This window comes from Rhincodon typus, chromosome 24, assembly GCF_021869965.1.
Source record: "Rhincodon typus isolate 14 chromosome 24, sRhiTyp1.1, whole genome shotgun sequence".
In the NCBI taxonomy this organism is placed as follows: Eukaryota; Metazoa; Chordata; class Chondrichthyes; order Orectolobiformes; family Rhincodontidae; genus Rhincodon; species Rhincodon typus.
Window position 1 is genome coordinate 24,128,497 of NC_063355.1, and position 144,179 is coordinate 24,272,675.

Below are 144,179 nucleotides of genomic sequence, written 5' to 3' on the forward strand. Positions count from 1 at the left end.
CATATACGCACCACCCTCAACATGAAAATGGTTACCCCTTAGGTCACTTTTAAATCTTTCCCCTCTCACCTTAAACGTATGCCCTCTCGTTTTGGTCTCCTCCACCCTGCTCAAAAGACCTTGTCTATTCACCCTATCCATGCCCCTTGTGATTTTATAAACTTCTATAAGGTCATCCTTCAGCCTCTGACGCTCAGGGAAAATAGCCCCAGCCTAATCAGCCTCTCCATATAGCTCAAATCCTCCAAACCTGGCAACATTCTTGTAAATCTTTTCTGAACTCTTTCAAGTTTCACAACATTCTTCCTATAGCAGGGAGACTGGAATTGAATGCAATATTTCAGAAGTGGCCTAACCAATGTCCTGTGCAGCCGCAACATGAGTTGCCAACTCCTATACTCAATGCACTAACCAATAAAGGCAAGCATACCAAACACCTTCTTCACTATCCTATTTACCTGCAACTCCACTTTCAAGGAACTATGAACCTGCACTCCAAGGTCTCTTTGTTCAGCAACACTCCCTAAGAACTTACCTTTAACTTTATAAGTTCTGCCCTGATTTGCCTTTCCAAAATGCAGCACCTCACATTTATCTAAATTAAACTCCATCTCTCACTCCTCAGCCCATTGGCCCATTTGATCAAAATCCCATTGTACTCTGAGATAACCTTCTTGGCTGTCCGCTATACTTCCAGTTTTGGTGTTATATGCAAACTTTACTAACCATACCTCCTATGTTCACGTCCAAATCATTTCTATAAATGACAAAAAACAATAGACCCAGCACCGATCCTTGTGGCACACCACTGGTCACAGGCCTCCAGTCTGAAAAGCAACCCTCCACCATCGCTATCTGTCACCTACCTTTTAAGCCAGCTCTGTATCCAAATGGCTAGTTCTCCCTGTATTTCATGTGATCTAACCTTGCTGACCAGTATACCATGAAGAGCCTTGTCGAACGCATTACTGAAATTCACATCAATCCCATCCACTGCTCTGCCCTCATCATTCTTCTTTGTTACTTCTTCAAAAACTCAGTCAAGTTAGTGAGACATGACTTCCCACACAAAAATTCCTGTTGACTATCCCTAATCAGTCCTTGCCTTTCCAAATACATGTAAATCCTGTCCCTCAGGATTCCCTCCAACAACTTGCCCACCACTGATATCAGGCTCACCACTCTATAGTTCCCTGGCTTTTCCTTACCACCTTTCTTAAATAATGGCACCACGTTAGCCAATCTCTAGTGTTCCAGCACCTCACCTGTGGCTATCCATGATACAAATACCTCAGCAGTGGGCCCAGCAATCACTTCACTAGCTTCCCACAGAGTTCTAGGGTTCACCTTTTCAGGTCCCAGGGATTTATCCACCTTTATGTGTTTTAAGACGTCCAGCACCACCACCTCTGTAATATGGACATTTTTCAAGATATCACTATTTATTTCCCTATGTTCTCTAGCTTCCATTTGCTTCTCCTTAGTAAACACTGATGCAAAATACTTGTTTAGTATCTCCACCACCTCCTGCAGTTCCACACGTAGGTAGCCTTGCTAATCTTTAAGGGGCTCTGTTCTTTCCCTAGTTACTCTTTTGTCCTTAATGTATTTGTAGAATCCATTGGATTCTCCTTAACCCTATTTGCCACAGCTATCTCATGTCCCCTTTTTGCCACAGCTATCTCATGTGTCCTTGTTGCCCTCCTGATTTGCCTCTTAAGTATACTCTTACTGCCTTCTTCTAGGGATTCACTCAATCCCTGCTGTCCATATCTGACATATGTTGCCTTCTTATTCTTGACCAAAACCTCAATTTCTCTAGTCATCCAGCATTCCCTACACCTACCAGCCTTGCCCTTCACCCTAACAGGAACATACTATCTCTGGACTCTTGTTATCTCATTTTGAAGGCTTCCCATTTTACAGCCTTTCCTTTACCTGCGAATATCTGCCCCCAATTTTGAAAGTTCATACTTAATACCTTCAAAATTGGCCTTCCTCCAATTTAGAACTTTAACTTTTTGATCTGGTCTATCCTTTTCCATCACTATTTTAAAACTAGTAGAATTATGGTCACTGGCCTCAGCGAGCTCCCCAATGACACCTCAGTCACTTGCTCTGCCTTATTTCCCAAGGGTAGGTCAAGTTTTGCACCTACTCTAGTAGGTATATCTACATACTGAATCAGAAAATTTTCTTGTACACACTTAAAAAATTACTCTCCATCCAACCCCTTAATAGTATGGCAGTCCCAATCTATGTTTGGAAAGTTAAAATCCCCTACCATAACCACCATGTTATTCTTACAGATAACTGAGACCTTACAAATTTGTTTCTCAATTTCCTGCTGACTATGAGTGGGGGGCTGTGTGTGTGTGTGTGTGTGTGTGTGTGTGGAGGAGGAGGGTGTATAGTACAGTCCCAATAAGGTGATCATCCCTTTCTTATTTCTCAATTCCACCCAAATAACTTCCCTGGATGTATTCCCAGGAACATCCTCCCTCAGTACACCCACAGCAAAGACTAATTAAACAAATATGTGGAGCAAGTAAGACTGGGTGGAAGCGCTCAACAAATTTTCTAACATTCGTCTTTATTGACAGGATAGACTACAAAATTGTTTTTTGCTTTTCACTTAATACCTTATTAAAATGCAAGAAATTGCAGAAAGCTGACAATTGAATTCAGTTGATATAGAGTGAACTCTGCAGTATATGCCAACATTGGCAAAAGGTCTTTGGAAATAGTAGAAAAATGGAAGTGTTGCAGCAAGTTGTTCCTAAAGTTTACACCCACCTTTTACCCATGGATCTACCATTTTTTTTCCCCCTATTCAGATCATCATCCAATTCAATTTTGAAAGCTACGATTGAATCTCCCCACCACATGCTTAGCTCATGCACTCCAGAATCTAACCACTTGCTGTGTCAATAATATTTCCTAATTGAAGTGTCTGGTTCTTTTTTGGCAAATACCTTTAATTGGTGTCTTCGGTTCTTGACCCTTCTGCTAATGGCACTTTTTCTCCCTATCTGCTATGCCCACACTCCTCATGATTTGAACACCCCTGTCAATCTCTTCTCATAAAAGTGAATAGACCTAGCTTCTCTAATCCATTTCACTAAAGTGTCTCATCCCTGGAGTCATTCTCATAAATCTTTCCTGCATTCTTTCTAAAGCATATACATCTTTGCTAAATTGCAATGCCCAGAATTGGATTCAACACCCTAATTAAGGCAAAAATAATGTTTTATAATAGTCCACAATAACCTTTTTGCTTGTGCTGTCTACACTTTTATCCATAAAGCCCAAGATTGTTGTTACCTGGCCTGCTATCTTCAGCAATGTGTGCATGTATACCTACGCACTCCTCTGGTCCTCTATACACTCTATTTTGTATTCACTCCTCTTGTTCTTCATCACTTTGCACGTCTCTGCAATAAATTTAATCTGACAAAAGTCTTCCCATTCCAGCAGCCTGTCATTCTTCTCTTGAAATCAATCACTACCCTTGTACTTCACAATGCTTCCAGGTTTTGTGGTGTTCACAAATTTTAAGATTGCGTTCAGCACACGTAAGTCAAGGGTCACTAACATCGATCAAGAAAAACAATGGTCATTATACCATTTCTTGGGAAATCCCATTATACTTGTCTTCAGTTCAAAAAACAGCCATTTGCTGCCATTCTGTTTCCTGTCACTCGGCCAACTGTTTATCCAGGCTTTCACTGTCCTTTTATTCCATAGGCTGTACCTTTGCTGACAAGCTTTTTTTGTTACAGTTTTATCAAGTGACAGTTTCGTCAAGACCATGTATACCACATCAAATATTCAAAACTCAACCAAGTTAGTTAAACACGATTTTCTCTTAACAAATCTGTGCTGACATTCTTTAACTAATCAACATTTTTATCAGTGACTGTCAGTTTAGCCCTGGATTATCATTTCTAAATGCTTTCTCACAACTGAGATTGAACTGACTAGCCTGTAATGCCTCTGGCACTGCTCCATATTTGAGGAGGAGGATTAGAAGATTATGACCAGTATGTCTACAGTTCCCACCATAATCTCCTCAGATGCATCTTATCTGATCCTGGTGATTTACTGATATTAAGTGCAGCCAACCTTTCTAATCCATCCTCTATCAATTTTTAGTCCATCAAATATCTAAGCTATCTCCACTTTCTTGAAAAATGCAAAATATTCAATTGGTACATTGGTCAGACCCTCTACCTCTGCACATTAAGCCCTTTTTTGGCACTTAATCAGCCTCATTCCTCTATTTACCACACATTTGCTTTTTGTTTTTATAGGGAAGACTTTTGGATTTGCTTTTATGAGAGCTTTGGACCTCTTCTCACACTCTCTCTTTGTTTCTCTTATTTCTTTCTTCACTTCTCTTCTGAACACCCGAAATTTAGCCTCCTTGGATACAGGGATAATACCAGATGTGTAAAGATAAGCCCAGTAATTACAGGCTAGTCTGTTTAACCTTAGCGGTGGGAAAGCTTTAAGAAACAATAATCCAAGACAAAATCAACAGTAATGTTGATAAATGCAGATTAATTAAGGAAAATCAGCCCAAGTTTGTAAAAAGTAAATTGTATTTAACTAAATGCGGCCTATGAGATGCCTGTTAAGTTGTCACTTTTATAATCAACACATACATATATATTATATAAATTATATATAATTATATAACTTCACTGTGCCTAGTGGAATCCACCATCACCTACATTACACTGATAGCATTATGCTGACTGACTTGGAACCAGGTACCACAGTCACACCAGTTATTCTGATTCCCCTGCATATGTTCAACCAAACTAGTTATAGAACATAGAACAGTACAGGCCCTTCGGCCCACGATGTTGTGCCGAACTTTTACCCTAATCCTAAGGTCTATCTAACCTCTACCCCTACCTTATACTATCATCCATATGCCTATCTAATAGCCGCTTAAATGCCCCTAATGAGGCCAACTCCACTACCCTCTCTGGCAATGCATTCCACGTCCTGACCACTCTGAGTAAAGAACCTGCCTCTGACGTCTCCCCTATATCTACCTCCACTCACTTTAAAACTGTGCCCCCTCGTAATAGCTACCTCCACCCTAGTTATATCATTTATGCTGAGAAATCAAATATATGGTCCGATTAAATCTTTGCTGAGTATGTTTCTCTGATTAATGTCAACAGACCATGTCATATTCAACTTTTCTACTTCATCTTACTCTGTCTCTTGTCATCCAAGGAGTATTGGCTTTGTCTAAAGATTGATCTTTTTGTTTTTGCCTCTGTGATATTGCTATCTGGGTTTGAAAAGACCTGAAGATGGCTATAAGTGGAAAGTGGCTCTATAAATAGTGTGCAAAAATGGAGGAAACCATTTGGCACCATGTGAAAAGACCTTAAAGGGATGGGGATCCCTAGTGATCTCCCTATTGTTATGTTGACCTTAGTGTTGGTATGCACAGGGTAAGTTAAAGAATGTGGAATATTACACATCGAGTTTGCTTATCATGTACTTCTTAAAAAATAATCTTTCATTGGAACAGTGTTAAAAGACCAAAGCTTTCACTCTATTTTTGTGCAAATAAAGAAATGTGTGCAGTCATACCAACTGTTACTGAGAATTATAGACAGTGGTATTGTTCAAAGTGTTACATAGATTGTGTTACATAGAGAGTGTAAGGTTATATTGCTGTAAGTGCTCTATTTATTAATGAGTCAGACAAAAGTTCTGTCAATATGCTTGGCTAGATATTAATCTTCAGAATCTTAATTAAAGTTCATAATTAATGTTTATTGTGTGTTCAAGTTGTATGTGAAAAAATGTTTTTTGAAGAAATTTCCATGCAATATAGTTTCTCGGAGGTCTAGACATGAAAGCAGCAAATATTTATACAATGTAGGAAAAATAATTTATTGCCAGTAACATAGTTTCATATGCAATAAAATGGGATCTAATTCCATCAACTTAAAGTATTTTCTTGAAACTATACACCCTCTACATATAACATTCAATAAAGTGCTCAAGTTACGTTTGTATCCAATGTATTTTTGGAAACAATGAGGAAAATGACCTTGTCAGAGAAGCTTTGCCAGTTTAGGACTTCATTTGGTTGCAATACCACTCCATTATCAGACATAAACTGCAATTTACCCCATTTGTTCTTATATAAACCAACAGTACCTGCTTACCACGAGCAAATTCAAATAGAAAGAACACAATGAATATACCCAGTAATATTTTATAATTACAGCTACTTAGTTAGTTTGCAAACTTCTTTTCTAATAAATAGCTTATGTGCTGGAAGCTGCATGTGAGACTAGGCTTTGATTTACAATGTGCTTTTTCAGGTAAAGCCAGAATTTTTCATTTACCAGTTAATAGTGATCCATTATTAAACTTTATGGATTATGATTCTCTGTTTGTCTTAAAGAAATGCAGTTTGTAGTGTTGATATGACAAATTATTTTCACAAATTATATATCAATTTGAAGTATTACAATTGCTTACAAGCTGACAAAAATTACATTGATGTTTATATTTCTTTCCCCTTCACTTTTTTTTCTTGGTTTTTCATTTGTCAAGTTTCAATTCACAGATGCATATAACCAGTTCCCAGTTTTAGTCAATAAAACAAGCTGATTTTTGAGTTACACAAAAACCTTACAGTTTACCTTTCATGTTTTCCATCTAAGATCACAGTTATGGCCTTGAACTTACCTTGAAAAACGTACGCAACAAAAACATGGGTTGTACTTTAAGCCCCCATCACCAGAAATAATTGAAGGTGATACCAGTGGATAATAGAATTTGGCAGATAACTGGAAGCCCCAAATTTTTGGCTTCATTCTTAACTTATGGAAATAAAAACAACTGCAATATAAATAAAGAGAACTGAACTCAAGAAATCCTGGACTGTGATGTTAATTTATAACACCCAAAAATGTTGGCTGGCTAAGCAATTACTGTAAACCAACACTTCTGTATGGTTTTGTTTCATGAAAATTCTGGTGGATAATAGTGGAGTTTAGTCACTAAAGCGTAGAAAATAGAATTTCTATTTTATCACTTTTATACTATGGGACAATATGTAATTGCATGCCATCTCAATTCATGTACGGCATTAATTCTTGATATCCAAAAGCTTTTCTGATGCATATTTTTACATCTGTACAGATTGGACGGGTTACACCTGGGCAGGACTGGGAGTCATGTCCCAGGGTGGGTGCTTGCTAGAGCGGTCGGGGAGGGTTTAAACTAATATGCCAAGGGGATGGGAACCTATGTAAGGAGTCAGAGAAGGAGGGAACAGGGACAAAAACAAAAGGTAGAAAAGGGAATAAGAAAAGTGATAGGCAGAGAAACCAAGGACAAGATTCAAATAGGTATATTGAGAAAAATAAGAGCGAGAAAAACAATCATAAAGACTTTGTGCCTTAATGTGTGCAGCATTTGCGATAAAGTGGATGAATTAATTGCGCAGAGAGATGCAAATGGGTACAATATAATTGGGATTACAGAGACATGGCTGCAGGGTGACCAGGAATGAGAACTTAATGTCCCAGGGTATTCAGTATTTAGGAAGGACAGGCATAAAAGGAAAAGGTGGAGTGGCATTGCTGGTTAAAGAGAAAAATAGCATAATAGCAAGAAAGGATATTAGCTCGGACATTGTAGAGTCAATATGAGTAGAGTTGAGAAATACCACAGGGGTCAGACATTTGTGGGTGTCAAATATAGACCCCCAAACTGCAGTGGTGATGTTGGGAATGGCATTAAACAGGAAATTAGAGATGCATGTGATAAGGGAATATTGGTGATCATGGGTGATTTTAATCTGCACATAGATTGGGCAAATCAAATTAGCCACAGTACCATAGAGGAGGAATTCCTGGAGGGTATACAGGATGGTTCTCTTGACCAATATGTGGAGGAACCAACTAGAAAGCAGGCCATCTTGGACTGTGTACTGTGTAATGAGAAGGGAATCATTGCCAGTCTAGCTGTGCGAGACCCCTTGGGGGTGAACAACCATGACATGATAGAATTTTTTATTAAGATGTAGAGTGAGGTAGTTGATTTGGAGACTAGAGTGCTTAATCTTAATAAAGGAAACTATGAAGATATGAGGCATGAGTTGGTCTTGATATATTGGGGAGAGTTACTAAAAGGCATGACAGTAGATAGGCAACTACAAACATTCAAGGAACGCATGGGGGAACTGCAACAACTCAACTGGTTATTTCTTCTGGCACAAAAGCAAAATGGGTCAGAGGGCCAATCCACGGCTTACAAATGAAATTTCCGATCCAATGAAGAAGCATACAGATTGACCAGAGAAAAAAATATGTCCAAGGATTGGGAGCAGTTTAGCAAAGAGGGACCAAAAGATTAATTAAGAAGGGGAAAATACAGTATAAAAGTAAGCTTGCACAGAACATCAAGACTGATACTAAGAGTTTCTATAGGTGCGTGAAGAGAAAGCGGTTGTTGAAGACAAATGTAGGTCCCCTACAGATAAACGGGGGAGTGTATAATGGGGGACAAAGAAATGACTGAGCAACTGAATACGTACTTTGGTTGTGTCTTCACAAAAGAGGACACAAATGTTGGAGAAATGTTGGAGAATGCAAGATTTAGTGAGAGGGAAGAATTGAGGGAGATCATTATTAGGAGAGAAATGATGCTGGGAAAATTGATGGGATTGAAGGCGGATAAATCCCCAGGGCCTGATAGTCTACATCCCAGAGTACTTAAGGAAGTGGATGCATTGGTGGTCATCTTCCAGGATTCTGTAGACTCTGGAACAGTCCCTGCAGAATGGAGGGTAGCTAATGTCACTCCAATATTCAAAAAGGGAGGAAGTATAGACCAGTAAACCTAACATCGATAGTGGGGAAAATTTACAAATCCGTTTTCAAGGACTTTATAGCAGAGCATTTAGAAAGCAGCGGCAGGATCAGACAGAGTCAGCATGGTTTTATGAAGGAGAAATCATGCTTGACAAATCTGTTGGAATTCTATGAAGATGCAACTAGTAGAGTTGACAAGGGGGACCCAGTTGACGTGGTATATTTGGACTTTCAGAAAATGTTTGACAAAGTCCTGCATAAGAGATTATTATGCAAAATTAAAACGCATGGGATTGGGAGAAGTGTATTGAGACAGTTAGAAAACTGGTTGGCAGAGAGGAAACAAAGAGGAGGAATTAATGGTTCCTTTTCAGATTCACAGGCAGTAACTAGTGGGGTGCCACAGGGTTTGGTTCTGGGACCCCGGCTTTTCACAATATGTAGTAATGATTTGGATTAAGCAGTTAGCTTCAATTTTATAGTCTGGAAATGCATGGTTTCCTTTCCTCATACTGTAAGTTGGCACATGGAATCAAGCAGGCAATACAGGTTGGGTTGCAAATAAGATGTGCAGGAATTTAAGAATTTTGTTCCAATGTTGGAATGATTATATCGTCACCAGAAAACATTCCGTGTATCTGCACTTTGGGCCAATTTGAACCTTGAGGACAACAAAGATTTCAGATCAAAAGCTAGTTGACGTTGCCATTTTATGAAATGAAATAGTCTGGTGTTAAGGCAGAGTCCAAATTTCCTCAGTAATTACCAAATGAATTACCAGTTTCCAATGATTCATCATCAGACAGCAGCAAAAACACTGTACCCATTAGGTCATGTTGAAACATGATTGAAATGCTAATGATTTTTGATATGCCAAACAACTGAACTATGGAGTGAAAAGGTTCAAAACAGGCTTAGTGAAAACTACAGGTCAAGTGAATACAAGATTCACAGTGGCTCCATACAATTATGTCATAGCCAAAATGACACCGAGTGAATTTGATGAAGTCTTTACATCGATGCTAGAGACAATTAACTTAAATTTTAAAATGCTTTGATTGTGGTTAAAAGTATGTTTGTATGATTAATTCATTCAATAAATACTGCCACAGAATTTTAGTAGGAACTAATGGTGTTTTTTTGACATTTGAAAATGCTGACTATCCATACCCACACTTGCAGTTAATATCTTTTACTCAACACATAAATTGCGTCCCATTATTGGATGAATTTGTTAGGCTTTAAATGTCAACTAGCATGCCCAATGTGCTGTATATTTTTTACATAAATTATAACTACATTTGTAGTTTTGAATGCTCCGTAGTTAGGTTCCAGTGTTTGAAGAACAATCATGAATTTAACATTTTCCAATGCGTATGTATTTTCTAAATGAATTTAATATTTCTTATATTGTTTTGCATTTTTTTTTTGTAGTATCTTTATTAATACTGATGTTAATTCAGAAAATGAAACCATAAATAGAAGGATACTTTTTTTCTGTATTAGGTCTAATTGTGCTATTCATCAAATCCTCCATGACCAGTAGATGCCATATTCCCATCCATTAGCCTTGAACCAAAATTTGAGGGGTGGGGTGTAGTTTCAATCATTTGCTATGTACAGCATCCACCAGATTCATCCTTCCATTATTTCAGTTAGTGGAGGTTACCACTGCAAATGCAGACTTGTGGCTTTTATATTTCACAAGACAAGTTCAGCACCACAGCTGTACTTAAGCTGAAATCTTTAAGGGTAAGCTGTGAGGCTACCATGTACCTTTTAGAGCCAGTCTTGTTCCTTCATTATTATAAACAGATCATTTATCACAACAACTGTTTGCTTCCTATTTTTACAGTGATACTTAGTAACTCAGGATATATATTACTTGTAATGGAGCGCAACTGGAATGTGCTTTTGTTGCAGCTTGCTTCATAATAAGATTAATATGTTACCTTTTTTAGAACTTTGCAGTTTAATACACTACAAGGTTACTTTTATTCATGGATGTACTAAATATTGCTCCTTTCATATGAACAATTCTTTAATATTTTTGGACATTGTATAAATAACTTATGTTTATCTAGCACCATCAAATATGGGTTGGTTGGTAGCACTTTGTCTCAGAGGTTATGGGATTAAGATTGCACTCCATAGCCTGAACACAAAATCAAAACTGACATTCTGATGCAATACTGAGAGTGTGTGGCACTGTGGAAGATCCATTTTTCAGATGAGACACTAAATCAAGACCTTCTGTGCCCTCTTAGATTATTGTGAAGTACCCCATGGCACTATTTTGAAGGAGGGCAGAAGTGTCTTGATAAATATTTATCTGTCAATCAGCATCACAAACATATTTATCACTTGTTCTTACATTACTGTTTATAAGAACTGGCTGTGCTAAAATTGGCTTCTGTGATTCTTACAATAAAATGATGAGTGTTGATATGATTGCAGTGAAATGGGCTATCAATAGTCAACTCTCATAATTTTACTTTAATACCTGGGACTTTCATGAATTAAAACTGGTTTTAAATAGGACACTGTGGTCTAAGAAGACTGCTGTGACTACCTGACAAGCTCAGGAAACGCCCATTGAATATATAAAAATGGCTGCATCGGAATTACCATTTTAATCAAGAAGCGCTGAAACTCAGTGAGGCATGAAGAAATTTGTACCTCTCATTTTACTTTCATTTACATGATAAATCCACATATTAGGAGATGAGAGGATACTGCAGAACATTCAGTTTGAAAATGACAATAGAGCTAGACTTGGAATATACAAACAAAACATATTTCAAAAGCTTGCAAAGGAAGAAAAAGCAACATGGGCTGATAATAGCAAAGATACCAAAAGGTACCTTTCTTTCTTAATCTGGGAAACTAGCGCTGATGAAAAAGCAACTTGGAAAAACTTCTGTTCACTCACAAATCAAGGTCATCTGCAAGCTTTGCCATTTGTGAGGGAACAGAACAACAGCTAAATAGTTTGGAGCCAAGTTTCACTCTCTCAGAAACAAAATCAGAAATTCCTGGAAAAACTCAGCAGGTCTGGCACCACCTGTGGAGAGAAAGCAGAGTTAACATTTCGTGTCCAGTGATACTACTTCAGAGCATTATGAAATGTTAGCTGTGCTTTCTCTCCACAGATGTCGCCAGACCTGCTGAGTTTCTCCAGCAATTTCTGATTTTGTTTCCTGATTTCCAACGTCCACAATTTGTTTTAAGTGCTTCACTTTCACAGATCAAGGTGTTAATAAACTTAAACTCTTTGCCCTCACCTTCCTGTATGTAAATAACTTCTCACTTTTTAAGTCTATTACCACTTTACCAGTTTGATGCTGCATTTTATCACTTTTGGGCTGTAACAGGTAATAAAGGCTCACTTTATATGACTTATGAAAATCTTGGAATTTGCTCATTTGATCTAGTTAATTATGTTTTAATTGAAAATGCTAGAAAATAAATTTAAAAATTGTTGGAGTCAATTGAGAGGGTGTTAAAAAGAGGGGATCCGATCACCCTCCTTATATGGTTGTAACAAATATGGGGGTTCATTGCACAATAAAAGAATCAGTATAAGGAAACAAATTGTTCCTTTGATAGCTATTCTTTAAAGGTTTTCTTGAATTTCTAAGATTAAAAATGCTAAGATGTCCACAGTTATTGTTAATGCTTTCAATAGGCTGGATGAAATAATTTGTGAAAGAAATTAACTCTCAGAAGAACTAAAATGGATAGCCAAACTCTTAGAGGTGCATTCTGCCCAAAAGCCATAAAAACAGAAACTGCCCTTGACTAGTGAATACATGCGTTTAAAATTGAAATGACCTACGAAAACACATGAGATGAAATTCTCCTCAAGTAGTTCAAGAGCTCAAAACCCTTTTTTATTCAGACGCATGTTGAGGAACAGAGGGTAGTAGGGTCCAGATAGGCAACAACTCTTGCTAGTGATTATGAGTTAACACACAGACCCACAAACTCAGTGGCACTGTGGTCTAGAAGTCTTCACACACCAGACAGAGAAAGAGAGATAAATGTGAGGTAAATACCCTGGAGACACACTAGAAAGAAAAGGGAGATCAGGTAGATAAACCAGAGTTTGCATTTAAGAGTGTTGCTAAAACAGCTCATGTGAAAGAGTACAAAGGTTCCATTGGTTGAAGCTTACTTAGACAGTAAACTTACTGTGGGTCTGGATTGTCCCAGCTTGCCAGTAACAGCAATAGATGTTTTATTGGGGAATGATATGGCTGGTAGCAAAAGAGACTCCCCAAATAGAATAGGACAGCCCAGGAAGACTGGGGAAAATGGCAGGAAAGTCTATAGGGTTCAACAAAACTTGAGTGTTCGAATGGCGAAGGATGAGTCACTCAAATTAAATCAGTGGAAAGTTCAAAGAGACTGGGAACTGAGAGAGGTTTTGAGTAAAATCCACAAAGTTTCTGGTGGCCCAGAAAGGGTCACTGGATTTAAAAAGGTTGAAGTAAAGCCAGAAGTGTCAGAAAGGGTCGGGATAGATCCAGAAGGAGTTAAGTGAGCAGGAACTAGGCTTATAGCCATAAAGTAAGGTAGGAAAGGTGATGGCAAGATGAAGGTAAAGCCTCACTTAGCAAAAAAGCTGCAGGGGAGCATAGCAGAAGCTGAACATCCACCTGATGGCAATAATGTTGTAAGGAAAATGTCACAGGTTAGGGGAATTTCCAAAACAAAGGGAAAAGGGAAGGGAATTTAGCAGACCCCACAAGTGGAATTCACCATCGGTGTACCAGTGAGTGAAACACAGAAATACCCACTGGAACATCCAGGAAAAAGACTAAATCGGGTTGAGCAAATCTCAAAGAATCACCTATTAATTTCCTAGAAACTTAATTGTTTTTAAAATCACTAAATCTTATACTTGGATTTTAAAACTGGGTAGTGAGGGGTTTAAAAGTGGGAATGTGGCACAGCCAAGCAAATAAGTCCAAATGCTAGCACCAAAGTAGGTTTTGAATCCTGGTTAGAACAAATGGAGTGAGTATGGAATGTGTGTGTGTTTTTTGTCCCAATTATTTTTGTATTGTTCTTTCATTTTGACGTTGTAACCGAATTCTTACCATAAACAAAATGGAGAAATATTCACATTCATTCTTTGTAATGGGTATTTGTAATATGTGTTGTGATCGACCGAGAGGGGGTTGAAAAGCGGGGAGGCAACCACTGTTCTTCCCCTGATCGTAACACTATGCAGAGTGAAGGGAGTCGTCCATTTATTCAAAGTATAGTTACTCAGAATTTGCACAGGGAACTAAGTCATAGTAATATCAGACCTCATTGAAATGAAGTCTGTAGGGCTCCTAGTAAGATGTCCTCTTTACCATCTACTGTGTACAGTTACATTCAATAAAACCTGTTGCTGTTCACTCATATGACTCTGAATCCTCCTTTGTTACAGAATACATTTCAGAAATACTTCATTGACTATTAAGTTTTGCAGAACGCCATGTGATTGTGAAAGGTATTATAGAAATACAACTTTATTTTTAAACATACAAAATATTCCATGGAAGGATCACTGGGGGAAATGACTGAGGTTTGAAGAGGGATTTGTATCCAGAAGCTAGATTTGTAATATTTATTTATAATTCAATACTCTTATGCACAGCACAATGAGCAATATTATTGCTAATAAATGAAGTATTTATTTAATTGCATTACCACATTTATGACGCAGACATCTGTGATGCTCAAGTTTGAGGAGAGCCAATGTTCTGCTAGTTTGTTTCTTTTTAACACCTTCTTGCACCACAGCTTGAAATTCGACCTGCTACATCAAAATAAAATCAACCTCAGCAGGAGGCAGTGCCCCAATGGGTTATTTCCAATGTAGGAAATGATAGGTATGGAATAGAAGCCACAGGAAGGGAAGGGTTAATCTTGCAGCCTTCCAGGTGACCAGTTCAAGAGTAAAAATATCAAGGGCCTACTGTCAGTCATTAAGTCAATCTTTTCCCTGGTGAATATTATTGGGAGTTGTGTTTTGTTGTTAGAGTTTTGTGAAACTGAACCAATGCACAACCGGAAATTAGGGCTGCAGACTCATAATGTCTTTTGCCTGTATAACCAGTCCACAATGCCAGCTGGGATATATGTTTGGGCCATCAAATTGGTCTCTTTCGTGTTGTTGATGTTGGTGCTACAAAGTTGCAAAACCACTTCCAGTGACCTCTGGTGCAGCTCATGCAGCGTACCCTAATTGTCAGAGTACTAGTGTGGGCATGTGGAGATAGCAAGAACTGCAGACGCTGGAGTCAGAGTCAATACAGTGTGGAGCTGGAGGAATACAACAGGTCAGGCAGCATCAGAGAAGCAGGAAAGTCATCGTTTCAGACTGATGAAGGGTGTAAACCCAAAACGTCGACTTTGCTGCTCCTCTCATGCTGCCTGACCTTTTGTGTTCCTCCAGATCCACACTGTATTGACACTAGTGTGGGCATGTTGCACATGCTACGAAGCATGTAGAGTGGGCAGGTTCTTTGGCTGATTCAAGGTGTGTTCTATCAATTTGGATATTCTATGGTCTAGTTCATAGCCACTCGTATCCATTCTTGGTTTTAACAGACACAAGGAACAGGACTTCCTTTCACCTGACACTATTTAAAGGGCCTGCTATCCAATGTGTAAGAATTCTTTTTGTTCTTGCTAAGTTTAAGAAAACACCATTTTGTAGGACAGTTTTGTAGACTGTTTGGATTTTGAAGATCAGCGGTAGCCCTATGAACAGAAAATCAGTTAGAGTATTGGAAGCTGCAAGCCCACTTTGGTTGCATATGACAGGGAAAAATATGGCTACAGGGATGGGAAATTTAGTGCAGAGGAAGAGGAAGGGAGCCTAGAATTGCAGGATCTATACTAAGGGTATTCATGGAACATATCTGCCACCAACTCAGCAAGGAACAATATTTGAAGCATATACAATTCACCAAGAAAGTGGTCACTAAACTTGCTGCCTCCTTCAATAGGACAAACAGCTGCACAACAAGGTCAGGATGATACTGCTAGTGGCCACTGTCACTCTCAACTTCTACGCAATTAGGTCAGAGAGAGCGAGAGCCAACATTTCCCAAGTCAACATCCATCATATTAGGAAGGTGACAGAGTACTCCAACAGAGTAGATAGGGGAGCCTGCTGTGTTCATCCAGCTCTGCACCATGTTGTCTCGGATTCTCCAGCATCTGCAGTTCCTACTATCTCAGAGTAGATAGAGGAACAGGCTTTGTCAACATAACAGGACTCCCAATGTTGCAGGAGCTAATGGCTGCTTACATCTGATTCTGCAGGCACCATGTGTAAACGGGGAGATTATATTCTGTACTGGCTGGCTGAAAGGCAGCAATAAGGACAGCAGCAGAGGGGGAGCGGTGGAAGCACAAGATCACAACCATCCGCCATCTGCTGTATTAATGCTTCATCATTGAATTAGAAAATGGTGAGCACATGTTACCTGCTGAGCTGCTTCATACAGTGTGTTTGTCCTTGTAGTCACTTCCTCCACAATCAGTTGCAGATTCTGTACGAAGAGATTGAAATCTCCTTTGAGAATGGAATATTGCCTTTAAGATATACTTGTTGGTTGAAACGTGCTAGTCACGCATGCTGCTTGACCCTCTGTTGAGTGTATAGTCAGCCACCAGCAGAGAACTGCACCATGATGGGCTGTCAGGATAACAACAAATTGTAACCCTTGTGCTTGAAAGCAAGGGTCCTCGATTTCTTTTGGACTCAAAACATTAGCTTTGGTTTATTCTCTCTGCAGATGCTGCTAGTTCTGCTGGGTTTCTCCAGCACTTTTTGTTTTATTTCTGGTCTCCAGTATCTCCAGTACTTTGCTTTTATTTCTTCTCTCCTAGGCTAGTTCTCATCATCTGTTTGTGTATGTCCCCTCAGTTTCAAATGTCAAACCCGTGGCTACCTCCCCGCTCTTTCCACCAACCTAGAGCTGCTCAAAGGAAAAGCACTGTGCATTTGGACATGCGCCATCCACCAGTACAGACATGATCACTCCAGTGGGTCCTTCATGCATGTATAGAGAAAGTGGCACAGGATGATGATTTTATAAATATACTCATGAGGAATAGGTCACTCATCCCTCTGAAGTCTGCTTTGCCATTCGATAAGATCATCGCTGATTTGATCATTCCACATTCCTACTTTCACCTCCTTGCTATGCAAGAATCTATCCAGCTCCATATTAATAATATTTAAAAGATTCTGCCTCCACTAACTTTTGAGGAAAGGAGTTCCAAAGACTCATGACCCTTGCAGAAAAAAAATTCTCCTAATCTTTTATCTTAAATGGACAAACTCTTATTTTTAAGACATGATCCCTAAGTGTGGATTTTCCCCAAGAGGAAATTGTAAAACATTGAGCCTCAAGCACTGATCCCTGTGGTCTCCAAGACGTGGATCGTAATTGACATGTCGATTGCAGAATCTCTGACCATCAGTCTCACCTCTACCTGCACTCCCTTGCAGTGCACATGTTGGTCCTAACATCACTGCATGACTTTTGCTTCTGGAAGCTGCATGGCTGGAGAAAACTGTTTGCTCCTAATTGCTCCTATAATAATAATTTTCCAGCTAGTTGTGTCATTCTCAGCTTGGTCCAGATGGACTATCATTACAGGGTAAAGTAAGTTGTACAGTGACAATGTAAACAAATGAATAAGAAATATATTAGAAACTGATGTGTGAAGCCTGTATATTACAGCACTAGAAATATAAGAGGCTGTTCAGGCCATCGTGTCCACGAGGACTCTGCAAGAGAAGCACAGCTATTGCAATTCTCTGCCCATTACCTGTAGATCTGCAGTGATTTTTCTTCATCTGCTTATCTAATATGTCCATAAAGAACAAAGAAAATTTATGGGGAATGCTGCTGTGCTCCACATCCAATATCCATGCAATACAAGCCAACCAGGGGTCCTGGAAAAAAATTCAAATGCAACGACAGAGGTGACCCCCTACCCTGCAATGGTGCTTCCAAACTTGAAAGCAATCAGCAACATTCTGAGTGTTCCAAAGCCACAGATCCAAAGGTCTACCTGCAGCACCAAAGTTTTGCCATGATGTACACAAGATAATAATGATAAATGATGAACCTGGACTATCTAAAACGAAACCAAAAGTGTACAATTTCCACATAGAAGAGAAATATAAATTTCTAATCACAACTGTAATAGATATGAGCATTGCATTATATGTCACCAAAGGATAATGATAAGTAAAAAGGGAAATTTGGAACACACAATGATGCACAGTATATTCAAGGATAGTTTTCCCTTGAACAGAATGCTTCAGACAAAGAAAGTCGATGAGCTGAAGGCTGTTTTGAAAGTTCAGCAGTTATTCTTTTCTAAACCAGCAGCAAAGGACAAGGCCTACGATGAAGCATCATTTTGTATTTGTCTTCTGATGAAACACAAGAAATAATTCACAAATGGCAAAGTAATTAAAGAAGAAGTGACTGTAGCTGCTGATTATTGATGAGCAATAAGAACATGAGAAATAATAACAACATTCCTCCGTTGAGGATAAGTTATTAGATGTTCCAGGCTTCTGCCTCACATATGTCAATGGAGGTATGTCAGATTTCCTCCTCCCATGCCTCTCAATCTGAGAGAGAGGGGCTCAGATGAAATATTCCTGAATCAGGAAATCCCTTTCAGACTCTGACAGTTGCGTCTCCATTGTCAGCTGTGGCCTTTCTTTTGGCGAAGTCCTTTTGTGATTGGCATCCTTGCAATCCTCTTCTGTCCCGATTTGCCAGAGGGGTGACAATCCTGTTCAATACCTCCTCTTTCCACTATCTGTGTTGTACCAAGGGCGCCCATTATGAAATATCAAGTCCCCCTTTGCCTTTGTTGACTTTCTTTTGAGATGGAAGACCATAACTGGCTCCTGTACCTGCCTCCCTTCAGCTGATCACACTGGACAATGTGTGTCACCTTTGCATTTGTTTCAAAATCAGAATCTCTCCCTCTAACAAGCATTTAATTACCTGTTTAAGTACTTTATTTGGGTGGCAGACAGGCATTACTACACTTGCAGAGTTATCTTTATTTTCATAATAACTTTTTGCTGAGTTGTTTCATTCAGATTTTACCTCTGATGTCTAGGGATAGTGATTCAGTTATAACTTATGTTCACTATTATTACCAAGGCATCTACTTTAAACATAAATAGTGATCTTACATGCAATCAAAGCATGCTCAAATATACCATTACAATTGTGACGTATGAAGAACAAGTTTATCTCCGTCAGTCACAGCTGTTAGTGCTCCAGATCTAGAAGGAAAAGATTGGATGAAATTTAATGGGGTCACTCCATGGATAACTTCGTATTTTTTTAATGTTGACTGGGGAAGACCTTACATGGGAACATATGAATAAATCCTCTCCAATTGTTACATTAGTCACATTTCAAGAATGCCCATTGAATGAATACTCAATGGAGAGCAAACAAAATAATATTATACGTGAATATGCTTAATAGATATGTAACATTGTAATGCAGTCGTAGATTAATTTTATACTAGACCAATTGTGGTTGTTTCTTCAGTACATTTGAGTAGCCGGAAGCAAAAAAAACTTTATATTTGTGTAAATGATAGCTTAGATATTGTGTGCAGGCAATGTGATTATAAGATTATTTTGTAGGTGTGCCTGATGAATAACAAATTTATTCAACACTTTTTTCCAAATTGCTTAGCTGTAAGAAGAAGGGATAGCTTCTATTGTACAACATATAAGTACATCATCTCCAAATATCATTATTCAAATTTTAAGTTGATGTAACAGCAAACATTTGGTAGCCTGGTGACTAAAGTTTATAATGACCTTGTTGAAACAAGTTCACCATCTACCATTAGTATATTTCCTATTTAAAATTAATGCTTGTATCTAACAAATTATTTCACACAGAGTATGATTTTAATCGAGCTTCAGGAAATGAAGGATACAATTTGCATCCCACTCATGGTGATGGTCATGACTCATTCACAACTTCGGCTTCATTGGCCATTTAAAAATGAACAATTACAGAGGTAATAGATTGGAAAGGTGATCCTGCCACCCATGATTAGTGGTAAGGCTGCAATGACAACACTGGAAAAATTACTAATGAGGGAATATATACAATGCCAAGAAGTCAGGGCAATAAAATCTCAAGGAATCTGTCTGATTTATATGTGATTTCGTATCTCCTCTTGTAATTTATAATTTCAATCCCCCACTAACATTACTTCAAGATTGCAAATTGAAACTTCGAGTGACAAGTGTAAATTGCTGCACGAACGCAAAATATAAGGAAACCAAACCCTGTGTTTATGTTTCTTTTTATATCTTGGTACGAGAAATGATGAAAGCTAAGGAAAGTAAACAATTTATTGGAGGAAACACTGGTATAAATAAATTAAAACAGGCGTATCCAAATGACAGTAGCAAATGCAATTCTTTTGCGGGGACAAAATCCACAAACTTTGTATTGTTAATGTGTTAATTTAATTAATTTTGTATTTATTAATTTTGTATTATTAATGCAATGGCTACAAAGCACAGCCAATCTTCTTGTTTCAAACATAAAACAATTATCTTATATAAATGAGGGAATGTACATTATTTCCATCCACTTTTAAAAGTCAAAGAATTTTATTATTAAGGAGCTACCTAGTGGGAGATTTCCCTTTACTGAGGTGTCCTGATAGGAAATTTATAGTCAAATCAGTCCTTCACAATAAAACCATTAAGGGGTAGAATCTTAAGCCCTTTAAAACCAGTGACTGGGTGGGACCATTTTTGGATCCTAATCCTGCACCTGCTGGCAGCATGCCCACTGATGCGGTCTTCTGTGAGGCGTCCTCCTAAGTGACTACTTCCACATCCACTGCTCAACTAAGGATGGTGGGTGCATTTTTGAGGTTGCAGGCCCAATCATCGGGGTGACCAGATGTTCTAGTTTTGCCTGGACTATCCTGGAGTTTCGTCATCTCTCCCAGTGTCCCTAAAATTTGCTAAAAACCTTCAATGGTCCTGATTTTCAGCTTTTCTGTTTTTGGATAACCTTTCAATTATGCCAATGGAAACGAGGTGTTGGCAAAATATGAATGCAACCAGAATTGAGAATTTACAGCAGGACTGTAGTTATGGGAGGTGAGGGGTAAATCATCCTGGAATGATTGACAGCTTATCCAAGAGAGACATACCGACTTCGAGTTGGGTTCCAGGAGCTCTTGCAAGATCTGTCCAGGTCACTCTCCTGGATGTGGTGTTGGTAGTGTCCCTTAGCAACCATGAGCTCACCAACAGCATTGGATGTATGGCAGGTGCTGCAGCTGGAGGTAAAAGTGCACAATGAGGAGAAAGAGCTCACTATTACACAATTACAAATCTCTCATATGTCTTTGATGTGAAACCCAATATGACTACGAGCTGCTCAATGTATCCCAGTTTTGACTTTTGAAAACTAATCCAAAAGCCTATGGCTGAGTGTAGAAATGGAGACTATGAAGGGTACATCAGTCCATTCTGAGGCATTCTATGAAGAGGTATTTACTTACTTAAAATATAGTCATTGATTTGGTATGTTGATGCTTACACATCTAGTAGAACTGTGTGTGGGAGTGGCCATGTAACCATAGGAATGCCTCAGGGGCCTTTGGCCTGAGGTCAGAAGGCACCTTAGCTTTTATGGTGGTGCAGGTGGCATTCCCACTAGGAAGACCTATGATTTCCCCAATCTATCCACAATTGACCACTTAATTATTCAATGTATTTTTTTTTATTGGTCGTTTGGTCCTGTTTTGTTTCTTTCTTTATTCCTTCATCTTGTATTCAGGTGCCTCCAATGCATCCATTCATCTGGACACATCTTATGTTTCTTTACTGTAACTGTTACCACTCCTTTTGACTTTTCTCATGTGAAACCTTTTGCCATTTAATCTCCCCTGCTTTCTAGCATATCAGTCCTTTCCTTTTGGTCTTCCCAATCCTTCCCCAAATCCCCATAGGTCCAAAGCCCATTACATGTCTAACTTTCAGTGCAGATGCAGTGGCATCGACCAAAGATGTTAGCTGTATTTCTATCTCCACACGTGTTGCCTGACCTCCTGAGTATTTCCAGCATTTTATGTTTTATTTCTGATTTCCAGCATCTGTGGTAATTTGGATTGGTGCTTAAATTAGCAATTCAAATTGACTACCTGCTGGGCAGGTAGGTGCTGATGTCCTGACCTTGGCAAGGACATCCAGAAGTGGGAATGCATCTAAATTTCACCCCAGTCCAACCTTCAACAAATTAACAGCATTCTATCCAAAGTTTTCTCAACTTTAAAAGTCACTTATTATCTAATCTTCAGTTTTCACTTTAATTGCGTGTAATTCTGAACTTTAGTACAAATGTGTAGCATTAATTTGCTAATAGAAAATTAATGCTTTAATTATTGTTGACCTGAAGTCTCATAACTGGCAGGACTATGGGCCAAATGCTAGAAAATAGGTTAGGTGGGTTGTTTACTCTTCATCAGACATGATGGACAGAGTGGTCTCCTGTGCCCTTAAATGCTTTCACATTTTCTAAATATGCTAAATGTCTTAAAAAAGAGAAATGTACAGGGTTGTGTGGAGAGGGCAAGGGATTTAGCAGTATGTGAATTGCTCTTTAGGAAGGCCAGCACTGCCATGATGGGTTGAATAGCTTTCTTCTGTTGTTATATTTCAATATTTCTATGTTATTTACATTGAAAGTATTTATTCTAAATAGCTAAAGTGTACAATGTTGCAAATATAGACTGAAAGTTCTTGCTATAACTAGTTTCTTGGTCAACTGAAGACATGATAAATTGTATTATAATGACTGTTAATCTTTGTACAGCTTATCTTTCGATTGTCTTGATCAAATAAAATGTTTTGAAATATTTATGTTGATAATAATGCAAATTTATAATGAAAGGTCTGTACTTTTCTAGTTCTTTATTTCAGCATTGCAAAAACAAAGTAACTTGGTTAATAATACTGCATTGTAATCTTCATTAAAAGGTGTAAAAGGCAGCCATATCTGAAGAAGAATAAAAGTAATGGGTTCCGATGAAGACTTGAAATGTTAACTCTGCTTTGTGCCCACATATGCTACCAGACCTGCTGAGTTTTTCCAGCAATTTCGGTTTTTGTTTCAGATCTCTAGAATCTACAGTTCTTTGTTTAACAAAGTCATGGGTGGTTAATATATCAGGCCACTCTTATCGCTAATGGTTACAGAATGTTATTGGTGATGATCTCAGGGGTTATTGGCCTCTCTGCCATATAATAGTACATGGAAATAGACATCTAAGAGAAGAAAATAATAATGTGGTCACTGCCTTTATAATTTAGTGAGCAGAGAGCCTGATACTCTGTGCTTTGTAATTTCATACCAGTACCAAATGCCAAGGGCAAAAATGAAGTGATGGTGCTGGCTAGTTTAAAAATAACATCAAATTATTGGAAGAAGGCAGAGTAAGCTACAGTAGACCTGTAATTCAATCTCTAGTTTAACCTCACAGTTTATAATGTAATTCAAGTCTCTTGATTGGATTACTCTCTTGTAACCTGCTCCCATTCACCCAGTATCTCCTATGTAATGTGAAACTTCTGTTACATGTTCACTCTGGCACATCAGCTCCATCTCTCTTACATGTTTTGTTGTTTTTTTTCTGCCTAAACATCAATTTACCATTTTGATCTTCAAAAACACTTAGAATTTAACAAAATTGTACTGAGATGTTTTCTGCTTTCCAATAAATATTGTTCAAATGAATGATGTATATGAGAGCTCAGAAATAATCACTAATCATTTTAATAGTTCAAAATTCTCATTGAACACCAGGGATATGATTTTGTAGCCCTCTGCCATCACATTTAATGGTGAGGGCTCTTGTAAAATGCAGCTCCTACCTTGTCCACTTCCTCCCTGCTTGCCCCACTCCGTCCTGTTTTCTACTTTTTGGGACATGGGGAGGAATATTTGACCTTTTTTGAAAATGATTTTCTTTATTTTTCTACTTGTTCTATGAAGGTAGTGCTTAACTTTTTTACTTTGTTTCTTTTACTACTTGGTACCTAAGTTTTTCTATCTCGGATCCTTTGTACTTAAGATGGTGCCGTGTGTGGTGACATTATACACTTTTCACTGTTCTCCTATACTTGAGTACATGTGACAATAAAATCTAAATCTAATGGCCTTTAAGTGCCTTAATCTGTATCCATGGTGATTTTACCCCGGACAGCAGAGGTCCAGCAGTTTTACTGGGTGATTTGATGTCAGACAAGAAAAAGGTTTTTAGGAGTAGGTAGGAACTGCCGATGCTGGAGAATCTGAGATTACAAGGTGTAGATCTGGATGAACACAGCAGGCCAAGCAGCATCAGAGGAGCAGGAAAGCTGATGTTTCGGGACTGGACCCTTCTTCAGAAATCTGAAATGTCAGCTTAATAAAAACCGAAAGAATTGCGGATGCTGTAAATCAGGAACAAAAACAAAGTTGCTGGAAAAGCTCAGCAGGTCTGGCAGCATCTATGGAGGCGAAAACAGAGTTAACGTTTCGGGTCCGGTGACCCTTCCTCCTCAGAATTTCCACTGTCTGTGACATTTTTAAAATAATATATAAAAGAAAGTCAATGGGCAGTACTTTTGAAATGCTGTCTAATTTCAATATTGGGCATAGAAGTCAGTGACTTCCATGTTCTGAGGAAGGGTCACCGGACCCGAAACGTTAACTCTGTTTTCTCCTCCACCGATGCTGCCAGACCTGCTGAGCTTTTCCAGCAACTTTGTTTTTGTTCCTGAAATGTCAGCTTTCCTGCTCCTCTGATGCTGCTTGGTCTGCTGTGTTCATCCAGTTCTACACCCTGTTATCAAGGGTTTTTAGGAGTTGCTCTATATCTATCTGAGGCGCCACCCCATAATATTAAACTCCACATATAATATTTCACCCAATATTCCCCTCACTAGGGTTTGCCAACTTGGCCATGCCAATACCTCAGACCTATCATCAGTCCAGCCTTCATACCTTCTTTTCTTGAGATTGGCTGTAGTCCTAACTCAAACCGAGTACTGCTGAGACTATTTCTACAAGGTGGGACTTCTTCCAACAATGTTCCACCAAGAGTAAAATGGCTATAATAGAAAAATAGCATGCAGTACATGATCTGTTTTTAAGGGAACTGTAAAAGCATTGATTAATACCCACTCTGTGGACTGTTTGCTGTAATGCAGGATTTAAATAGGCTGCTTAGAGTTATCTTTGAGTCTGTGATGCTGGTGTAGAGAATATACAAGTGGAAGCTCAGCAGCATTATGACCATGTGACTCAAAAATCAAGATTCTGTAACTTGGTGTTTTTAATCTGCTGAATATTATATCCTATTTATACCATATCTTTGATTACCTGGCATGGAGAAATTTCCACTGTCTGTGACATTTTTAAAATAATATATAGAAGAAAGTCAACGGGCAAGAACTTTTGAAATGCTGTCTAATTTCAATATTGGGCATAGAAGTGCGAGTGACTTCCATGTAGCATGGGGAAGTAGCTTTTCTCAAGGTCATGCTGTTCTCAGCTCATTTCATATGCATGCAAGTTTTTGCATGAGTAGAATAGTGAATATCATGGGGCAGGTAGGCAGGGTGCTGTCTCTCCAACTGGGATCAGGGTTCGAAGGACACCAATATAAAGGGTATCTGGACAACTGTTTGTTCACTAAACCAGGCAGAAAGTGGTCTAATGATTCAGCAACACTTTCCTGGAGGTTATTCTCTGGGGTGCCCTGGAAAGTTAAGAGGTCCATCCGGTTCCCCATAGTTAGCAGTAGGAGGCCCCCTTACCCAATCAGGCCAAGATGGTCTGCACAAAAGTAGAAATCACATGACTCCAGGTTATAGTTCAACAGGTTTATTTGAAAACACAAGCTTTCAGAGCCTCGGTCCTTCTTCAGGTGTTAGTGAGAGAGGTAGTATCAGATACAGAATTTATAATTAAAAGATCAAAAGTTCACACCATTGACGAGGATGTACTAAACAAACCTCAGATGTTGCTAACTCTTCGATTAGTTAGAAGATTTTAATTGATTAATATTTTATGTAAATCCACAAATTCCTTTCAAGTCCTGAGAGAACTGAAGGTTTTATCAGTGTAAAGAAGACATGACGTTTTAGGTCAGACAAAGCATGTTAGGTGTGAGACCTTGTTTAGAATCTGTTTGTGTTTTAGTTTGGAGTCAGACTGGTTTTATTTCTAAAGTAGGAATTTATAAAACCCCATATTGACTGATTATGTATAAATTTTGTGCTTTTTGAACAAAATAAAATGTTTCTGAAAATATAAATTCACCCCATAGTTTCACGTGTGTGTGTGTGGGGCTTTCTCCTTTTTATTCATTCATGGGATAAGGGCATCACTGGTTAGGTCTCCATTCATTGCCCATCCCTAATTGCCCAGGCAGCAGTTAAGAGTAAACCACATTGCTGTGGGTCTGGAGTCACATGTAGGCGAGACCAGGTAAAGATGGCGGTTTCCTTCCCTATGGACATTAGTGAACCAGAATGGATTTTTCCTAGCAACAATGGATTCATGGTTATCATTCGATGCTTAATTCCAGATTTTTATTGAATTCAGATTCCACCATCTCTATGGTGGGTTTCAAACCTGGGACCCCATAACATCACCTGAGTTGCTGGATTAACGGTGCAGCACTAATACCACTAAGCCATCTCCTCACCTTAATGGATGTCTGTCTTGATTTTTGCCTTTAAGTCTTGTATGGTAAACACAACTGGACAGTGTTAATGAAAAGACAACTCTTGCAAACTTTCCTGCTCTGATTGTGACAGCTTTATTGCCAAACTGACTGTGATTAACCTGCTGTTTACAGTTCCTGCGTGTGTTTTAATTGTTTACCTAATTCCATATGTACCAACACAGCTCTACCTAAAACTAAATACTAACATGAATGGTCAGTTTCTCATGTTGTATAAGCAGAGAGTGAATGCTAAGTAGGATATACCAGCCAAACCCAAGCCTGCTCTCACGCAATGGCCAAAGTTCAAGTTTTTTTTTAAGCTACTTTCTAATCAACCCATTCAGCGATGTTATTACACACCTCTACAGCAGGTGGAACTTGAACCTGGACCTCCCAGTCCAAAGGTAGGGACACAACCACCATGCCACAAAAGTGCCCTGCGATGTCCAAAGTTCACATTCACACTTTTAGTTGGGATCAGTTGATAAGAATCAGGAAGAGAAATTACATATGATTGTTATTCCCTCTTTTCCTTATCAAGATCATTGAGGACAGCTGTCCCGGTTATGATCAGTTCATCTGGAGAGCCGGCAGAGACACAACAGGCTGTAGGGCCATCTTTGAAATCAGACATAATCAACATTGTCAAATCTCAAAAGAGATTTACCAGGATGTTGCTGGGAATGGAGGGTTTGAATTATAAGGAGAGGCTGGGTAGGCTGGAACTTTTTTCACTGGGGCATAGGAGCTTGAGAGGTGACCTTACAGAGGTTTATAAAATCATGAGGGGCATAGATGAACAGCCAGGGTCTTTCCCTCAGGTGGGGGAGTTCAAGACTAGGCAGCATATTTTTAAGGTGAGAGGAGAAAGAGTTAAAAAAAGACATGAGGGGCAATTGTTTTACACAGAGTTGTTCGTGGGTGGCATGAACTTCCAGAGGAAGTGGTGAATATGGGTACAGTTACAACATTTAAAAGACATTTATATAAGTACATGAATAAGAAATGTTTGGAGAGATATGGCCAATGATCTGGGACCTGGGTTCGAACCCCGCCACAGCAGATGGCAGAATTTGAATTCAACAAAATATCTGGAATTAAGAATCTAATGATGACCATGAATCCACTGTCAATTATTGAGAAAAAATCCATCTGGTTCACTAATGTCCTTTAGGGAAGGAAGCTGCCACCCTTACCTGGTCTGGCTTACAAGTGACTCCAGACCCACAGCAATGTGGTTGATGTTGAACTGCCCTCTGGGCAATTAGGGATGGGCAATAAATGCTGCCTAGCCAGCGACGCCTCATCCCATTAACGAATAAAAAAAAGTGCAGGCAGGTGGGACTAGTTTAGTTTGGGATTATGGTTGGTATGGACTGGTTGGACCTAAGAGTCTGTTTCCATGCTGTATGACTCTATCATTTTATAACAGGATTTTCTGAAAGGGAAAGCATGGTTGTCTAATTTACAAAAGTTCTTTGAGCAATAAACAGTAATTTAAGTAAAGGGGAACTGGTGCACTGTACTTAGATTTCCAGAAGGCATCTGACAAGATGCTACATCAGAGGTCACTATGCAAAATAAAAGCTCATAATGTAAAGGGAACATAATAGTATGAAAATAGGAAACAGAGAATAGGCCTGAATGGGTCATTTTCAGGTTGACAGGAATGTGATAAGCGGTGCACCACAGGATCAATAGGTCTCAACTATTTATAGTCATTAAGAATGACTTGGATAAAGGCACCAAACATAATGTTGCTAAATTTGCTATGATGCAAAGATAGATAGGAAAGTAAGAGGACATAAGGAGTTTGTGCAGGCATATAGATAGTTTAATTGATTGGACAAAAATAAAATTGACAGATGAATTATAATGTCAGACATTGTGAATTTGTTCACTTTGGCAGAAAAAAATAGAAAAACAGCATATTATTTAAATGGGGATAAAAATCACAGAACTCTGAGGTACTGATGGATTTGGGTGTCCAAACACATAAATTACAAAAAGACAATATGCAGGTACAGCAAGTCATTAAGAAGGCAAACAGAGTGTTGTTGTTTATGGGCCTATATCATTAGAGTTTAGAAGAGTGACAGTTAGTCTTATTGAGGTATATATGACTTTAAAGGGATCTGGATTTTTCCCCTAGTGGGAGAGACTAGAACTAAGATAAAAATGAGGAGGATTTTTTTTCTCTCACTGGATTGAGTCTTTGGATAAATCTTCCCCAAAGAGTGGTGGAGGCAGAGTCATTGAATACTTTTAAGGCAAATATAGATACAATCTTGACTAACAAGGAAATCAAAGGTCATCAAGGGTGCGTGGGAATGTGGAGTTGAGACCACAGCAGATCAGCTATTATATTATTAAATGGCAAAGATAGTTTAGGATGGCCTGCTGCCGATTTGTGTGTTTGTAATTAGCTCTTACAACTAATTTATATTTAAATACATAGGTTACAAGGAGGCTTCTGGTTGTTACATTTTCCTTTCACCTAATAATTAGGACTTAGTACACTCTGTTGTGTTGTGGCATAATGTGGCCAAAAATTGTGTAGATTGTTGCTTTTGAAAGAACATGGTTACCAGAGAGTGCAGAACAGGGTACCAGCTAGCCTACTTCACACTTAAGTAACAAAGTCACAAGTAAGGGTACATTTCATGAGGAGAATGAAGAATAATACCAATTGTTTCTCATTCCAGAATCTTTCATATAGTAATTTATTCAGGGAGAAGAGTATTGGTTCATCATTCTAGACTGATCACCAGCAAGGAGGTTACAATGGAGCTGTGTATGGTGTTACTTAGCTAGAAATAGAGTACAGTGTGCAGTTATGGTCACCATAGCATAGGAAGGATGTGACAGCACTTGAAAGGGTGCAGAAGGGATTCACCTGGGTGTTGCCTGGGTGGGAACAGTTCAGCTATGAAGAGGGACTAGATAGGCTGAGGTTATTTTCTTTAGAACAGAGAAAGCTAAGTGGGGGCGGGGGTAATCTGATTGAGATGTACAACATTTCTAGGGGATAGACAGGCTTAAAAGAAAATATTTTCCCCTTAGTTGAGGTGTAAATAAGCAGAGGGCATAGTTTCAAGGTAAGCAGCAGGAGTTTTACAGGGGAGTTGAGGACATTCTTTTCTCACCAAGCGCATATGGGTAACTCGTTGCCTAAAAAGGGTGGTAGAGGCAAGAACACTCAAGACTATTAAAAAATATTTAAGTGAACACTTTAAATGCCATAGCATACAAGACTATGGGTCAAGTGCTGAAAAATGGGATTAGAATAGATGGATGTTTTATGACTGGTATGGAGATGATCGATCAAAAGGGTCTCTTTCTGTGCTGTATAAACTCTATTATTCAATGACCTTTCTGTTCTGCAACATACCTTATATTTCATCACTGCCCCGTTTTCAAAAATGGTAGCAAGGAAAACAGGGGCAACCCTGTTTTACTCCTACTTAATTTAATTCTGAATCATGCGATTTAACTAATTATCAGGGACAAACTTAAAACATTATCTTCAAATTAATAACTGAGTAAATAACAGCAATCAAAAATAAAAACAGAAAGTGCTGGAGCCTTGGCAGGTTTTGTAGCATCTGTGGAGAGAGAAATAGCAGTCTATTCCTCTTGCACCAGATATTGCTAGAAATGCCAAGTTTCTTCACTTTGTTTTTATTTCAGATTTCCAGCATCTGCAGTCTTTTGCTTATAGATACCTGTTTATGCAGAGGTGACATTCCTACTTCTGTGACATGGATCTAGATCTCCATGATGTATTCATATATTTCTGTACAAGTGACTGTTAATTTGTCTCAAAACTGTGGTTGTTGAGGGTAAAGTTTTGGAAATATATGAAATTACAAAGTGAGGAGAATAGTTGGCCCTTTCTGGAAGGCTTGCAGTGAAGTGCCGAGGGCAGTGGCCAATGTATAGCCACAATATTAATTTCCTGGTCACTGACCTGATTGCTCTACCTGGTCACTGCCTGAGATCAAACCAGACTGTTTGCAATTTTGGCATCCTATTTAACTCTGAGCTGAGCTTCTGATTCCAAATCCACTTAATCACCAACACTTCCTGCTTCCACCGCTATAATATCACCTTTCTGCCCCTGCCTCAGCTTATCTGCAGTTGAACAATCACCTGTTACTCTTCAGACATTACTCATTAGACTTTTACACTGGACCTTACATTGTTACTCTTAGACCTGACTATTCCATCATTCTCTTGGCTGATCTTCCACGATGTACTGTCCATAAATCTCAGTTCATCCAACTTCCATGATCTGTTGCCTAACTTGCATCAAATCCCATCCACCCACCACCATTACATTAGCTGCCTACAGTGGCTCCTAAATAAAAATTGAAAATGCTCAAAAAAAATTACAGATTTGGCAACATCTGTGGAAAGAGAAACAAGAGTTAATGTTTCAGGCATCTTTTCTGACCTGAAATGTGAATTATGTTTATCTCCCCACGCATTGTTGTGAAACCTGCTGAGCATTTTTTTTTCAGATTTTTGGCATGTATTCTGCTGTCACATTTTGACTGTCAACCCATGCAATCCTCCACAGGCTCACCTTTCCTTTTCTCTATTACTTCTTCCAACCCTACGACCCTCTGCAGTTTCCACACTTCTCAAATTTTGGCCTCTAAAACATCCATGATTTTCATTAATCCACCATTAACAGTACGCCTCAGCTGCCAGGCCGTAAGATCAGTATTTCCCTCCTCAAACATTTTCTCTCTTTTTTTTTTAGAATGCTGCTTAGTATCTACATCTTTAGCAAAGCTTTGGATCTTATCTGATATGGCTCAGTGCCAGATTATGTTTGATAATTCTCGACCGGATACTGACTTGCACATATAATGTATTTAACATAAGCAAAGTGCTTCCCAAAGCATTTGTTTCACTGGAGCAAAAGGATCATTTCACTAGGGTGAAGGCAACATACAAGTGTGAAGTGTTTTGTTGCTGGAACCATGCACAGCAATTAGGTTCGAGGTTTGTCTTCAGTCACATAGAGTTAGTCAGTTGTTCTCAGCCTGCTTGGATTAAGGATGGGCTAAATCAGACAAGATTCCGGTTCCAAATCACTACACAGGATTTAGGATTGACCTTTGACATTGCGCATGTTAATAAGTGACCAATAAGGTTTCATTGTCAAGGCTCATGTGAATACTTAGGTGAGTAGTACTCAATAGTACTGATACCAGAGGAACAGTGACAAAAGAACAAAGAAGCTTGCAGTTATATAACGTCTTTCACAACTGCAATCCAAAAATACTTTACAGCCAATTTAGTGGGTTTGAATCATGGGTGAAGGGATTGCAGCAGCTAATTCAAACCACAAACTGAATGTTAATGAGTGTTAGTGTAAATGATCAGACAATTTGTTATTACTGCTATTAAATTAGGAATAAATATTGGGCACCATGCAAGTCTAACTCCCTAGCTCCTTTCCAAAACAGTGCCATGGGATCTATTATGTCCACCCGAGAGAGAACAGATTAAGATCTCATCCAGAAGGCAGCACCTTTGGCAATGCAATTACTCAATATTTCCCTAGGGTTATCAGTCTAGATGTTAACGCTCAAGTCTCAAGTAGTGCAATTAAATCACAACATTCTGACTTAGAGGTGCGAGTGCTAATGGTGAGCCGCACTGACACTCAGCACCCTGAACAAAGCCAGTTAAAATAAAGAAATCGCTTTTAATACCTTACCACATCCTCAGATTTCCCAAAGCACGTTACAATCAATGGATCAGCTTGCCCGGAGGGGAAAACAGTTTAAAAAAAAATCTTGGAAATGAACATACTGGGTGTACTGCAGTTCGACGAGGTACACAGAACAATTCGGACCGAAATATGTCATTTATAAGTTTTGCTGACTTTTCCTTCTCCCTACATTTATGAAGGTAAAAATTACCACAGACTGCAAATGAATGAATAGCAAAAAAAGTAGAGTGAAGTTGACCAGAATTTCCTCGTGGAAGAAATTATCCTGAGAAATGAGGGGAAATAAAATTCATGAGAACAAAATGTGGTTGGCAGTGCAGTTAGAATCGGTGATCTGGTACCCCCGTGTCTGTGCAGCGTGGTGCAAAAACAGTAGTAGTCATTGAAAAACGCCTGAAATAGCAAATTCGTTACATGAATCAGGAAGTGAGAAATCGTTCCAGTCCTGACATTGAGAAATTGTTACATTTCCGGTTACAACGTAGCGGGGTCTTTTTTTTCTCTTTGTCTGCTGGGATTTATCCAGGCACCTGTTGTACAAAAAAGAGCCGGTTAAGAAGTTCTGAAACTTTCGTAGGTCGTGTGAAAAATTCTTCACAGATATATATATATATAGTTTCTAAAATAAAAACTTGATGGTTAGACTCTATTTCATCACGAGTATGAGTAAATCCTGAGACAAATGATCCCGCTTGCGCTTCACATTTATGGCTGGTTGAACGTCACTGATTTCTCAAACCGGATTAACTTTTCTCTCCTCCTCCACCTCCCTTTCCCGGGAACTCTGGAATATGAGGAGGAGCCGCCGAGAGACGTCAGGCTTTGCGGGGTCCTGACGGCTGCGAGCTGCTCCAATGAGCTCTCTCCACATGCGGCCACTCGAGGTCTCGCTGTGAGAAAGGCCCCTGCCACTCAGCTCGTTATAAACGTGCTGCTGCCGGTGGCCGCTCGCTCACATTCATTCGGCTGAGCGAGGCGCTGCTATCGTGCCGCCTTCAGAGAAGCAGCAGCAGGGTCTCCGTGTCGCAGTCCTGCGGTTCTCCACTCCATATCACGTTTCAAACAGACAAAACCCACAACAAAGAGAGGAGATAAAAAGAGCAAGAATTTCTGTTTAAATTATACCCAAGCGGAGAAAAATAAGCAAGAGATTGAGAGTTCTATATAAAAAAAAATATAATTTTCTAAAAAAAATTCTATTGAAGTGGTTGACCCGAACCTTCCTCCATCCACGCTTGTCTTTCTCCCCTTGTGTGTCAGCTTGTTTCTGGTGAGGAAACACCAGTTCCGCGGACAAGAAACCGCAACTCTGAAGGACGGAAACCTGGAGTGAAACCATGGAGAGCGCGCACACAAAGACTGTGGATGAAGTTCTAGCCTATCTTAACGTCAATGAGACAACGGGTCTTAGTTTGGATCAAGTCAAGAAACACAAGGAAAGATGGGGACCGAATGGTATGTGCTGGGATGCATCCTGTCGGTGCTGCTGTGGTGTCTTTCGATGTGTCGTGTGTTATTCTCTCTCACACCACCCCCCCCTCCAAGTTCTTTCCAGCTTCCCACCCCCCTCTCCCCGTTCGTTGTTGTAGTAGTAGTATTAGGCCTTATTGCAATGTATGAAGCCGGCATCTCTGCGTGAGGGAGACCGAACATGGCTGACTCACCGCGATATCTGAATTTTAAATTGTATGAAAGTCACATTTTGTGTTTCCTTTGAGAGGCGGGGGGAAAAATGGTGGTTTAAGGAAATGCAGTGTATTCTCAGACCTAGCTTTTTCATACACCAGGGACCTAAATTTTGCCGGTTCCAATCATCCATTTGGCTTAACCTGCAGCGGAGATATTGTAATTTTTCTTATAAAATATAATCTCCGAAGGTGAGGAGTAATGGTTACGCGGTCAGTTGTGTTAGCATCCTTTTCTTTTCAAAAAGCTATGCTTTTTACTTGAGATGTGATGTACAACCTTTCATGGCACCATGACTGTAGGATAGTCGTGGTCTAAATTGTACCGGTTTTTTTTAAATTTCAAGCGTGACTTTGTGTCCTTGTCTTGAAGTCAGATGTATTTGCATGTTTTTAACGCAGTTTTCTTTTTTTCTCGCATATTCCATGGTGGCGCCACTCATTTAACAGAGCTACCTGCAGAAGAAGGTATTGTAGATCTTATGTGCTTTTATATAATTATTCTTAATACTGAACTGTGATTATTTTTAATGTTGAACTGATAGCTTCCTTCTGTTTCAGGCAAATCTTTATGGGAACTTGTGATAGAACAATTTGAAGATTTATTGGTTAGAATTCTACTCTTGGCAGCTTGTATATCATTTGTGAGTACCTTTTTTTAATCAAATGAAGTTATATCAATGTCATGTTTTCTACCTAGGGTGATTATTTTTACATATATGTGCATTTATTGAGAAATTGAGTACTGTGGACTGAAAACTAATCTGTACCCTTGCGCTAACTAACAATGATTGGAATGGTGTGTGGTATTTTAGTCCAGTCTGTCTTGATAAAAGTAAGGTGACAATTGCAGCTTTTTGACGAGCAAGACTGATGTCTGCAAAGATGATACACTTCTGTTGACCAAATTTGGCCAGTGACCTTCATGGGGACATGTGTGGTATCTCATCTCTCCTTGACTTTTAAGGTTTATAGCATGCCAGTTAAAATGGTTTTGGGTCGACATGACAATAATAGAAAACAATGTTCGGTCACGGATTGGGTTACACTACTTAATGCAGTAGCTGTACTTGTTGTAATGGTTACCCAATGGCAGACAGAAATAAATGTTCCTGACATACGTATGAGTACCAAATGTTCTGCTAAATTGAGTTTTAATTCAAGTAGTTATCCATTGCCGCTTTGAGGTGTAAAGTACTGTCTTTATGGATATCTGTATACATGAGCATTTATGTCACTAACAAAAGTAATCACCAAAATAACTTCGGTTATAGCCTCCTTTCATTCAAATTGTTTAAAATCTGATTTTATACTGTTACAATTGAGTAGAAAGCAGGAATCATTTGCAAGAAAACAAATTTAATTTTTGTACAGCTGATAGTGGACAAAACATTTCTTTGACATACTGTGTTCCACTTGATATTAATGTACAGTTTTCATGTTTCAATGTTATTGCATCAGAGGGTACTATCAAAGAGCTAAAATTTAGCTGTGAAGTGCACATTTGACATTAGTGTGTATAAATTTTAGGGGTCAATGTTGAAGTTTTGTTACTGTTTCTGTTACTCATTCCAGGGCACTTAAATTCAGTTTTGAATTGTAAATACTTTGGGGGGCTGTGGGGGAGGGGGTGCAGTTCGACTTAATGAGAAAAATCTTATTGGCAAAAATGAAATGATATCGAACAAATTCTAAATGATGTTTCAAAACATGATTTCCAAGCAACTATTTAAGAAAAAAGTGATTTCTTTGATTTAATATATAGTAGTAGAATTACTAGGGCACTTCAAGAGAATATTCTCTGGATAACTGGAAGTTTTGGGGCTTTCAAGTAAAAGGCTACTGGAGAGCGTAACTCGTGACATGACTAAAGATAATTTGGGGAAAGGTATTGCTGTGAATTGTCTGGGTATAATGGACTATGCATAAGAGGTTCAAGCACAAATGTATTTGAAACAGTTGAAACTGCACTCTATTTATGGCTTACATGAGTTTAAGGAAGCTGGTGCACTGCAAGACTTTCCATACAAGTCTTGGAAAATCTATACAAATGAAAACAATTCTCAATGTTGAAGTACCGCTTTAAGTATGTGAAACATAGTGACAAAGTTAGTGATGTGATCTGAGTACATATATGTCCAGTTTGTACAAGAGTGGAGCACTATCAACTAATAAAGAATCTGAGTTTGTTTTAATTTCAAATGCCACAGGGAGCTTGTTCTGCTTGTCATAGCTAGTTTTCCTAAGGAAAATATTTCATGATAGTTACAGTCCTTTTTGCTGAAAAGCATTTCATCTCTCACTTAAAATGTGCTGACCAAGAGAAGAAAATTAATTTATTGCAGGGTGATAGTTGTCCTCTAATATGTTCCCAGAATAGCCATTCATCAAATCCTGAGTGTTGGCAGAGCACTTAACTAAAAGAGATCAATGTTGATCTTGCCGCATCAAAGTGTTCACACATGGGCAATTCCAGGAGGTGTTTGGTTTTAGGAGAAGAGAACTGCTGTTTCCCAAGTCATTGAACTCATTTTAGCACTTCTGAGTTTTCTAGTTGAAGCTAACTACAATGTTATCTGATGGAGATTGGATTCCAGCCTCCTGAGAAAGGAGGGAGATTAATGTATAGGACATTAAAGGGTGGTGTGTGGGATGGGGGAGGGGGACTGTGGAGTCAGCAAGGGAAGAGCGATTCTGTCCTATTCTTCTGAAATGGTCACAAAATCTAACTTGCTTTTCTAAACCAAAAGCATTAATTCAGAATACAATAACAAACTAGTACCAATACTAAAGTTACAAGTGTGTCCCCCCCCCCCGGTTCTAATCTCCTAGAAAGGGAAACATCCTTTCAGTATGCACTTTGTCAAGTTCCTTCAGGATCTATCTTATTTCTAGAAGACCATCTCTCGTCCTTAACTCCGAAAGGAAACAGCCTGGCCTGTCCCTTCTTTCCTTCTTAAGATATCACCTTCATGTATCCCAGGTAACAATCAAATGATTCTTTTGTACTGCTTCCAATAATTCTATATTTTTCCTTTCAAATAAGTAAACCAAAACTGCACAGTAATCCAGGTCTGGCCTCCGCAATACCTCAAATAGACCTATAACAAAATATCCCTACTTTTGTATTTTATTCCCCCACAATAAATGGCACTCTGTTTGCTTTCCTAACTGCTTGCTGTACCTCATACTGTTGTCGTGACAGTGATGCCAGCATACACTATTATTAGTATGTGGTGTACTTGCATTGGTAATACTGATTTCTAATGCAAGGCTACTACAGCCCTGATTATTGGTTCACAACTACTTTTAAAATGTTCATACAGAATCATTTCTTTTAGATTGCCAAGTATTGCAAGTACTGTACCAGTTAGTATTAAATAATCTGTTGCTATTTGAACTAAATAACTTGTTCAGTTACTTGACCTTAGCCAGGTATGTGCAGAAGAACAGCAATGCTAGCATTAATGCTGGTGATATTAGCAAATAAAGTCAGGATTTGGGGAAGTAATAGAGTCTAAGTTTCTACATAAGCAATTCTAAAAGAGAAACTCCTGGAAAACCAAGCAGATATTTCTAGAACCACTGGAGTTGAAGTAGTCTTGCACTCCCTTTCACTTGCGGTCATGTTGAAGCTGATCATTAATGATAGTATGTTTTAGGTTATGGTTAAGGGTCAGTTCCTTTTAGTAGAACCGTAGATTATTGGTAAGGGGTTGTGGAATGACTTGCTGCTCTTGAACATTATCATTGCCCTTGCCAGTTGAAACATGATGTGGTCTTGTATTTTAGCCTACAGAAAGGTATCACGTCTGGTTTCAAGTCATATTCAAATGTTTGACCTAAAATTAGTTAATCCGTTTTTACCATCTCTTGCATGCAGTGTCAGTGTTGGTAAATCACATTTAGTACGGTTGTCTGGAACTGAGCTTTTGTATGCTTGATTAAAGGAAACTATGACAGGCTAAAATATGTGATTTAGGGGAAAATTTGTTTTTGCTTCAAAGCTACTCTTCTCTTCTCTTTCAGCCAATTTGAAGTTATCTTGTTCTTCCAACTTGATGCCTAGAATTAAAATTGATCATACATTCTTTTTGCATTGCACGGTCTGTTGTGTTCCGTCTGCTGATGGCTTCGATACAGTGAAGGCACAAGAAGAAAAATTGATTAAAGGTGTATAGGAACTCCTGTCAATTTCTAGCAGTCGGGTACTAAAAGGCATGGAAGGTCTGGCAGGTTCATCTGACTGTGGAGGAGGTGCATAATGCCAGAGAGGAGGAGACAAATACAAAATAGGGAGAGGGAGAAGATCTTGTCTATATCACTTCTAAAGTTATTTTCTAACAGTGTCTTAAGAATTACATCTATACTACGCATCAGATTTGTGGTTGAACCCATTTATGCAGTTGTAGCAAAATCGTATTTTGTATCTCCAGGGACAGATAACTTGAACCTGCCATCTTAACATTTTTAAACCATCAAAAAATGTTAACTTTTGTGTTTTACATTTAAATTCTCACATTCTTCTGTTTTTGACAGTGTGCATATATATTGTACTTTTTGTTTGGGTGATCCATTTACTCTTGCAGATGTAATGTGATACTATGTAATACAAATTGTTTTACCGGCAAACTAGAATAATAACTTTCATGTTTTATGCTCCAGCTTTTAGTTTTAGGTCTGGACTAAGATGCTACCCTGTTAGTGCTATCTGCCTATAGTTCTTAATTGTCTTATACGGGAGAGAGCTTTGTACATAGGTGGTTAAGTGCATTGTTCTGTCAGCAGTTTGAATTTATTCATGAAGTAAGTGTTAGGGTCATGGTGCAACATTTTACTTTAACTACAGATTTAAATAGTGCTTGGGACATCTAAGAGATCTCCCAATAACCTGATTTGATAGCACAATGGAATTGTACTTGGATAGTTGAAAGGATTTAAATAGACTGCAGTTGGACTGTTTCATTATTTATACAAGCTTTTGGCTTTGTTTTATCATGTTCCCTTTTTAGGAAGTAAATCTTCCTGGGAGTTTTCTACCACTTCAGGACCAGCCCTAATTCTAGATTAAGTGCACTAACTTGTAGTCTAAATGTACACTTAAAACAACTGAATTGTTTCAATATCACAGACCGTTATTTTTAATCCCAAAATACCGTTTTATAATAAATTCCATAACATTCAAAAGTGCATTGCAGTTTGCATTATTTCTGCACAGCATGTGGTGCTCTTGAGATGCTTCCAATACAACTGTAGTTCTACATGATAGTTATAATCCACATTCCACGACACAGATATTGATTTTACAGTTGTAGCTCTTTGGTATATTGTATCAAGTTGACCTTGGACAATGTCCTTTTCTTACTGACCCTTTGTGGGTGCTTTAATGCACCCCCTACACAATTCTGGACCTTAGAATATGCTAACTGCAGACGAGGTCACATCACTTTCTGCAACAACAACTGGAATATAGTTTCACGTAAACAAAAAAACTTCAGAGATGATGATTCTCTGGCGGTAGTTGATGTTAATCTGTGTCCATGCCCCTAAGAATAGCATATAGAACACTGACTCCTGGATCGTGGAGCTGATGGGGGTAAACCTTGTTTAAAAACACTGCAAAGTCACATTCCAGAGGGAGGTGAGTGATGCTATATTTCCCGACCACAACTACGTTGAGGGCAGTGTGTGGTGAGGGCTGGGAGACTCCAAGTATGCAAGAAGGATCTGATGTGGAGTTCCTTTCTCAGCAGTAGCCAAGCTGAATCTTTGAAAGCTCTGGTGATGAGGCATTTGCCAAATAACTGTGTTCAGGGATCAATTTGACTAACTTTTTTTCAAATATCAAATGCTTGGTAGATTGTACTCTTTTCAGTGTGAGCAATCCCTGATATACTTGCCTTCTTTAAACCTGGTGGAGAAGGTGAATGTACTCTTACCAAAGCAACAACAATAATAGTTGCACACAATCATGTTCAAACTGGAATGTGTTGATTTAAGCAGTGATCCCTTCATGGAATTGTTTTCATAGTTGTCTCTACATTGAAAAAACTGCTTTCAAATCAAATCTGGTGTCCTTATGGATAAGGTATGTACCCCAGGAGAATGAATGCATAGTTTTTGTTTGTACATCAAACACGTAATGAAGGAGAATGAATGTTGTCAACATATATGCTTAAGTATCCAGAGTGTTAATGTAACCATTTTCTTACACTGCTTACAATCTAATGTTTTGGCATTTTGTTACCTGTTTTGGAAGTAAATTATAAGGAAAATTAATGACTCGTTGTAGCTGCTGGGCATAAATGACATACCAAATAAAGCAATGCTGAATCAACAATGGATATGGCATTAAATAAAACCTATATTGAATGGAACAATATGAAGCTACTCAACAAACATGTGTCCCTCTTCATCCTCCAGTTAAATCAGATATGGAAAGGAACTACTTCATATAATGCACTCCAGATTCAATGCAGGAATAAAATTGAATGAAATGCCCATTTCTGTCAAAACCTAGACTGGCTGAGATGGGAGTTAAGAATAACAGTCAAAGCAGTGGGAAGAATGCTGAAGTTGGGTTAGGAAGCAAATCTAGAAAGCCTTTTTTAAAAATTTGTTTAGTGTGTATGTGTAGTTAATGAGATGTTCAGTTATAAGACAAAAAATTTGAACTTGTGATTGCGATACAAATAGTTTGCAACTTTTCCTGTCTATTTGTTCAATCAAAAATCGTCTGTTGGTTTGAGTAGTGTACATAAACGTTTTTCTTTTTTTAAAAAAAAAAAATTGTGATTTGGGGGATAGGATTAGTTCTGGGAGTTTTGTCTTGCATTGTTTCAAATTAGTCTCTGATCTGTGCTGTGGATGTTACTGTGTAATTGAGATTGAATCCTGATTGCAAATGTAGAAGGTATGAGAGTCTCTAAATAGGCCTGCAGCACGCAGGTGTGAGCATAACTTGAACAGTCTTTGTATTGTGACTAAGTGAAAACATTCTCATGTAAAAGTCAGCCCCTGACTTGGCAAAAATCGGACCCTTTGTACTTGCCTCCTGCTCACTGCTGAAGTAACACTCTCCCTGGTGCAAGCCCACTTGTTGATAAAGCAAATAGCACACCATTGAAAGCAGCTGTTCAGCTTGGTGATATCAAAACCAGCACCTTACAAGGAGGGCTTCTCGTGCTGTGGTTGTGTCCCTACCTCTGAGCCAAGAGGCCTGGTTCAAGTTCCACTAGTGTGTAATAACATCTCTGAACGGGTTGATTAAGAGGGAGTGGGTGGTGAATCTCACTGGCATATACTGTTCTCCCTAGCCCTAATGTTTGATATGGTAACATGGTGTGAAGAAGTAATGGCAGGTACAAAGCAGAGTTCAAATCTAAAAATATTTCTGGCTCCCTTTTCACTACTTTCAGGGACAAACTTTGTGGAAACAGTCTCCTAACTGGCAACTGTGGCAGTGAAATGGTGGATTGCAACCCCTTGAAGCTACTATATATGCAATAACTGAGCCCTAAGCCTCTACTCTGGCTAAAAATTTGGTCTTTGAAACTTGACTTTTACATGAGTATATATAGTGAATCTTTTTTTTCATGTTTTGAATAGTATATTGGAAGTTATAATTTAAAGGTTTTGAGGTGTAATTTAACGTTTTCAAAGCTGCAGTAACACCCCAACACTTGTATTTTTATATAGGATCTGACCCACGTGTCCTGTAATATGCATCTGAGTTTCTCTCTCATTTTTCTTTGATTTCATTTGGTATGACCCACTTTTGATGCATGACCTACTCCTGGTATGATACATCAATTTTTCCTTCCCGAGAGAATTGTGCTTAACTCAAGAAAATTGTACATTCACTGTGCCTCACTACACTGCATTTGTGTGGTTGTTCGTCAGTCTTGTAACATTGGCATGTTAATGTTTGTGTTCCCCATTATCTACATGAATGACATATCACCCTTGGCAAACCAAGTTGTTGGCAATTTCTCACAAGCTTGTCAAAGTTGCTAGGACTGTGTAACTTTGCCTGTTTACTTCCTGTTGCTGAGAAGTTGTCGTGAATGTTTGGGTGAGAGAAACTCAAGTTCCAGTTAGAATATTTATTTATATATTTTAGCGACACTTGCTGTTATGTGATCTTAATAATCCTCAGGAATCCCCCATCAAGTTTTATTTAGTTTGCATTTTTTTTTGCTTTGGAAAGTGTCTCTTTTCAAGGGAAATGGGTAGTACAGATAATTAGGAAGTAGTCTTTCATTTCTGGGATTGGATTCAGTGTCTGTCAGTCACTGTCCTGTGTTAAAGTCCTATCAAATTGTGAATCAGGAGCTAAATTAGCAACTGGGGCTACAAGGCCCAATATGGGGAACATTATTATATTGTAGCATTACAGGTGTCCACTTTGAGAATACAATCAGTTTTTTTTAAGCCCTGTAAAGTTATAATTGATTTGTGTGAAACTAGAGTATTTCATGCCCCAATATTAAATTCGTTACCTGTCAATGCAAAAGATCACCAAAGCAGTTAAAAAAAATATATCTTTTTAAGTTATTGTATTCCTTCTTTTGGTTTAGTACTTGACTGTTCCAGTGTGTCTGTGACCCCAAGAAATTTTCAAATTTAAGTTTTGATATGTTTTGTTCAGATGAATATGTTTCTAGAAAAATCTGTTTTTAAGAATTTAGAACTGAGATCAAAGTGTAGTCCCTTTTTATGACTTACAAACTAATAGAGTATTGAGTTTTATACTGATTTGTTATATCTTGGTTTCAATTTTAGAGGGCATCCAATTTTAAAATGCCAACAGTGAGTTGATTTATTGATACATCACATATGAGATGCTGAGATAACAAGGTGTAGAGCTGAATGAACACCGCAGGCCGAGCAGTATCAGAGGAGCAGGAAAGCTGACGTTGCGGGCCTAAATCTTTCGAAAGGGTTTTCTGAAGAAGGGTCTAGGCCCGAAACGTCGGCTTTCCTGCTCCCCTGATGCAGCTTGGCCTGCTGTGTTCATCCAGCTCTACACCTTGTTATCTCAGATTCTCCAGCATCTGCAGTTCCTACTATCTCTGAAACATACGAGATGCTGTTGAGTTTTGAGATGTTACATTTTAACTTAATTTCCACACTTTTAATAGAATTCATAAATTATAAACATGAGCTTTTGTTTATACCTTGTGTTTTTATAATTGTCTGAATCAAAATGAAGGTGACATTTTGTAACTGAATCTGCTGCAAATGAACCTGATTTTATAAATTTAATGTATTCACCATACTCCTTTCATACTTTCAATTATTTTAATTAGGTACACTGTATAAATGAAAATGAATCCTAAAAATACATAGAACTACAAAAGTTCAAAGGGTTCATTTACAAGTCCTTGAGCTTGTGGCACTGAAGTTTATATTCATTGAATGTATTTGTGCACAGAAAGTGAGTGAAGAAGAGACATTTTTAATCAATACACGCACTTTGCCAATGCTGGAAATAGAAACCCTGAACTCATTTAAAATGAAACACTGTAAACTGCAGTGCTACAGACCAGGTGCTGTGAAGTGAAATCCGAATGGCAGCTAGTGTATTGGATTGATACAGACATGATGGGCTGATTTGGCCTTTTTCGTGTGGTGATCTTTTTTATGGTATACAGAGCTTGAAAATGCTGAAGGACAAATTGTGTAAGAAATGCACCAAATTATCTTTAAATGCATACAAATGTAGAATGAGTAAGTCACTGCATTATTGAGTGAGCTGTGTGCTTCACACAACCTTATTTGATCATTTTGTAGGTTCTGGCCTGGTTTGAAGAAGGTGAAGAAACTGTAACTGCCTTTGTGGAGCCTTTTGTAATACTATTGATTCTGGTAGCAAATGCTATTGTGGGTGTTTGGCAGGTAAGTTATCACTTTAAAACTGTTTTAGTGGACAATAGAATATTTGGTCATTCGAACCTCTCACCTGCTCTGTCATTGAAGAAGGTTGAAGCTGATCTGATTGTGGCCTCGGCTCTGCATGCCAAATTGCCACTAGTAATCTTTTGATTCCTTTTATTGGTCAAGAATCTATCACCCCACCTTCACTGCACTTTGGAGCAGTGTGCTCCAAAGACTTAGAAATGTAGCTAATAGGTGCAGGAGTAGGCCATTTGGCCCTTCAAACCTGCACCAACATTCAATATGATTATGGCTGATCATGCAATTTCAGTATCCCATTCCTGCTTTCTCTTCAGACCCCTTCAGCCACAGGGGCCACATTTAGCTCCCTCTTGAATATATCTAACGAATTGGCCCCAATAGTTTTCTGTGCTAGAGAATTCCACAAGTTCACAACTCTGAAGAAATTCTTTCTCCTCTCAGTCCTGTATGGCTTACCCCTTTATTCTTAGACTGTGACCTCTGGTTCTGGCTTCTCCAACATCGGGAACATTCTTCCTGCATCTAACCTGTCCAGTCCCATCAGGATTTTGTCTCCGAGGTCCCCCTGCTGCCACCTCATTCTTCTAAATTCCAGTAAGTACAAGCCTAATTGATCCCATCTGTCTTATGTCAGTCCTACCATCCCAGGAATCAGTCTGTGAACCTTGGCTGGACTCCCCTCAATAGCAAGAATGCCCTTCCTCAGACTAGGAGACCAAAACTGCGCACAATACTAAACATGTGGCCTCACCAAGGCCCTGTAACTGCAGCAAGACATCCCTGCTTCTATGCTCAAATCTTCTCACTGAGTGTAGCTTCTTTTTAAAAAAAAATCACTTCTAATACTTGAGGAGAAAACACAAATTTCCATATTTCCATCTTAAATAGGAGACCTTTTTTATTTAAATTTTGACCCCTAGTTCTAGTTTCTCCCATAGGGGCAACATCCTTTCACCATCCATCTTGTCAAGTCCAATCGGATTTTGTATATGTTTCAGAAACTTGCTTTCATTTTAAATTTATTTTGTGCAGTAAAGCCATTGAGGAGGATTGAATTAATAACATGACATGAAGATTTACATGAATGATGAAATTTGATCAGAGTGGGACCATGTTCCTTTCCCATTCCTGCTTCTGTTAAAATTGTATGTCTATGTACATCAGCTGGAGGGTCATCATGGGAGCAGAAAAAATTGTGAATACTGATGTAGCCGTTTGAGGTCAAAGAACTGTTGTGAAAAAAACAACTTCCTTTTCTCTCCATTTCTCAAGCGCTTTCGTAATTATTTTGCCTGCTTTACAAATTGGGTCCCAAAATTGTGCACGTTTATTTTTCTTCGGAACTTGCAATATTTCTACTTTCAAAGGATGGGGAGTAGGACATTAAATAATTAAGGTTGGATAAGTTAGTAAAATTGGGAATTTTTCTCAACGCCAGCAATCCATCTCTTGCAAAAAAGATTTGTGGATGGTCTGTCACTTAGGATTTTCAAGACTGAAACTCATTAGGTTTTTGTTGGTCCAGGTACCAATGGATATGGAGAAAAGGACAGTAAATGGAGCTGATGTAAAATTACTATTACATGATCCAGCTGAAGGGCTGAATGGCTACTTTTTGTTCCCGTTATTCTGAGAGAGTGCAACATTTTCAATAGCCTATGGGAAATAATGCGGGGCAAGGTGCTCTGTCATCAAGATATTGGTTCCAGATTTATTCAGCAGTGAGGCACAGTGAACTATTACGTTTTGACTTGCATCTGCAGTCATCAAGTCCATGACAGAAGAGGAGCAGGCAGCTCAGTTTTAAATTAGTAGTGTACTACCTATTTTCCAGAAGGAAGTTAGTTATACAGCAGCATTTTCTCCAGTTGGATTTCAGAGGTATGTATTTCAGTTGACATTAAGTGTTGTTTTTAATTCATTTTTTTATCCTCTTTTTAAATCATCCTTTTTTTTTTCCTCCATCCTCCATTTCAAACATACCCAAATTTTTGAACAGAGCTCAGTGTTGCAGGAGAATACAAGGCACATTTAGACACAATTCTGCTTCATCCACTTCAGGTTTCTGAAAACCTGATTTGTTTTTTTTCCCCTCTAGCTTGGTAACAGGATAGTTTGAAAATAAATGAACAGAAATGAAGTGTTTTTAAACTTCATGTTGAAGTTCTAAATTTGTTAAACTATACTTTTAGATCAGAACTTTCCAAACTATCTTCTAATTTTTTAACAGCTGAAAATGAACTTGACCCCAGACACCGGCAAAATAAAAATAGTATTAAGGCAACACTAACATTCAGTTTCTGACTAAAGTCAGTGTGCTAAAGATCAATATATCATACATCATATAAATATGAAAACCTGTTTTTACAGTAATTTGTAAAAATTTTATCATTTTGCAAACTCATGCAGGTTTCAGCCAAGTTCTCTTTGGTGAAGCTCTCTATCATCTTTCTCATCACCTGCTCACTTTCCTGGTGGATGATGACCTTGTTTTTCCTGTGCTCAGTCAGCTCATTGTTCTGCCTTCCTGCATCAGGTCAGCTTTGAAACATCCTGGGCCCACTGAACTTCACTGTTAGAAGTGTTGTCTGAGATTAGAGTACTGTGGGCTTCTCTGCTCTCCTCCCACCACCACCCACCAGAAAAAACCCAATTGATGGACTTGATCCAGGGCTTCCAAGATTGTCCTGCCAGAGTTTGGGTTATCTTTCCCCAGTTGCACCTCTGAGGAAGGGAAGCTCACCAGCTGAAATGTGGCTCGCAATCCTTGCTTTGGCTAATGTAAATCTGTGTAACTATTTCTCCAGTGTGACAGGAAAACGTGTTGAACAAAACAGTCTCAAATTTATTTTGTGTGTAGTTCAGAACAACGGCTGATTTACATAATGCAAACCCATTGAGGAAAGTGTAGGATGAAGGACCTCTGGCATACTGAATGATTGCACCATTGACCCATTTCCATAATCCTGTTCCAAATTGACACCATAGTTCTCCCAACTTGCCAGGAAGATTCCTGGCGAAGGTGGGTGAATGAACACTTCAAGGTGATCAGAAAGAAAGGCATTAGAAAATGTCAGGCCAAATCCCTAATGGTAATCAAAAATTGGTTCCCTTATGGATGTTACCCAACATCTCATTTACCTCAGCGTGAAATCATTCCTGAAATTTTGTTTGAAAGACCAATGAGCTTCTGAAATGAAAATTATCACAATTAGCCTAGTTCTTTGCTGACATAATCCATCTCTATTAGAAGTTATAGATCAACTTTTCCTCAGTAGCTGATAAACATTTAATACCTGTGTCATGGCTTCACATTGTTGAATTGTTATGAAGGCAGACCTGAATTTGTAAGGGTTGGACTTTGTTTTATATTTGACTGATCTGTCTGAGGTTGAATAGAGTGGGAGCTGTATGTTTTTGCTTTTTTTTTGGAAAACCTTTTGATGGGACAGATAGAAAAATAAATTAAACATGTTGGGAGCTCATAAAGCAAATCGTGGTAGTGGATGGACATTTTTTAGGATTGATGGGATGTTGGTGCTGATGTGCCTCAGGAAAATATCCAGTAGCAAGTTTTATTTTCCATTTATAAATGGGTTTTTGGAAAGAGAGGTTTTCATGACAAATGCACTTTGAGACAGAGACCACAGTATTTTAAAGGAAATGGATGGAAAAGACAGTAAAGATGTTGGAGAAAAGAAGTGAATTAAGTTTATATCATATATGTTTTCATTTCTCTGTAAAACTGCACTGAGTGGCAGCTGTAACTTCTATGTATCAGTGGAAAAATGGCAATACAGCAAACAGCTGAGATCTTGCAGTATATACCACCTTGCTTGTTCTCCAAACTCATTTGGAACCTTTTCTATTTCCTGCACTTTTTTGTTTGTTTGTTTTTTTTGCAAAATCAAAACTTGCTTCTGCAGGTGAGGTAGAGAAGGTATCTGTTGTAGCTTAAATTGAATCTGCTACAAGTAGATCAGGATGCTGCAGATGACTGTATTTTGGAAGGGTTGCTGGTTTGGGATTTTCACCTTGTATTTTCTCTCCTACCTCTGATATGTACTTGTTTTTGAAGGAGGTCACTCCTTTTTTTTTTTGTACGTGGTCGTCCTGGGTGAAATTCCCTTGGGTTTTAAAGTCTATCTCAAGCTCCTAAGTGAAGCCTTTACTGTCCTTGCAGTGCTTCCTTTGGCCATCTTCCAGATTCAAGCTGCAGAATCTAATGCACACAGGTTGGCCATGGTCTCTGCAGTCGCCTATTTACCCACTGGAACCCTGCCAAATATCCCAGATGATGAGGGTGGTCACCTTCACATCGGAGGATGAACAAGAAGCTGGATCACGTGAATATTATATGGTTCCAAAAAGAGGCAGTGACCGAGTGGTATTATCGCTGGACCATTAAATCAGAGACCCAGGTAATGTTCTCTCGACCTGGGTTTGAATCCCACCACAGCAGTTGGTGGAATTTGAATTAAATAAATATCTAGAATTAAGAGTCTAATAATGACCATGAATAAATTACCAATTTGGTGGAAAACCTCATCTTGTTCACTGATGTCCTTTAGGAAAAGAAACTGCCATCCTGACCTGATCTGACCTACATGTGACGTCTGACCCACAGCAATGTGGTTGACTCATAACTGCCCTCTGGGCGAATAGGGATCGGGAATAAATGGTGGGCTAACCAGCGATGCCGCCTTCATATGAATGAATAAAAAGGAGAAAGCCACCGTACTAAAGCAAATTGAGGTGTGCCAACATGGACAACAAATAGATGGCATCTTTAGTGAGATCTGGAATGTTCAGTTCAGCTTTCCAAATTGTGAGCAATCTGAATTTAATATTTAAAGACTAGTTTTAAGAGAGCATTAATACATGGTTCAATGTGGAAAACACTGGCTTTTCCTTGAGAAATTGTAATGATTTATATTTGAAATGTCTTATTTTTCTTAAAGATTATTGCCAAAAGCGTAAGCCTATTGCTGGCAATGCTCCGTCGAATTTAGTTTGATTGGCACTGTTGTTGCCCCTGCTCCTTGTCATTGTGCTGTATTAGGCTGTTCTTTCATAGGATTTGCCATGTGACCCCCATCAGCTCGGAGAATAGATCTAATTATCTTAAATCGGGTTTCTGACTCAGATTTAAGTAGATGATTTTGATGAACCGAAAACATGCAAATTCACTGGTGTTCTGCATTAAGAGGCTTTCAATCGGTTGCTATGGTTTGCTGTTGCATTAAAAGTGACTACTTAATTATGAAATGTGAAAATTCAGCATAATAATAGATTGGTGTTTAACTGCTGCACCACCATAACACATTTTAATTACCAAGTTCAAAGTCATAGGAGCAGGTCATTTTACCTCTTGTCCCTTTTGAGCTTGTAAGTTACTTACATTTTCTTAAAAATTTATTTGCTCACAGGATGAGTGTGCTGAATAGACTAGCTTTTATTGCCTGTTGATAATTGCCTTTTAGGGTGGTGCTGAGCTGCTGCCTTTATACCACTGGAGTTGATGAGGTGGCAGGATGGAGTAGTTACACCCACAACATAGTCTTGTGCTTTGCAGATGATGAGGAACTTGGGAGGCGAGTTGCTTGCCATGGAAATCCTAGGCTCTGACCTGCTTTTGTAGCTGCAGTATGTATTTGATCCAGTTTAGTTCCTGACCACTAGTGACCTTTGGGATGTTAGTGGGAGAATCAGTGATACTAATGCCATTGAATGTTGAGATGGTTAGATTTTCACTTGTTAGAGGCAGTCATTGCCTGACACCTGCGTGGCATGAATGTTACTTGCCACATCTCAACCCTGGATGTTCAAATCTAGCTGCACATGGACATGAACTGTTTCAGTATCTGAAGAGTTAGAAAAAGATGCCAATCATTGTGAGATCATCAGTGAAATACCCCACCTTTGTCCTTATGATGGAAAAAATGTCATTGAAGATGGTTAGGACTAAGCTGCTCCTCTGAGGGGCTTGTGTGATGTCCTGGTACCGAGTATGACACAAAGTTCAGTTACCCCCCCCCCCCGTTCCCCTTTCATCTGATTTTCTCCCCCCCCCCTTTTTGTTTATTACTCCCCTGTTGTGTAGAGCAATTGCTGTCACCGCAACTCTAATTCAGGTCTCTCTCGTCCATCTTTGGACAAAGACTGTGTTTAGGTCAGGAGCTCCATGACCATGGTGATTTCTAAGCAAGTGCCTCTTGATAGTGATGGCGATGACCTCTTCCTCACTTGGCTGCTGATGGAGTGCGAATTATCTGGGTCGAATTTGTCTTTTTGCGTGTCAACAAAACCTACCCGGTCAGTTTTCTTCTCAATGGGTAGATGCTAGCATTGCAGCTGTACAGGCTAGAACAACTGGACGGTGGAGTGGATGAGTGGATAATATTGAAGCATGTGTTTTCAGTACTATTGATGTAATGCTGTCAATACCCATTGCCTTTGCAGTAACCAGTGCCTTCAGCCAATACTTCAAGTGGAGTGAATTGGATTGGCTGAAGACTGGAATCTGAGATACTGGAGATCTCTGGAGTAGACCAAGATGCATTGACCACTTGACAATTTTTTAAAAAATAAGTGGGATGTGGATGTTGTTGGTTGGGCCAGCTTTTATTACCCATTCCTTAAGTTGGTAATGAGCTGTTGTCTTGAACTGCTGTAGTCCTTGGGGTGAAGGGGCACCCACAATGCTGGTAGGGGAATCCTATGAAGAAATGGCAATATAATTCCAAGTCAGGATAGTGAGAGTCTCTTTGACACATGTTCACTTGTGCGCTCTCGCACCTTGGCCTTGACAACAGAATCCAGCCATCTTACCTCCACTCATCTGGAGAAGAAATTTCTACTGACCAGTGGCCTGCTGAAAGAAAAACATTCTCCTCAGCTCCATCTTAAAATGAAGACCCCTTATTTTTAAACTGTCTTCAGTTCTGGTTCCAAATGTGATGGGGAATATTCTTTGTCAATTTCTTGCAGCAGTGTATATTTCAGTAAGATCAACCCTTGGTCCTCTAAATGCTCATTTAGTGCAGTCCTGTTCTACAAAATAACAATTAATGCTGCCGTCATTTGCATTTCTGCTTTGAGATTGAAGGCCAGAGAATGGCACCCGCTTCTTTCAGTTTAAACAATCGCCTCTTTTAGTTCAATTCACATACTGTAGATGTTTGAGGAGACTCATTTGTATTCATTGTAAGGCAGTCTTGCTGTCCTTTTGACTGACCTTATTGTTTTATTAGTAGGGTTGACGAGGGAAAAGGTTTGATTACGTGTTCTGCCTAGTAAACTTTAATTTATGGCAGTCTAAAGGCAATTTTATGCTTAAAGAAAAGTTTTTTGGTAGTTATATAAAAACAGATCTGTGTTGCTTCACTAGACTGGCACTGACCCAGTCTCACAGTTAATGCCTATCTGTTCTGGAAGATTAGCTAGACAATGCCAAAAACAGCATGTACAGTTGGCAAGTCTTGCACAGTGTAACTATTTAGTGGTATTACTATATTAACTAGTAGAAACAGAACACCACCAGTTCATTTTCCTGTGTGTCCCATCTTTTTTTTTGTCCCAGTCGTCTTTGTGCAGCTCTTTTGTCCCTCTCTTTGTATGTGTCTTCCCCAATCCCACCCCCCCACCTCCCCAACACACCACTGACTCTGCTGTACCTTGGCATAGCAGATGCCTCTTCATCAGAGTTGTTGATGAGACAGAAATGTGAAGTGCCTTGAAGCTTTCAGAAAGTTTCAGTAAAGAAAACCTTTTACGTACCTGCTTGTTTGCAAGAGATGAAAGGCCATTTAGAATCTTTCTCTTGGGTATAATCAGCTGACAGCAAAAGCTTGGTGACTGTAAACTGCCTTGCTTGCTTTAGTTCTTTAAACCTTTTTGCTCATTACAATCAGGCACTTTCAGTGGAAGGTGAATTGTTGTCTTTTCAGAGATAGTAGGAACTGCAGATGCTGGAGAATCTGAGATAACATGGTGTAAAGCTGGATGAACACAGCAGGCCAAGCAGCATCATAGGAGCAGGAAGGCTGACGTTTCGGGCCTAGACCCTTCTTCAGAAATGGGGGAGGGGAAGGGGGTTCTGAAATAAATAGGGAGAGAGGGGGAGGCGGATAGAAGATGGACAGAGGAGAAGATAGGTGGAGAGGAAACAGACAGGTAGGTAGGGAGGAGATAGGTCAGTCCTATCCCCTCCTACCACCTCAAGCCGCACCCCCATTTCCTACCTACTAACCTCATCCTGCCCCCTTGACCTGTCCGTCCTCCCTGGACTGACCTATCCCCTCCCTACCTCCCCACCTACACTCACTTTTTACTGGCTCCATCCCCGCCTCTTTGACCTGTCTGTTTCCTCTCCACCTATCTTCTCCTCTGTCCATCTTCTATCCGCCTCCCCCTCTCTCCCTATTTATTTCAGAACCCCCTTCCCCTCCCCCATTTCTGATGAAGGCTCTAGGTCCAAAACGTCAGCCTTCCTGCTCCTATGATGCTGCTTGGCCTGCTGTGTTCATCCAGCTCTACACCTTGTTGTCTTTTCATCCTTTCTCTGCTACTTCCTTCAGTGTTTTGGCTACTATTGTTCTCTTTCAACCCGGATGGAAGATGTGGCAGGTGTTAAAATGAGCTAAACAAAAGAAAATTATTCCTGGTGTAGATGAGTCAGTACTGCATCATAGGAACAATTACTGAATTAGGCAACCACATTGATTTTTGCTTGTAATTATTTGATGACACCAGCAATTTCATGGTGTGATGAATGGAACAAGGGTTTGGCAATTGGAAATGTCACTGCAATCCAACCAATTTTTGAAAGAATAGTACAACTACGATTTACATTTTGATGCATTTAACAAAGTTAAACTTTTCAAATATCCCAAAGACCATTTTTTTTAAACAATTAGTGATGTATTTTTCCTATATTACAATGATAACCATTGCAGAAGTGATAGCCATTGTATCCACGGCAGCGTCCTACAAATAATGTCAGTGATAAGAATTTTTTTTAAGCACTGTTAATTTAGGGATAAATATTGGTGAACATTTTGCAGGATAAGTAGTGCATCAGGCATAACTTGCGTTCTTTGAAGTAGCAGGACTGAATATTTTTTCTATCAGAAGCAGAAAAATCTTCTGTTTTTAAAAGTCTGATCCAGAAGACTGATTTTAAAAATATAAAAAAAACAAATATTATTAGACTTCAGTGCAGTGAGAATGAAATTAAACATGCTCAGAAGGTGCATGTTGCACAAAGCACCAAGTCATGAAAGTTAATATTGATTTGACAAATTCAGAGTTTTATTATCTATTTGTGCAAGTATCAATATTTGAGTAGTACCGAAGTACCATGTAATTTGAGCCATGTTTTGATTGAAAGTTTATCTTTTGCCAAATCTGTTATTTTTAGACTCGGCAGATGTCATTTATACTTCGCGGCTATTCCCATACCCTCAAATTCTTGTCGTCTTTTGCAATGCTGATGGACGTTGCCAATGATATGTTTTGAGAAATGGGCTTCTGTGTTTACTTTTGCTGGCAGTGGTCCACTATGTAGAGCTCCAAACATTTGGCCCCAAATCTCACTGGCTGCCTCTGCAGAAAAACTTTGTTTAAAGTATTGGTGCAGCATGTGCTGAAAATATGTCACTGATAAACTTTCTAAACTGTGCACATACTTTCTACCCCTTACCCCTACCTCCCATTTCAGGAAAAGAATGCAGAAAATGCCATTGAAGCCCTTAAAGAATATGAACCTGAAATGGGGAAAGTTTATCGACAAGACAGGAAAAGTGTACAGAGGATCAAGGCCAGAGAGATTGTCCCTGGAGATATAGTAGAAGTGGCAGGTAGGTGAAATTGAATCTAATGATGCAAAATACTCATCTTTGGTTAGTTAAAACTTTATAAAATACATTAAACAGGTAAGACCATGCACGTGCCCTGAGCCACGTGCATGTGATATTGACATGTGTTTACAAAGACAGATCAATGTCAGTCCTGCTGTAGTCATATCTCAAGTCTTGATTTGTGTCTGTAGCTGCATACGTAAATTATTGTAAGTCTATAAATACTGTATCTTGTTTTGCTTTGTGCCAGGATGATTTTGTGTAGCTGTTTTTTAAATAATGCATAATAATTGTCTACCATAGCTGGAAATTGCATTCAAATTATGAAGACAGTTAATGGGAAAAGATTGCGGCAGTTGATATTCAGTGTTGATAAGAATGTCATCCATTGAGAAATTGGTTTCAAGAAAAAAATATTTTCTTGCTGGTAAGGCACTAGAAGCTGTGGAGAAGCCAAGGAATTTGAGTATCAATGTGCGTGAACAGCTAAAAGCTTGTGGACCGGTACAAAGTTATAAATACTGATTGATTTGGTAGAGGCCTTTGAAATATTAAAAAGAATGTTGTGACAAGGTAGGTACCTGCTTTCGAAACCCAACATAGAAGAGCTTGATCATTTGGGAATGAAATCGGGAAATGTGTGTGTGTTTATTTTCAATTGAAATTAGACTAAGCTGAATAGATATTTGCTAGGTAATAGTACGGGTGGGACATGGAGCAAAGGCAAATTGATCTGTAGTTCAGTTCTATCTAATTAAATGGCACAGTAGGTTTGAGGTTGCTCCACGTTCTCCAAGTAGAAACATGAATTCTTATTGCTTGCATGATTTCTTGAATTGGAATACTACCTACAAAAGTTTGCTAAACATTGAATGGTTAGTGTAGCTATTATTTGGAACCTTATAATGTAGGCCAGGGGATTCTCAAAGTGAAATAAAACAACTTGTTGGAGAAATTCCACAGGTCTGGCAGCATCTGTGGAGACAAAACAGTTAGCATTTGGACCCTTCAGAATTGGTGAAGTGAAGATGGACTCCCAAGTGCAGTTGTAAGCTGACATTATGGATTCATAAGCTCCAAGGCAGTAATGGCTACCATGGAGCTCTGTGTTCCTTGCCTGGTCCCTCAGGTCCTCAGTCTGTAATCGCTGGCTGCCTCAGTTCTCAATAAGGGGCCATGGCAATTTTGACACTGTAAATGGGGTCACAGTTGAAAAAGTTTGGAAAGCATCAGCACAGGCTGTAGATTAGCAATGCCAAATATTGAGAAGGTAAAGGCCCAAACATTCTATTAGGCTGCAAAGTGGTTTTTAACAACTATATCACATAATTTAGCCTGTTGATGAACTTGCTGTAGCTGTTTTTTCTAAACTAGTGAATATGAAGTGTGACTGATAGGCAAAACCACTCTTTCTTAAAAAGAATTGCAATTGCTTTCTAGAATAAATAATTTCTAGATCTTGATCATTCTTTTTTAATTCTCAATGCTTAAAAAACAACTCTGTGGATACTGCAAATCAGAAACAAAAACAGAAATTGCAGGAAACACTCAGCAGGTCTAGCATCCGCTGTAGAGAGAAGTCAGTTTTGTTTTGGATCCAGTGACCCTTCAGTTCTGAAATGTTAACTCTGATTTCTCTCCACAGATGCTGCCAGACCTGAGTGTTTCCAACAATTTCTATTTTTGTTATTCATCAATGCCAGTTTGTCTCAGGAATGAACATGCCTGGTTATAAGCTTGTAACTTGTTACTATAATTTTGGATTTTGTCTAGCTACTTCAAGGTGGAGCATTTCTGTGTATAGCCTTTATTTAGATAATTGGGGAGGTGGAGGGAGAAGGTGAGTTCGCACAGATATAGAATGCTGAATTGTGTGTTTTTCGTGATACATATTGGTGTGGAAAAGAGAAGCTGCTCAGATGGTTTTGCAAATATTTAATTTCACTTAATGGATATTCCCCCCCCATCGGGGATTCAGTTTTCATTTGTCCTTCATCATCTATCCTTTGTTGTGATAGAACTCTGCAAGTACTTTGCTTGGTTAGAGGACATTAAGGTTATTGGTATTCAGTGAATCCTTTTATTGTGTATGTGATGAGAATAATGAATAATGTTAGTAATTGAAGTGAATGGAGGATAGGAGAGGGGGAAGAAAGAAAGCAAGCTTCTCATTTGAAGGATAAATGTTGCTATTTGAATTTGTTGATTTCTTTTTTTTTCGTTTTCCACTCCCATATGTTTTCTCTTTCAAAATTTAATGTGAACTATCCTTGAACTCCAGAGAATGATTACTGAATTAGTTTGGGAAAGTAGAAGTTTACAATCTTACTGGGTATCTCAAATCAATGTCAGTTCAACAAGGTGAAAACTTTTCCTGGCAGGTATTATATTAACAAAAGTGTTTTTACTCTTCTGTTCTTAACTCGCCTGATTAATTTTAGAGGTTGGGAAAGACAACTTACAATTTTAAAGCCAGCTTTTGTTTTCAGACCCTATTCAAAAGTTTTTGAAAATAGTCAAATATATTTTAATCAGTCATACCCCATTTTTGTATTTTTCTTTGTGTTCCTCCAAGTGACTGGTTAGTGTTCAATCTGCATGATATCAGTAAAATCTTTATTTTTTTAAAAAAAACTAGTGAGCACTTCTACCTAGCATCCTTGTTTATCCTAGAGTACAGATAAACAAGATAATGTAAAATATAAATTGCAACGGTGTATCATTGACATAATGCAACATCTGATGGTGTTACGAAATTGATACCATGCCAGATGAGATGGTTGGATTGTTTACCAAAACTTGAATATTTTACAGAGAATCTTAAGGCAAGGGTGCTAAAGGCTTAGTTTTAAGGAGGGAATTCCACTTAGTACTAGGTCAGTCAAACCTACCCTTCTAAATCTTTTAAGCTGTTTCCTGGCCATGTTTCTGAATCAAATTTATTTTTGTAATGCGTGAAATCAGTTCTTAAAATCTGCACTGATCATTTTGTCCCAAATCTCCAACGGTAATCTGTTCTATGCTACTACCATCTTACTTTTAAAAAAAAAAACAAATTGCCTAAACTACTGAATTTCTTGACAAGGTTAACTGTAGTTGCATCCCCAATACTCAAATCTTGTGATTGACTGAAATTTTATAGATCGAATGTCTTGGCTTGCTATTAGGTTCTTTCTCTTCAGTGAGTGAAATAATGTATGATGATTCTTTCTCAGAGCCCAGTCCTCTAATTCATTAATCTACCTCCCCTGGACTCTATCTATCTATTCTTAATCTTTGTAATATGAAGGTCTCACCTCAAGATATATTTGACTTAATAATCTTTTTAGTCTTAATATTATACACTACCCCAACATCATTTTACTTTAGCAATTAAACCACAGTTCAGTGTTCATAGTTAATGTCTTAAAAATAAGCTAACCTTTTATTCTGCTCTGTGGTCTTAAGAACATTGCCATACAATATGTAATGCAGATTCTGGCTTGTTCTACTAAATCTGACTTAAAACAATGCACGTTAAACTTCATTTGCCATCTCTGTCCATCGACCTAGTCTGTCAAGATCCCATCATGACAGCAGTCTGAGAACACTCATCAAGTACAATTTTCATCAAATCTTTTCAAGCTCCTTGTATGGTAATAGTAGGATTGGATGAATGTTTGTTTAAGCTCACAGCTGTTTCCCTTTTATGCATGTTCAAAAAACCCACTGTAAACAAACATTACACTAGCAACTGCACTGTCACCAACAAACAGTCTCAAATCAATCCATTAAAGTGGTCTTGACAGATTTAACCAACATTTTTTCAAAGTTTTTATATCTCTGCTATGATGAGGATACTAATTTATCATCTCATTTCAGAATAAATCTGCTGTGTTTCTTTTAACTTGAATTTTAGTGGCCTATTCTGAACTAGCAAACTTATTGTTGCAACAGGTGAAAAGGGGTGAATTGGCTATCCTGTTTTCAACCTCCTGGATTTGCTGCAACGAAGATTTAATAATCTTGCAGCTATACCTCAGCCCATTTAAAGTGGGTTTAACTAGTTAATCCAAAATATTAAGGCCCCAATATTGTTCGTTCTTGTGGGGAATAGATAAAAGGAGGAGTTTTATTTGTCTTGCGCTTGGTAAGTAATATGCAACAACAGACAGCTACACCAAGCGTAAGTGCAAAATTTAAAATGGGCTGAACACCAAAAGGAAAGTGAAATAAAAGCAGTTTAAAGTACTTGGGGTACCTCTGAAGGTGTAAAAATTTTAACCTGAGATCATGGTTGGCTAATGATATCCAGAACCTGCAGCAGCCATGAGTTTGACTGATACCTTTTTGATTTCACAGATGTTTGGATGTTTCTCCAGTTTATGCTTTTAGCATTTGCTTTGAGTCAGTGTGAGAGAGCCTTCCAGTTCAGCTGAGCAAATACCTCTCTGCAGTGCCAAAACATTTGCCTGAAATACAGTTCATTTGTGTATTTCCATGTCTGTGATCCACTTGTTTCCAAGCTAGATAATTGGAGGCAAGTTCTTAATTTTTACTATGTAAAGTATGATTTACCAACAGGAGATACACGTTTCTTCATGCCTGACTAGTTTCAGTCTTTTGTTGATAAAATGTTAACTTCATTTCAGCTGCTTTGTTTGGTCTGCACTTAGTTTCTTGCAATATGATCTTTTGAGTGGTCACTATCCATTTTTTAAGACTCTAATTAAACTATTTCAGCCCATGAATGTCCAAAGTATTAACGTCAGCAGATGAAAGTCAAAAATTGATAGTTCATATTCTATCACTGTGTGTATTTATGTTTATACCTTGGCAGAGTAGAAAGAAAAGTAACTCTGGACTAACTGATGCTGTGTTTATCTGGTGGTTTATCCTGTCATTGTGTGATAGTCTGTTGGATTTTCTTCTAAAAAAGCACTTAGTTCTTGTATGTTTAAAATGATTTTGGATCATGACTGCAGAGCTGACTTCACAGTATTGTAAAGGTTTTTTGTTACAATTTGTAAAGAATGTAAACTTTAGTTTTATTTCATTATTTGCATTCATAAGTGGGGGAAAATTGGGAAATAAAATCAGATTTTTAAAAAAAAATTAAGTGTTTGTTTGTCTGTGTTTCCCTCCTCCACAACCGATGTTTGCTTTATCTTCGGACGCGTACTACTTTTCTTTCTCCTGACTTTACCCATCACATCATTTGACATTCACATACTGCTGTTGTAATCATAATATTTATGTAGCTGCTGCAGTTCAGTTTCTGATCATCAACTGACATGTGGATAGTGTCTATTCAGTGATAGAATGCAATTAAATGTGCCGCACAGAGGCCATTCAGACACTTGAGTACCAGATCCTCTGAAGAGCAACCAAACCGGTTGGTCCTATTCCCTTGCTCTTTCCTCTCACCCCTGATATTTTATCTAAGTATTTAATTTTCTTTGCAAAGCTGGATTTAATCTATTTCCCCTGTCCTAATGAGGCAATGAATTTCAAACCCAATTACTTTTAGCATTGTAAAAGGGATGTTCATTTAGTTTTTTTGTTTGTTAAAGCCTTGCAAAAATGTAGACAGATTTGTTTCTGCACTGCAAAGCTTGTAAATTTTTTTGTTCTTTCTCTACCAGAGTTTATTAGGTTGTTTTGTATTTGGCACATGTTTGGTATTTGCCATCAGAAAGATACAAAATATTTTTAACAGGTTTGTGATCTTGAATAACTGTAACTGACTATATCAAATTTTTGATATTGAAACCTATTCCTATTTTAGTAGAAGAGCTTGATTTGGGTATTTTATAAAATAGTGGTTCACCTCCCAGATTCCAATAAATACACTTGGAACTTCCAGCTGCATGACAGACGGAGGAACACGTTACTTGAAAGTATAATATTCCAAGGATTTACTGGCTGAATAATGTGTGACATTAAACTTGGGTATTTGGAAAGATGGTATTTTTTGTGGGATCCTATGGCCTCTTTCACATTTCTCCGAATTTGTCATCCTAATTTCTTGTGATATGTTGACTTTACATGGCATGTTGGTATGGGCATCTGGGTGACTAACCAGTGCGAAGATGAGAATATCAACTCGTGAGCTCACATCCTAATAATGCTTTTGTGCTAAAGTCGTTCAAGAACGTGAGCCCCAAGGGAGCATTGGCCAACTCCTGGTGTTAATTAAACTCCTAACCATTGCGGTAGATCATTCATCAGGGAGCCATGCAAATTCCAAAGGATGGATGCTTGCTGCAACTTTCAAATCAGAAAACTGATTATTAAATCAGTTTGTAGCATCATAGTCCAAAAAGTTGGAACATCAACTCTGTTTGCAGTAATCTCATCTACCTTCCTCTTCCACTGTATTTAACACTCATCAGCTTCTGGCCTGCAAATGTTTTCATGTTTTGCTGCCACAACTGTCCATCCTTGGTCTAGTACTGATTCTAGTGACTTCCTTTTCTTTGGATCTTGCTCCCTGCTCTTCAGATTTGCCATGCTCACCTTGCTGTACAAATAAAACCTCATATCATCTTAACAACGAACATCACTACTTCAACCACTGGTCTTTCCTGCAGTTGAGGATAATGGGTGAGCCGTCTAAGCTTGAGGAGTGTGGGGGTTATCAATTGAAGGCCATCCAGCTCGCAAAGAGGAGTACTCCGCAGTTCAGGCAAGAGAGATTGAGAGTGCCTCATTTACAACTTCCATGTTTGTAGCCAAAAATGGATGACAAGAACAAGGTGACCGATGGCTGCAGCTCTGACCAGGCTGATAGGGAGACCCCCAAAACCTTCCTGGAATGATGGCCCCCTGCTCAAACACTGGTGGTTGCCTCCAGGAGCTCCCCTAGCCCAATCATACCTTGTGGTCCTGCAGCCTGACTGGAAAGTTCCAGTTAGCTTATTTCTTACAGTAGGTTTACATCTGCCAATTGTTTGCCTTAATTAACTATTTGCCACTGATAGGCAGGTTGTTCTTCTTGACTACATTTCTTTCAGGAAGGTGGTGCCAGGAAACCAGCATGCTGACTGTCTGAATGAAATTTTACACTTGCCTGCACTTGCTATGGGGTGAAAATTTATTCCTCTGTCCATGCAGGAAGTTGTGGAAAAGCCAATGACCTGTCCAACTTGTTAGTAGAAATCTGAGCGAATGCTCCCTCTTTATTCAAATGGAAAACATTTCATAGTAATCTTAGAACTTGCTTTGAGAATCAAACTTTTGTTACATAGGTTATCCTTTAAAGGGTCCACACTGGACAGTTTTTTTGTTTACTATCTTTATGAATACTCCATGCTAGGCATGAACAACTTATTACTTTTCCACAGTTGTGTACATAATGCCTGAATAATGTTACAGAGGTGACTTAGTGATAGTGGAGTTGAGTGCAAATCTCATTTTAAAAAATTGAACAAGTAAGAATTGAGGTGTTTTTAACCTCTCTATACATAGATATATTGGCCTGTGCTATTGAATTTGTTGCCTAACCCTAGTGGTGAAAACTAACAAGTACAGTACTTTGTAGCTTCATTGTTCAAGCAGGTGTTAACGTGGTGTGACATCCCTTGTCGTAGTGACTGTAGACAGCTTGCCCATGTAGGGAAATGGCATAGTACCTAGCAGCAGGGTGCATCTCTGGGTCTGGGATTTCAGGCAGCCATCCAATGACATTTGTAGGCCCTGGTGAATATCTTTGTCACCAGAGACATTGCCGGAAGCATTTGGCTAGTTAGGTTCTTCATGTCATTACGAGTAATTGAAAACTATGTGCTATCTTAGTAATTGACTGACAGAAAAGCGTACAAAAATAGCAGCAATTTATTGTTGCGTCAGTGAAGATAATACATTTGTGAAATTAGAATCAAACTGAGAAAAATCAGCCATGTAATTGCAAGAGGATTGTATTCTAGGTGTGAGGGATGAGTGTGTTGAAAGTATTCTTAAATTGTGGAGGGATTTAAAAACCTCTACAAAAGTAAATCTGAATAATGCAAGCTTTTCTATATTCAATTAGTTAGATTATGCTCTGCCTTGATGAAAGAAGCAGATTTGGAATCTCATTGTTGGGATTTATAGAATACCTGACCCGTACTTTCAAATAGATCAGCAAGGATTTATTTGCAGCACAGAGTGCTAAACAAAATGTCAGGGTACTAAAATACAAAAAAAAACAATAGTGATGTAGGAGACTACCTTTTTTTTTACAGTTTTCAAAGTTGATGTGGTGCCAGATCACTGCATTAATTGAGCTGAAGCCTTCAATTTGGAAGTGTTTTTTTTTTTGGAGAAGTTTTTCAAAGAGCATAGACTATGCTCCAGTGGACTTATGAATATTTCTGAAAACATCCGAACAATTTCTTGGAATGGGTTGGCTGCAATTTACAACAACTGAAAAAAATTGGAATCAAATATTTTAATTTTAAATTAACTGCTATTTTGGATTGATGAGGGATATGATTGTATTTTCCTGTAATCCTCTTTTTTCCTCAAATTGATCATTGTGCTACTTCTTATTCAATTGCAGCCCCCACACCCCACCTCTTCCCCACCCCCAACTCCCCAACCTAGCACTTGTTGAAGGATTTTTTTAAGTTGGGAAACTTGAGAGTTCAGTTAATGTAAAGGAACTTAATTGTAGCCTTGATCACACATTTTTGACACACTGCACTATCACACAATGTGTCACAGACTACTGACAACTGTCTCCGCAGTAGTTTGCAAGTTCATGTTTTCAGTTCAATCTATTTAAGGGATGCTAAGTTCAGGAAGGGAAAATTAACGTGTCAGGGACCTCCATAGTTGCTCAATCAAAGCTGAAGAAACCAGTGAAAGTAGTTGTATCTGACAATCACTGCCGTTGTTTCTTAAAGTTGTATCCAGCAGCACCATGGTTGTTGGTGTCATAACTGGATCTGTTCTTGATGCTCCCCACCCCTGGGGATGGGGTGGGGGGCTGATGGAGGAGCAAGTCAACATATTTCAGACATGAGGTTTTCCAAGTCATTCTTTTTCTCTTCTCTTTGGTTCTGTTGTACATTTTTTAATACCTAATCCATCAAACTTCCTGTTTCTGCCCAACTTGTGAAACAACTGTTTATTTTTGCTGGATACGTTTGACTTTCAGTTTGCTTGCTGCTGAATTGTACTTCCTGGTTCTCCTTGCAGATATTTGCTGCTCCTTTTCTCTGCAGCTCTGTAATCACGCAGCAGCAGGTTTTATGCTGGGAACAAAAGTAAAGAACTATGGGTTGTTTTCCTAGGTACTGGATTAAAAGTAAGATTGATGGAATTTTGCTAGAGGATTGTTTGCCCTGCTGATGTTTTGTATGTGGTTTGCACTTCTGTAGCTTGTGTGCGTCTTGGTTAGCATTCAATTGAATCACACGTGGGATTTGCATGCCAGCTCTGTATTAAATCAAAATTGGTTTGTAAACTGCAGGGTTGCGTTTTTGTTCAGTAGTACACTTCAGACGTCTGGTCAAAAATGCTGCATTGTTAATATGTGATTGTCACGCCAGGGGTCCTTTGTCTTAGATATGTGAATCCAAACACAGTAATGTGACCAAGTAAATAAAGTAAAAGGAAGATTCCTAGCTTAACGATTTTTTTTAATTGTTGAGTTCTAACTTGTACTGCATTTTAGATGACCTTGGGCTTTTGGGCACATTTTATGGCAAATGTTTATAAAGTTTATACTTTAATGTGCAGGAAGGTAAAGTCCTGGCTAATGTGTCTAATTGTGCACTGGTCTGTTGCTGGAAAGGAACTGCTTTAGACATTTGCTTTGAATTGATGATGCAATGATTCCTTTATTTAAATGCCCCTCTTTTTATAATCCTTATTTTTCACACATAATAGAGTAGTGTTGTTTTTGGTGAGAAGTTTTTTTTTATTTGCTCAACATTTCATGGTGTTCAGTTGACTGTTAACTGAGATTTGCATCAACCTGTTCTGTTTGTACAGCATGGACAATGTCCTTCAGTCCATGTTGTCCCAGCCAACCAGATATCCTAAACTAACCTAGTCCACTTTGGCCATATCCCTCTTAAACCCTTCCTGTTCATATACCCATCCAGATGCCTCTTAAATGCTGTAATTGTACCAGCCTTCCCCACTTCCTCTGGCAGTTCATTCCATACACGCACCATCCTCTGGGTGAAAAAGTTGTCTCTCTGGTCCTTTTTTTTTTTTTGTTTTTAAAATCTTTCTCCTCTCTCTTTAAACCTATGCCCTCTGATTTTGGACTCCCCTACCCTGTGAAAAAGACCTTGGCTATTCATGCGCCCCTGCGCCCTCCCCCAATTTAAAACCTCTATAAAGTCACCATTCAGCCTCCAGTGCTTCAGGAACTATAGCCGCTGCCTATTCAACCTCTCCCTGTGGCTTAAACCCTCCAATTCCAGCAACATCTTTGTAAATCTTTTTTGAACTCTTAAGATTATATCCTTCCTATATCAGGGAGAACAGAATTGAATGCAGTTTTCCAAAGGTGGCCTCACCAATGTCCTACACAGCTGCAACATGGCATCTCCTACTCCTACACTCAATGCACTGACCAGTGAAGGCCACCTTCACCACCCTGTTTACCTGCAACTCCATTTTTAAGGAACCGTGTACCTGCACACCTAGATCTTTTTTCAGCAATGCTCCCAAGGCCCTACCATTTAACTGTATAAGTCCTGCCCTGGTTTGCATTACCAAAATGCAACACCTTACATTGATCTAAATTAAACTTCATCTGCCAGTCTTCCGCCCATTGGCCTATCTGATCAAGGCCCTGTTACTTTTTATGTTGTCATCAGAATGTGTTGCTTGAGTGACATAAGCTATAAATATTATATGTTTTGCATATTTGTTGCCTTCAATTGTTTTGAAGGCAACATAGTTGGTATCAGTGATTGTCACACAGGTCATATGCCTTGGATGATAATTTGTGGAATAAAGCACAGCAGTAAGATCAAGCAGTTTGGGTAGAATACCAGCTCATCCACATTGCGTAAGAAACAAGTGCTGGAACTGGTTCTTCTGTGTTATATAACTCCTAGCCTCATTAGGGGAAACACTGTGATCAAGAAGTTTAAATCCTGAACGCAATCTTTTGCATGAGTTATGAAAGTAAATTAACAGCATGCCTGAACAGTTCACTCGCTGCAATCAAATCTACTCAAGCTTACATTGGATGAATAGGTCATATTTGAAGTATGTGCATCACATCAGGCTTCTTTGTTCTAAAAGAAGTTCAGTTTTGAACTAACAAGTTGGAACTGATCCCGATTTTTGGTTGTACCTTTTTTCTTGGCTTTGAGTTCTTGCAGTGATCTGAGTCACAGTCTAGCCTTGCATTGGGGTAAGTTGAAAATTTAAAGTGGATTGACTTGTTTGTCCTCAATTTTTATTTCCATCTGTTGGGGTTTCACTGTGGCAAATCATTCTGTGGCTCTGTTCACCCAGCTTTTGAGCCTCAAGCCCCACAAGGTATTGGGCTTGAAGCTGTGCCCTCACTAATTCTGAGCCTTGGCTGGCACTATTAAACCTGTTTAAACTACTTAAAATCTTGTGTTTACCAGTCATGCTGCTCTGCTCTGCCATTTGATGATACCATGGCTGATCCAATAATTCTCAACTCCATCTTTCTAGCTTATCCTCATTATCCTTGATTACCTCTGTGATTAAAGAAATCTGGCTATCACAACTTTGAGTACACTCTAACTCTGCTTCAACAGACCTCCTGTAGTAAGGATTCGTAGATTCACTGCCTTCTGAAGAAGCTCCTCCTCATCTGTCTTAAACATGTGATCCCTTTATGATGAGATTATGCTCTCTGGTCCTAGACTCTCCCACAAGGGGAAACTATTTCAAGTCCCACCAGAATCTTGTATTTTTCAGTAAAGTTACCTTTGTTCTTCAAAACACCAATGACCTCAGGCCCGAACTGATCAACTTCTCATAAGATTGTCCCTCCAGACCTAGGATCATCTGAGCCTTCCCTGAACTGCCTCCGATTATCATAAATTCCCCGATTATTAGAGGACCAAAACTGTTCACCGTATTCGGGTGTAGTCTGATAGTGCCTTTTTACAGTTTTAACAAAACCTCTGTTTTATACTCCATTCCCTTCGAAATAAAGACTGTGTTCCACTCACCTTCCCTATTACCCACTGAACTTGTATACCAGCTTTTTGCGATTCATGCGTAAGAATCCCCAGATTATTCTATGCTGCAGTTTTCTGCAGTCTTTCTTTAGTTAAATAACGCTTACCACTTTTTTTTCCCTCCCCCTCATCCTGCCAAGGCTCATAACCTCATAACTTCACAGTTGGTTTATAAATGTAGGAAATTTTCATCAACTCACTTAACCGAACTTTTTTTTTCCTCTGTAGATTGTCATCCTCATTACTTGCCTTCCTGCTATTTTTGTATCATCCATGAACTTGGTGATAGAGCAACCACTTCTGTTATCCAAGTTACTAATATACATTGTGAATATTTGTGGCCCCAGCACTGATCCCTGTAGGACTCCACTAGTTACAGATTTCCAACCTGAAACTGCATCCCTGCATTTCAATTGTCTTTCTGTTAGCCAATCCTCTACTCGTGTTACCCCCAATACCATGGGCTCTTATCTTGAGTAACCTAATGTGAGATATTGTAATCAACTCCTCCTCTTGAAATTCCAACATTATTACACCCACTGCTTTCCCTTTATCCTGTTACCTCTTCAAAGAACTTTCTTATTGTCAGGCATGATTTGCCCTTCATCAAGCCATGCTGACTCTGCTTGATTATATTATCTATTTCTAAAGTGTTCTGCTAGTAATCCTTTACAATTGACACAGCATTTTCGCAGTGACACTTAAGTTGTAGTTACTTGTTTTTGCCTCCTTTGCTTTTTCAGTTCGGGTGTTACATTGGCAGTATTCCAATCCTCACTTTCTCAATCTAAGGATTCTTGGAAGATTACTGCCAGAACATCCACTATTTCTGTAGCTACATTTTTTTTTTTAAAGATCTAGGATGTAACTTCTCTGGTCTAGGGAAGTTTTTGGCCTTTATCCCTGATATTTACACTGCTACTTTTTCTCTAGGGATAGGATCTTGCATTTATTTCTCTCTCTTCCCACCACTCCCACAGTCCGTTGATTTTGTCTTTGTATCTTTGGAATGTCGTTGGTGTCCTCCTACCACCACCGAGCCCATTCCCAACTCCCAAGACTGATGTGTGGAACCATTTCCTGGTTTAGTACAAAGTCCAGGCTGATGCTTTGGGGCGGCACTGACCGGTTAAGCCAAAGACCCACCTGCCCCCTCAGTTGGATGGAAAAGGTTCCACAGCATTGTGTGAACTAGAGCAGGAGTTTTTCATGGGTCCTGAACAATATTTTTTCAACACCAACCACTGACATGCTTTAAAATAAAGGGTTATTTGACTTTTTCTTTCTTAGCTAGTTGTGGAACTTGCAGTGTGCAAATTGACTGCATCTTGAAGTGTTTCAGCACTAACAGTACTTCAAAAGCATGGTTTCTGAAGCACTTTGGGATATGCTGAGTTCGTGCAGCACTTTATAAATAGGTTTTAAAATTAGTTCACTAAATCCTTAAATCCTATGTTATTAATATCAAATATTTATTTGGGGAGGAGAATTACTGTTTGACACCTGTATCCATGGAAGAATATTTTACTGTACATTTTTGCATTCATCATTTTTGTAGTCTTTCCGTACCAGAGTGGCTCTCTTTCCCCTTTTTTAAGCACTAAAAGCCAAGCTCACTGAGAAATCATGTAAGATTGCGCAAATTCATTTTATGTGAAGTGAGTAGTGCTGCATTTGAACAAAAATCTAGAGCTGCTGACTCATTGTGCCATCCTGTTACTTTGTAATTGCGCTTGCATTGTTAAGTACCAAACTTGTTTAAAGGCTTCCAAACACCTCAAAGGGGGTTTGTGATTACCTGTTGGCTGTGTAGTCAAATGTAGTGGCTCTTTTTTGTACACACATTATTTTAAAATAATAAACAGAGACCAGTGACTCCCCACCCCCTATTATTAGCTGGCTTGGATGTTGCCGATCCCCTCCCACCTCTTTTTTTTTTTGAATGGTACGGTGGAATCTTTAATATTCAGCGCGTCTAGTTTCATGTCAGAAGCAGCGCTTGTTGATATGCTGGACAACCAGGCTTTCCTCAGAAGTATGTTCAGTCTTGAGCCTCATTTTAATGTTAAGTTCCAAAACTAGCTTTTAGTGAAGATCTTGCAGAGTAAAATTCAGTCATGTTGACTGGGATGTTGTGAACAGAGACTTCCGCTGAAAAAGAGGCACTAATGTGGAGTAAGAATTGGTGTGAAAGTGCACATCAGATCATATTGTTCTGGTCCAGACAGGACCAGCTGCTGTTCTAATTTTGTTATGGTGAATAACCATTTCCACTTATGGAAGTCTTATTACAAGCATGTTTGAAGCCTTTTATGAAAAGCAATTCCATCTCATTGAACCACTGCTGTCTCAACTCTACGACACATTAGTCCTTTTTCCAGATTACACAGTCTCATCGGTAGAGTTCTTAGATATCCAGGCTGTCATATGCCAGTAGTTGCAATTATTTTTGACTGTGCTTACCAAATTCCTATTAATGTACAGTCCTTTTGAGAGCAATAGGATCAATGAGTATTTATTGAATGGTCTAATTTCTATTTTGACACAAAATCATGGCAGTAATCCGTTTTCTCTGAATCCAAAACGGAGTGAGACATTTATGTGCAAAACTTAAAATTAATTATTTTTTTTGCTACAACTTGACCAACTAAAAAAAACTTTCCTTTCCCACTCACCCACACTCAGGAATCGGTTGTAATAATTTGTTAAAATTCACTATAGCATCAGTTTTATTTCTATATGTAATTAAGCTGATTATAATAGGATTGAAAAGTATTGTTGGTTTTCACACTACAGCAACACAGGATTAACTTGACATAAATAAAACTAGGTTAAAATTATTTCATGTTTTCTTATACAATTGGTGTATATATATTGTTAAATTAAAGGCCTTTTTTGTCCCTGCAGGGGTGTTCTATCCTGCCACTGATGAGACTTAATTCAATATTTTTACATCCAACTTCAGGTGACTTCAGTCAAATCTTATTTTTATTCAGATTATGAAATCTGTCAGGGAAACATTATATGATCTCAAGTATCATAAAATCATTGAGATGGATGTCAACTTATTTTTATTAAAAATTTGTAGCTGTCTCTGTCTTTCTGAATTCAACTGTTTTTAATTTGATGCAAGGTGTAGGCTGGAAAATACATTTGGAGCAGTAGCCACCATGACGTGTGAAACTATGCAACAAGGTATTATCCCATTGCTCCTGTGGAATTGTGATTTGCTGGAAACCAGCTGCTATCATATGTCCACATTTAAAGCTCCTCACGACATCAGGGGAGCACTTTCAAATAGTTTTCCCATTTTTGGCCTTGCTCATTGTCTGGGTATTGCTATTTGTTCTCTGCTCAAGGACACAGAAGCTTAGCTTACTTTTCATCTGGTAACTGCCATCAAACAAAGAAGATTGAAATGTGCTTTGCTTTATACCAAAATGCGTTATCTGCATATGGTTAAAGTTATGTTGCACTTAGTAGGTCTTTAATTCATTCTAATCTCAAAAATCAAATAGCTGACATTTTTTGACTGGAAATTGCTCTGAAATTGCTTATTTGGTGGCTTAATAAGAAACCTGTCCTTATTGGGAAATTCCTTGCAGGATATATAGCTGATTGGTAGATAATTTAATTTTTGAATCTGAATTTTTAAAATCAGATATTTTATAAAGTAATTGGAAAAGATCTGATTGCGGCATTGTGATAGCAGTCTCTAATGGAAGTTGCTTTGTGGTTTGTCCCTACATGTATTGGTTATGACATAATGCAAATGTAATTCTGTACTGCAGATATAGCAGCTGATGGTGCTAATCTTCTAGTGTGACAATAGAATGTTCACTGAACTCTGCCCCTGATGCAGTTTAAAAGTTTAATCACGTCAGTAATATTATCTGTTCTCTATTTGACAAAATTAAAATTGCACAGATGGCCTTCTGTTATTTAACCAAGAAATGTTTATATTGGGTGAACACCGAGTTGGGGGTGGGTGCGGAGTATGGGTAGGCGAAGAGGACACAGTAAAGCAATCTGTCTCTTTGACTAATGAAATGGTATTACGTGCTCATTTTTGCATTGAAAGGTTTTGCTCTTATGAATTGCTTTGTATTGTTGAATGTTACACAGAGCAGTCAGTAAAAACCCCTCCAGAAATGTAATTCATTTGGCTGTGGAACCACAACTGTACTACTTTCTGAGAAAGAGATGAGTGTGTGGAAGCAGGGCATTCTGCCCATCAAGTCAACACCGACCCTGTAAAGGGCATCCCTGCCCAATCCCTGTAATCTCCATTGAGCAACTGATGGCATTGCAGAATGACTTTCATGTCTGCTCTTACCTGATGCAACTAAGGTGTGGGTTTTGCTGTTTAATAACTGTTTCTCATTTTAAACTTGGGAAGAACTAGCTGGATCATCATGACTGCCTTCTTAGATTAAGCTGCAAACTTGCAGCCTAGTGTGGTCACGTAAGACACATTAAACAACTTGCATTCCTTTTGGCACCCTTTTTTTAAATAAATGTTTTGGAATACCTTTTGCTACAGATTCATCAATTCATTAGAGGAAAAGTTTGCTGCCATCTATATTTGTATGTTCTTGAGGAGTTGGACATGTAAGTTATTGATGGAATTTCATGTTTGCAAGGAAGTAGCAAATGCTTTTTTTTGTTGGACCCCATTGTGGCAACTTGTTCTGGCAGCTGCAAAAGTGATGTATTTTTAGATAAGTGAATTTCGGTTGACCAAATTACCATCTGTTGGCTAACTCTGGGCATGTGTCCTGTCCAGGTATCAATGTCAATCTTCCACTGTTAGGAAACCAAAGTGTTGCTTTCAGATTCATTTGTAGCATGAAATGTAGCTTATCCACCTACCAATGCCCCCCCCCACCACCCCAACAAAATCAGTGATTTCAAAAGGACTGAATTAGTATTGCAAGTAAATTTCATGTATAAGTGTTTCTGGAATGGTGTTAGAATCCAGTGATATAGGTACCATACTGTTAATGTGTCATGAGGTGATTCATATCAGCTAGAACAGCTAAAGGAGTGTGTGCAAATAACAGCTGTTCCAGGCGTGAACACCTTCCATAATAACACAGCAAGGGATGCTGAGCCTCCTATAATCATAAGATTAATTCTCTGTCCTGTACAGATGTACTGATCTGCTTAGCCTCACCAGTAACAGAAAACACATTTATCTGGCAGGCACGTTAACTTGCATCTTGGGACTTCACTGCCTCCACTCGAAGGATCCATCTTTTGAGTGTCTGGCAGCAACAGTGCTGTTTTGGCTTGTTAGTGATGTGTGGTGAAATAAAATGCTATCAGGACTTGCCCTGTTGTTGGTTACGTGGAGTAGGGTTTTAATGTAGTATTCAAGTGGGTGTTAGTCATCAGAATATAGTTTCTGACTAGGACAGTTTGTCCTTCCCTGCTTAGAGCCAATAAATCTTCTTGTTTTTATTAGACTGCAGCATGTGAACACAACTTTTTTTGTTTGGCTACAGGTAGCTGGAAAGATGAGAATTTAACATACCCTCTCTCTAGCGTGGTCCTCATTTCCTCCGGTTCTCTGTTAAACTGAATTTCCTATCCAATGCTTTTGTCTAGTTTATTTATTCTGTAAGATCTACCTTGAACCCCCTCTCCATTCTCCTCCATTCTCCAGCTCTAGAACTATTGTTGGGTGGCATTTCTACTTAGGTTCCTGTCTGTTTGAGCAGTCATCTGCAATCACCTACATATTTTAGTCTAGACACAGCTTTGTATCTCGTTTGCTTGATACCCTTTGGTGAGAGGATAGTCGATCTTTATATATGTGAATAAGTTGTATCTCTTTCTGACAGTACTTGCCATATTTTATTCCATTACAGCAGTAAATGCCACTTCCTTGGCACAAACTGTCTTTTGTAGCCACTTGATTAGCTGAACTAAGCTATGCAAAATGTTTGCATCTTGCTCAACCCAGAGTTGAGCACGGAACTGTACTTCATATCCATGTCCTTTTCTGTAGTGAATACTGATAAGACTAGGAAGGGGTATGTTGATGTTAAGGAGGTGGTATTGGGTGTTTTGAAAAATATCAAAGTAGGTAAATCCCCTGGACGTAATAGGATCTATTCCAGGGTACTCCTCCCTTGCCCCAACGCTCAATCCTCACCTGGAGCTTACAAGACCACAAATTTCCAGAAGGCTCTTCCTTTGTTAAAACAAGGTAACAGGGATAATTCAGGAAATTATTGGCCAGTGAGCCTTGCATCTGTAGTAGGAAAATTGTTGGAGAAAGTTCTTTGGGTCAGGATTTACTTGCGTTTGGAGAAGAATGGACTTGTTAGTGATAGTCAGCATGGCTTTATTTGGGGGAGGTTTTGTGTGTAAAATCTGTGTTTCTTGAGGAAGTGACCATGATTGAGGGTAGGGTAGGGAATGTTGTCAACATGGACTTTGTTATAGCATTTGAGGAGGTCCTTTATGGTAGGCTCGTCCAGAAGATTAACTCACATGGGATCCATGGTAAGCTGGATATATAATTGGCTTAGTCTACACCTGAGGGTTATTGGGGGAGGGCTGTTTTTCTGATGGGATGTCTATGACCACGATGTTCCGCAAGGATCAGTGTTGAGCCTTTAGTTTGTAATATATAGAAATGATTTGGATGGAAATGTAGGTGATCTGGTTAGTAAGTCTGCAATGACACATGTTGATGGAGTTGTGGATAGTGAGGAAGGTTGTCAAAGGATACAGCACGATATAGATCAGTTGGAAAGTTGAAGAAATGGCAGAGGTGGTTTTATCTGGACAAGTGAGGTTGTGTATTTTGGGAGGTCAAATACAGGAGGAAAGTATAAGGTCAATGACCGGACTCATAACATTGATTTCCATGTTTTTGGTACCTGCAGACTTGATTTTCTTCAATATCCTTATTGCTGGAGTCACAGTTCACCCTGCAAAACAAGAGCTCCACCTGACCAAAATGGCTGTTCAGTCCTGATCTGCCTGACTCCTGTTCTTGCTGACCTGTACCTGAACCCCAATATGTTAAAACTGCATGGTTTCATCTAACTCCTAACCCTGGTGTCTTTCTTACCTTGTACCTGGGTTTGCATAGTTTGGCCTTCTGATCTCTGTGGATTTCCCCATCCTTTTCCCATTATGTTTGGTAATAAAGTCTTCAGCTGTGATAACCCCTTTCCTAAAGCCCTGTACCTATTCAACACACAATCTCTCTTCTTTTAAAAGTCTTTAGAAACAATGTTTTTACTAAACATTTCTTCCCCTGGGCGCCTCTTTCACACATGATGTTATGTAAGTAATTTTTTTATTTGCTGGTATGAGAATCTGTGCATTACATGGTCTTTATCAAGTATGACAGGGCATTAAATATTAAAATCCAACACAGTTTATGTAAAGTGCTCTGCTTTAAATTCTAATTACGTGGCATTGCAACACTGGAGGAAGGTAATTATACTGAGTACTTCTCAACAGCTCGAGATTAAACATCCTAACACATGAAAACACTGTTCAGTTTGTCAGTATCTGTAAACCTGGAACTAGAATATACTTAGTGCCTTAGCGTGTTTATTGCTGAATGTGTTGGAAATGGGTGGGACTTGTGGATAAAATCAGGAAAGGTTCCAATTACAAAGACACCAACAAAGTTTTTGATTTTGTATATTTAGGAACTGTAATTTCTAAGATTCAACAATGTCTCCAAATTTGTGGTGGGCAAATTCCATTGCCTAGATTGGAGTGATTTAAAATGTATTTTCTTTCTACCTTCAGTAGTAATTCCAACTTCCATTCAAGTTAAATTGGAACCTTTTTATATACTTTAAAATTGTTGCATTCTTAATCTAAACACTGGGTGTGTTGGGGGTGGAGGTGAATGTGTATTGGTGGTTGTGCATTGAACATGTAGAAGAGTTTTGGGTTATACACCAGCTATAAGGCAGACTGGCATTACAAATGTTTATTGCCAACTGAAATGTTATTGGTTTATTATAAGATTAAAGATACCGAGCTGAAAGGTAATACTAATGCTTCTCTTTGTTTGTGTAGTTGGTGACAAGGTTCCTGCTGACATCAGGCTGACTTCAATTAAATCAACAACCCTAAGAGTAGATCAGTCTATTCTTACAGGTAACATGTCATGTTAATTTTCAAAGTGTTAAATAGTTTTATTGTATAACTTGAATTCCTCATCATAAATTCAACTGTTTTTCTTTTGCTAATATTACTTTGCATTATTTTATTTCCACCCTTTCTTTGCTCATACAGCTGCTTGATGTACCAGGCAGATTCTACCCCAACCCTGTCTGTTCCCAAGTTGAACTGCTTGTATTCTGTGAAAAGCTACAAAGAAGAGCACCTCCCTTGTAGGCCATCTCCATAGCAACGTGGCATACTTTAATAAATGCTGGCCCAGCCACAGAAACCCACACCACCTGAATGAATTTAAAAATACTTGGGATCCTTCAAAAATATAAAGTAAACTAACAATCTTTTATCTTGAAAATAGTGTTGATTTAATGAACTGTATAAATAATTATAACACTTTTTAAAGGAGTTTAACAGCCATCTTCAGATTTTTTTGATCCCACCAAGAAACCCTTTAACATACAAAGGTACCCTTAGGCTCTTTGATCTGGGAACAACACAGATAATTTAAATTCCTTACCGAATAACTGTAGACCACCTATCCCTTCCAGTAGCTTAGGTGAGTCATCCATTGTTCAAGTTTTTTCGCTTTCAACTCAACTTATTAAATAAATGCATATTATCTTTTCAAGTATAGATACTCCACGTCTATTTAACAGCTTCTGAAACAAGTCTTTCCATTTATCTACATTTAACTTTTCAACTTAAGAATTAAATCTTATTTCCTAAACTCCAACTTAATTATAAAATCTGACATTTGCAACATCCTGCATTAAATTTCATCTGCTGCATGCCTGTCTACTCCAGCAGCGTGCCAATTGGTCACTATCCTCCCAACAATTTACTTTTTCACTTCCAAGTTTTATGTCACCAGCAAGTTTTGAAATTGTCTACTGCACCCAAGTCTAGATCACTGATGTATGTAGAGAAACCTGTATGTGCTAATAAAAAAAAACCTGTAAAATCTGTACCTTTTCCAAGAAACAGCCATTTACTAATGCTCTATGTCACTCAGTCAACTTTGTAACCCTACCACTGCTGTCTATTTTATTCTGTTGACTTGTCAGCATTGTTGAAGTCTGTTATGTGACGCTTTATGAAAAGATCTTTGGAAGTCCACGAGCACTGCATCAGCCACATGAGCAGTGGTGGTACAAATTTGAGTCATGGCAAAGATTGTTGCTGCATGTAGCAGCATTGTTTGGCAGTGAAAACCCCTTACTTCAGGGTCTTTTGGTGAAGTTGTAGTGTCCCTATCTCTGGGCTAGAAGATCTTGGTTCAAGTTCCAACTGCTCCAAAGATGTGTCATTAATATGTCTGAACAGGTTGATTTTAAAAAATAGCTACACTGCCAAATTGTATTTCCTTATCAACGCTCTGTAAGCTCATTAAAAATCCTAAGTCAGTTAACCATGAGTTGTTTTAAATTGCAATGTACAGAATCTGAAATATCGGTGAAACAGAAGGGAAACATTATACATTGAAAAGATGGGATTTTAAGATTTAGAACTTTATTTTTGATAGCTGGTTGCATGTATTGCAACTCAACAAATTTTAACTTTTAATTGCTTCGTTTAAATTTTTGGATACTTGCAATTCTCAAGCACATTGAATTATTAGTGTTGTAGATTTTTATGATGAGTAATATTCAGCTGATCTGTTAACTTTTTAGTGTGTAATTTAATATATAAAACAAAAGGATAAAGTGGACGTAAGTATATTTAAGAATTCTTCAAACTTTTTATAAACCAGCCCCCAGCTACATTATGAACAGAAAATGACACAGTCTCTCAGTGGGTTACATTGAGTCAAAAGGTTTACTTAGATTGCTTCTAAAATTTGATATTTTGCAGTCTTGTACGCTTAAGTCCAGATGTCCTTTCCTTTAAAAATAAAGGACGACTTTGATCTGGGTGACATTTAAATAATTCTTTCTAATGTTTCTTTTTTCTCTTGCCTAGGTGAATCTGTGTCAATTATCAAGCACACTGATCCAGTACCTGACCCTCGTGCTGTGAATCAGGACAAAAAGAACATGCTATTTTCTGTAAGCAACTTGATTGTCTAGATTTAACTTTGAGTAGTAAAGTGACCTGCTTAAGAATAGGCAATGCCATCAAGCTGTTGCAACCCAATCCCTCACTGTTACTTTTTATAACTAAAAAGCCACTTCACCCTTCACTTATCAAATTGATAGTTGTAATAGTATTTACTCATCAGGTAGCCAGCTTTTTTCTTTCCTTTCCCAGCACGATATAATTTTGAATTGAATTTTAACTACCTTGAACTTCAAATAAAAGGCTCTCATTAGTAAAGCAAATTTGTTTGAACTTCTCTGATAGTATTTTTGACTCCTTCCCTGTTTCAGACAGAAATTTCAGGCACATGTAGTTTCAGTCCGTTGCTGTTTACACATACAAAACAAAACCATTCAGTTGTAAAGAGTAGCTCTAAATGAAGACTAATGCCAAGAAATTGTTTTGGCTCAGGGACTTTTATACTGTAGGATTGACTTGCTGCCATAATCTTCTGGATAGTAGTCAAATACAGTAGAATGTTAACATGTTCCTAATAATTTGGCATCTTTCTTGCATATATCAGAGTTTTGTAAAACTGCTACTTTTAAAGGGGAGAAGTGAGAATAAGTTTTTTTTTTTTGTTTCAAATGCCGATTCTACAGCTCAAGTCCTTCAGATTTCTCCCTAAGCTGATCTTAATATTGCTGTCCAAGTGCCATCAGGTGCTGATGCTGTAAGTCATGGCACAGCTAGTGGCATCACCAGAAAATGTGCCAGATTAAAATTGGTTATAGATTTAATGATCTTAACAAAGGGGTTTTCCAGTTGGAGCTATTATGTTAGTTTTGCCAAGGAAATAATGATTTTATAATCCACTGTTTCATTGTTGATAGATGAAACAATGTTTGTTCCTGGTTTTTGATGTGACAACATGTTGTGCTGTAATTGAGGATTGAGTACAGGACTGAATCTTCACTTGATTTCTGATCTTGTTTGCTATCTTGAAGGCTGTAAGGTGAATGTTAATTGAATGTTCCTGCCAGTATTACATTCAGTTTTCTATTAAGAGTCCAGTAAATTAAAACAGGCAAAGCACTTTCTTCCCTTTGGTGTATGTAGTGACTGTGACTTGTGGTGTGGTGTGTTGTGGCAGGATTGATGATTGCCAGGCTCTTTCAATTGTAAGAGGACCCAGAACAGTGGTCTGGTAGCAGGAGCCAACTCCACCTCACTAACATTCACAGAGGGTTGTTCCCCCATCTCCTACTTTCACTGACTTGTACCCTGCATTCCTGTGCCTTGGGTGGGTGCAGGCAACTAACAACCATCACTTCTGATGTTGATGGCAGTATCAAGCTGTTAGCTGCTTCTTTGGTCGGTAGTTCTCAATAGGTAGGACTTCTTTGCAGGAGAGCCTTTGATGGGACCCCTAGAACTCTTGGAAGCCAGCATTCTTCTCCTAGTAGATGTGATCCCCGTTGGCCTGGCACAGTCCTGTCCGTTGTGTAAAATGAAGTCTTAAGTGGGTTCTTTTTGGGATCTACTTTAGTGGCATTTATGTTTGTGTGCTGTTTTGTCTTTCAGTGCTCACTGGCAGTATGCATTGGGTGACTGATCATTCAGAGTGCCCATAACTCTACAAGCTGGAAGGCCAATATCTTTATATCTCAAAGTCCAAAATTCTGAGTATTTTAAAATTTAACTTTAGTTATCACTAGACTTCACAGTTATAAAAACAGGCATTTTGAGGAGGCAGAAGATAATCTGTTTGAGATTTTAATTCACCTTGACTTTTAAATAGTGCCATTACACAATTCTAGCTAGTGTAATTTCATGGCCACAGCGTGCCTGGCAGAAGTAGACCCCCTGTTCTGAATTCTGAACAGTCCACTGCGAAGTTATTTTGCTGAGCTGCAAATTCGTGAGGAAGGCATTGTCTTAATACCCAAAACACTCATCTGTCCAAATGCATTGTCATAGTGGACCACTTGGGTTACTGTTTTATACAGTCGTTTTGATGTAGGTTCCAGAAACTAGCATCCCTTTAACCATTTTGCAGATTTCTGCTTCTCTAGTAACACAACAGTAGTCCCAGCTCTTATGGGCTCGATCTACCATCTGATCTGTCAGTGTGAACATGGAAATCTGCCCCACAGAGGGTTGTCTCTGTCATCCAATCTATAAGGGAGAGGACAGATAAAACTTCAGCTGGTTGCTCTGGATCACTGCAAACAACAGAAAAATAACCTTCTTAGCCTCTGTTTTTTTTTCTTCTGGTTATCAATTTTTGAAATTTTATCATCTGTTCACAAGCTATTGTTGCTTACAATCTAATTGCACAAATTTTAATTTTGACCTTAAAAACATTCCCCCCCGCCCCACCCCAAACCAAATTATAGCTTTCAATTAAAAATCAACTTTTGAGCACAAGTGTTCCCCGTTAAATTATAAAGCTGTCTTTGATTTAAACAATCCAATGAAAATCATTTTTTTTGTTTCTGGCTATTGTATGACACTGGGTTTGAATGCTTAATTTTGTTTTGACTCACCAGAATGGTGTGTTGTTTTAAGATTTATCCATCAATAAGTGGGAGCAGATCTTTTCAAACTATGAGAATTGCTAAACTTAAAATAGGTGAGTCTACTGACAAAAGATAACAAAATCTTGTAGGAAAGTGAGTTTATAGGTTAAGTAGGGGCTTGCAGCGTGTTTGTAGTTTGTGGACCGTTGTGTGGATACCTTTTTTCTTATTTGTGTAAGAATATACTCAATTAGTTTATTGAGCTGCTTTACTGTTTGATTTGTTTCTCAATCTGGTACAAATAAACATTGAGAGGTCCTTTTTTTTTGGTGATCATCTTACTAGGCATATGCCTATACTTAACTGCAATGCGTCAGTCACCCATCCCAAGGCTTAGGAATGCATACTGTAACCAACTGAGTTATGATTAAAACTAAGGAACAACTCATGATCATAGGCCAACCAACTCAAATGCTGTAACTATATCAGTGGCACAAGTTTTATAACCTTTGAGTGGATGGCTGTCACTATATTTATATTCTTGAATATGAGAGCCTTTGGAGGGAAAATGGATATCAGGAATATCTTAGTATTGTTTTGTAATTTATTTGAGTATATAAATGATAATTGAATGTCTGCTATGGTGGGATTTAAATCCAGAATCTTCACAGGCTATCAGTCTGGGCCTTTGGCTTACTATTCTGGTGAGTATTACCATGACACCATTATCACCTTCCTCAAATTTTCTCTTAATTACTGATTAAACTGCTGTGTATTTCAATTTGTTTAGCATATAGCTGCTCTGTTAACGTAGGTAGAAATTGCGAACTCCCAATTTCAAGATAAACGTATCACTTTTCCCCTCACAGGGTACAAATGTTGCAGCTGGAAGGGCAGTTGGAGTTGTCGTTGCCACTGGTACAAGCACAGAAATTGGAAAAATTCGTGATGAAATGGCAGCAACTGAACAGGAGAGGACTCCACTTCAACAGAAGCTTGATGAGTTTGGTGAACAGCTTTCCAAGGTTATCTCGCTCATCTGTATTGCTGTCTGGATCATAAACATTGGCCACTTCAATGACCCTGTACATGGTGGCTCCTGGATCCGTGGTGCCATCTATTACTTTAAGATTGCAGTTGCTCTGGCTGTTGCTGCTATTCCAGAGGGTTTACCAGCTGTTATTACTACCTGCCTGGCCCTTGGAACTAGACGAATGGCAAAGAAGAATGCTATTGTGCGGAGTTTGCCCTCTGTTGAAACATTGGGTTGCACTTCTGTTATCTGTTCTGACAAAACTGGTACTCTCACTACAAATCAGATGTCTGTCTGCCGGGTAAGTATTTTTACATCAGATTTTGGATTATTTAAAAGTTTTTGTAAAACAACTTTAAAATGCAGAAGATTGTCTCTGTCTGTACTGTTAGTCTTTTTAATGTTTGGAATGGAAGGGTGGCAAGTGTGAGAATTGTTTAAGGTCAGAGCACGGAAGACTCCATTTCTCTGCTGAAGCAACATTTTATTTTCCTAAAAAATAATTGCCTTAGTCTGCACTTATTAGTTAATTGTATATTATCCCTTTGTCCTTCAATTGACAATGTACATGGGAATTTATGCAACATCCTCTGGAGAGCCCAACTTAAATGGCATAATGCCAGAGTAAAATCGATGGTGAAATCCACTTTAAATGTTTATCAAACTTAATTATCTGTTTCATTATTAAAATTTTTATATTAGAAACAGATTTGGTTGGCTTTTATCTACAGACTGTGATGTGTGCATCTTTTTGTTTAGATTTATTAATGTATGCTTGCATGCAAGATGTAGCATTTTTTTAAAAAATGGGTTTTTTTAGCGCAAAGTTAAGATTTTAAATAACTAAGCACTGACCCATCTTGAAACTGTTGGAAGAGTTTAAATTAGTTCATTTGTCCTTTACATGTCATCTTCAGCTTGTAGGATATGTGCAAGATTTATGTGAGCTGTCACACATTCAAAATTGGCTGCTAAAGCAACCTGATTGTTTGCCAAATGAACTCCTCTGGGAGTATGATTTCTCTACTCAAGCTTGGTGTAAAGAATCTTTTGACCTAGCCAGTAAGATTCTCGCAGCTTTCTCTGATCTCGTGAGGCACTTGCACAGACTATAAAATCTATGCATGTATGAGATTATATGGGGCTCCATGTACTTGTATCTCAATCCTTTAAAACTATTTCCAGAAAAAGATTTATGTATGTAGCAACAGACCTAAATGCTGATCCGATCTTTAGCATTGTGTAAAAGAAGCTTTGTTTATGTGTCGGGTAACCCATTTGTCGTCATGAGGAATTTGTGTTTTTCTACTCACTGATTTGATCAGCAGTTGATATGCTGTGCTTAACTTAGACTGTCCATTACTTTGTCATTTTCCTAGATGTTCATTGTTGACAAAGTTGAAGGCGAACAGTGTTCTCTGAATGAGTTTTCAGTAAGTGGCTCCACCTATAGTCCTGAGGGACAAATGTAAGTACACGTGCTCATTCATTTTTCAAACCCATTTTTCAACCTGCACCTTGAATGTGTACAGCTGTATTTAAAAGTATGGGTCAGTTGTCTGTGCACTGTATTCTATACTTGATTTTGAAGTGTATATGAAAGCATTTAATATACAACAACTTTCCACTGTAACTAAATTGGATTTTTTGTTCCTACATGCCTTGAATAATAAGACCAAAAAAACCCACTTTAAGACTATATTGTGTTTGGCACTTGGGGAAGGTTTATCACAATTGCACAATGCAATTACCGCTAATCTAGTGCCTCTTTCTGCAGGGGAGGGTGAAGAGAAGGAAATGAAAACCATTTTTGCTGTTTTTTCCAAGAGGATGTAGTGGGTGAACCTGATAACGAATAACAGCGCACAGTGTTAATGCAAATAGAGACCTAAACAGGGATACAACATCTCCACTAGTGAGCTGTCTATCAGAAGGTAATAGAAATGGCAGGATTAGGACATGACCACATATATATTTGTGTGGCTGCAAAGATCTGTGACTTGATCCTTTTTTTTTGTCCTACCTCCTGACTGTAGAAGACATACCTTTTTAGAGGCTGTACACTTCAACATGTATTCATTACCCAGTCTCAAATATAAAAGGGGAAGAGTGTTATATTGGTAAATTCCATCCATATTCATTGGACCTTTTTAGCTTGAATCAAATTTCAACAGTATGCCACTAGTAATAAAACTCTTTCAGTCTGGTATACTTGTTCAGGAAAACAAATGCCTGGATCCTAAATTTCAGTGTGCCCTTTTTTTTTTTTTTGTTTGAAGCCTCACATTCACTTGTGACATTTGGCTCTAATCCAGGAAGACGACTAATTTTGGTAGAAGATCTTTATTTAATCAAAAATATCCATCAAAAATTTGCGAAGTATTTATTTGGATTTGACTCTAGACTTCTGTCATATATTGCGGACTTGACTTAATCTTGATGTTGTGGCTAATGAGATTAAGGGCAATAACTTTGGATATCTGTTGGGGGAACAAATTGCAAGTAAATGAAGTTGCCAGATATTATTCAGAGTATGCTATTATTACAGGTCGACCTTCCCAATCTTTTTACACCAGAATCTTGTCTCTTAACAGTATTTTGTCTGAAATTTTTGCAGGTCTATTTGATTACTTATTGGGAAATGTTCAAGAATAAACCACCAACTTTGGACTAAGGTTGTGTGTGAAGGTTTTTGTCAAGTAATTTAAAAATTTCTAAGCAGGAGAAGCTGGTCATGAAAAGGTGCTGTTAATTTCCACATTGCTGCTGCCATGCCACGCCCCACCCACCCAAAAAAAATCTTGAAATATATACAAGCAATAACTTGGATTAATGTAGTACATTTTGCATTGTTAGGAAATCCCATTGCAAAACTGAACTACTTGCGGTGTAGCCATTAAGCTTATGTAGACAAAGAACAGACGCCTTCCTAAGTCCTATAAACAACAGAGATAATGGCAAGAAGAGAATTTTTAAAAATTATCATGTTAGTTTAGCAATAACTAAAACACAAGAAAATCGCTCTTCCTTTTGCTCAAGTGGTATGCTGTGATTCTTTTGCATCCACTGAAGGGGCCAGTACCTTGCTATACTGTTGTATCTGAAGGAAAGAGCCCCACTGCAACATTCTCTCCATTCTGCAATGAAATGTTAACGTATCTTATGCTTAAGTCTCTGGAATGGGGCTTGAATCCACAACCGTATGACTCGAGGTGAGAAAGCCATGACTGCTGCAATGTGTGCAGAAAGAGCAAGTTGAGAATAATCTGTGCTTTTGTAACTGAAAGAATACCCTAACCTGCTACATGTGAAATTTTATTACCATTGTTGCACATAAGCGAATAATATTAAAGAGCTCAGAGGTAAATTTCCCTTTGTGCTTGTCTTCCAGAATGACTTGATGCTAACTTAGTCAAACAGTACAGAAACAGGCCCTTTTGGCCCACCATGTCTATGCTGACCAACAAACACCAAACTACACTAATCTCCTTTACCTGTACTTGTTTCATAGCCTCCTGTGCACTGGCATTTTAAGTCCTCGTCCAGATGCTGCTTAAATGTTGTGACAGTACCTGCCTCTGCCATCCTCTGGGTGATAAGTTGTTTTTGTCGGATCGCCCTAAACCACTTACTCCTCACCTCTAAACATTTTCCCTCTGGTCTTAGAAATGTCTGCTATGGCAAAAAGATTCTCACAATATAACCTGTCTGTGCCTCTCATAATTTTGTATATCTCGATCAGATTCCCTGTCAGTCTCCTCTGCTCCAAGGAAAGTCAATCCAGTCTCACCCCATGCCTGTTATGCAACAGTTAATGTCCTGGTGAATCTCCTATGTGCACTCTCCAGGGAAATCCTTCCAATTATGCAGTTCTGACTGCCACATTCAGCATTCTGTCAGTGGCCTAACCAGTATTTTATGATGTTTCATGTGAAATTGTGAATGACAACAGTGTCTTTATTTTTGTTATCTATATTGTATTTGTGCTTTTTAAATTAATCAGCTGGGTAAAAATTATGTAACGGAATTTTCTATTTCTGTAATTTTGAATGAATACCGCAGTAAAAGTTAATGTTCAGGAATGAAAAGATAAATATTAGCAGAATTTTCAATCTTTGCTGCCTTAGAATGCAGTTTGAATGAAATAATCCTGGTCATGTGAACTTTAATTACCAATGCAAGTAAAATCTTTAGTATGCAGACAAAGAGCGATTTTTTTTTTTTGTTTTTTTTTGTGGTTAATAAGTGAAGTGGCTAAATAAGAATTTGCATTACTTTAATAATGGCTTGTTTTAGTTTTTAAATACTGTCACTCACTGAGTAGTACTGTGATCAATATAATGCTGACTTTGAAAAATAATAGTTTCATTGATAAATTTTAATGTTTTTTTGGAATGAAAGTGCCAGGTTTCTTTTTGACCTGTAACTTCAATTTGCGTAAATGTGTGCCTATGTTTAAACTCTTCCCTTTAAACAGCATCAGAATGGTGCTAATGGGACATAAACACTGCAACTCAGTCACATTGTTGCCAAAAGTGACTGATATTGCACCAAGTGATCCTGGATAACTGGGGCATATTTTGCATATCATTATCTGGAATGGGTGCGACTGCTAACTTCAGCACTGCAGTTTAAGTACCTGTATAGGCAGTGCTGTTATTCAGTTCCTGTCTTGAGCTGAAGTTGAAATTTTAACCCAGCTGAGCACATCAGTTGGGTCTTGTGCACTGCATTTGAGTTGAAACTACAATAGGATCCCCCAGTATGAATTATTGTTTGCGAATCTCAAAACTTAAATATGGTGGTTTCCAAAATAAAAATTCAAATTTGTAAAACTGAATCTGGATTGACCCTGTTGCCACTAACACTGCTGTGGCCTACGGTTCCTTAATTGAATAGAATATTTGGGCCTGGAAATCATAGTTAAATTTAACTTTTGTCTTGCAGAGATTTGGATAACAAGGTAGTGAAATGTTCTGACTACGATGGCCTTGTTGAACTGGCAACAATCTGTGCACTTTGCAATGATTCTTCTTTGGATTATAATGAGGTATGAATCTAATATACAATTGCTCATTTAACTTACCATGACTGCACATGGAAGTCAAGATCATGCAGGGCTGAAAGACTGGAGTTTCATAGAGTGAGATGGAACTGGGAGAGAGACCAGATGCAAGAAATGGATGGCTTATGGAAGAGATGATATAAAAGAAGGCCTGGTGGTGGAGATGGACCTAATGTGACGTGGCAGTGTTGGTGGCTATTATCTAATGGCTGGGGGGCACTGCACTGGGTCAGATTAAGGGAAGAAGGAAAATTGAGGATGGTTTTTGTTTTGTCTAGGAGTTGCAGCAAGCAAATTAAAGTTTTGCTTATTTGTATCCCAAGTTATTGTCATGCTTAGCTGATTCAATCTGGAAGTGTATATTAGGTAAATGCTACTTGATTGGAATAACTGCGATGACTTTGATTTCATTACCTTTCATATATTTAAATCTTGAACTTTTTTCAAGAATAAAATACTGGTGAATAATGGAGGTTTCCACCCTTCAAAAGTCTGGCAAAATTTAAAACCCTATTCCCAGTCAATACTTGAATATTTCATTGTGTGATTGAAATGTATCTTCCTGGTAATTGCAACTGAACACCAAATCTCTCAAATTAAAACATTTCTCTGCCAGATTGAAGTAGTAATTGTTTTGGATTTATAGTTCAAATTCTAATATTTCTTTAGTTCAGAAAATCAAAATCGATCAACTTGTTATACTAACTATGGGAAAAGTACTCTCGTTGCCATGTTTAGTACTGTCGGAAACTATTCATTGTGGTTTCAGTGTCAATTCTAATTAATTTTGCCTCTAATTTTCAGACCAAAGGTGTATATGAGAAGGTTGGAGAAGCCACAGAGACTGCCCTTTGTTGCTTGGCTGAAAAAATGAATGTGTTTGATACAGACATGAAGAATCTATCCAAGATTGAGCGTGCCAATGCCTGCTGCACTGTAAGTTTTTAAACTTTGAAGCAGTGTGCTTTTACTGACGGGGTAAAAAGTTAAATAGAAAATTTAGCTTAAAATATATTTTTGTTTCTCCAGGTCATCAAACAACTAATGAAGAAGGAGTTCACTCTGGAGTTTTCCAGAGACCGGAAATCGATGTCTGTGTACTGTTCCCCTAACAAACCCACTCGTTCATCTATTGGCAACAAGATGTTTGTTAAGGTAAAACTTTAGTGCATTTTGCTTTATCCCCCTCGTACTGTTGATCATTTTGTAGTTTCATATTCAATAAAAGTATTTTCTACTTTGTAGATGAATTGGCAACAATATTTGCAAGTATTGCTGTATTCATTTGCATTGAACCATCCCAGTGGTGGTTTTGAGCAAACCTGACTGAGTCTGTTTTTGGGCTTATGACCATTACCTACTAATGATGATTAACTTTGAACTGACAGAATTAATCTTGAGTTGAGTTCATAAAATCCATGCTCTGAAATGGTTGGCAGAAGCAAATCCATTTTCAGAGAACAAGCTGTCAAAGTATTGTAGAGAATGGTGGGGTCCATGGGGCTATGTTGTGCTAAGAATGCTGTAACTGTTTTGCTTTTTTTCTCCCCAACAGGGTGCCCCTGAGGGAGTGATTGATAGATGCTCGTATGTTCGTGTTGGAACCAATAAAGTGCCCCTCTCAGTGTCTGTCAAAGAGAAGATTTTGTCTGTTGTCAAAGAATGGGGTACTGGGAGGGACACACTTCGTTGCTTGGCACTGGCTACACATGATAATCCAGTCAGAAAAGAAGATATGAACTTGGAAGAGTCATCGAATTTTATTAATTATGAAGTTAGTATTGGCATCAGAAAGGACTTTATGTTGCTGTAAACTTTTTGTATTGGTAACCACAGCTAAAAAGTAAATATTGTCCATTATGTTTAATGAAATGGCAATTAAAGGTATCAAAGTTAAACATGGGAGAGAGCCATATTCATATAGGCAGTAAAGTCTCACCCACTCTTTTCAAGCATTCCTTTTTGTACCTTCCAAACCTTCTTGAAAGAATTCCAACAACCTTTTTTTAATTAAATGATATTGTGCTATTTGTATACCTGTCAGAGGATCTACTGTGCTTTGTTAACTAAATGGAGCAGTTGGTGAGCCAGTGAGAATTAATTGTCAGTGGTTACGGATTTGTATCGCTGTAGTATTTTATTCACATGGGACGTGGGCACCACCAGCTGGCCCAGTATTTATTGTCCATCCCTAGTTGCCTATTAACTGTGGTGATTTGCTGCCATGAATTGCGGCAGTCCATGTGCTGCATGTACAATGCTATTAGGGAGGGAATTCCTGGATTTTGACCCAACAAATCTGAAGGAACTGTGATGTATTACCAAGTCAGGATGGTGAGTGGCTTGGAGATGAACTTGCAAGTCGTTTCCCAAATATCTGTTGCTCGTCCTTCTAGATGGTAGTGGACATGGGTTTGGAAGATGCTGTCTCAAGATCTTTGAATGTTTGCAGTGCACCTTGTAGATAGTACACACTGCTGCTGCTACTGAGGTGGTGGAGGGAGTGGATGCTTGTGGATGTGCTGCTAATCAAGTGGGCTGCTTTGAGCTGGATGCTGTCAAGCTTCCTGAGTTTTGTTGGAGTGGCACTTGCCTAGGCAAATGGGGTATTCCATCACACTCCTGACTTGTGCTTTGTAGATGGTGGGCAGGCTTTAGGAATGCAGGAGGTGATTTACTTCCTGAAGTATTCCTACCCTCTAACCTGCTCTTGCAGCTGCTGTATTTATATGGCTAGTCCTGGTCAGTTTCTCATGACTGGCAACCCCTAGGATGTTGTTCTAACAAGATTCAGTAAAGGTAACACCATTGAAACTTAAGGAGCAATGGTTAAATTGTCTTTTGTTTGAGATAGCCTTTGCCTGGCATATGTGACCATAAGACATAGGAGCAGAAATTAGGCCATTCGACCCATTGAGTCTGCTCTGCCATTCAGTCTTGGCTGATAAGTTCTTCAACCCCATTCTCCTGCTTTTTCCCTGTAACCCTTGATCCCCTTGATAATCAAGAACCTATCCACCTCAATCTTAAATGTACTCAATGACCTGGCGTCATCAGCCTTCTGTGGCAGTGAATTCCATAGATTCACCACTCTGGCTGAAGAAGTTTCTCCTTATCTCCGTTCTAAAAGGTCTTCCCTTTACTCTAAGGCTGTGCCCTCAGGTCCTAGTCTCTCCTACCAATGGAAGCATCTTCCCAACATCCACTCTGTCCAGGCCATTCAGTATTCTGTAAGTTTCAATTAGATCCCCCTCATCCTTCTAAACTCCAATGAGTATAGTCCCAGAGTCCTCAAACTTCCTCATTTGTTAAGCTTTCCATTCCTGGGACCATTCTCGTGAACCTCCTCTGAACCAGCTCCAGGGCCAGTACATCCTTCCTGAGATATGGGGCCCAAAACTGCGCACAATACTCCAAATGTGGCCTGACCTGAGCCTTATAAAGCCTCAGTAGTACATCCCTGCTTTTATATTCAAGTCCTCTCAAAATAAATGCCAACATTGCATTTGCCTTCCTGACGACTGACTCAACCTGCAAGTTTACCTTGAGAGAATCCTGGACTAGAACTCCCAAGTCTCTTTGCACTTCAGACTTCTGAATTTTCTCCCCATTTAGAAAATAGTCCATGCTTTTATTCTTCTTACCAAAGTGCATGACCTCACACTTCCCCAAGTTGTACTCCATCTGCCACTACTTTGCCCACTCTCCTAACCTGTCCAAATCCTTCTGCAGCCTTGCCACCTCCTCAATACTACCTGCCCCTCCACCTATCTTTGTATCTGGCAAAATTAGCCAGAATGCCCACAGTTCCTTCATCTAGATAATTAATGTATAAAGTGAAAGGTTGTCGTCCCAATACTGACTCTTGTGGAACACTACTTGTCACTGGCTGCCATCCAGAGAAAGATCCCTTTTATCCCCACTCTTTCTGCCATACAGCCAGTCTTCTATCTGTGCTAGCACCTTGCCTCTAACACCATGGGCCCTTATCTTACTCAGCAGCCTCCTGTGTGGCACCTTGTCAAAGGCCTTCTTGAAGTCCAGGTAGATAACATCCATTGGCTCTCCTTGGTCTACCCTGCTCATTACTTCTCAAAGAATTCTAGCAGATTTGTCAGGCATGACCTCCCCTTGATGAAACCATGCTGACTTTGCCTTATTTTACTCTACACGTCCAAATATTCAGAAATCTCATCCTTTACATGTCACATGTATGTTATAAGTTATAGATCACAAGATATAGTTTGAAGATGGAATGAACAGCGGTCTTATTTGTGTTAAATTGGTACCTAATGTTTTTGCTAAATGTCAACTTTAGCCTGGACACTGGTCTTTGAAACCAAACTGGAAAGGTGCATGGCACTTTGCAATTACTGAAAGAAGCAGAGAAAACCAAAGTCCTGAAACAACAGATGATGCTTGTAGAAGACACATCCTCACAATTCTCCTTTGGAGATTAGATATCCCAGCTGCACAAAAGGATCCTTTGTCCCCTGTGTGGGTTTTAGGACTAAACGCTGATAGATTTGTAGCAAAAAGCTGTGTGTGTGTGTGTGTGTGTGTGTGTGTGTGTGTGTGTAGGAAGTTGACTTTGCAATTGTTAGGTCCTTGGGATTTGGATGCTTAGAATGTCCAGGTGGCATGTGACAACACGATTAAAATTAGTCATCTATTACTTTGAAGATGCGTGTTGAATTTATAGCTCTTGAGATTAAGGTGACTTCATGGTAATGTGCCTGGTGATTAGAAAATTGGAGCTGGGTACGCGTTTTCAAGCTAACAGATCTGTAATTCTTCAGGATGCTGCTGTTGATTGAGTTGACCATTAAACTACCATCATCTGGGGCTGGGATTCTTCCCATTCAGCTTCAGAAAACACCAAGCAATCGGTTAAAACATTGTGAATTGTTGTTTGTTCTATTTTAGTAACTTGAGCAAGAACGTTTTTCAAACTAGTTTATGGCTGAACATATTCAGACCAACTTGCACTCAAGTGTCCGCCATTAGCCCCCCTCAAACACTTTTCAACATACCACATGTTAGTTTTTTTTAGTCCTTGCATCTGCGCAAGTATTGAAGTGTTAACAGTGCCATGTTCTGGTAAACTGTCTGGCCTTGTTTACGTAGATTACAGGATGACTGTTGACATTGGGGGTTCCTAATCCACTTGTCCTGTAAACTGAACGGGATCTTGGTTAATGGGGTGTCATCCCGTCTTGGGGGAGAGTGTCTACTTGTCTAGTTTTCTTTCCTTGGTTTGTGTGTGGTTATTGATTTCCAGGTGCCTGATACCACCAAACAGGGAAAAAAGTGCTAGTTGAATTTGGTTCAATGATGTCAGAAATATTTGAGGAAAATGCCACATGATACATGGCAATTTACTATGTGTAAAATTGTACCTGTCCACATGTAAGTCAAACTGAAATTGTTCCAGAGTGATTTGTTAACTTTGCTGTTTTTTGCATTTTAAAAATGATCAGTCTAGGTGAAGCAAACAGATTTGAAATGTTTAACTTAATGGTTAATGGACCCATTAGACATAATAAATGGAATTGAGTTGAATTCAAATTACTCCACATCGATTATAGAATGATCGCAATGCAGAAGGGGATCATTCGGTCCATGGTGTCCGTGCTCCCTCTATGTAAAAGTTACTCAGTTCCCCCACTCACTGTATTATTGTACCCCCAAATTTTCACTATCGCAAAGTTTTTCATTTCTTTCTTGATCTGTATTATGTTAACTGATCTTGGCAAATGAAGTTGTTAAAGTAGGGTAAGTAAATATTGCCCTTTGCCCTGCAAGAGAAAATTCATCCGAGGCTCCCACTACGAACTGACAACTCCAATTCAGGTAGTTAGCGGACACGAATGAATGGTCAGACTCATCAGACCATATTCTTGTATACCAGAATGTGAAAGGTATTACTAAAGGCAGAGATAGCAGGAACTGCTGATGCTGGAGAATCTGAGATAACAAGGTGTAGAGCTGGATGAACACAGCAGGCCAAGCAGCATCAGAGGAGCAGGAAGGCTGACGTTTCGGGCCTAGACCCTCCTTATTACTAAAGGCATCCTTGTGTTTTTATTTTAATAGTATAAGTCATAAGGTGATACAAAATAAAGCAGGCCCTACAGCTTTTGGGTAGAAACAATTTGGAAATGCAATTGGCTTCAATGTGCCTGCAGCAGGATTTAAAGGATATTTACGAAAAACGTGCCATTGTTTTGAACATCATGTGACTGCTAATGTAGCAGTGTGTTTTGGAAAATGACAATGTTGTCTCCCTTCCAGGTTGGCCTGACATTCGTTGGCTGTGTTGGTATGCTTGATCCACCACGATCAGAGGTAGCTGCTTCAGTCAAGATGTGCAAGCACGCTGGTATCCGTGTAATCATGATCACTGGTGACAACAAGGGCACTGCTGTAGCCATTTGCCGTCGTATTGGTATCTTTTCAGAACGGGAAGATGTCACTAAAAAAGCTTTCACTGGCCGTGAGTTTGATGAACTTCCCCCAGCAGAACAACGTGAAGCTTGTTTGACTGCTCGCTGCTTTGCTCGTGTTGAACCATCTCACAAGTCTAAGATTGTGGAATTTTTACAAGCTTTTGATGAAATCACAGCTATGGTAGGAGTGCTAGTTTTTGAAGTGCTTTATACTTCAATTATTCTTGTTTTGTGTAATCACTCTTTTTGCTTTTTTAAACCATTTGGCAGCTCATGTAAAATCAATTCCTGGTGTTGGCTAATGTTAGGCAACCAGCTGAAAGGGAACTGTTTTGAAAGGCAAAATTATTTTAAACAAGTTTCCTGGACCCATCACAATTGATGTTATTCACGTTAAACTGCAATTTCTTTACATTTACCATGAAAATGAATTATTGCTGTTCCTCCCAGTCTTAATTATGCCTTGCTGGATGTTTACATGAAACTGTATTGAACAGAAAAGCAACCTTTTGTCAAGATAATGTATTTTGTATACTTGCTCAGTATATAAGATGTGATCGTTGCTTCAGATTCACAATCAAAGTTGTATGAAATTTCTTAGTTTATGGGCTTTCTGATTTCCTGGATAGTTTTCAGTGACGGCAATGATGAGGATCCTTGGTCCCTGTAGGTTCAGCATATCACAGGGGTGCCGCACTTGACCTCAGTGGCATGGGACAAGGGAGCGAAATTTGGCTAAAATTCCCACTCGTGATCACCTAAGCAATGGTTCCTTCTGAAAGTTGACATTTTCGCATTTAACGATGATTGAGCTCAATTCCGAAGCCCACTTAATAAATAAGAATCCAGGTTCAACTCCAAACAAAAAAAAAATCATTTTTAAGGTATGTTCACAGGGGAGCCTAGCCACCTTGAGGTTTTGTCCCAGTAACAGCTGAACATTTTAAGGCGAATTTTGGTAGTATTGAGGTAGGGGAGTCTTTAAGATCTCCTTAACAGCATTTCTCTTAATAGGGTTTCACATTGCAACTTTCCCATGTTAAAGCACACCCATTATTTCATACTCCAGGATTATTTGTGGAGCACAATAAATGACTGTTTAGAAACTTTTTTAAGTTAGATGTTAGATTGTGATTGAAATAACATGTCACCTGATAAAAGGCTGCCACCAAAATGAATGTTACATGGAACTTGGTGTAGTTAGTTACTAAGCATCTTGTACCACATGCTGAGGAGTGTAACATATTGCCTCAATGGCTTTCTAGAACATGAATTTGAGACAATGTTCACAGAAGTAATTCCAGGCAGGTCGAGATACAAATAAGACATCCCTTTGAAAGAAGAGAATGCTTGAGCACAAGTTTGACACGTTCACCTCTGCACTTCCCCTTTTCTCATTTATTTCAATTTTAATTAAAATTTTCACGACTTCAGTGCACTGTATTTTCTGGTTTGTTGAAGAGTATACTTCCCTGTGATTGGCTATTTACCCTGCTTGAAAAGATATTCGTGGTGGAAGCATAAAGATCCTTTTAATGTCAAGTTCAAATTAGGCTGAAAAGGAGAAATCAGTGCCACAGATCAGATGTTTGTAGGCAGCTTTCTTTTAGAGCAATGGAGTGTATCATTCCTTCACCACTCTATGAAATCTGGACCATTATCACACGTTCTTTGTGGTCTGTTTCTAGTTGGGATACCCTCAAGTCCTATTTATTAGGCATATCAGGTATTAATGCAATTCGAGTCCTTTTTAAAGTAGTATCCTCCATTTAATTTTAATTCTATCCCCTTTTTGATCAAATTACTGACTATTTGCTTAGTAAGTTTATATTCTGTGCCGCTTGATTTAAATTGCCACCTTCACTCCCTTGTATCAAATTCCAGTTTTCTTTAGAAGTTTTCACTGTGTGTAAATGTGACCTAGGTCAGTGGTTCAATTGGTAGCACACTCAGCTAAGTCAGAAACTCTGGTTCAGATCCTACTCCCGGGACTTGAGCCCAATAGTCTAGGCTGTCACTTCAGTGCATTTTGAGAGGTATCACCTTTTTGGATATAGTGTAAAAATGGGGACATTGTCTTCCCCCTTGGGCAGATGTAAAAGATTCCATAGCACTATTACAAAAGAGCAGGGCTGTTATCCTCGTATCTTCTAATAACCAGCAATATAATGTCTTGTATGATTATTATCACATTCCTGTTTGTGGGAATATATTGTGAGCAAATTGGCTGAAATGTTTCCTGCATTGCAACCCTGGCTGAAAAGTGCTATGTAAATGCAGATCTTTTCTTTTGGTCACACTCCTTCTTCATTAGATGTTCCTGTAATGCACATGCCCTTTTGAGACGTACTAGTAACTACTAATTGATCAACTCTTGCCTGCAAGAACTGGAGTAGTTCAAGAAAGCAGCCCACCACCACCTTCTAGCTTTGGGATTGGTGATAAATGCTGATCTAGCCAGCAGCACCAAGTCCCATGAATTTAAAATTATCGCCTGGACAAGAATCCATTTGCAATTGGTTGACTTGTAAGAATTAAAAATATTGTAAAACTAGGTTTAAAATTTGATTTTTAAATTAAGATTTATTACACGTTAGTACAGAAACCTTTACTCAAATTACTTTAACTGTCACAAAGTAGTCTATAACCAAACTGAAATGAAAGCAAAAACTTGCTGTATATTTCTATCCCTTGTTTACTCAGATATTTTGCCCCTTTTTTGGTTTTGAAGCCCTATGACCCTATTGAAAACTGCCTTCAAGTAATTGCCCATACTTGTCTTTTAGGGTAAATGTTTTAATGTAAAAAAGCATAATCCTGAATTCATCATTTTTCATGTACCAATGTGGCATTCACCTATTTCTTCACCTCCCCCTGCCCTGGCATTGACAGACTGGTGATGGTGTGAATGATGCTCCTGCCCTGAAGAAGGCAGAGATTGGAATTGCCATGGGATCTGGTACAGCTGTGGCAAAATCTGCCTCTGAAATGGTACTGGCTGATGACAACTTTTCCACGATTGTAGCAGCAGTGGAGGAAGGCCGTGCTATCTACAACAACATGAAACAATTTATTCGCTACCTCATCTCTTCCAATGTTGGAGAAGTAGTCTGGTAAGTAGGAGGCTGAGCGGCATTCAATCATTCCCAATTTTGATGAATCACAGAAGTTTACAGTACAGAAGGAGGCCATCCAGCCCTCTTTTATATCTGTACTGACTCCCGAAAGAGCTACCCAGCTCATCCCATTCTCCATCCCTATCTCTATAGCTCTCTAAGTTCATCACTTTCAAATATATATCCAGCTTTTTTTTTCTGAACCCACCTATAGAACCTGCTTCCTCCACTCTCCCAGGCAGCACATTTCCAAATCCTAACAATTCTGAGTAAAAAGTTTCTCCTCATCTGACTCTTAGCTCTCTTCTGACAATCTTGTACTTAGGATTCTTGGTTACTGAAATACCACCTAGTGGAAACAGAATATCCTCCTTTACCGTGTCAAAATTGTTCATAATTTTGAACAACTCAATGAGGTCATCTCTGCAGTAAGGAAAAAAATCCCCAATTTCTCTAATCTTGCCTTGTCTAAAATTCCTCATTCCTGGTATCCTTCTCGTAAATCTCCTTTGCACTTTATCCAGGACTTTAACATTCTTCCTCAAATAAGGTGCCCAGATTTGAACAGAATACCCCAAATGTGATCTGGCCAACGATTTGTAGAGGTGTAGAATCACTTCCTTGCTTTTATACTCTATGCCTCTATTTAAAAAATCCAAGGAACCTAGAGGCTGCTTAACTGTTTCAACTTGCCTAGCCGTCTTCAAAGAATTATGCATTTGAACTCTAAGGCCCCTCTGCTCCTGTACTCCTCTCACATGTGTACCGTTGAACCTGTATTGTCTGTCCATGTTTCTTCCACCAAAGTGAATTACCTTTCATTTCTCTGCATTGAAATTGATCTGCCATGTTTCTGCCCATTTGGCCAACTTGTCAATGTCTCCCAAGTTACTGACATCATCCTCACAGTTTACTGTTCTCCCTAGCTTAGTATCATTTCACAAATTTCGAGATTTTGCCCTCAACACTTATCTCCCAAATTGTTTATATGAATCAACAAAAGCAGGGGTCCCAACACTGATCCCTGGAGAACACCATTTTCAACTAGTCTCTAATCTGAGAAATGCCCATCCTATACATACCCTCTGTTTCCTGTCTTTTAACTAGCTTCTAACCCATGCTGCTAAGGATCCATCATTCCCAAGCATTTCTAATTTGCTAACTAATCTGCCATACCAAACATTTTCTGAAAATCCAAATATACAGTATCCACAGCACTATCCTCATCCACTGCTTGTGTCGCTTTGTCAAATGAATGAAAAAAGTGCAGTAAGAGCCAAATCATTCAGTCAATTTATATGGATCTTTAGAAAATAAACTTTGTGTGCAAAGTGTCTTAAGTATTATTAGTATTGTGAAATCATCTTATTCATTTCCACTGAAATCTCACAACTAATCCTTTCAACTCGTGGGGATGAATTTGAACTAGTTCTCACCTCTGATGTTAGATTGAGAATAGGGCCCAAGATGTCATTAACCAATGTCACCAAGCTGGATTTTTATCATAAATCATTTATCCTCTTTCTTATTGCTATGCCATTCACTGTATTAGTCATATTTCTATAATCTGTTCCATGCATTCATCAGTTACATGAGTTCAATAAAGTGCAAGTCTGTAAGAAGTTGTATTGAAGTTGAGTATTGCACTAATTAGACCACCCTTCTACCTGTTTTCATTAAGATTGAAAAGAGCATAGAGGGAGTGAGAAATTTATGCTTAAAAGCAATCAAAAAAGCCTAGGAATATTTCTCCATAATCTGGAGAGGCAATGTATAAGAAGGAACTTCAGTGTATGCATATTGTTCAATTTCCTATAATGTAAATTCAAGACCTTGAGTCATCCTGGTGTGGCAAGATGTACATTTAAAACTCTCCTCTGGGGTGGTGGTGGGGGAGATCAGTGTATAATTTCAAATTGTGACTGAGCAAAGTAATGTTCACAAAGAATTGCAGGTGTTAGAAATATAGTTGGATTGCTGGACTTGGACTTGGAACACGTGTCACTAGCTGAAACTTAACTTGCCTTTAATCTTGCACCTAGATGTTTCTTTTTGTTTATTCAGCCCAGATCGCCTTTTGCCTTTTGCCTTTTCCTCAGTAACCAAGCACTCTTGTCTGCTTAAATTAAGATTATAAAATCTAAAACCTTTTACATCTCATCTGGATATCACTGATACTTTCGTCCCTTTTAACATGACTTTTTAGTGCCTTCTTCCAGAACATAGTCATTTTTGTCTGTGAGCTTTTAGTACTTTACTGTTTGACTGTGGGGAGCATCATTCCCAAGCTGTTCCTTGCCTATGTCCAAACACATTCTTATCAAAAACAGACACTGGAAAGAGGTCAAGAATGGAGCCTTACTTGACTTAATTGTCCCTGCCCGCTCCCCATTAGTTTGCTTAGACTAATTGTAATCCTGTAATGCTATTCCAGCAATGATCAGTTAATTTGACTTGTACCCAGCTGCAAACTGGAGGCCAGTAAGTCTGGCTGTGATTTTTAGGATAAATTTAATAGGTCATTCAGGAAGCATTACTTCCCCACATCTTTCTGTTGAACTGCCAAAGATTGTGTAAATGATCTAAATTTTTCTGAATCCAATTGCATTATTCATCATTATTTTCAGCTTAGGATTTTAGTTAATGAGTCCTGCTTTCAACATATTAATGTAATAATTCCAGCACTCCCTGATTGAAATCAAAATTTGAGATTAAAATTTATCACTTCTTTGAAGCTTAAACATGTCTTCATAAATATGTCTGCGATTTTGAACTTCTGTATATTATACAACAATAGCATGTTATCCCCATTATGATGCAGTGTTTCATATTTTCAAACAAATGTTGCATACGTATTTTGAGTCACTTTGGATGCAGTGAAATTCTTTTCTACTCTGAATCCTTGCTTTGACCTACTTGCTGCAGAAATGCTCATCTTTGTTACTTCCAGCCTTGACTATTCCAATTGTCTCCTGTTTTTCCCCCTGCCAAATCCTCAACAATTTTTTTAAATTGGAGCTGGTCCAAAATTCTGTTGTCTATGTTACTAACTAGCACTAAGTTCAGCTCACCTATTGTCACTTGTGATCATTGATCTGTTGTGCCTCCCAGTTCACCACCACCTTAAATTTAAAATCAATATGCTCTTGTGTTAAGTGCACTCTGGCTTTTGAGCTTCCCCCAGCATTGACTGTTGTGCCTTTTTTGTTTCAATTTTAAATTTACCTGCCTTTATCCACATGACCCTTATCTTTTGTTCTACCTACTTTTCCATTTTCTGAGTATATCCACGTTGCATTCTCATCTCATTTTTAAAATATGCTGAGTAACCTGTTTGCTGCCTTTTCCACCCAATAGATTTGAACTATGCTGCATCTGGCTCATTTTGCTCTAGTGCTCTTTCCTTATTTGCTTTCACTTTAAACTAATCATGTTATGATCATTGTTTCAAAACTATTCTACCCCCTTGTATTACTTTCTCCATTTCATTTCCCAGAAGTAAATCAGGCAGTGTTTCTTTCTTTCTTTTGTACTAGTAATCAGCTAGTTTAGGATAGATTGATTTGAATTCTGAGGAGACACTTTGACCACTTACAGTACCTTTTTTTTATTTCATTCTATATTGGAAGTCAGATGTGTCATTGTACACTTTTTTTTGTTCTTGTAGATCTCACCTGACTTCCCTCTCCTCTCTTTACATTTGCACACCAAGGAATTGTCACTCTTTGCTGTTCCTCACTCCATTTAGTTGGAGAGGTATACAATCTCTAGTGCATTTCATTGCTCTAGTGCTGTTCTTCTGTTTGCCAAACAATTTGTTGACAAATTTACATAATGCTGATTATTTTGCTTGGGTGGATTCCAAATTGCAGCATTTGAAACGGAAAGGGACTTTAACAAATACTGTGTTCATCTTTTTGAACGCCATTACAAACAGGATGAAAATGCATTTTAAATTGCAGGCATTCTCCTGAGCTGTTCTGTTTCACAGTAAGAGTGAGTCTTTCAAGTAGTCATGTTTCCTTCAGGAATATATCTTTGCCTGCATTGACAGCAAACATGTTGCATGTGATGTATGTAGAACTGATAGAAAATATAACTGAACTGCTTTATCTTCTCCACTGCGCCCCCATCCTCCCTCAGCATTTTCTTGACAGCAGCTTTAGGCTTCCCTGAGGCTTTGATCCCTGTACAGCTCCTGTGGGTGAATCTGGTGACAGATGGATTGCCTGCCACAGCACTAGGATTTAATCCACCTGATCTGGACATAATGGACAAACCGCCTCGCAGTCCTAAGGAACCCTTGATCAGTGGCTGGCTCTTCTTCCGCTACATGGCAATTGGATGTGAGTATGCGTGAGAGTTGGCAAAACTTTGCAATTAACCAGTAAGGGCTTTCAAGGTTCTTTGGCCATCTTTTTGGATTTATTTGTGACCGTGCATTCTTGATGAGCATTCCTTATCTTAATGCAAGATTAAATGATTTAGTGTGAGAAGCTTTGAGTGCTAAATCACTTTTTCAAAAAATATATATACTTTTCATTTTTTTTGTACTTGGCTAGGTTTCTGGTCTTTCACTTGATTTCCACTCCCCATTTTGTGTTTAAATACTTTTAAATCTGTCCAGTTCTGATGTGGAGGTGCCCAGTGTTGGACTGGGGTGGACAGGGTTACTTTGGTTAGACCCTCTGCGTGTGACTCTTACACCTGTCATGTTGTTCCAACCGTGTGGTTTGTATCCAGCAGCACCTTATTTTTAAGTTTTTGTAATTATCTCTGTGCCTCAATTAATCAGATTATAGGTCATCCGTTCACTTGTTATTCAATTGTTGACACTTTACTCACACCGCCTGATACTTTTCATCACTTGCAGAGAACTATTATTTGGCCTGCCAGCACTCCACACTCACCATTTGTATGATCTTTTGATCTCTCTGATTGTAAAGTCTGTGCCTGGGTGCTCTCTTCACTTCACCTGAGGAAGGGGCAGCGCCAGAAAAGCCTGTTATTTCAAATAAACGTGTTGGACTTATAACCTGGTGTTGTGTGACTTTTGACCTTGTCCAGTTATGAACAGATTATAATAGTCACTGCCTTTTGCAGTAAGGATGATGTCTGGGGGATTATCTTACTGTCTGTTGACATATGCTTTCATTGCCACATTCATTCTAATGTGCCTTCAGGGGAGTTAGTAAATTGATACAGTGCAAATTCCCTAGCAATGTGGAAAAAACTGCACATTTTCATTTGAGTCCAAATAGCTAATGTGATTTCATGAGAGCCTTGGGTTGCTGAGCAACTCTGGCTGCACTAAATCAGACATCTTTATCTCTCTTTGTGCATTTAGCAACCAAGTAGCTTTTGTTGTGTCAATTGTCCTTGACCAAAGGGATGGAATCTAGATGTCATAATGTAAGCAGGCTATCATCAGGGAATTGTTAAAGTACATAAGGCTATTCAGCCCATCATGTCTGCAGCTAGTTCTTTGAGCAATTCACTTTGCATCATTTTCCAGCTTTCTCCCCATAACCCTGCAGGTGCTTTCTTTTCATTTAACAATATATCTGTGGCTTCAATGCCATCCTTAAGCTATTGACTGTACCATAGCGTAAATTATCTGAAAGAAATAAAATTAATTTATTGTTTTGATCCATTTTCAGGTTATGTAGGAGCTGCTACAGTTGGTGCTGCTGCTTGGTGGTTCATAGCTGCAGAAGATGGACCCAGAGTTACATATTACCAGCTGGTAATATTTCATTCAGTTATATTTTTAACATGAAAGTGTTTCTTTGTACTTCATTCCAAAAGGCTAACATTGCATATCCCACTTTTATCCTGTGGTGTTTAAAATGCAAATGTAATGGTGCGCAGTAAACTAAAACTGCTTTATGTAGAGCTGTCTTAAAATCAAGTAATTGACTTGATTGCACGTGCAAAGTTTAGTATCCTAAACCCAAGCCAAGTAAAAGGTTCTCCCACAAAATACGTTGTGATTTTAAGATTCAGTTCCTCCTTTGTTACTGAAGTTGGTGAATCCTAAGTCACTGTCCCACAGGCTCAGATAACCAGCATGTACCTCACCCAAGTAACCCATTAGCATTAGATTATAAATGCTGACCTCCTTTCATCTGTGGAATATATCATAGGACAAGAAAATCAGATTCATCTATTTCCACTTTCCTGGACTAATCACTAGGTAACGATTTGGATGACTAATTTTCCTGCTCCTTCAAGCCTTCGGAGATTTGAGACCAATATTCCTATATCAAAATCAACTATCTCCAGCTGAATTTCCAAGTGAAATCCAGAACTTTACCTTTTTGGAAGAGTACTGCATGACATCGTGTATTCACCCACTGAGCTGTTATTAAAATCTTAAGTCTTTTATGTTTATAATTAATGTCTATGCATATTTTCTGTTTTTCCACAGAGCCACTTCTTACAATGCAGTCCAGAAAACCCAGATTTTGAAGATGTTGACTGCGAAGTATTCGAATCTCCTTATCCAATGACCATGGCACTCTCTGTCCTAGTGACCATTGAGATGTGTAATGCTCTTAACAGGTTAGAAATATTACACTCACTAGCCTTGAAATGTTATGCCTTCTACTTGTAATTACTACTGTGTGAACAAAGATTAGCTAATAATTATGTTAAAGTGTATACTTGTTATACTGAGGTAAATGGTTGAGCAATGGATTCATAGATTATGCTATGGATGCCCATTGTTACCCAATGCCTATCCATAAAATTAAAGTAGCAAAAATTATCATGAACATGCATACAAGTACACACATTAAGAGCAGGAGTAGATCATTTGGTCCTTCAAACCTACTCCGTTTTTCATCAAGATCGCAATACTCCGTATTCCCACTTATCCCTGGATGGCCTTTCACCCCCCTGCTTATTTTTGACGGAATGCCTTATTTTTAGCACACTGGAATGGGATATGGCACTTCGAAGTGTCAGTGTTCAAATGCACAAAATATTATGACTTGTGATTAGCATCCTCTACCCAATTTTTAATTTTAAATCAATTCACACACTAGACGTTCGGTCATCTCATCACCTCGTGCATGCCAGCGTGGAGTAGAAAGAATGTCCTCTTTAATTTCATGTAAGATGTAATATTTTAAAGGGTTATTGTTGAAGCTTGTAATTTTCCTTTGTGAGGTGGGTGTACATGATATATCATAACACAGCAATAAATGCTGCATCCTTGCTACAATTATCCACACTTGTAGTTTTACATTTATTTCCAAGGGGCAATGGCAGCATCATTCTGTTTGTTTCTGCAGACATTTTGATGGAAAAACTGGAAAGATTAGACAATTTTTGCATTTCTGGTGAACCTCCAGCAAGTAGCACCTGAATGACACTGACACTGGCAAAAACCTTCAGATATGTAGAGATCTTTGCAACAAAGAAACTGGTCACTTAATCATAAGATGATACATTGAGCCTAAAACGAGCTTCAATTTTTCCTGGCAGCTGGAGCTTCATGCCTTCACCAGTGTCTAATTTCTACCAAAAAAATCAAGCCAAAATGCTGGAAACACTTACCAGGTCAGGCAATATATAAAAGGAACAGCAACTGTATTGACAAAAGCTAATGAGCCTGAAATACTGTCTGTCTTTCTGCAAATGCTGTCTGATCAGCTGTTTCCAACATTTTCAATTTTGTTATGAGTTCCAGAATCTGTACTACTTTGCTTTGTGTATTTTTTTTTTGTGGATTTGATGATTCGGTTGGACTTAGGGTTTATGTGATCAAAATTAGAAATTGCTTTCAGTAGCAACTTGTTTACTTTTATCTTGCAGTTTATCAGAGAACCAGTCATTGTTGAGAATGCCACCTTGGGAAAACATCTGGTTATTGGGTTCAATTTGCCTGTCGATGTCTCTTCACTTCCTCATTTTATCCGTGGAGCCACTACCGGTCAGTCAGATGACATGCTTTGCCCTATACTACTACTTTTAGGATAATTTTATTTCACGGTAGAATTCATCTGACAGTTTGTTTTAAGTCCATGATGTTCTGAATATTGAGACTTGCTTTTACTAGGCACAGTACTTCCTAAATTAGATTATAAAAGTCTTTATTCAAACCATTTTACACATCATAGGGTTGGATTATTTTACTGAGGACATGTTCCCCACACCCCACCATAACTGGCCAGCAGCCCACCAGGTTAAAATTACTGGCCTAGTATGTTTGAATGTTGGTCCCTCCCACCACCTGTTCAATTAGCAAGGCAGTGATGCGAGGTCCTTAATTAGGCATCAGCTTCCCGTTTATGGACCTCAGGGCCACCAACAGGTGACCCATCCTACAGGTTCCCCACTTCGCCAAATTATGATGCATGCACACAGGCAGCGAGCATGACCCCTTGATTTGTGATGTGGAGCTGCTGGTGGCAGACTGGAGTGGACAAGGTCAGAAGCCACATGACACCAGGTTATAGCTTTCGGAGCACTGCCCGTTCGTCAGGTGAACTAATTTGTGGGTCTAACTGCCCATGGAGAAAGTACACAAAATTCAGTCCTTAAAACCTTTACTACACAGGCCACTTCTATGTCAGTAATAACTTGCTACCCTTCTTCTCCTGAATGCTATAGTGTTTTCCCTCCTGTTTATTCAGTTTTCACCTAATTATTGGGTAATTTGGCTACAAGAATTCTCCAGCATCTGCAGTTCCTACTATCTCTGATATAATTTATCCTTTCTCTTTTGAATATATATATGCTTGTTGTGAGCATTTCCCCACTTGTTACTACCCTCCTGATTTGAGGGAAAATTTCTTTTTATTGCTAAGCATCTTTTTGAGCACTTGTATTTAATCCTGATTCCTTTCTATAATTTTTCCAAGTTCTAGACAAATACATTACTATTTCAGTCATTGTAACAACTGTATCATTCATTCCTTGGAATCAATGTTTTCTCTGGTTTTGATAATCTCATGAAAAGTCAGTGCATCTTTTTTCTTTATTTCACATTCTGATACATAAAACATGAATCCCATTTGTGTTTTTAATATTTTTTGCTTATTTGCAGTCATTGTTTTAATGTACATGTTGAGGCTATATTGACCAATCATTAGATGGCTCATTAAACTTGGATAGTTGGTCACTACAGTTCCAACCAAAAGTGTGCCTTCTGGGCACAGGTCTGCATGATGCTGAAGCTTTCACATCATTCTGTGTTTCATACCATGTAACTTTGAAGCAAAAGGACATGAACTGTGAGATTTCTCACTATTTTATAATGGAACTTGCAGTACAGGGTAAAGCACTTTTTCTTCCCATGTGGGAAGCATGGTAGCTCTTGAGATAACAATCTTCAATCGCAGATTCTACTTTTCTGTCTCCCTTTCATTTTATTTTTTCAATTCCTCCAGAAGCAATGTTGTAACCTCGGTTGAAATGTTGAAACATTTCATGTTGTAATAACCCTGTGTGGAGAAATAAAAACTTCATTCGTCTCATAATTACATTTATACTCCTTTTTGTGTCAACCAGTATAAACCTTGTTTTATTATTTATCCCGTCCCCCTCTCCCATAATACTTCATTGATCTGAAAGCACGTATTTAATTTCTCCCCATTAAAAATAACTACTTGTACTTTGTAAAAGTGCCCCAGTTTTTCAAATCTTTGACCATAGCAATTAATGTCTCACTTTATTCAGTTTTAATCTGTTTTTGGAATTTGAGAAGATGAAGTGTGACAATCCTGTATTATCAGGATTTATGTTAATAGGTTTGTGATTTTGAAAGGAAAGATAAGCTAATGAAATAGATTCATGTTGGATCCATTTTGTACTTGTGCTTTCCTGCATAACTCAAATCATTGAAAGAGAGAGTTGATTTTTTTTTTCTTCGTTAATTGATTCATTCAGTAAGTCACTTAAAAACAAAATGTCCCAAATGCAACTAAAACAGAAATTTTGTTTTATTTGTCTCTTTGCAGCTCATCTTTCAAATTACGCCTTTGGATGTAACACAGTGGCTGATGGTGCTGAAAATCTCTCTACCTGTCATTCTGCTGGATGAGACACTCAAATTTATTGCTCGTAACTACCTTGAAGCGGGTAAAGAGTATACTCTGCCTAGTGACAAACTGTGTGGTTTCTCAGCATGTACAGAGGGGATTTCCTGGCCTTTTGTGCTTATTTCTGTACCCCTGGTTTTCTGGCTTTACAGTACAGACACTAATTTTGCTGAAATGTTCTGGTCTTGACTGAAATAGAGCTGTCGTTGGCATAGTGAAGACATGGCATTTGATTAACTTCGACCAAAATTTTTACCATTTAAACATGTGATTCCAAGAGTCTGTTTCTGCTGAATTTCATACGAACCCATGTATGGATGAAGTTAATATTTTTTTCATGAACTCCAGAAAGAAACAGGATTGATTTTTACACAGTTTAAAAAAAACTTTAATAAAAAAAGCTGTGCATTGGCGTGTACAGAGATTAATACTATTTTCTGCAAAATTTTGTTTTTGTAGATGAAACAGCATGTACAGATGTTCTGTTTACTAATTTGTTCATCTTTTGTGTATAAATTGAGAACCAATAAGTTGACGGATGTATTTTTTTGGCTAAAAATGGAATACTAGAGAATGTTAAATTCTTTGAAAATTTGAGAAAAAGATTGCATGGTGTGTCACTGCATGGCTATTTTTGTTGGGTTCTATTTTAGACTTTATTTCATTCCTTCTGTCAAATCGTTTTAGTTCAGAACTCCATTATTTTCTGCACTCAGCAGAGTATTGCTACCTCAACTACCTTTTTACTTTTACTTCTTTGTATTCATTTCTGTGTTCTCAACTCTGTCATGTTTACAGTCCAACCTTGTTTGAGGTATGCTAATTACTGCCTGTGCAGAACACTCCACTTTCCTCAGTCCACACCCAGTATCGCTGTTTTGTCCCCAATGAGTTAAATGGTATTTATTTAAAATGCTGATTTGTATTTTGTTGTAACAGTCTTGATGGGATTCTTTACTTTTGCCAGTTCTACCTTGGATGTTCTACATCAGGGGTTAATTCACATGAGTCAAAAAATAAACTGTTTTAGACAAACAGAGAGGAAATTCTCCATGTCTCTCTTTTTACCAGGGTGGCTCATGTAGGTTTTTCAAATGCAATACAAAATATGTCCTGCAGTTTAAATTGTTTTTAGGTCTTATTTGTTAGATTCTTAGTTGTCACACAGACTTGGCCATGATTTGAAGAACTATTTATTACTCACATGTATTTGAAAACACTTAAGTAGCTGAAAGCTAATTGTTACTTTTAGATGCTAATGCTGAGCATAAACATGCAACAATGATATTTTAAAACTAGAAAATTTAGGCTCAAGCTGTAAGTAGCACATTACCAAATACTCATTTGACATAATGTATAGAACTAAAAGTAAATTTTAACAAATTATCATACTAACTGTTTACAACTGTAATAATCTAAATGTTGGGTAATAGTGTTCTAGAGCATGTTTTCTAAAGTGACATTTAAGTGAGGTGATTTTTTACATGTGTTAACAAACCTAACAATGGTGTTTTCTTCAACGCCTTCCAAAATTCATCATCTAAAGTGAGTATATTTACATTTTGTAATTGCCTAATTCCAGTTCTGGATGTTGGACACACATTGAGTTTAGTCCAGGATTCTGGTATGTTAGATCAACACATGTTTTTGTAGATTTGTCAAAACTTCTAAGATTTTTGTTTTTGAAGTCTAATTCCTCTTGTTGCTTAGCCTCCATTCACTTAATGCTGAACATTTCAGGAAATGTGTCCTTTCTAGTTTTAAATATAACTGGAAATATCATGTGTAAAATTTTGACACTCCAAAATTCTATGTTAAATTGTAACATTGTACTTTGAGTCTATAAATGACCATTGTATCTGAATCCTGGATCAGACTGCTTAAAGCATGCTTGGACAATAACACTTTGCTTTCATACACCTTTAATCCAGACGGAGAAATTAAATGAAAGCAGTTGAGATTCTTTTACCAATTAAAATAATATATTATGTAGGTGTTTTTCTTTTAAAGTAGATATTACTACAGTATATTTTACTGCAAGATTTTTACCTCCCACATTCCAAAATGGAACAGACTTCAGCTGCTTTCAGCGCTAAGAGTAATATGTATCATGGCATGTTCACTAAATGACTCACGTTATTTACATTAGTCTTGTCTGAGGCCATCTATAATACTGTTGACTGGTCATGTCTTTGTTAAATCCTGTTGCCTCATGCTTGTATTTGCTGAGGTGTGGCCAAGTGTGCATGCAAGGTTCCGAAGGATTGACAGTGCCATGTCATCTTACTGTGGCCATTACTGAATGCCATCTGCATCATTTGACAGCAGGACTGACTTATTGACAACTGGGGATGAATTTCATGAGTTATACTTGAGAACTTTTCTGGTATGTTGACCAATTGTTAACTCATTGAGAGCATTTATTCAAAGACACCATTTCCCAGATCAAATATTAGGTTCATACAAACAGTTAGATGTATGCACTTTTTTCTTATTCATTGGGCTTTACTCCTTCCACTTGTGAAGAAAGAAAGGATATTCTTCTGGTTTCTCCTGAGTTTCTAATTTTATATCCTATAATTATCCAGTTCTATCAAATTTACATCTGTTTAAATTCTCTCCATTCTAATTAAGTGGGTGACACCAATGGAAAAATTGGTCATGTTGTAAAACCGGCTGCTACTGAGAGGCTATGGCTAGAAATGTATCAGAAACAACCTTTAATTATTCAAATGGTGATATACTGAAGTGAAAAATATCTGCCCATAGTAATTGCTTAGTTACCATCATTATGAATTTGCATTGGACTGCTCATGTTGGCTTATCCAGTTTACCCAATAGGTAGCCATTAGTCAAATAAACCAGGATTACTTCTAATTTTAATTTCTGCTTAGCTCTGATCCCAGCTCTGGTGGTATCAGATGCTGCAGTTGCCTTTGGGGCGTGAAAACCAGCCAGATTCAAAGTGATGCTGGATGTAGGAGTGTGATATCAGATTTTATAATAGCAGAGACCCTATTGATTATTGAATCTTGCATGTAATCATGTGCTCCCTTGGGTGAGATATTGGAGGATGGCTGCCATGAATAAATTTGTACCAAGGAATTTCACCATTTTAGAAGAGGGAAAACTGGGTAGGGAGAAATGGGTATGGCAGCTCACTACTTAAATAGACGTAGGATGGAGCCAGAACTCGGATCAGTGATTCTCCACCTGTCAGTTGAAATTTTAGATTCAAAGAACTTGTACAAGGAGTTCTTGCAGGAGGGACAAGATGAATTTGTGATGCAGCAGCTCAGCAGATGGCTTTCAGCAGATTGGCTACATGCGTCATAAAAGTAAAACAAATGTTGCTGAGGAAAGGGTGTGCACACAATTTGAGAATTCTGAAAGACAGTAATGGAAAAATTGGCATGATGAAATTGAAGTAAAGCGTGTCCCTTTTTCCAGGGGGTAGGAATATAAACAGCAGTGTTTAGAATTGGTGCCAGTAGACTGTCATTCTTTTTACCCCACACTTTTTAACAAAAATTTTGTGCATGTTTCATTCACTTTTACTGTTCCTTTAAAACCATTCTGGTACATAGTATCTATCTGTAGCACTGTTGCTTTAAGTGTTTACAAAACAAAAATTGTCTGTTTTAAAGAAATGTGGTTCCTATTCCTCCGAATGCTTGTATATTATCCTCTGTTGGAAGTACTTTGACACTCAGCAGGCAGTGTCCAGCACTCTGCTCTCTTTTCTAGAGCAGATTGTTTAGTTTGGATACTCCTTTTTTAAAGAAAAAAGCAACTGTTATTTTAGTAACCAACTAATTTTTCTTTTCCTTTCTCAACAGCTATGGATGATGAAGAGGAGAACCAGTAATTCCCTTAACAATTTTCAGAAAACTAAGGTTCTTTTGTTATTGCGTGCATGTGTGTTTCTAAGCACAACTACCAAGACCATTGCATGTATAATGTGCAACAATAGTATGCTATTTGGAAGAAAAGTGTGTTTAAAATTTAGGACTTCAGAGAAACTGTACATTTGTGCAATACATCCTTGTGAACTTTACAGTACTCCAGAGAGGTCAGGTTCTTTGCTAAAGAGATAAGTGTCACCAACTGTTGAGGACCTACATCTCTAAGGTTTCATTTGAATTTATAAATTGTACATTATGAAAATGCATGCCTTCTGTTTAAGTAACAGAATCTGTGTATTGGGTCAACAAGACAAAGAACTACTTTATAAAAATGGCTGTGTACAAAATGCAATTATATTTATGAAAAACTTAGGTACAAATCCTGAATGTAAATTACATCCTGTAGGTTGACAGTTTCATAACTTCAATGTATTTTTTTCTAAGGAAAGTTTTTTTTTTTTTTCTCTTTGGTGTGAGATAAAATGAGAGAATTTCTTCTTGCACTGTAACTTAACTCTTTTAAGTTGTAGCGCATTAACAGAAGCATTGGTGCAATAAGAAAATTGTGATGCAGATTTGAAAAGAACCTGTCAGTTGTCAGAAAATAGCATGTTTAATGGTGAAAACCTGTAAATAAGATCTTGTGTTTATTTCAGTGATGACATTGTAACATGCCGGTTTCATAAATTCAGGTAAATAAAATTACTCCACATTACATCATCTATTTAAGTGCAACTTTAAGTCTGTTCTTGCAGTGAAATTTTTAAACTTTTTTTGTGTGGTACAGGAAGAATTGCAAAATTATAAATCATTTTTAGTTGTACCCCACACCAGATGAAGAATTTTGCTCATAGACAATATTTAACACTGGCACTGAGAATGTAATGTAGTTCAATAAAAGTAACCCTGAAAACTTTTCACTAATTCTTTAAAATTGGTTTAAGTCTTCATTTTATGAGCATTGATTTAATGAGGATGCCTCTCAGTTTGCACAGGTATTATTAAAATATACAGCAATTTTGCGTTACCTCACTGTTATTCCATAACCTGATTACTTGAAAAAATGAAGAAATAATACAGAATGTTGTACTGTGTGCTGCCCAAGACCTATCTGGATGGAGATAGGTTTCCAAGAACCTGTAGTTCTTGAGAATTTTGACTTAAATTCTTTCCTAGTTTTGCTTTCATCTCTCAATCTGATGTCTGTTTTGAAAGTAACTGGTGCCCCCTTTGAATTCCCTTTAACTTAATGCTGCCTCATCAGAGTGATATTTTATGTGAAGCTAGGAGAAGAGCGCACAAAAGAAGAAGCAAAAAATTCTGGAGAAACTCCGCAGGTTTGACAGCATCTGTGGAATGAGTGGCAGAGTTAATGTTTTGAGTTTGGTGTGACGACTTCAAACTGTGTTGTGAAGGAGTTATGTCAGAGGCAAAATGTTAACTGTTCTTTTCTGTCCTCAAATGCTGCCAGACCTTTTGAGTTTCTCCAGCATTCTGTGTTTGTTTCAGAGTTCCAGCATCTGCAGTATTTTGCCTTTACAAAAGTAGAAGCCATCAGCTAAATTTAAATTGATGAATAACTTAGAGTTACCAGGCATACACTAAGTTTTTCAAAAAAAAACAAAAAAAAAAAATTTTTAATTTGGTCCTGGCAAACTATGCTAATTCTAGTCTAAAGCAGGACTGAACATTCATAGTAGATTTGATCAAAGTGCATTTCCTGAGCTATATGGTGTTCTTCTAGGTTCTCTTACATGTACCCATATCCAATGTTTCAATCACAATATTACAAGAAACTTATTGACTTGCTGACAAAGAGCAGCACGTCCTACTGACTGTACTTTTGACCTGTAAAATTTGTAGTTTTCAGTGCAGCCTAATATCTAACATCACCTAACTTTGTTTCGCATGCTCTTGCTTTTCTTCCCATATTTTAACTTGCATCAAGTCTCACTTGTCTGTCATTTTTGTCTTGTCACATCTACCACTCCCGATGCCCAACAAGCCCTCTTCCCTCTGATTCAAGTCTCTTGTGCATCTCCCACCATATCCCAACATTCATCCCCACATTCTGAAGCTGTGCCATTAGCTGTTAGAGCCCCACACTTCCTCAAACACTGATCTGATTTTGAGGTTTACAATTTGTTACAACCCCTCAGGGAAATCCAAGAGTTGGGGGCAAGGGCTTTGAGAGTAGGAGCCTGTTACACAAGGAGTACAACTGTTACAATTTAGTCAAATTCCATAGCAACCACTCCTGCCTAGGAGGTCACTATCCCAAACTTCCAGTTCACAACTCCACTGGGGCCTGGACCTACACTTTGGGAAGTCCTGACCTAAACTTCCTGCCTTCCCACTTTCACTCCTTTTTAAAAATAATCATCCAACTCTATGACCGTGCTTTTGGTCACCATTCCTTTAGACTCAGTAGCCATGTTTTATTTGCACCTAGGTGCCTGGGAAAGTTTCAAAGAATTAATGTTTTTATGATTGAAAATTAATGAAGTGTGGAGGGAAGTTTTGTTCTAAAATGAACTTGATTGCGCCATTTCAATAGATTTAAATTTCTTAAGTGCACTAGATAACGCCGAACCGTTCAGAATTTACTACCTGTACTTCTGTACTCATGAACCAGGCAACCTAGAGAATTCATTGAAATATTTAAAAAGGAGTTGGATTATGGATTTGTAGTTAATGGAAAATCAAATCCTAAAAACTGCATTAAAATGTAAATTTGTGTTACATGACTTCACAAATACAAGTATGAGAAGTTCTGAATTGGGATCACTGGTCGAGTGCCTTTCTTTCTAACTGTTTACCTACTCACTCCATCCCATCTGAATATCCTGCCATCTTCCACCTTATTTTAAATGTATAACGGAGTGGGATGTGATTGGATTAATTGGCTTTCTATAGTTATATTTTATCTGTTGAATTTGTTAGGTGCATCCAGGAGGTTTCTTGAAACAATATCTAGATGGTTCAACTAGGCAAGGGTCATACTAGACCTTGTATGGGGCATGAGCCTGACCAGGTAATCAAAGTTTCAGTGATGGGAGTATTTTGGGAACAGTGATCATAATTCTGTAAGTTTAAAATGCTTATGGATAAGGATAAGACTTTTCATCAGGTGAAAGTGCTAAATTGGGTGAACGCTAATTAACAATATTAGGCAGAAATTAGAGTGCGGACAATTATTTGAAGGTAAGTCCACATCTGACATGTGGGAGTCTTTTTTAGAAAGCCCAGTTGATCGGAGTTCAGGGCCAGCATGTTTCTGAGGGGATTAAAGATAAGGGGACTTGGGAACCTTGGATTACAATGCAACAACTTTTTTTAGTCCGAGAAAAGAGGAGGGAATGTAAGGTTTAGGAGACTGAGATCTTGCAAGGCCCGAGTGTATAAAAGAAGCAGAAAATAACTTAAACAATAAATTAGGAGGGCTAGAAGGGCAAATCCTAGGCAAGAGGATTAAAGAGAATCAAAAGGCATTGCAAATATAGGAAAGAGTAGGTCCACTAAAGAGCAAAGGAGGGAATTTATGCAAGGAGCCAAAGTGGGTGAGGTCCTTTAATGAGTACTTTGCATCACTAAGGAGGATATGGATGATGGTATGATTAGAGGAGTATGTTGATACTCCAGGGCATGTCGATACTAAGAAGGTGGGTGTTGGATGCCTTGGGAAAAACATTAAGATAAGTCCTCAGAGTCTGACATTATCTGTCCTAGGATGTTGAAGGAGGCAGGAGAGGGAATTGCCGGGGCCTTAACAGATCTTTGTATCCTGGTTAGGCACAGATGAAGTCCCAGTAAACTGGAGAATAGCCAATCTGCTCTTTTGTTTAAGAGGAGTGAAAGGCATAGTTCAGGAAATTATAGGCTGGTGAGCCTTACATCAGTGGTAAGGAAATTATAGGTTTACACTGAGAGGGGAAGTTTTTTTTTTAAAAAGCAATGTGTGAAATTTTATTTTGCAGAGAAGGGAGGAGGTGGGAGAATCAGACATGTCAGCAAAGTTTTTTTTTTAAAAAGGCATTTAGACAGACACGTGAACAGGGAAGAAATAGAGGGATACAGACCATGTGCAGGCAGATGGGATTAATTTAGAATAGTATCATGGTGGATCTACACTTTCCCTCATTACCTTCTTTCTCATAATGCCTTTTGATTCTATTTAATCCTACTTCCCCTTCTGACACTCCTAATTTCTTGTTTGTTATTTTCCGCTTCCTTTATACTCAAGGACCTTGTACTCTAGTTTCGGTTTTTTGAGACCAGGGATTGAGAGAAGTGGCTGATTGATCCTACTCTAAGAATATCAGATGGTTCAAATTCAAATTTGTACCACTGGAATTTTGGAAGGTGACTCTCCATTCTAGTAACAGTGGTTCTCTCCAGCAGGATGTTTTCTAGAAATTCCACAAGGAATTCATCTGCAACAATATGTTGTAGAATAGTGCTCTAGTGTGTGCTAAGTGAAATATGTGGATCTATGATGGTGGCACTCCGGGGGTCCTGAGAGGTGCAGCAGTGCTGTACCAAGGTGAGAACTAGAGTTGAAATGCTATATTTGACCCATGTAATGCAATGGGGTAAGTTGACTGTTAAATAGAATGAGTATGCAGAATGTACCCTGAAGACATTTTTGGACTGTAAAATATGGTGCATCAAAATGTAAGAGATATTTCATTTTTAAAATGTGCTGTGCAATGGCAGTTGGAAGATAGAAGAAGTGGAATCCTTTAAGTTGGAGCAATAATTCTGTAAACAATAAGTTTGGCTTTAGGCAATGGTATCCTGAAATATTGCATGCAGAAAGATGTGTGTGGCGTATGCTGTAAATACTTTGTAACATCATCTTAATGAATCTTGAGCTGAAGTTAAAAATTCTCTTTAAATTAACCAATGTAATAGGACATCTTTTCACCCAAATGTACGGTATTGTTGAAAGCTACTTTTGAGTTGCTAATTGTAGATCAGATTTCTCATTAAGTATATTAAAGCATGTGGACAAATTAATTATCTTTTTTCCTATTTTACTACCAGATGTGAAAAGAATTTCAAAACCTTGTTTCAATCTGTTAATTCCAATCTGGAAATAAATTTCTATTCTACCTGTTCAGAAATGAGTGAGTGAATAGCAGGGCATTTGGTTTAAGGCAGGTGTTGAGTGGTTTCATCATTTTGAATTTGGGTTAACCATATCATCTGAATTTTTTTTCACTTTTTTAATAGCTATTCAATGTCTTTGGGTTAAAGTTGCACTTACATTTGGGAATTGTATATTTTGAAGTCTGTTAGTGATGTGAGTGAAGTCCAGCATTAGCTGTTCTGTCACCTTCAGCTCAAAATTGATATTCATATTGATTCATCTGCCTGCATCTAGAACACAAAAAAGCACTTAGTTTCAGCACAAGCACAGGCCACTTGCATAAATCAAACCTTGGTGAGTCACTGAACTTCTATCATACACTGAAGTTTATGTTGAATTGGTGGGTGGTGGTTGGTAACCTTATCAAGTTACTTGACTAGTAATTGCATATATTATGCAAGATTTGGGCTACTGTTTGGTTTAAGCTATTCGTATGTGATAATGTTTCATCCAGGGCTTTAACTTCTTTTACACCGTATTAGTAAGCTGCACAAACGTAGACAAAAGCTCAACCGGTCTGGCAGCATCTGTGAAGAGAAATCAGTTGACTTTTTGGGTCTGGTGACCCTTCCTCAGAAGCTGCACATTTGTTACCCATCCCTAATTACCCTTGTATGTGATGAAGAGCTGCTGACTTGAACTGCTGTGATGAAGGAACTCCTGCAATGCTGTTCACTAGGGAGCGCCAGGATTTGAACAAGCAATGACGAAGGAATGGTGATATATTTCCAAGTCAGGATAAGATCTTGGGAGTGGCAGTGTTCCCCTGTTGCCCTTGCTGGCAGAGGTTGCGTTTTGGAAGTTGCTGTCAAAGGAACTTCACTAAATTCTGTTGCATTTGCTGTACTGTAGGGAGTGACTGCTTAATATCCTAGATAAGGTGCCAATGAAGCAGACTACATTCCACTGGATAGCGTTGAGTGGTTTTGAAGTTGTGTGCACAAAAATAAGGAACACGAGTAGCCCATTTTATAATCACTAAGATATAAATTACATGTGCTGCATTTCTGTATATGTTGTACAAAATCCATCATTGTTTTAAAAAATAGATTCATATGTGACATTTAATGGTTTCTCCATTTGCTGCCGGAACTGTTGAGTATTTTTAGGATTTTGTAATTATTTCAGATTTCTAACAACCTGTGGTTTTTTGCTGTTGTCATGATGTGTGACTGTACAATAAATCTTTGCAGAGCATAGCTTTCTTTCAGTCCTATGGGTTTCCTTATTTAGAGGCACTTTGACATCCTTTATTCCTTATTCATTGTTGAGACATGGGTAATGCTGGCTAAGCCAGTATTTATTGCCAGTCTCAAGCCGAAATGTTCTCCTCTGGTTCTTGGACTTGATGTCATTCTCATTCTGAGTCAGAAATATGACTCCATGACTCTGATTTCACAAATGACTAAGCAATACTGTGCCTTACAGCATTTATTTTTGAGGTTTGGAGCACCTTGCCCTTTGTTTTTTTTCAGTTCATAGATTGTGAACATTGCTGGCTTGGCTAGGCTAGCATCTATTGTTCTTGAAAAGGTCGTGGTGAGCTGCCACTTTGAACTGCAGAAGATACATATAGTGCTGTTAGAAAGGGAATTCCAGGATTTTGATGCCACAACTGCGAAGTAGAAGTGTTCTAATTCCAAGTCAGAATAGTGTATCGCTTGGAGAGGAACTTGCAATGCATAGTATATACTTAAGCATTTTGGCATTGTATAAATATTTTCTAATACTTGTACTGCTTCAAGAGAATGTGCCATACTAAATGGAACAGAAACTATAATGTTGAATTTTAGCAGCTGTCATTAATAATTAAACAAACTATACTTTAAAAAAAAAAAAAATTCTTCTTTCAAGCTATTTCTCTAAGTACCTCATCAAATAGCAGACAAAGATATGAGACAAATGAATTTAACTCCAGTTGAAATAATTGGTACAATTTTATCGTGGATTTTTAAAAAGCTTCTCAATACTGTTAACTGCTTAATGAATTAGCCTAATAATACCACTGAAGGAGGCTAGTTTGCACCAGCTTGGCTGTGTGTCATTTTGTTCTGTTACATCATATGTTGGCTCCAAAAATGTATTTCTTTGAATCCCACAGGAGTGCTCCAGTCCGTTCCAGAGCCTTAGACTTGCACTGTTTGGCTGCACTATTGTCATTTCTGTTTATCCTTTGTCCTATTAATCAGTCTATAACATTCCATAGCTGTTTAAAATTAAAAGTAGATAAATTAGTTCACTGATCGCTTATAATTTAATTCTAAGTGAAAGGTGAACTGAAGCAGCCCAATTCAAACACAGTTCATCAACCTCCAATCCAATGTGATGTTTAAGCAAGATATGGAGAAACAATTTGTAGTCTGAACTATTAAGGAACAGTAGGGTGAAGGATAAACCTGATAGTTGCAGTCTAGTCAGCTTAATGTCACTAGGAACACCTTTTAGACAACGAGACCAAATCTAGGTCATAATTAGGTATTATTATGTACAGACCTAATATTGATCCCTGAGGAACATAGCTATATTCTTCCCTCCAGTTTGAAAAACAACCACTAACTATCCTCCACTTTCTGGCCCTTAGCTAATTTGATTGTATCTTTATTATTATGGGACTTGGAGAATTATGGGCTAGTAAATTAGCACATGAAGGACAGATTTTTAAAGGTACGTGGGTTGTATGGGCACAATTCTTCGCAAGTGACAGGACAGATTGCGAAGGTTATCTTATTATAAAAGGTCAAGGTTTTAATCGGTCTTATTAAGAGGCGCTGTGTAGAAAAGCAAGCAAGGTGTGTTAAACCCACAAACTGTGTCTTTGGCCTCAGTTGAGAGTGTTCAATTTGGGACAGCATAATTTCAGAATGTCATCACTTTGGGCAGGGACCAGCAAAAAATTCTGGAATGATTACTAGAGATGAGACACTTCAGGGATATGAAATAGCTGGGACTGTACTCTGAGCAGAGAAAATTTTGTCTCTGACAGGTTTGGAGAGAGAATAGAGGTATTCAATATATACATGCTTTTGCTAGAGTAATTATGGACTAATTATTTGCATTCGTGGAACAGTCTCTATAACAAAAGGATGCACGTTTAAGATGAGTGGCAGAAGTACCAGAGGCAATAAATGAGGAAAGTATTTAATGAAATGGATTGTAATGGTCTGGAATGCATTTCCTGAAATGGTTATGGAAGCAGATTAAATAGTAACTTTTAAAAGTGAGCTAGACAAATACTTGGAAGGACATCACAATCTGTGACACCCTAGTATAAAAAGTCTCCAATCTTATACTGTATGTCCTCGGTTGGACAGTCAGCTAATCAGTCAACTATGTACATTATGTAACAATCTTAAATATAATACTCAGACCACACTAAATTTGATGTTGTATTTTTATACATGGTTGTAAATAAACTTATCTTATTCAATACAAACCTGATTCTCAGAGATATATAGGCTAGTGTGTAGAAAACCACAAGCACATCATAGTGGAGACAGCATGTACTAGAAGCTTGTCAATAAGTTGATGCTGAAAGGCTGATTAAAATATTTCACTGGTGACATTTGTGAAACATTATTTTCCTAACAGTCACCTATTATCTATTTAGTTCAAAGCCAGAATTATGTTCAACAACCAAGAATGAAGGCAGCAGCTGAACTAAAGCAAAAGAGATTTGAGTATTTTGTTTTTGTTTTTTCATTTTTTTAAAAATCGAGGCCACAGCTGAATTGATTTTCTTTTCTTTAAGAAAGGGACTTTTAAAGGTGCAGAAAAGGGCAGGAGAGTTTCTCTCCACAGCATCTGCAGTATTTTGCTTTTATTATTGTAAACTATAGCAGTAGCATGAAGCAAATGATGGGATTTGTCACCTCAGTATGTTGTTACAGCTTTGAACAGTTGGCAAATGACATCAGCAAAGGCTTGGGCTGAAATCTCTGAAAAACATTGTAAAGGAGAATATTTCATTTAAAGGGAAGGAAAATGTGGTCTGTACAAAATATAAAAAAATTGTTGTAACTTAATTGGGAAAAATGCAACAATAATTGAGCTCCACTAGTCTAAGAAAATTTTGTAAGGTAGTATGTCTAGAACATGTTTGGTGACCTTAGTCTATTACTATCTCCAGCTCTCGAGGTATAAATGCTTTTGCTGTTTCTGCTTTAGGCCCTGTGTCGTCATCCCTTACCTTTTATAGCCCAGGGCTAGGTCACTGCTCTGGAAGATGCCCCTCATTTTGAGTCAGACCAAACTTAGATCAATCCTATTTCCTGCACCGCCCTTCCTTTGGCAATATCACCCTCCTTCAGGAACCCTTAACAGAACCTGTTTCACCACCTCTCCCAAATACCTACTGAGGATTTTGCAAAGTAATAATTTGCTCATGGTATATTATGTATGTTTCTAGCTAAGGAGGTCTCGGCTGTTCAGAATCTCTGCATCATGAGATCATGCCTGTTGATGTAGCTTTCTATGTAACATGGTTCAAATTAACCAGTTACTCTACAGTAGAATGCACAGATTTGAGACAGAATTCTTCACACCAAGCACAACTCATTGCCTATGGAGAGGCTTTTTCTGGGCCTTCCATGTTGCTTCTGTCCCACCATTGTAGTTCACTTCTTGTCTTTACCACCTCCCTGCTGTGATAGTCCTGATAGTGAACCAACCCTGCTCCTTTAAAAAAAAAAATACAAAATGTGGCCTTGAATAAGATGAGATCAATCTTGTTCAGTGTGCTTCAGTTGCTGTCACTAACTTTCAAACCGAGTGCAAGTTTCATGTCAGCAAACCAAAGGACTGTTATAAGTGACCATGTAATCCCTTCCTCCCTTTCCAAAAATTATTAAAAATCCCACGTAATAACCTTGTGTTCCAAAGCTTTCAACCAAAGATAGTGAGCTCATGTAACCTGCAGAAATCAAAGCAGGAGCTGCAAATTCTTGCTCACATTTTAACATTCAACATGGGTGTTCACTGACTTGAGTAAATAGTAGCAAGCTTAGTGCAAGCATTTAAGTTAGTATTTTTGTTGTTGAGTTGCGGAGGGAAAGTATATTCTATCCAAATAATAGCTTGGAGATTAAATCGTCCATTTTAAGCTGCTTCTTACTATTAGAAAGTAATTAGTGTAAACTACTTGCAAATATTTGTAAAATGTGCTATTTAAAAAATAGATTGACAAAGGCTAAGTTATTTGAGTTGGAACAACCACCTCCAAGAACAGTTTGAGGGAACACCATATTTAAGCACCATCATTGAACTCATTGACATGCAGTTTGGCATAATACATAAGATGTCGGAGCAGAATTAGGCCATTTGGCCCATTGAGTCTGCTCTGGCATTTGTTTGACTGATATTAAGGGGAATGGGAGATTATTGTGCAAGATTAAAGTGCATGGGATTAGGGGAAGTGTACTGAGATGGATAGAAAACTGGTCAGCAGTGAGGAAACGAAGAGTCTGAATTAATGGGTCCTTTTGAAAGTGGCAGGCAGTAATTAGTGGGGTGTCACAGAAGTCGGTGGTGGGACCCCAGCTATTCACAAAATAAATGATTTGGATGAGGGAACAAAATGTAACATCTCAAATTTTGCAGATGATACCAAGTTGGGTGGGAGGGTGAACTGTGATGAGGATGCAGAGATCCTTCAGCAAGATTTGGACAGTTTGGGTGAGTGGGCAAATGTGAGTTTATTCACTTTGGAAGCAAAAACAAAGGCAGATTACTATCTGGCTGTAAACTGGGGGAGAGGAGTGCAGTGGGACCTGGATATCCTCGTGTACCAGTCACTGAAGGTAAGCATGCAGGTGCAGCAGGTGGTAAAGAAGGCAAATGGTATTGTTGACCTTCATTGCAAGAGATTTTGAGTACAGGAGCAGGGATGTGTCGTGGCAGTTATACAGGGCCTTGGTGAGGCCACACCTAGAATATTGTGTGCAGTTTTGGCCTCCTTTTGAAGAAGGATGCTGTTGCTCTCAAGTGCAGAGAAGGTTTACGAGGCTGATTCAGGGGATGGTGGGACTGATGTATGAGGAGAGATAGACTAGGTTAGGATTGTTTTCGCTGGAGTTCAGATGAATGAGGGGGATCTCATTGAGACTTATAAAATTCTAACAGGACTTGACAGGGTAGATGAAGGGAGAATGTTCCTAATGATGATTTTTGTCCGGAACCTGGGGTCACAGGCTGAGGATTCAGGGTAGACTGTTTAGGACAGAGATGAGGAGACATTTCTTCACCCAAAGAGTGGTGAGCCTGTGGAATTCATTACCACTGGAAGTAATTGATATCAAAACATTTGTGTATTCAAGATGAGGCTAGATATAGTGCCTGGGGCAAAGGCGATCAAAGGTTACGTGGAGAAAGCAGGATTAGTCCATTGAGTTGGATGATCAGCCATGATTGTGGTGAATGGTGGAGCAGGAGGAGGCCATTCAGCCCTATCTTCTATGTTTGTGTTTCTCAACCCTATTCAACCTTTTTCCTGAAACCTTTGATCCCCTTACTAATCAAAAACCTATCTGTCTCAAAGACACTCAATGACTTAGCTTCCACAGCCTCCTGCAACAACGTGTTTCACAAATTCATCACCCTCTGGCTGAAGAAATTCTTCCTCCTCCTCAGTTCTAAAGGGTAGTCCCTTCATTGTGAGGCTGTGCCCTTAGCTCCAAGTCTCTCTGACTAGTGGAAACATCTTCTCTATGTCCACTTAATGCAGGCATCTTAGTATTCTGTAAGTTTCAAATTACAAGCCCTTCAGCGCTGGGATCATTCTTGTCCCCTTTGGGCCCTCTTAAAGGCCAGCACATCCATCTTTTGATATGGGGCCCAAAACTACACTCACTATCCCAAATACAGCCTGCCCAGAGTCTCTCTCAGCTTCGGCAGTATATCCTTGCTCTTGTATTCTAGCCCTTTTGAAAGTGACTGCTAACACTGTAGTTGCCTTCCTATCTGTCAACTGAACTTGCATGTTAAGCTTAGGGGTCCTAGTTCAGGATTCTCTTGAGTCCCTTTGTTCTTCAGAATTCTGAAACCTTTTCCCATTTGGAAAATAATCTATGCCTCTTCTTCACAGTTTCCTAGAATTCTAAGGTTCCTTCTGCCAAGCACTCTTAACAGCTCAGGAAATTAACCATTAAATTTCCCAGCACAAAGTAGTCATCAGTTAGAAAACACACCAGCTATGTTACGTTAACTGCAGAGAGATTGAGTGGGATGAGATTAGAGAATGTGTAATAGGAGAGTCTGGTAATTATGCTGTGTGTGAAGAAGGTACAGAATCTCTGTTGTGAGAGAGCCTCTGTTCTTAAAATTTGTGATAGAGTCTGGGTTTATCACAGAGTGCATGTTTGTGCTCGATTCCTCCAAAGTCGCTGAGACATCAGAAAATGTCCACAAAGTGTCTTTGATTCTCAAAACGTACAACTGGATCTCTGAATTCATTCGTAGGTAGGGCCTTTTAGTGAAAAATGGGCCATTGCCCAATGCAACTAGTTCTCTGCTAAGAGAATACGTTCAAAAAGGAGAATGAGAACAATATCACTAGTAGGTGAGAAAAAAACAACTCTGCAAAACTACACCATATTCATAGAACACCTTTCATGTTGTAAACCATTCCAAAAGTGCTAACAACTGCACAAATGTTACAGAAAACAAGTGTAATATATGTTGAAAGAAAGACTTAACATTTGTAGCAATACATTGCTACAATCTTAATGGTCTGAGGCAGGAAGAATGTAAAGTAATAACCATCACAGTTTATTTACTTACACTTTACTCAAAGCATCTGGTTGGAGGGAGATAGTGTCCCTAGTTGCACATCAAAGATTAAACTGGAGAAGTTGAGAATCATCTACCTTACCCATTGGCAAAGACAAAATTCTTATTTTTAGTCAATTAGCTAAATTTTAAGTGTTCAGATTTCAAACATATAATGAAACCTAAACACACACGTATTTAAAACCATACCATTCAAATCCGGTGCATAAAGATCCATTTTGTTATAGATATTTTTAAACAGCCTGTCGGCTATGATGCATCACTGAACCTGTACCTTCTAGCCCAGAGGTAGGGGTAATACCGCTGTACAAGGGACCTACCAAATATGAACAATAACCCAAAACATTAGACCAGGCACCATTTTGTTATATCTTTAGTGTACTTCAAAATGGTCTAAGTTTATGCTCAGCATTACATGATTATAATCTAAAAATAAATAAACTGAGTTACAATGTTGAGACACATCCTTCTAGTCTCTAGAGATTTGAATATTGGTAAAGCACAGATTATTTTAGAAGTATGTTCTTTCAAATAGTCAAAAATAGCCAATTGTTGAAGTCAGAAATATGCTTAGACCCTATTTCAATTCTACTGAAAAACAATATTCTCTCCATTTCAAATACAATTTAGTTAATAAAATATTTGACCTCAACATTACCATCAATTAACTTTCTTAAGTATGGCAATACAATGGGTGTCAGATATTAATGCTTGAAATGCTACCTCTGATTTCCAAAACACATCAAAGATTTAACTGGAGAAATTGAGAATCATACACCTTCAAAACTTATCCACTACTGTAATGAAACTTAAAAGAATTAATCTAACAAATTGAAGAAACTTGATGTGCTATTGATAAAGTTACAGCTACATCATATATTTGTAATACTTTTAAAAAAACTTACACATCAGAAAATTGTGGCTTTGAGACACAGAACCCAAGTTCAAAGAGTGCACTGCAATTTTTGAGATTCCCCTCTTTCAGAGAAGATGTCAAACAGTGGCCTCAGCTGTTTATTTTACGGTGGATGTGCATGATTCCATGACATTACTTGAAGAGAAACAGGGGAGATATTGTGTTCAACAGAAATTCTTCAACCTGTATGGCTAAAGAACACTCTGTGGCAAATTGCTTGCTGTTTGTGGAACCTCTTCAAATTGCACTCATTTTCTTAGTAGCCAAGCACTAGTGGGCACATCTTCAATACATTTTGGTTTGCAATCACTAATGAAACTGTTAAATGGTTGTGTATTTTGTCACTTTCAATGATTTTAAAATCAAAATAAATGATAGGTGGGAATAGAAACATTAATTGCTTAATTTTGGTGAAAAACACTTTTTTTGAGTTATTAAAACTGTACCAGGTTACCAATAACATGTATCTAGGAATTTGTTTTAATGGAAAGAAAAACTAAACTCTAGTGGCTGCACAATTGTGCTGATTCATTAAAACTTCACATGAGATTATACCATCTAATATTCCACTTGCACCATTGTTGAAAACTCAATCCCAGCATTACCTTCCTACTTTTATTTTGTTTACTTCTCCCAGTCCTTTTTACACTATTTAGAAATGATTTCTATGCTTTCCTTGCTTTATTTCCCATGGTGTATGTTAACGCTCCACATATGTCAAATTTATGGACTATAAGCCAAATGAATAAGCTCAGCCTATATAATGCAATTATAAAGAGCCCCAAATACTAAATCAGTTCTTCTCAGCCAAGTTCAAAAACATCCTAAACATTTTTTTCAGTCAGGAGTGGAATCAAGAAATAGCAGCACCTGTGGTAAGCACAAGTGAAAGATTACAAGTGAATTGATTTGTAGATGAGCAAAAGCTCCACAGAATGTAACAAAAAAGTTAGCAATTGTCTCTCAGAATTTAATGGTACTATTACTGTAGATAGAAATCAGATTAAAACTTGAATAAAGTGCATAGTTAAAAAGGAAATATATTTCAGCACTCCTGAGAGCAAAAGATTTTTGATAGTAACACCTCAATGTCATTCAAATCATTAAAATGTGCAACTTTGAAATGAAACAATGTTAAGCAAATCAGATTTTTTCAATTATAATTCCATTGAAAGGAATGGTGGGGGGGGGTGGAATCTAATCGAAACTTACAGAATACTGAATGGCCTGGACAGAGTGGACGTTGGGAAGATGTTTCCATTAGCAGGAGAGACTAGGACTCAAGAGCACGGCCTTAAAGTAAAGGGAAGACCCTTTAGAACGGAGGTGAGGAGAGACTTCTTTAGCCAGAGAGAGTGGTGAATCTATGGAATTCATTGCCACAGAAGGCTGTGGCAGCCAGATCATCGAGTATACTTAAGACAGATAGATAGGTTTTTGATTATCAAGGGGATTAGAGGTTATGGAAAGAAAGCGAGAGAATGGGGTTGAGAAACTTATCAGCCATGATTGAATGGCACAGCAGACTTGATGGGCTGAAAGGACTAATTTCTGCTCCTATGTCTTACAGTCCTATAATCAAAGGAAAACTTGCAATTAAATTCTGTGACATGCTCTTGTCAGAAAACATTAATATCTCATACAAGCAGAAATATTTTAGACTGCAAATTTCTATAACTTGTAGAATGAGTTTTAAAACATAAAATACATTTACTATTTTTCTGCGCTCCTCGTACTTACCATTTCTTTGGCTTCTAGACACTCCAGCTCTCTTAATCCTCAACTTTGTCACTTTTGCCGTTCCTTTCCAGTCACTTCCAGAATAGCTTTGAGTTATACTGTTGCAGAGGGAAACCACAAGCTTAGAGCAGTAGTAAGAAAATGGTTGATGGTAGGAAGGTTGGGAGCAGTCAGGGAGTAGGAGATACTCCTTCAAAATGGTGCTAATTAGGTCACATGACCAATCATGAAACACTGAAGTAAAACTCAATGCTAAATGCATTGAGCCCTTTTAACTGACCAATGTGAAAGCAAAACAACTTAAAATGGGGTGACTTCATATGGGTCTTGCTGTAGGTGGAACGAAAAAAAAAAATTGCATGGGTTTCTGCAATTAACTCTAGCTTTGGAGGAAATACGAATATTCTCAGAAGATGAATCCGGCATTAAGAAGGAAACCAGGCAGTCAGGAGCTCAATTAGATAATGGGGGAATATACTTAATGGACAAGAGGAGCGACTAAGGGAGAGTAAATGCGGAGGCCAAGGTGAAGGCAGTTGCAGGGTAAATGGAGATTCAGTAATTGGGTGTATTACACAGAACACTTAGCAGAAGGACTGCATTTTAATAAATTCCATTATTCAACAGTTTTAATTATATTAAAACCCCTCAATTTTTAAATATTTTCTTCCTGCTTGCAACTCACTATTAACTGTGAATCCGTGACTCAGTTCTTGTATACCCTATGTATTATACCTATGCTTCAACAGGATGTTTATGTCCTCTGATCTAAACAAGGAAATTATGTACCAGCAAAAATACGTTGATAAATAATGGTTTTAAGTAATTGTTGATTTAAAGCAGAGTATAATTTATGGGGAGGTCAACTGAGGGAGTGCCGAAAACTAAACAAGGTTAGCAGGCTGGACTTCGACTGTTGTTCTAAATTGGTGTGAAAATTCATCATCCATATTTAGGGAAATTGTTCATAGTTGACAGATACTTCAGGTTTAGGTGATGTAGGTTTTCCCCACAGATGCTGATTCACACCCAAAGCAAGACTTCCAATCATACAATTTCACACACAATGAAAAGTTACTTCAAACAGCACGTAATCAACTTTGACCACAGAATGACAAATTAATAATTACATTATTTTTATTTAAAGGAAAAAATACGTGCATTTCATACACAATGATAGTCATAACTGCCATGTATACATTGTATACATTTTAAGTAGTACAGCAAAATTTTATTCCACCTCACATACTTTACAAAATACACAGAGGTATCAAAAAATTATGTTCTTGCAAGAACTGGCTGGTGAATACACACGAAACATCACAGCTATCAAAAAGATTGAATACAAATAAGTTATAGTACCCAGGATGTCCAGTGAATTTGGATACAGCAATTTCCAGAATTTAATGTGCATACACTCAATAATAACTAGCTAGTAACAAATGGTAAAAAGATGTTCAAGTAAATCTTGGTTATAATGTAATGTAAGAGTCAAACAAGCAACAACTGGGAACTTAGTAGCTAAAAATGTATTCATGTGGTATTGACAAAAATAATAGTGACAATAGGAAAGGCCACTAAAAGAGGGAGAACAAATCAAAACAAAATTGAAGGCAGTCAACCTTTTAAATCTCTGAACACAGGTTCAATAAGAAAACCACTTGCTGTTTAAAATTTAGTTTCAGGATTCACTTTTTATTTCCCCAAACATCCCTTTCTAGGCCACCCAAACTAAATTTTAAAGTTTTCCTGAATGGAAGTATTAAAGTATTTCACCATCCAGAGCTTTACTTTGAATTTAAGTAATCCCTTTGCCAAAACAAAAGACTCCCTTTGTTGTATTCATGAATTTGAAAGATGAGTATTCTCAAATTCAAACATGTAAATTATTAGCAACACAACACCAAGAATATTTCACATGTGCCCAGTGCAATGGCACTAACATCAGGTAACTAGTCTGGATCTGCATTATGGAGAAAGGGAGGAGCTTTAGTAAAGGAATAAAATTAAGTTTGTACAAAACATACAGTCCCTGTACAAATATACCTTATGAAGTAGAAGTTAAGATTCTGGACAATGTGTTTTCCATTATTGTGAATCAATGATTATAGTTAGTTATAAAATCTGACCCATTTGGGTAACTGCAGGAACAAGGATTCCAAATATGTCAGGTCTTTGAAAAAGGTTTGCATATTATTTGAGAGCATTTCAATGCTTTTATCACTGTATGCCAAACCACTGTTCTTGATCTGCCCACTGCGCAGTCTCACTATCACTACCCTCCAGGTCCCCTTCCTCTCCACTACCTTCCATGTCATCCACATCTTCTTCTTGTGCTGCCTCGGTCTGACTTTCTTCCTTCTCCATCTTCTGCATTCCCTCTAAAGACTTCTGATCATTAGGATCCATGCTGTAAATTGCAAAATAAAGTTACTCACAATGTGTTTTTAAGACAACTACTTTGTGGGCAAATGACAAGCAGGCACAGCTGTGACCATAATGTGCAGATCTCAGCACAGGTATTTGGAGGGGGAGAGAGAGAAAACGGAATATACTGTTTAAAATTGAAAGCTTCAGTTTATAAAAATGGAGAAGTGAGCCCTCACATTTGGAGTAAAGGAAGATTTTTTAAAAGAACAAGTCAGTTTGTTCAGTAATGCTATGATACCTCATATTGATTTGGTTTTTGCCAACAGCTAGATGTTTATGATAATCTAGAAGGTGTCCACTCTCTTTTTTGAGCTTATGAAATGACTGCATCTTCTCACAGTACTGCGTCCACACATTTTCCCGCAGTAATGTGGTGAAAAATAGGATCTTCAAATTAAATAAGCAAAGGCAAACAGTTGATGAATTCATAATTTGTAATTAATGTACATTGCCTTAAGGAATTAAAATCGCCATGGCAAAAGTAGTTCAACCATGTCTAACAAGACAAGTTAACGATAGTATTAGATTAAAGAAAGAAGCTTATATTGCTAATAGGATGCAAAAATCTGAGAATTGAGAAGATTTTAGAATTTAGTAAAGGATGGAAAGGAATTGATAAAGGGAGAGCAAATAGCATATGAAGTAAACTAATAAAGTAGCATAAAAACAGATTGTAAAAGTATGCCAAGGCACCCAGGTATCTTTGTACATAAATCACAAAGTTAATACACAGAATCAGCAAGCAATTAGGGAAGCAAAATGCTATGCTAGATTTTATGACTAAAGGATTGTCGTAGAAAGGTATTACACTGGATACTGACGAGACCAGATAGTATGTGCAGTTTTTATATCCTTAACCAAGGAAAGACATACTTGCTTTGGAAGAAATCTTTTTAATTCACTTTCACTCAAGTGATGTGGATGTGCTGGTTGGGCCAGCATTTATTGCCCACCCATACTGAGCAGGTGATGGTGAGCTGCCTTCTTAAATCACTGCAGTCTATTTGGTGTGGGTATATCCGCAATGCTGTTAGGGAAGGAGTTCCAAGATTTTAGCCCAGCAACCCTGAAGGAACAGCAATATATTTCCAAGTCAAGACAGTGAGTGGCTTGGAAGGGAACTTACAGGTGGTATTCCCATATATCTGCTGTCATACAATGGGTCCTTGATTGGATGGGCCAATGAGCTGAGGAGTGGCAGATGGAATTTAATTTAGATAAGTGTGAGGTGTTGCATTTTGGTAAGGCAAGTCAGAGCAGGACTTATACACTTAACAGTAGGGCCTTGGGGAGTATTGCCAAAGAGATCTTTGCAGATTCATAGTTTCTTAAAAGTAGAGTCGCAGACAGACAGGATAGTGAAGGTGGTGTTTGGTACATTTGCCTTTATTGGTCAGTGCATTGAGTATAGAAGTTGGGAGATCATGTTGCAGCTGTACAGGACACTGGTTAGGCCACTTTTGGAATACTGTGTTCAATTCAGGTCTCCCTACTATAGGAAAGAGGTTGTGAAACTTGAAAGGTTTCAGAAAACAATTGCAAGGATGTTGCCAGGGTTGGAAGGTTTAAGCTGTAGGGAGAGGCTGAATAGGCTGGGGCTATTTTCTCTGGAGCGAGGAGGCTAAGGGGTGACCTTATAGAAGTTTATAAAATCATGATGGGCATAGATAGGGTGAATAGCCAAGGTCTTTTCTCCAGGGTAGTGGAATCTAAAACTGGAGGGCATTGGTTTAAGGTGAGAGAGGAAAGATTTAAAAGGGACTTAAGTGGCAACCTTTTCACACAGAGAGTGGTGTGTGTATGTAATGAGCTGCCAGAGGAAGTGGTGGAGGCTGGTAAATTGCAATATTTAAAAGGCATCTGGGTGGGAATAGGAATAGGAAGGGGTTAATAGGAATAGGAAGGGGTTAACAGGGATAAGGGGCAAATGCTGACAAATGGGACTAGATTAATTTAGGATATCTGGTCAGCATGGACGAGTTGGACCGAAAGGTCTGTTTCTATGCTGTACAGCTCTATGACTCTAGCTTGTCAAACTTGACCTGGAAGTTCACTGACACGAGCCATATTCCTCTCAGATCTACTCCTCATTGTAACGTATTACTTCTGAATGATCAACCATGATCTCATTGAATGGTGGAACAGGTTCAAGGGATTGAATAGCTTACTCGTGTTACCATGTTCCTGTGATTGAGCACTCAATCAAACGACAGATGAGTACAAACATCAACTAAAACAGATTTAAATTCATTTGATTGCGATTTTTATACAGAGAACAATTGTTTCAGCACTTGGGTCAGTTCATTTGTGCTCAACTTGACAGGAAATTTGTAAATACTAATAAATATTATTATTATTAATAACCACTAAAAAGAAAAAAGTAATTGCAGGCAATAACAAACATATTTGCTTTGCATACCTTAATGCTATGCTATACTGGTCCATTGCTTCCTGGTAATCATTTACAGCTACGAGAAAATCTCCAAGCATCCGATGCAAAACACACACACTCTGATTTGCCAATGCATTTCTCAGGAGAGCTATACCTTCTTCATACTTCTGTTCCCGATCTATCACGAGTGAATAAGATTTTAGAAATCATGACAGTGGTCTTCAAATATTCACAGTGCAGAATATAAAATTATTTTATGTTGGATCTTCATTTCATCCTTCAATTTCCACACACTGGGCAGGCTATCAATTTTCAGACTGACCACCAGGTGGCGTACTGGCTCATTTACTCCAGTCTCCCTTTCCCATGTTTAATGAAGTATTTTCTATTCTGTCATTTTCCAGCCTGTCCCATATGGATAGATTGAATTCGTAAGTGTTTTATTCTGAATTTCAATCTTCTTCTATCATGAATTAGCGCTTCAATTTGTTTTCCTTTCTTCTTGAAAATAAGAGCACTGAAAAACTCATCTAACTTTTGAATTACAGTAAAATTTAGTGTATAAAACACAAATGGTCGATCAGGATAATGGTTAATATTACCAGAATTAGGCAATTAAATATACTGATACGTTTCAGGTGATTTATGTATATTTCAGACAAGTTTGAGCACACAAAGAAAGCAAAATCTGATTCAATGCTGGTAAATGGTAAAAGTTCTAGAGGAAGGGTCACCGGACCCGAAACGTTTACTCTGATTTTTTCTTCACAGATACTGCCAGACCTGCTGAGCTTTTCCAGCAACTTTGTTTTTGTTCCTGGTAAATGCTTGTTTGTCTTATCTATTGAAAAATTTTTGTCTTCATTTCCCAGTTAGATAACTGGTCACGAAACTTGGGAGTATGTGTTAAACAGTGACCATTGTTTTAAAACGTGGTATAAAGTAACACAGGCCAACTTAAAAGTTTATTCTTTAGCACATGTAAATTGTTCATTCTGAATTGCAGTTTCTATGGCTACATGAGCAGCAAAAGATTGGTTTTGCATTTTCTCTGTTCTTATTCTTGTTTCTCCTTTTGAAAACTAGTCATAAAGATGATAAACCAGGTTGATTTGACATTGTGATTAGATTTTAACATGAATTCATATATCCTGGGATTTACCATTGATCAGATATTGAACTGAATTAGCCACATAAACACTGTGGCTGTAACAGCAGGTAAGAAGCTAGGAATCCTACAAGTAACTCACCTCCTGACTCCTCAAAGCATGTACACCATCCACAAGGTGCAAATCAGGAATATGATGGAATGCACCCTATTGCCTGGGTGAGTGCAGCTCACAACACTCAAGAAGCTTGACATTATCCAGAACAAAGTAACCTGCTTGATTGGCACCACAACCATTCATTCCCTCTACCATCTATGCTCAGTAGCAGCGGTGCATACTATTTACAAAATGCACTGCAGAAATTCACCAAGACTCTTCACACTGAACCTTCTAAGCACATACCCATTACCATCTAGAAGGGCAAGGCAGCAAATACATGGGAAGTTTTTCTCCAAGTCACAAACCATCCTGACTTGGAAATACATTACTGTTCCTTCAGTGCTGCTAGGTCAAAATCCTGGAATTCTGTCTCTAATAGAGTTGTGGGTATACCTACACCAAATCAACTGCAGCAGTTTAAGATGGCAGCTCACCACCAGGACCTCAAGGGCAACTAGGGATGGGCAAAGTAAAGTACGTCTCTCCTGAATTCTTTATTGGATTATTTATTAGTGATTATCTTGTGTTTAAGGCCCCTAGTTCTGGTCTTACATGTAAGTGGAAGCTTGGGGCCAGGTTTTGCAGTTGAAATGATACTGAAACAATCAAGAACTTGTCACCACTATTCAACAAAACAAACCACTCCTGGCACCTGCACATGTGCAATTAATACGGAAATTCAGAGGTTGCTATCAATGATCCCCTGCTCCTCCCTGTGATATGAAGTTTTAGCAATATCATTTATAAATAGTTGATTTAATGTAAACTACTTTTTTTTAAATCCAAAAAGTATATCAGATCTTTAGAAAACTAAACCTTGTTGAATGAAATCTAGCTAGGTTTTTAATTGTATAGCAACTAATAAATACACAGAACAATCTCTCTGGATCTGAAAAACTAGTGTGTGCTTATTAATTGTTGGCTTGCTGTTAGAGAATTCTATAATCTAAATGGCTCATTGGCCTATTAAATGACACCTCTGCTAATGGATGCCAAAAATTCCCTGTAGCTGGGACCAGAATGGAATTAGTCTCAGCAGTATTTATACCATATAGTGATCACTATATCTTTGTGAAAGTTAGCAGCAGTTCCTGTCACTTCGGTTGTGGGTAAAGTGTTGGAAAGGATTATAAGAGATAGGATTTATAATCATCTAGAAAGGAATAATTTGATTAGGGATAGTCAACACGGTTTTGTGAAGGGTAGGTCGTGCCTCACAAACCTTATTGAGTTCTTTGAGAAGGTGACCAAACAGGTGGATGAGGGTAAAGCGGTTGATGTGGTGTATATGGATTTCAGTAAAGCGTTTGATAAGGTTCCCCATGGTAGGCTATTGCAGAAAATACGGAGGCATGGGATTGAGGGTGATTTAGCGGTTTGGATCAGAAATTGGCTAGCTGTAAGAAGACAGAGGGTGGTGGTTGATGGGAAATGTTCATCCTGGAGTTCAGTTACTAGTGGTGTACCTCAAGGATCTGTTTTGGGGCCACTGCTGTTTGTCATTTTTATAAATGACCTGGATGAGGGCGTAGAAGGATGGGTTAGTAAATTTGCGGATGACACCAAAGTCGGTGGAGTTGTGGATAGTGCGGAAGGATGTTGCAGGTTACAGAGGGACATAGATAAGCTGCAGAGCTGGGCTGAGAGGTGGCAAATGGAGTTTAATGCGGAAAAGTGTGAGGTGATTCACTTTGGAAGGAGTAACAGGAATACAGAGTACTGGGCTAATGGTAAGATTCTTGGTAGTGTGGATGAGCAGAAAGATCTCGGTGTCCATGTGCATAGATCACTGAAAGTTGCCACCCAGGTTGATAGCGTTGTTAAGAAGGCGTACAGTATGTTAGGTTTTATTGGTAGAGGGATTGAGTTTCGGAGCCATGAGGTCATGTCGCAGCTGTACAAAACTCTGGTGCGGCCGCACTTGGAGTATTGCGTACAGTTCTGGCCACCGCATTATAGGAAGGATGTGGAAGCATTGGAAAGGGTGCAGAGGAGATTTACCAGGATGTTGCCTGGTATGGAGGGAAGGTCTTATGAGGAAAGGCTGAGGGTCTTGAGGCTGTTTTCGTTAGAGAGAAGAAGGTTAAGAGGTGACTTGATAGAGACATACAAGATGATCAGAGGATTAGATAGGGTGGACAGTGGGAGCCTTTTTCCTCGGATGGTGATGGCTAGCACGAGGGGACATAGCTTTAAATTGAGGGGTGATAGATATAGGACAGATGTCAGAGGTAGGTTCTTTACTCAGAGAGTAGTAAGGGCGTGGAATGCCCTGCCTGCAAAAATAGTAGACTCGCCAACTTTAAGGGCATTTAAATGGTCATTGGATAAACATATGGATGATAATGGAATAGTTTAGGTTAGATGGGCTTCAGATTGGTTTCACAGGTCGGCGCAACATCGAGGGCCGAAGGGCCTGTACTGCGCTGTAATGTTCTATGTTCTATGTTCAACACCAACTTCAAAATTCAGAGCATTATCTTTACACCTGCCCTGTCAAGCTGTTTCATAATCTTGAAAACATCTATTTGGAAGGATTTCTTTTGACTCTGATCATGGTAGGATCAACCTTGGTTTAGTGGGAGCATTTCTATCATTGAGTTAGAAGTCACCAACAGACTTGTGCCAAAATGTTGGCTTAACACAGAGTGATTGCAGCATTATTGGAGATACCATATTTTATGAGGTGTTAATGTTATGTGAACACTGGCTACAACATTTGTCTACAAGGCAAACTACCGCATTTCAAAATTAATGTACTATTTGTAAACTGCTGTATAGTCCTTAAAGGATGTGAAAGTTATTTCACAAATACAGCTTCTTTCTTTCTATTATTCTTCAATATATGCTTGCTGGTTACTAATTTCAACCTGTGTTCTCCATTAACTTTATGACAATAAAAATCTCCCCTTTCCAAACCTTTGTTAATAACTATCAATCTCATTCTGAATTTCTTCCTGTTTCATATTTGTGGTACCATTCCCATAACATCTTCTAATATCTTTCCAATAATGGGTGCCCAGACATACATTCTGCACCCTGACTGTGACCTTGCTAATGACCTTCTCAAATTCAATCTTTTTCTCAGGGGCATTTGTCATGTAATTGATGGTACAAACTGAAGTTCATAGATGAAGCACAAAATATTGTAAAGCATATTTACCTCTTTGCCTAATGTTCATCACAATTAAACTTATACCTGAAATTAAAGTAATTCCTCAAAAAGTCTGGAAAATGTCCAGAAAATTAAATCCAACTACACATCATTGTTTACTTAACATTATCACATGAATAATTTTTCGAATACAAATTACAGATAAAAAGAACTTACTCAAAAGTTCTGCCTTTTTGACAACTGCTTTCAGATAATCAGATTTCTGTGCTAGTGCTTTATCCAGCAATGTCCTTGCTTTCTCTTGTGTCATTGGGTCTTCCAAGCATACAGTGGCAAAAAGTGTCAGGGTCTGGGCATTTGGACCCAGTGTTTTAAAGACATTGTTCGCCATCACCATTGCTTCACGTATGCTGTTTGAAGCTAAATAACATTCAACTAGACCTGCAACAATACGAAAAGGCGGTGGTGCAATTGAGACTTTGGAAAAACTGTTACAAGTTAAAATGTCAAATAACTAAGAAAAGTATTACATAAATTGTTTAACTTTGTAAAACTATCATAATAGAACATAAAATAAGATATAACATGTAATGTACTTAAACAAGAATAAAGGCTCGCCTGATGAGACAAGACATTTAAAAATAAACTAGGGCAGTTGTCTCTGGACCAGACATTGTAAAAATAAGGGAAATCTCCCAAGTGTTTGAAGTTATAAAAGAGTTTGAGAAAGTAAACTCCAACACTGATGTCAGCAGAAAAGCACATGGAAAATCACAACCATCAAATACTCTAAATAAACATTTTTTTAAAATTCAGAGGTAATATTTCAAAAGAAATAATTTTAAACATATTGTAACAGATTTGTAAACAGAAAATGAACAGAGCCAAGCCCGAAGAGTCAGCTGGTATGGGGAAAACCCATTGCATTAATGTGTGGTGCTGACGGGGATCAGAGCAAAAATCACTAATTACAGTAGCCAGTGGCCAAAATTACTTTAAAATTAGATTTAGGATTGCACCAAATGCCAAGATGATGTGCCACCTTTTGGAAATGGGAGCACTGGAAGCAAAAACTGATGGACTTCCACAATAGAAATGCCCGTAGGGAGGAGTTTACACATTACCATCAGGAGCTGTTATAATGCAGTAAAAGAAAGTGGGAGCTTTCAAGAGCTGTCAAAGGCCAAGACTGGCTCCTGGCTGGAGAAGAGGGGAGGAGACAGAGCAGGAGGTAAAGTATTCTACTAAAAATAATTAAGTGATGTAGCGAAAGGACCAAAGAGGAATAACTAAGGTGAAAGATTAATAATATTTAAATAAAGTGTATTAAAAAAAGGGAGAAAAACTATTTCCTCTCCCATCAATAAAGGTAATGTCCTGACTATTCTGCTCTGTTGCCACCTAAGGCCAAGGCCTGAAAGTGCTTATAGATTTAGAACAAATCTTTGAAAATTTCACCTACAAATTCATTATAATTAATTATTAACAGATTGTCACTTACAAATGTTAACAGGAAGTTGTGGGGCAAATTTAAACTGGGATCTCCAAATTAAGGAATAAACACAGAACTTTTCATTAGAAGTTTCAAATATATATTAATGCAATAAATAAAGTGATTAGATAAATATAGCGTTGGCCCAGTAATTCAGAGGACCGCTATCATAATTGAATTGCCACTCCACTCGTTTATTCACGTTAATACAGAGCTTCACATTTCTAGCTGGGAATTCTGATCTCAGCTCCTTCAGAAATGCAGAGTGCAGCTGTGGGGCCAGCTGTGTAGTCACCCAGGAGTAACATAAGTTTGTAACAGCCCAATTTTTCCTTGGTAACTGTTAGCTTAAAAGTGCTACACTCACCCCTCCACCCACCATCAACCCCCATGTGAAGGGTTCCAGAAGCAGGGAAATTGACAATTAGAATGTTCAAATTTTTGGGCAATGCCCACAGAGTCTGCTGTGTCTGAGATTCTCAGAGTCCCATGACTGTACTGCTCCAAAGACTCTGACCATCAGAATATTCTGACCACTGACCCTGGGCAGATCAAAAAACAATGAAGTACTTGGTGAAATGTGCAAAAAAACAAATACAAATACAACATCATGCAATAGATCAAAAACAGAATTCAAAGTTATTCTGCTTTACCACTATTTATGCACAGATTTTATACAAAATAACTAAATCCTTTGTAAACAACCATTACAGAACTTAGGAAAGTCACTATGCTGCCATAAGAATACTAATAAATAAGAAATTTACCTTCATAACAATCCATTCTGCAGGGGGCAAGGCGCATTGCTTCCCTGAAATGTATGATGGCTTCCTGGATTCTGCCCAGGGCTCGCAAAGCAGCACCCTTTAATAATAAGGCTTGTACACTGTTACTATTCAACTGAATTGCTTTTGCTCCCAGATACAGAGCACGTGAATATCGTTTGCTGTATAAACACTGATACCTGTAGGCAGCAAGGCAACAAAATGAATGACAGATAATTGTTAATATAGCCAATTGTGAGCAGCGTTCGTAAATTCTTAATTTTTAAAAATATTTATTGCAAAAAGTCCACAAGTGCTGTATGACACTTCCTGAGGGTTAGAAGCTATTTATTTAATTAAATCACATCAACTTCACAAAACAATTGTATTTGAATGATTTCTCATTGCAGTACGATCTGGCAATTTGGAAATTACAGTGTCAATGTGTAGTTTAAAATTTTATATCTTAGCTGCTTGGAGTGGGCTATGAAATTTTCAAGTTTAAGAATGCTCGAGGTCCTGCACTGAATCCGCATTCTAGCACTGAACTCTATGAGGATTGATATCAAAAGGTGAATCCTTTAGGAGTATATTTACAAGTCTTTTTTCTTAATGTGGTACCTTATGTTTATTGCTTTGCAAATTTTCAGTCCTTGCAATGTTACATTCTGAGTCTCTCAATCATCTATGCTTAGTTCTCTCTCTTCCTTATCAACATACCATCCTTGGATGCAACATGCGCAGACATAGAATCAGCATCTACATGCATACTAATAAAATCCATTTAGACTTTTTCCATCACTATTTTTAAGCCCTCCACAGGCTGTGTTGCCAAATTGTTTGTCTGAATCTCAGTCTTGAAAGAACTGCAATCTTCTCCAAATAAACACTAGTAGGTCTGAAACCATGGCCTGCTGCCCGAAAATGGCCCTATCTCCTTCCACGGCCACTATCTCAGGCTGAATCAGCATGTTCAAAGGCTAAGTTCTATTCAATTCTGAATTTCTGACCACCTATCTACTATAAAACTATTCAGCATTTACACCTTGCTGTTTGCCTTAAGAACCTTCTTAAAAGCCACACCATCCACCGAGGTACAGTGACTTCTCCTATTTTCTTTGCCTCATTTTTGGGCATTTTTCTGTGTTTAAGATGCTACATAAATGCAAGACTTTGTTGTGAAATCTATGCTATTTTTGTGATTTGTATGCAATCAAGCCACAATCACTTTATTGGCAAAACAGGTCAGATTTTACTTAATTTTCCCCAAGTTTATTTGACTTTTCAAATAAGTTTAAAATTGCAACCTAGAAAAAGTTTACAAATATGATTAATTAAACTAACCCGAGTGCTTAGAATTACAGTGAGTATTATAATCAAAATACTTTGTCGCACCACTTATTAAATTCTATCCTTATGGATGGTTATACTACACCTCAAAAAATGTTGCCTTTCAACTAGTCCTCTTAATGAGGTGACTCAATTTCTGATCCTTAGTCAATTTTGAGTAAAATGAAAACAGAGAATTGGTGTGCCAAGAACAGTGACCAAAGCACAAATATCCAAAGAGCATTCTCATTCATTATACCTTACTACGTTATAGCACTGTGAAACTTGAATCAACGGTGCTTATTACAGCTTAAATTTTCTTTCCTTCAAATACCACTGCAGCAGATAACTCACTATTTAATAAGACAGTCAATATTCATTATTTGAACTGACAAGTCACAACTAACAATTATGCTACACAAGTGCCAGACAGTGACAATCGTCACAAGTAGGGAGATAGAATCTAACAATCTCCCCTTAACACTCAACTGCAATACCATTGCTAAATCTCCCACATAAACATCAATGGTGGGGAATGGTTTACCTTGACCAGAAACTTCCCTGGACCAGCCATATAAATAGTGGGGCTACAAGAGACAGTCAGAGATTGGAAATGATGGTGATTAATTCATTTCCTGGCACCCAAAAGCCTGTCCACCATGAACCAGGTGCAAGTCAGGAATGTCAATAAATATTCCCACTTGGCTGGATCAGTACAACTTCACTAATATTCAAGAAGCAGTCTCCTGCTCAGGAATCCACCCATCACCTTCAACACTCCCTCCCCTCAACTACCACCACATAACTGTAGCAGTGTGTAGCATGCACTCCAGCAAATGTTCCTTTGATAGCAACTTCCAAATGCGTGAGGTCAACTACTTAAAGGGCAAGGATACCAATGCATGGAAACACCACCTGCAAGTTCCCCTCCAAGTCACACTCCATCCTGACTCGGATTACATCATTGTTCTTTCACAATCACTGGGGTAAAGTCCTGGAACTCCCTTCCTAACAATACTGTAGGTGTACCTACACTAGATAGACTGTAGTAGTCCATAAGCACAATTCAGCACCACTTTCTCAGAAACATAATGTGCACCAATGATAGTTTCGTCAGTGATGTTCAGATCTCATACAATAAAATAATATCTTATTTTAGAGGGCAGTTGTGAACAGAATCGGAGTTTCTACATTAAACACAAGTCATGATAAAGAATATTGACACAAGTGCATGGTCAAAACATTCCAGTTGTCAAATGTTTTACTGACCAGTTACACATAGTAGTTTTATGAGAACCAGTTTTTCATGGTCATCAAATGAAGTGTCTCTCTTGCTAAGGATATTTGCCATCAACATGTCATTTTCCCCTTTCACAAATGGTTGCACTTAGTTTAAACAAAAAATTCAGTAAATTTAATCACAGTTTTGACAAATTAAAAGAGAAAACTTGCATTTCATGATCTTGGGATGTCCCAAAACTCTTTGTAACCAATGACGTACTTTAGAAGTTATCAATATTCTAATGTGGGAAAGATGACAGCCAATTTGCACATTGCAAGATATCTGTTTTTGCCTATGCTTAATTGAAGGATAAACTCTGGCCAGGACACCTGGGAATTTTTTTTTTTGAATAGTGCCATAGAATATTTTATATTCAAACCAAGGAAGTCAGAAGGAACCTCAGTTTAATGTCTTACCCAAAAGAAGGTTCCTCTGACAAGGTATTATTCTCACAGTACTGTACATAAGTTTCAAGCTTTTTGAGTGGTATTTGAATACACAATCTTTTGAGGCAAGAGTATTATCTCTGATCAAAGACTAACAAGTTAATTCCTGCAAATAAGGAAAACCCTCTCTGGCTGATAACATTTTTGCTGTAATCAATGTTATGGTAAAACTTATTTCTGTATACACTAATGCACTACATATTTAGGATATTCTTGGTCTGTACCACAAATCCAAGTTTCTCATCTGGATCAAGCAGCTGGGATTGAGAAAAGGGAGAAGACAGAAATTAAACCAGATATTTGTTAATATCTTATTTGGGAGTGAGGTGGAATATCATCTCACACAGCTCTTGTACGCTTCCTAGTTACTTGGTCCAAGAGTAGCAGAGATTACATCTAGGAAGAGTTGGAAAATGAAGATATGGGGTACATAACTATCATTTATCAAGAAACCAATATTTACAGAACTAGTGGAAATCTGTGCATCAATAATGGCACTAACCTTGCAGTTATAATCACCCAGATAGAACTCGCACAATAGTATTAATCATGACGTTACCAAGAAACAAAAAAGACTGCTTTGTTTCTTCCTACAATGAAAAATTTAAAAACCTACCCTGAGACAACCCATGGTTCTGCATGCTGATCAGAAATGTTAAATAAACGGCCACCTAAATTTTCGACATCCTCTAGTCGACCTTCACCTGCCAAAAGGTACCCATATACATCCATTCCTAAAATGGAGGCAAGTTTGAAAACATATCAGACAGCTTATTATAAAACCATATTTGTTCCACAATTCTAGATTTGCGAATGTTGGTCTGAAATTTGTACACATCCAATATTTTTCTGTTTAAATATTGTTAATACTTAAGAAATGTTCTCAAATGAATAAGTCAATTTAACCTGCATCATAGTTTAAAACTGGACTAATAATCTAAAGGCCCAAAGTAATTCTCTAGGGACTTGGGTTCAAAACTCATCACAACAGCCAGTGGAATTTAAATTTAACTAATAAAATCTGAAAGTGAAAGCTAGACTCAGTAATGGTGACCATGAAACTGATCATTAATTTTGGTAAAAGCCTATTTGGTTGATTAATGTTATTTAGGGAATATAATCTGCCATCTGACTCCAGAACATGTGTAATGCAGTTGAAATATCTTCTGAAATGGCCTGGTTCAGTTCAGCAAGCCAATCATTTTAAGGACAATGAGGGATGGTCAACATTACCCCTATAACACTGTCATCCCATGGAAGAATAAATTTATAAAATATAGTAGACCACATCTTCAGCCCTCCTTTAATACTGGAGCTGCAATTGAATAAACAGATAATGAAGTACCTCAAACATCTAGAAAGTGCAAATTCTTTGGCACTCATTTGTATATTACTTACCCTTAATTATATATGGATCCAGCATCTGAGCCTGCTCAAACTTTAATATAGCATTTTTGTTGTCACCCACTCTAAAATACAAATCCGCTAGGCTTCCCATTAAATCAACGTTATCCCTCAATAACGACTTCTTCTCCAGGGAGCTGAGAACATAAAGTAATTGTAACAGTGTACTGATTAATAATAGTAGTGCAGTGATTAGAAGGCTACCATATTTACATTGATCTCTGGGCTTTTCTTCTACAACCAAATATCCACAACAGTTAGTGAGTATTAGCATTCCTAGTGGGCTACATCAGGCACAAAATATTAATTTTTAAAGCAAGAATGTTTGAAATTGAATTGTGATAACATAAACTGTTAATGCTGCTCAAAAACATTCAGTATGGTTAAAAATACTAAAATTCAATTGAGTTTAATAGCAGAATAACAACTATGTTTCACTTCAGTGGGTTTAACTAACATTTCTCCACAATCTTGCACCCACAGAACAGGTATTTTCAATCAACCTGTTCAGACATGGTTTGATACGCCTCTGGAGAGTGTGCGTGTGTGTGTGTGTGTGTGTGTGCGTGTGTGTGCGCGTGTGCGCGCGCGTGTGTGTACGCGCCTGAACGCAGGTTCAGACTTAGGACCACTAGCACTACGCCACAAAAACTCCTAAACCTTGCTTTGTGCACGGCCAATCACAAAGAGATCAGCCATGTACCTTTAAAATGAACTGGTGATTTTTTATCCTTTTAGGAGCTAATTTTAATTACTGTGTCTCAAATTACAAGTAAAAATTGAAGGGTCAATGAACTCTAAATAGGATCAAATCAACTTCAACCAAGCAAGTGCATAAATCTTTATTGGAGAATCTAAGTACATGATCACATCCATATCAGTATTCAGGATTGAGAGGGTGCCAGTTGGCTCTTGCACGTAACCAGATTGCTAGGCTTTCAGTTTACAAGTATACCTGGTTTCCAGAAGCTGTACAGAACAAAATTAGACAATACTTTTTATCTTTAAAGTAGGTACTGGATGTTTAAAATAACTTAACAAAACTGTAATGTCTTATGCATGTTTCTAGCTAAAGAAAACACTGACCGAAACAGACACTGTCATTCCAACACAGTATACAACATTTTCTTACCAGATAGTATTAATGGCTCTGGTGTTGTCACCAGTGTGAACAAAAGCATATGCCTTGATCCAAACAGACAGCCAGTCCAGATTTGGAATACTCTGAATCACATTCATAGTCAGGGATGCTACCTCTGCACCCTTCACTGAAAGCGACAGGAGACCTGGAAAACAAGCAGGCAGGACATGAATAGCTAACCTGTGGTTTGAAAGATTAAAAAGTACTTGGATAGAATATACCTGTATTTGAACACAAAAAGCATTTGCTGTCACCTTTTTGCACGCATGTTAGTGGATTTTCCTATACTATTCTACTTAAAGATGATTCTCTACCCAATAACTAGTTTGATTTACACCACATGATAAGGAACTGCTTAGCACTCTGGACCCAAGGACCCCGAAGGCCAATAACATCCCAACTCTAATGCTAAGAAGGAGGAGCAAATTACTACAGACGCTAAGAACTTGTGTTCACTGTTAACTGTGCCATTTTGAGGATAGCTGCAATACTGTCATCTATCTGACCGTGGGCAAAACTGTCCATGCATGTCTTCATCACAGAAAAGGGCAAATAAATTCAATTTAGCCATAACTGCTACCTCCTTTCTCTTTTCCTCTCATAACTCCCCAACCCCACCCACCCCCATAGGTTTACTCACAATCATTACTAAAATGATGAGAGGGAATTGTCAATAAGAGCTTGCTCAATAACCAGTGTTCAGTCTGGCTTCATTCCGGACCACTTGACTCCAGATTTCATTACAGCCTTGGTCTTAACGTAGACAAAAGAGCTGAATTCTGGAGGTGAAGTCAGAGTGATTGCATTTGACACTAACACAGCATTTGACAGCATGACATCAAGGAGCCCTAGTAAAACTGGACTCAACAGGAATCAGGTATAAACACTCCATTGACTGGAGTCATACCTAATACAGAGGAGGCCAATCATCTCAGTCCCAAAACTTCACTCAGTAGTACCCTAGGCCCAAGTATCTTCAGCTGCTTCATCAATAAACTTCTCTCCAACGTAAAGTCAGAAGTGGGAACTGCAGTGTTCAGTACCATTTGTAAGTCCTCAAATGCTGAGTAGTTTGTCTCTGCCTGCAGCAAGATCCGCACAACATTTAATAAGAGGCAAGTAATATTTGTGCTACTAAGAGAGAAGCTAACCGTCACCCTTTGATGTCCACACTAACAATATTCTGGATGCTATTATTGGCCACAAAGTAAACTGGATCAGCCATACAAGCACTCTGGTTGCAAGAGCAGGTAAAAGGCTGGAAAGTCATGGGCGAATGACTCATCTCCCAACTTCTTAACTCCTGCCTACCACCTTTAAAGGTACAAATCTGGAGTGTGATTTAATACTCTCCACTACGTAAATGAATGCAACTCAACACCATGCACACAGAGCAACCTTATTTGATTAGTGCCCCATCACCTCAATCCTTCATTCCATCCACCACTCATGCACATTGCGAAGTGTAGAATATATAAGATGCACTGTAACAATTCAACAAGCCTCCTTCAACAACTCTTCCCAAACCTTTACCAGAAAGGAAAGCAAGGGAAGCAGATGAAATAACACCACAGAGGTTGGTATCCCATCACCAAGTCACCCTTTATTTACAAGTGGAAAGTCCTTGACACTTTTCCAGCTCCCTCAGAGTCAGCTCTCAGAGTGAACAGAACCCGTCACTCCTGTTCTTATCTGTCAGCCAGGACTCTTGTGGCCAGATTAACAGCCCCAATCAGGGAACTCATATTCGATGAGACTCACCTGACTGGCCTTGTTACAATCACTATAAGTAGACACTTGAGAAAACCACCACCTACATAGTCCTCTTCAAGAGGCATCACATTCTGACTTGGAACTATATTGCCATTCCTTCACAGTCAGCAGGATCAAAAGTCCTGGTACTCCCTACCTAACAGCTGAGGGTGTGGATACACCAGATGGTCTACAATGGTTCAAGGTCACTCACTACCCCTTTCTCAAGTGCAATGTGGGATGGGTAACAAATGCATCCTTGTCAGTGATCCTCACATCCCACAAACAAATAAAAAATTTGCAGAGAAAATCAGATGCATTAAGGTCATGCCTTATAGTTAACCCGCCCAGACTAAGACTTGATGGCGTTCTTCGAGCCAGAGAACATTCCTTGAAATATTAGCATGATTTGCCACAGCTGTAAACATTCCCAAGATCATAAACTGATTCTATAACATCTACAGTGTCCAAAATACTCACATATGAGGATGTTCAGAGCAGGTGCAGCTGCCAACAAACACTCAGTGTTAATCAGAAGAAAAGATAATTATCTAAATTTATTTGCAGCAAAATAATTACCATTAAATTTGTAAAAGAGCCAACTATAAACTTTCAAGGCAAAGAATACAGATTGCCATAGCATGAGTCCATGCAGCTCATGTGAACCTAATCTCTAATCAATACAGTCTATCTGCATTGCTCCATACATCATTTTATTTCAGCTTCCTTCCTAAGCTACACTTCTCCCACTAGTTCCTCATCTCTTAATTTTCTCTAGCTTTTCAATTATACCAATAAAACAAGTACATCTTGTTTGATGTAGGAGGATTTTAATAAAAAAAACGTCCTACCTAGTATTGCATCCAAAGCCAGAGGACACTGTCGTAATACTTCCTTATAGCTGGTGACGGCTGGCCTTTCCTGTCCTGCTTTTTTATACAGATTTGCCAACATCATATTAATCTAGGTCACAGGGGAAAAAAAATCAGTAACACAAAAAGTGAAAAATTTACTGTTGTATAATTTTCCTAGCTAGAGACAAAGTTAACAGAAGCACAGTGCTACAGACTGGTAAAATTTGAGTTCACTCCTGTGGGCCACCACTCTGCTGAGTTGCCAATGGCCGTGCAGGCAGATTGAAGTGGAAGCTTGAAGCTTCACAAGCAAGAGGAAAACTGGCAGCGCAGTTGTCACAAAGTTTCTTGTGAGCTATTAGGAATACACTTAAAAATGTACCAGAAATTGGTGGCAAAACATTTGCGTCTACTCTCAACACACTGTGCGCCCAGTGAAAATCAGCAAAAGGAAGAAAACGTCTGGAAAAAAAGAGATTTACTCTGTGGAACAGTGTAAACTGATTAAATGAGAGAAGCGTACAAATGTTCGAAGAATTCGGTACAAAATAAATGGC

The 144,179-nt window shown here is 38.3% G+C and overlaps 2 protein-coding genes across 4 annotated transcripts in view; one reads left to right on the forward strand and one right to left on the reverse strand.

Annotated features, from left to right (window-relative positions):
- Window positions 1-33,289: 33,289 nt before the first annotated feature.
- On the forward strand, window positions 33,290-109,087 carry atp2a2b (ATPase sarcoplasmic/endoplasmic reticulum Ca2+ transporting 2b). Of its 2 annotated transcripts, XM_020510698.2 has the most exons (21): window positions 33,290-33,888; window positions 34,569-34,586; window positions 34,680-34,762; window positions 43,914-44,018; window positions 53,761-53,899; window positions 74,107-74,187; window positions 76,168-76,253; window positions 79,616-80,080; window positions 81,159-81,247; window positions 84,727-84,829; window positions 85,649-85,780; window positions 85,874-85,999; window positions 86,400-86,618; window positions 91,139-91,474; window positions 94,186-94,406; window positions 98,553-98,755; window positions 100,070-100,155; window positions 100,840-100,973; window positions 102,231-102,348; window positions 104,378-104,498; window positions 108,298-109,087. In XM_020510698.2, exons 1-21 carry the CDS (start codon window positions 33,771-33,773, stop codon window positions 108,324-108,326), a joined length of 3,012 nt encoding a protein of 1,003 aa, XP_020366287.1. In that variant the 5' UTR covers window positions 33,290-33,770; the 3' UTR covers window positions 108,327-109,087. The 2 variants fall into 2 exon arrangements, with proteins under 2 accessions (XP_020366287.1, XP_048467609.1); XM_048611652.1 differs by lacking the exon at window positions 108,298-109,087 and having other exon boundaries at window positions 104,378-104,891.
- A 15,985-nt stretch (window positions 109,088-125,072) lies between these two features.
- anapc7 (anaphase promoting complex subunit 7) overlaps window positions 125,073-144,179 on the reverse strand; it is a 38,959-nt gene continuing 19,852 nt past the window's right edge. For both annotated transcript variants that reach the window (XM_020510699.2, XM_048611653.1), the window contains 8 exons: window positions 143,620-143,731; window positions 141,008-141,161; window positions 139,870-140,012; window positions 139,088-139,205; window positions 135,418-135,614; window positions 133,375-133,599; window positions 128,803-128,953; window positions 125,073-126,363 (listed from right to left, as the gene is read on the reverse strand). In XM_020510699.2, the coding sequence (XP_020366288.1) occupies window positions 126,174-126,363; window positions 128,803-128,953; window positions 133,375-133,599; window positions 135,418-135,614; window positions 139,088-139,205; window positions 139,870-140,012; window positions 141,008-141,161; window positions 143,620-143,731 (1,290 nt within the window). In that variant the 3' untranslated portion in view covers window positions 125,073-126,173. The remainder of the gene's footprint in view (window positions 126,364-128,802; window positions 128,954-133,374; window positions 133,600-135,417; window positions 135,615-139,087; window positions 139,206-139,869; window positions 140,013-141,007; window positions 141,162-143,619; window positions 143,732-144,179) is intronic.

Coding starts and splice junctions, on each gene's coding strand:
- atp2a2b (XM_048611652.1), top strand. CDS start 33,771: ATGGAGAGCGCGCACACAAAGACTGTGGATGAAGTTCTAGCCTATCTT. Junction 53,900..74,106: donor AGATATAGTAGAAGTGGCAG/GTAGGTGAAATT, acceptor TTGTTTGTGTAG/TTGGTGACAAGGTTCCTGCT. Junction 76,254..79,615: donor AAAAGAACATGCTATTTTCT/GTAAGCAACTTG, acceptor TTCCCCTCACAG/GGTACAAATGTTGCAGCTGG.